Source organism: Canis aureus, chromosome 4, assembly GCF_053574225.1.
Source record: "Canis aureus isolate CA01 chromosome 4, VMU_Caureus_v.1.0, whole genome shotgun sequence".
NCBI classification, from domain to species: domain Eukaryota; kingdom Metazoa; phylum Chordata; class Mammalia; order Carnivora; family Canidae; genus Canis; species Canis aureus.
Window position 1 is genome coordinate 10319036 of NC_135614.1, and position 128927 is coordinate 10447962.

At 47.7% G+C, this 128927-nt stretch overlaps 1 protein-coding gene across 2 annotated transcripts; it reads left to right on the forward strand.

Moving 5' to 3' along the window:
- The first annotated feature begins 13877 nt into the window (after positions 1 to 13877).
- On the forward strand, positions 13878 to 120967 carry PGBD5 (piggyBac transposable element derived 5). Of its 2 annotated transcripts, XM_077894545.1 has the most exons (8): positions 13878 to 14208; positions 84541 to 84968; positions 90214 to 90348; positions 108674 to 108854; positions 111978 to 112175; positions 117483 to 117588; positions 118971 to 119187; positions 119384 to 120967. In XM_077894545.1, the coding sequence occupies exons 1-7, from the start codon at positions 13881 to 13883 to the stop codon at positions 119164 to 119166; spliced, it is 1572 nt and encodes a 523-aa protein (XP_077750671.1). In that variant the 5' UTR covers positions 13878 to 13880; the 3' UTR covers positions 119167 to 119187; positions 119384 to 120967. The 2 variants fall into 2 exon arrangements, with proteins under 2 accessions (XP_077750671.1, XP_077750670.1); XM_077894544.1 differs by having other exon boundaries at positions 118971 to 120967.
- The last annotated feature ends 7960 nt before the right edge of the window (positions 120968 to 128927 follow it).

Here is a 128927-nt window from a genome sequence, read left to right on the forward strand (position 1 = left end):
TTTTTTTTGTTGTTTTTTTTTTTGCTTTTAGTGTTTTTAAATGTGTCTAAATTTTCAAATTTCTGTTTCAGATCCAGTTTTGACTATTGTTATGGGCTCAGCTGAGTGCCCTCCAATTCCTATGTCGAAGTCCTAACACCCAGCACCTCCAAATGTGACTTTATTCAGAGACAGAATTTTTAAACAGGTGATTAAGGGAAAATGAGCTCACTGGGGGTGGGCCCTAATCCAATATGACTGGTGTGCTTGTGAGAAGAGGAGATTAGGACATAGACAATACACACCAAAGGGCAGTCATTTGGAGATACAGTGGAGAAGACAGCTCTCTGCAAGCCAAGGAGAGAGGCCTTTGAAGAATTGAACACCTTGATCCTGGACTTCTGGCCTCCAGAACTTTAAGAGAATAAAATTTATGTTGTCTAAACCACCCAGCTTTTGATATTTTGTTTACACCAGCCCAAGCAGAAAACCTACAATTCAGAAGTTTGAGGAACCTACCCCTGTACTTTATCCTAAAGTTCTGTTTCAGCCTGAGGGACTTGTGTGATGCTATTGTGACAGGGAAGGAAACTCATGGCACTCACCCCACTGGGTCATTGAGACATCCCACAGCTGCTCCCAGGGCTGCCTACATAATTTGCAGGCACAGTGCAAAATGAAGATATAGGGCCTTTTGTTCAAAAGCATGGACAAAGCGTTGTTAAAGGCACTAAAATAAAGAGCTCGTTTCCTCCATGATCTTTCTTTTGCTGTGTCGTGGCTGCTGCTTTCTATTTGCATTTAATGTCATTCTAAGTAAATAAAAATTTAAAAATGTAATTATGAGCATGAATTTTGCCATTTATCTTTGTATGGTGCAATGCCAGTTTTAAATTATTCGCACATGGACTCCACAGCTGGTACGTGCATATGTGCCCTATTCTTATCAGAACAGTGGAAATCCTGCACAGAACCAGCTCAGTTGTCTTTACTTTACCTGGTGATACACCCACGTTCCACCAACCCTTCACCCTCAGCTTACTGACAAGTAAGGAACTTGAAATGACCAGGAGCAATGTGCTTTCTTTCCCTTCCCTTCTAAGTCACCGCTTATAAGGCTTTGCTAACAAAGGGAGGTAACATGAGTGAGAAAGGATATGACAGCATTCTGGGCTGTTCACAAGATGCCACTGCCTTCTGTCTGTGCTCAAAGCAAGCTCTGGTCCGTAGGGAAGGTGTGCTTTTGTTGACTCAGGCATAGATGTCACGTGCTCAGCAGGTTTGCTGAACCCCACGCATGGGGTGTCCACTTGAACTCTGTGCTCACCAGACAGGGTAAGCGGTATAAAAAAATGAGGAGGCCAGGAATGGTGGACACGCATCTTGGGCCATTTCCTCTGCTCATGCACATCCACTGTCCCATCCACTTTACTGGCAAAACACAAATTCACAAAATAAAATTGAAGAAATATCAGATAGTAACGTTAGAGCATTAAATTCATCTTGGGGCCCTTCTAAGGGTGGAGCCTTTGGGGGCAGGGTCTTCCGTGGGTGAGACCTTCTGGGGGAGGGGTCTCCCATCGGTGGGGCTTTTGGGGAGTCTTCTGAGTGCCGGGCCTTCTGGGATGGGGCCCTTCTGGGGGTGGGGTCTTCTGGGACTGGGGTTGGGGGGCCTGGAGGAGAGCAGTTCCTCTGCTGGCCAGGCTGTACTCAACTGCAAAGCTGGCCCTGCCTCTCCCTCCGCTCTTTCCCCAGGGACTTTCAGGCTTTGGAGACTAAAGTTAAAACTAAATATGTCTAATTGGTTTATAGCTGTGGTTGGATAGCATTTTTTCAATATTAATTGACTGGTTTTTCTCAGTATTTGTCGAACCTCTCCCAACTCAAGGCTTTCTCATAAAAAGCAATGCAAGGCTGGCCTTCCAATTGGGTCAAGCTGTTTGGTGATTCTCTGAAAAAACCCACCCTCCCTGCACTGCTCAGGAGAGTACTGCTGCATCTTAGGAAAAATATAAATAACACATCAAATGTATTTATTTATTATATTTATGTGTATACATTGAATTCTATGTTTACATATATACCTATAAAATAAAAATATTATTTGAGATGCTGTTTTGCCCTCTAGTTTGGTAAGATGGAACACGTTTCGTTCAAAATATTTTCCTTAACTCCATAACAATTTAACATCGTTTTAGTTAATCCTCACAACATCTCCACCTTTCAGATGTTAGGATTAAGGTTCAGTGAAATCCAACCACTGTGCCTGAGGTCATACACCCAGTGTGTGGCCGCCTGCCACAGTCTAGCAGCCCAAATTGCCACCACGTGGTTGGGAGGGGGTGAGTGTCTTTGGCCAGGCAGACAAAGCTGAAAGATGAAAAGAAGGAAGTCATGATTAGTCTTTCTTTTTGGCCCAAAAAAGAGGATTTAGAAAGAGTCCTGTTGCCCAAAGGAGGAGGCACCCCCATTGGTCTTGGCTGGGCAGGAATCTAAGAGCAGAAGATATGTTCCATCATCAGGGAGAATTGGCTTCTCCTTCATACAAATGTCATAGGCACCCTCTCACCTGATAAATTTCTGTCCACTAGTCATTCCCCTACTCCTGCCCCATGATTACGCTCTCAGGAAATGGCTGATAAATACATTCAACCTACAGAATCATAGCAAATGAAGTAACATATTGGTCCATCCTAGGAGCTTTTGATTATTATGAAGGGCCAAGTCATCCTAGGGCAAATTCACACATTTCAAGAACCAGTAAAATGACTCCAAGCGTAACATAAGAGCTAGTGATCATTATTGGTCCAGAAATATTTCTGGGAGTCCTTCTTAACATCCCTCCATCATTCCTTCTTATCTCCAAGTGAACGGTACTTTGGTTTTCTGAAAGAAATATGGATGACACAGTAAACTGTCTGTGACCCCTGCAGCTTAATTCATCCCTGAACAACAATTAATACTGATGGTTTGAACGATGGATACTTTCCTGGGTAGGGAAAAGAGCTGAAGCAGAATGTATGAGGCAGCCCTTTCTCCCTGGATATAAATAATTAAAGCGAGTAGCCACCCTTCATGTACAGCCACTGTGCTTTAGGTATTGCCGATTATCCCTAAATGAGAGTGAGATGGGAGGGGAAGCAGATGACAGTCAAAAAACTATGGGCCTTAACTGCCCATTAAGAGTCTACCTGACATTAGACTGAGTTTGAGTCCTGATTCCATCATATACTAGCTGTATGAACTTGGAAAACTGAACTCACCTCTTGAAGCATCAGCTTTGCCACCTTAGAGTGAGAACAGTGAGTAACACTGACCTCACAGGGCTTGTTTTGAGAATTAAATTAGATATTGTCCATTTAGCATAGTTCCTGGCATATAGAAGGCATACATAAAAGTTGATTATAATTTTTATGGACCTCCAACTTTTAGCCTTCTATAAAGAACCAAATGATATCTCTGAAAAATACCAACTACTTAACTTTGTTACGGAAAAGTGGTCTCTATGTTGACCTGATTAGAATAAGGTGGAAAATCCTTCTTGTTTAAACCTTGTTGAAAATTTTCTAAACTCCGTCAACTCTTCTGCTTTGGTAATTAGAACAAATGTTAGAGACTAATGTTTTGATAATTGAGTTGCTTGTCGTAACCAAGGGCATTTCAACATTAATGTTTATAAAAAATTACTGCAAATGAAGATACATGGTGACAGGTTGTGCTAACTTTGATGGAAGCCCTGATAATGAGTGTTTCTTCTTGTGATTCCCTATTTTTTTCTCCTGCAGATTATATTCTATTTAGGTGATGTTGGAGTTGGAGTGCAGATTACATTCTATTTATGTGATGGCTCAGGTATGTTGCGTGGTTTTTTTTGGTGCTTGGCCTTTCACAGACAATCTCGTAAGAACCATCACTGTCACTGTAAGAAAACTAGGGGACAGATGTGGCTTGACACTAAGCCTACAAGATATCAGCTCAACAATCTCCATAAAACTCAATCCTGAAAGTCTAATGGATACTTTCATTTTTGTCAGTGCCATCTACAGGTATATGAATTTAGGAACACTGAGAAGGTCCCTCTTCTAGCAGGGAACATCTCTCTGCATTTCATAGAATACCTCAGTTTCCACCACAGAGCAATCCATTCTTTTGTGTAAAGTCTTAACTGCCCGGGGCTGTTTCTCCTTTATTTTTTTTTTAATTTTTAAAAACATTTTATTTATTTATTCATGAGAGACACAGAGAGAGGCAGAGACACAGGCAGAGGGAGAAGCAGGCTCCATGCAGGGAGCCCGATGCGGGACTCCATCCCAGGTCTCCAGGATCACGCCCTGGGCTGAAGACACTTAACCGCTGAGCCACCCAGGCATCCCTGTTTCTCCTTTAAATGTGAGTAAACTCAGATCCCTTTCTTTTACAGGAGAACAGTGGAGTGGGGGATTGGGCGTGCTTCAAGAGGGAGAATGTCCCCAAGGGGACAGAAAAAGGACACAAATATACAAAATCCTGTTTTCTAAGAACGTAAAAAGCTAATATTTTTTTCTTTGCTCTAAATAGCTCACAATGTTCATGTGTTGAAGGCAATTGATTGAAACCCTGGGAAGAAAAGGTAGGTTGAAGCACTAATCAGAGTTGTTTGTGCTGCTTTGCAGGGATCTGGCTGCACTAAATTATTTCAAGGAAATATTAATTATCTAAGCTACGCAGAATAAGCCATTTATTGACTTCCTTTTCAACGGCCCTTAATCCTTCTCCTGAATTCTTACATGCCTCCTTAGCTGGCACAGAGTACACTCCCATCATTACAATCACTGTCTGCTACTCTCACCTTCATCATAAGCACCTGATAAAACCCTGCCTTGGGAAAACCCAACCCTCTGTCTACTCCATGTCTGCCCCTGGCAGCTGAACATAGTTGGAGAAAAATGCAATCATACCGGCAGGTTTCATATTAAATTCTCAACCACAAATCCAAGTATGTTTCTCTAACTCACTGTGACTCTACTCTCCTCATGAAATATTTTGACTATTTCACATCTTCTTTCCTCAAACTCCTAACCCAGGGATTCTCAACTCTGGCCACACTTTTGAATCACCTGGAAGCCTTTAAAACACAGCAGTGGGGATCCCTGGGTGGCGCAGCGGTTTGGCGCCTGCCTTTGGCCCAGGGCGCGATCCTGGAGACCCGGGATCGAATCCCACGTTGGGCTCCCAGTGCATGAAGCCTGCTTCTCCCTCTGCCTGTGTCTGTCTCTGTCTCTCTCTCTCTCTCTCTCTCTGTGTGACTATCATATATATATATATGTATATATATAAATATATAAAACACAGCAGTGCCCAGGCCCACCTCCAGAGAATCTGATTTAATTGGGTAGAACAGGGCCTGGATATGAGTGTGCTTTTAAAATTCTCCAGGTGATTCTGATGTACAACCATTTTGTTCAGAGTGAGAACTGAACCCTTCCTCAGATACAGCTGATGCCCCTACTGATGACTTCATTGAGAAAAGCAAACTGGAGGGTACCTGGTGGCTCAGTGCTTGTGTGTCTGATTCTTGGTTTCAGCTTAAGTCATGAGCTCAGGGTCAAGGAGTTGAGCGCTGAATCCTGTCAGTCTCTGCACTCAGTGGGGAGTCTGCTTAAGGTTCTCTCTCTCCCTCTCCCCTACCCCCCACACCCGTGCTCTCTCTCCCTTTAGAATAAATATACCTTAAAAAGAAAGAAAATTAAATCAGTAAGGAAAGAAGATCCACGGACTCCCCCTAAATTTATCTGCATGAACCCTTTATTCCAATCCCATCTGAGTGAGGACAAGCCCTTCCATCTGTACACTCGTATCTATTGCCATTCAAGCAACCAAGGACCTTGTTTTAGGAACTGTTTCTTCTCTGTCCAGCATCTCTCTTATACCCTCCCTACTGAATCATCCCACAAGCATTCAAACATCTCCTGATCTTCAGAAATCTCTTCCCAACCTCAAACCCATCTCTGGCACTTCCCTTTTCTCTCCTCCCTTTTGTAGCAAAACTCCTCAAAATTTGTCTTGACTCAATACCCTCATTTCTTCTCCCATTTTCTTTAACTCCAATCATATTTTCATCCCCCTTTTGCCAAACTAAGTGGTTACTTCTCAGCCCTCATTGTACTAGATCTCTCAGCAGCATTCAACACAGTTACTCCCTCCTTGAAATACTTTCTTAGCCTCTAAAACTCATTGTCTCAGGTCTTCAACTTCATTTCCCTTATCTCTAAATATGAATATACTCCAGGATCCATCCTCAGACCTTTTCTCTATACTCAGTCCTTGGTGACTATCCATTTTCTACCATCTATCAGCTGATAACTTCTCCCCTTTACCTCCAGTCCAGACCTGGATCTTGAACTTTCTTCCACTGTCTGCTTTCCACATCCACCTAGATATGTTAAAGTGAACATGTTCAAAACCAAGCTCTTGGGATCCCTGGGTGGCGCAGCGGTTTGGCGCCTGCCTTTGGCCCAGGGTGCGATCCTGGAGACCCCGGATCGAATCCCACGTCAGGCTCCCGGTGCATGGAGCCTGCTTCTCCCTCTGCCTATGTCTCTGCCTCTCTCTCTATATATATATGACTATCATAAATAAATAAAATTAAAAAAAATTTTTTTTAAAAAAAACCAAGCTCTTATTCTTCTCCAACCCTGCTGCTCTTACAGTAGCTCAAAGAGAAAACTATACAGTTATTATTGATTCATCCCTTTCTCTCACTGCCCACATTTAATTCTTTGGTAAATGCTGTGGATTCTACCTTCAAAATATATTCTAAATCTGACCAGTTCTCATCACTTCAGTTATTTCCACTCTGGTCCAAAGCACCATCTTTTATAGCCTGACTTATTGTAACAGTATCCTATCTAGTCTTCTGGATTCCATCTTTGCTCTGTTTTAGTTTACTTTCTACTCAGAGTTAAAGCAATCCATTTAAGACACAAGTCAGATTTTGTTATTTCTCTGCTCTAAGATCTCCAGTGGCTCCCTACTTCACTCAATATAAAATCCAGTCTTACAAAATTTAACACTCAGCTTCCTTCACAATTCATCTACCACTTCACTCAGCTCTCTCTGGCTCAGCTCACTAGCTTCTTTAGTGTTTATAGAAGATAGCTAGTGTGAGCCTCCCATGGGGGTTTTGCACTTGTTTCCTCTTTTTTTTTTTTTTTAAGATTTTATTTATTTATTCATGAGAGAGAGAGAGAGAGAGAGAGAGAGGCAGAGACACAGGCAGAGGGAGAAGCAGGCTCCATGCAGGGAGCCTGACATGGGACTCTATCCCAGGTCTCCAGGATCACACCCTGAGCTGAAGGCAGCACTAAACCTCTGAGCCACCTGGGCTGCCCTTGTTTCCTCTTCTTAAATGAACCTGTCCTGCTCTCTGAATCTACTCAAGGATCTACCAATGTCTTCTTATCAGAATAACTTCCCCTGACCATATATGCAGCCAGCACCAGTACCACCACCAACAAAACCAACATAATTTCTGTCCCTCTACTTTTTACCCCTTATCAACAACTGACATCTTGCATATTTATTTTTTTTGTCTATTTTCTCTCCTCTACTTGAATGCAGATGCTATAAAAACAGTATTTGTGTTTTTTTCCTGATTTATTCTCAGTGCTCAGAAGAGAATTTGACATGTAATAGGTACTCAGTACATATTTGTTGAATGAATGAATGAATTAATCAATCAATGGAAATGTCAGGGTATCTCAAACCTAAGAAAGATTTTCCCCAAGAGTTTTCTATAGCACTACCATATTTCATTCTCTGCATCTCTATATTAACTAGTAGATAAATTCAGCATGTAAAATCATTTTGAGCAAGGTTGGGTCCTTAAGCTTCTATGTCAGATACGATTCCAAATGTCACACTGTGCCATGCACATTTGCCTCCAACCTTCTCCCCCATATGTTGGTCATGATTCAGCAGCTGCGGCTCTCCCCTCCCCCAATCTCAGTTCCAGGAGATTCTCCTTGGCTCTGGCTCCTCTTTGTGGGTAATGAAGGCAATGTGGGGAGAAGCAGCAGCTGCCCTGACTCACCTCTGCTTCTCCATTCATAGTGACCCAGCAACACAGCCTGTGCAGTATGGGGCTGGTCAGGTCAGTCTCTGCCACCTTAGCACTTTTGTTCCCTTGCAGCAACTTGTCCATTTGCAAAATCAAAAACTGTAAAAGTACCAACAGGCGGCAATACACCATATTTTATGGATTCTAAGATGCCCCGCCTCCCATTTTCTTTCACATCTCCAACATCATGAATTGTCTTATAGTTGGTGCTGAGAGGGTGAAAGTCCCTATAAAGTCACCACAGCAGGACACCTGGGTGGCTGCCTTCTGCTCAGGGCATGATTCCAGGATCCGGGATTGAGTCCCACATCGGGCTCCATGCATGGAGCCTGCTGCTCCCTCTGCCTGTGTCTCTGCCTCTCTCTCTGTGTCTGTCATGAATAAATAAATAAATATTTTAAAAAATAAAGTCACCACAGCCTGAGCCTGTACCACCTTGGTTACAATTCCTAGGGCATGCCTGACCATCTATATCCTTTGGCATGCCAGGCCACAGGCCTTTTTAGGACCATTTGAAGAAGGAAAATAAAAAGGTTATTATATGAAAATCTTGGATAATGTAAAAAAATAAATACAAAACCCCACCAGCATCAAACCATGCAGAATGGAGAGGTGGCAACTTGGATGACCTCAGAGTACTTTTATAAGAAACGTGGCATGCAAATTAATCTTGAGAAAGAAGAACAAAGCTGGAGGTATCACTATATCAGATTTCAATATATACTACAGAGCTATAGTTATCAAAACAGTAGGATGTTGGCAGAAAAATAGAGACATAAATCAATGGAAACAGGACATAGAGCCCAGAAATACATCCACAGTCAATTAATGGTCAATATGGTCAATTAATCTTTGACAAAGGAGGCAATAATATGTAATGGGAAAAACGCAGTCTTTTCAAAAACAGTGTTGGGAGAACTGGACAGCTACATGCAAAAGAATGAAACTAGACCACATTCTTTCACCATACACATAAAGAAGTTCAACATTGATTAAAGATCTAAATGTGAGGGGTGCCTGAGTGGCTCAGTGGTTGAGCGTCTGCCTTCGGCTCAGAGCATGATCCCAGGATCCAGGATCAAGTCCCACATTGGGCTCCTTGCAGGGAGCCTGCTTCTCCCTCTGCCTGTGTCTCTGCCTCTCTCTCCGTGTGTCTTTAATGAATAAATAAATAAACTCTTTAAAAAAAAAAAAAAAGATCCAAATGTGAGATCTGAGGGGTGGCAGGCTCAGTCCATACAGCATGCAACTCCTGATCTTGGGTTGTGAGTCCAAGTCCCACATTGGGCAAAGAGCTTACTTAAGAAAATAAATGTGAGACCTGAAACCATAAAACTCCTAAAAGAGAACAAGCAGTAATCTCTTGGAGATTGGCTTTAGCAACATATTTTTGGGTATGTCTGCTCAGTGAAGGACAACAAAAGCAAAATAAACCATTGGGACTACATTAAAATTAAAAACAAACAAACAAACAAAACTTTTGCACAGTAAAGGAAACCAACAACAAAACCAAAAAGGAACCTACAGAATGGGAGAAGATAGTAGTGAATGATAAATCTCATAAAAGATTAATAGTCAAAATATGTAAAGAACACCAAAAAAAAAAAAAAAAAGAAAAGAAATCCTACAAACAATCCAATTGAAAAACTGGGCAGAGGACCTAAATAGACATTTTTCCAAAAAAATACATGCAGATGCCCAACACACACATGAAAAGATGCTCAACATCACTATCATCAGGAAAATAAAATCAGAACCACAATGAGATTTATCATCTTATACCCATCAGAATGGCTAGTATTAAAAAGACAAGAAAGAACAAGTGTTGGCCAGGAGGAAAAGAAAAAGGAACCCTTCTGCACTGTTACTGGGAATGTAAACTGGTGCAACCACTGTGGAAAACAGTATGGAGGTTCCTCAGAAAACTAAACATAGAATTACCATACGCTTCAGTAATTCTACTACTTGGTATTTATTCAAAGGAAATACAAACACTGATTCAAAAAGATATATACACTCCTAGGTTTATTGCAGCATTATTTACAATAGCCAAGATATGGAAGCAATCCAAGTGTCCATTGATGGATGAATGGGTAAAGATATGGTATATGTACGCAATGGAATATGGCCCAGCTATAAAAATGAATGAGATCTTGCTGTTTGTGACAATATGGTAGACCTAAAGGATATTATGCTAAGTGAAATAAGTCAGATAGAGAAAGGCAAATACCATATGATTTCATTTCTATGTGGAATCTAAAAAATGAAACAAATGAACAAACAAACAACAAAAAAACCAGAAACAGACTCTTGAATACAACGAACAAACTTGTGGTCGTTGGAGGGGAAGTGGATGGGAGGATGGGTGAAATAGGTGAAGGGTATTAAGTGGTACAAATTTCCTGTTATAAAATAAAATAATTTCCTGTTCTCATCGGGAGATGGAAAATAAAGCATTGGGAATATAGTCGATACTATTGTATACGTTTGTATGACAAGAGGTGATGATACGCTTAATTGTGGCGAGCACTGAGTAATAGAATTGTCAAATCACTATATTCTACACCTGAAACTAATTTAACATTGAATGTCAGCTATATGTCAATAATAAAAATTTTTTAAGTGTAGCATGACAGAAGTTCTGTGGATTGGAGGAACATATTGTGGGAAAAATCTGGGCATTGAAAACTCTCAGTTAGAAAGTAAATAAGAATAGTGAGATCCTGAATGTGAAGCTCTGGAAAAACATTAACCAGCTATCTTAACTTTTATTTTTATGTATGCACTAAGGCGATACATGATAAAAAAAAAAATCTGTCTAAATACTTATCAAAGAGCTTTTTCAATACATTTAAATTGAAATATTAATGAAAAGAAAACATTGTATCATAGTTTGAAAGGTAGCATTTTTTTTCCTTTCTTCTTAAAACATACCAGTAAATGAGGCCAAGACTCAATGAAATATGGCTTTAGCCCCAATTATGTAAAAGCATGAATCCCTGGCTTATCAAAACCTAAGGAATCTACTGCACAAATGGATTGCTCTTACTACTCTGGAGCCTTTTGTGCAGACTATAAACCAAAAGCTGAATATTAATCGAAAATTATTTAATTACATTACTTATAGTTATGTAAAGTTATATTACTTGGAAGATGTAAAGGACTCAAAGTTAAAAGATCTCAGTATCATACGGCTTCTATAATTATCCTCACAGATAACATTACTTATAAAAGTTAATGATGTAGAATCATGATGGTAGCATCAAGTAGGAGGTTGCCAAGCAGATGGGAATGTTCTTTGGTTTTTGTTTTCCAATTGTTTTCTTCCCTTTCCTTGTTTCCTTCCACAAGGAGAATCAGCCACCTGTCTTTAAAAGTCTGAAATATTTTTACTTTTCTTGGTTGGAAACACTTGCTTAAACAAAGTAACACTTGGTTGCTAAACACTTCATTCTAAACTGACATAGACATCTAATTTTTGTTTGGCAAGTTTTTGGATAACAATTTGATTTCCCAGTCTGTTTCTTTTGTAACCATATAATCCTCTCCCCAATGTTGCGTGCTGTGTGAGCTACAAGCACTTGTGAGCTCATAAACACAAAGGCTCTATGGTTTCTTTGGGATTAGCACCATGCAAATGCAAATTTGGGACAATGGAAGACTGTGTCCATCCTTGTAACTGTTAATTGCTCTATTTTGTGCTTCCTCTGGGTAGCAAAGCAAGCCATTGTTTTTAAAATACACACTCACTTTAGCTGCTTTTTCATTGGCTACCTGGAGAGAGAAGGAATTCTTGCCTATAGATTTCACTGTCTAGATCCCATTCAATTATATTTTTTATAGATCACATTAGCTCTTACAGAAGTGTTACAGAATTCCCAACTGCAGAATTTGAACTTGAGCTTTGGAGTTTTACTTTGCATCTTCAATCTATGCATCATTGACCTTTTGAAGTCTGATTACCTTGTATATAATCTCTTCAAAATCTTTTGCTGGTTAGCACAGTTGATGATATGCTGGAAACCAGCTCATTTCTGTGGCATAATTCTTCCAACGGAGTTGAAATGCTTTGCAAACAATTTCACAATACATCAGCCAATCCATATAGAAAGCAATGTCATGTGAATCCCTTCCTTTTTTATATATTGTCTTTCAGTAGTTATCATGAATTCATGCCCCTACATGGGCTCTGCTTCGGGAGGAGGAAACAGGGGCTTGAGAGGGGAGGGCAAGAGCAGAAGCTGGCCACCTGCTGTTAGAACTGACCTTAGTTGGTGGTCCCAGCATCTTCATCCTTTATGCATGCTCAGAAATAGCAACATGCCTTTTCCTTTTATGTAATCATTATTTAGTTAATACCCAGTAGGATTTGTAAGCCCTTCACATCTCTGTGGATTTATTTTATTTCAGAGTGCAAGTGACTTTATGGCCCAATTACCATCATTATGAATTATTGCACTATTTGTGGGAGGGAGATAGGAGCAAGAGGACCGAACCTATGCATCGCCATCAAGAGAATGAGCGCCACACACTCCTGGCCAAGGAAGACGGGTGGATGATACCTTTCTGTTCTATTGTTTATCCGAGAACTGAAGCCTGGATGATTGTGCTATATTTTAATAGACGAGAGTATCAAACGTATGAGTAAAGATGTTGCAACAGTGGTGGTAGAGTAATGAATATTTGGGATGTAATGAATATTTTGAGTTTGAAAGGTGTCAAACGTCAAAGACGAGGGGAATGACTAAGACCAGATCCTGCCACCCTCAAATTACCGGGGTATTGAAGCAAGACTGAGTTAGCATCTGACCCCAGAAATGGACCGGCGAGGCCGGCTCCTTATTAGAGCAAGATTCCCGGAAGCCAGAGAGCCCTTGTGCTTAGAGAAGCTCGGGGCGCAGCCGGCTGTGGCCCGCCGCCAGGAGCATCCGCCGCAGCAGCGGCCGCCGCGCGCGACCCTCGGGCCCGCCGCCTACCTGGAGTCTCCGCAGCGCCTGGTTCAGAACCACCGGGGCGGACAGCTCCCCGGCGCCAGGCGCCGCCTGCCGGGGGGACGGCGCGCGGGGTTCGCGCTCGGCGAGCCGGCTCGGGCGGCAGGAAGAACTGGCCGGGTCCCCTCCCCCGCCGCCCCCCTCCGGCACCCACGCGGGTCCTCCCTTCCCCCTGCGCGTAGCGGTCCCGGGCACACGTCCCCGCAGGCGAGGGAGCCGCCGGCCGCCCTCCCCCTCCCCCTCCCCCTCCCCGCCGCCGCCGCCGCCGCCGCCGCCGCCGCCGCCGCCGCCCCTCGCCCCGCCCCGCGCCGGCCCCGCCCCCGCCCCCGCCCCCGCCCCGCGCCGGCCCCGCCCCGCCCCGGCTCCCCATTGGCCCGCGGGCCGGAGGTGCGAGGAGGCGGGGCCCGCCTGGCGGCTCGCGCCCGGGAAGGTCGGCCGGGGAGCGCCGGGTGCCGCGGGAGGGCGCGCGGGGACGCGGCGGGCGCCGAGGAGACGCAGCGGCGGCGGCGGCGGCGGCAGCGGCGGCGGCAGCGGCGGCGGCGCCTGGGCCCGGCCGCAGCCCGTGTGCCTCCCGCCCGCGCGCCCCTCGTCCCGCCGCGGCCCGCAGCCTGCGGCGCCCCAGCTCCGAGGGCGCTTCCCCGGGCGCCGGGCCCGAGGCGGCCAAGACGGCGGGCCGGCCGGGCGCGGGGCGGCGGGCGCTGTGCTGCGGGCTGCGCTGGTGGGGGGCGGCGGGCCGCGGCGCGGGCCCGGGGCCCGGCGCGTGCGGCTGGGAGGCGCTGTGGGGGGCGGGCGCGCGGGCGGCGGCCGGGGCGATGGCCGAGGGCGGCGGGGGCGCGCGGAGGAGGGCGCCGGCGCTGCTCGAGGCGGCCCGCGCGCGCTACGAGAGCCTGCACATCTCGGACGACGTGTTCGGCGAGTCGGGCCCGGACAGCGGCGGGAACCCCTTCTACAGCACGTCGGCCGCCTCGCGCTCCTCCTCGGCCGCCTCGTCGGACGACGAACACGAGCGCCCCGGGCCGCCGCCGCCCGCCGCCGCCGCCGCCGCCGCCGCCGCCCCGGAGCCGGAGGAGGACGAGGCTGGCGCGGGCTGGACCGCCGCGCTGCGGGACCGCCCGCCCCCGCGCTTCGAGGACACGGGCGGTGAGGCGCGGCGGGGGCGGGGGCGGGGGCGGGCGGGGGCGGGCGGGGGCGGCCCGGGGACTCCCGACGCCTCCCGACGCCCGGGCGGCTGCTCCGCGGCAGCTGTGCGTGTCGGGGCGCCTCGGGGCCAGCGCGGCGGGGCTGGGGGGCCGGAGTGCAGCTGCCTGCGTAGGGCCCCGAGCTCCCGCGGCGCGCAGGACGCCCCGCCGCCGGCCAGCGCCTGGAGGGGCGCCTCCCCTCACTTGCGGGGAGCGTCCGAGCCCGTCACACCTGTGGGGTCGCGCTTGAGGGCTGCGTTTGAGTTGGGCTTTACTCGTTGGAGGGACTCTGAAGACCTGACGCTGCGTGTGTGTGTGTGCGCGTGTGTGTGGTCATTTTGTACTGACGGCCCCAGAGCAGCCTTACCCAGGTGCCAGGGGCGGGACCGGTGCCAGTTGGAGGGAGGCGCGGTGAGAGCCTCGGGAGAGGCCACCCAGGACGTCCTCACTGGCTTGTGTTTTCTCCAGTTATCCTGAAAAACTTTGTCCCTGCCTTTCAGGATCACTAAGAGCAGAGAAGAGTGAAACGACAAGTTTAGCAGCGTTAAGGTGTACGTATGCTCTTGGGCCAGAACACACCTCCATTTGTGTTCTGCCGACCACCGTCGTCTTGGTCAAGCCCCTGATACCTGGAGGTCGCAGGAGTGCTGGCAGCTGGGGCTGCTTGAGGTCCTCTTTTACTGCCTCCTTTTTCGAGAGTTGGTTTTAAAACATCTCACCCTGCAGAAGCTCTGTGGCCTCTGCCCTCTGGGAGAGGTAGAGACCAACCAGCTGTTCCCACCCGTCCCGGGATGCCTTCGTGCCTTGCTCAGCAGCCTTCTGTGGCAGAGCCTTGTTTCTGCACACCATTTTTGTGTGGAAGGGTGTGCAACCGGTGGTGTTGAGGACCAGGGAGTGGCCAGACCCGGCATGATGCGGCTTTTCTTGGGGCTCTGCCTGAGGATTGTTCAACCAGTCAGGAATACAGTGCATAGGAGGACAGACCCAAGGGACCCCTGGCCAGTGCCTGGGCTTGGATCTGGACATCATTGCTGCAGCCTGCTGCTAGGCTGGTTGGGTTGGCTGGACTCTCAGCAGGGAGTGGTGTGCAAACCTCCAGCAGGCAGGCTGCAGTGTGGACGCACTGAGCTTTGCAGGGTCCCAGTTAACTGTGCAGTGTTTTGGAATGGGTAAATTTAACAAAATGTTCTCGTTTAGGCTTTGGTTAAGAGTTTGGGCGTGTTCAAAGTCATGTCACTCTGCATAATCCTTTGAAACCCCCTACATTTTCCAGAATGTCCTAAGGGCTTGCAGCCCCAGACGCCTGTTTTCCGTTAAATTAGCTCTTTAAGAATTGTATGTACCCAGAGCTCTGGTTTGGCAGACTTGATGCTGTGAGTGCTGTGATCCAGTTTTTTGATCTTGGAACTTGAGACACATGTCCTCTTGTTTCCCTAACATCTCCAGGGGAAAACAGGGGAATTGTGTTAGGTTAGGCCTGGTTATGAAGAAGATCCGTGAGTGTGTGGGTGTGGAAAGGATGAACACACCTAAATAAATTTTAAAGCAATATCATGTTTCTTAGTAACCTATACTATAGAGAAATTCTGCATCAGAGCAATTTAATCTAGCTACTGCAGCACTTAAATGGTCCTGAAGTGCAGGATCATGTGTCATTTAGTATTAGGTTCAAACTCTGCTTCGTTTGGATGTTCACTGAACTCACACCTAGACCTAAGAATCCCAGGCAAGCGTTTTAACCAAAGACATTAGTGGTTATTTGATGGTATTTATACCCAATTTTGTTTTCCGGTTTTGTGTGGAAGCTTGCTTTTAAAATCCAGCCCTAATGAAGAATTTCCTTTCCTCCTTGAAACAGTCTTTCCCTGAGGGAAATTTGGAGTGGTGGTGGTGGAGGGGTGAGGTTGATGGTTTATTAAGCATGAGTTCAGATTGCCTGAAACAATATGATATGATTTATGGGAGCTGAAAATAGGCAATGGGCAGAGAAAACCCTTGTGCCTAGTGGCAGGGGGCGGGGGGGGGGTGCGTGGAGATGGACATGTTTATTAGAGGCTGAGAGCTGCACCCTGGTCGCTCTGAGAGCAAAGAGGTTCAGGCTCTGAGGTTTATCAAAGTATAGAATCTAACCCTACTTTCTTTTTTTTTTTTTTAATTTTTATTTATTTATTTATGATAGTCACAGAGAGAGAGAGAGAGAGAGAGGCAGAGACACAAGCAGGCTCCATGCGCCGGGAGCCCCACATGGGATTCGATCCAGGGTCTCCAGGATCGCGCCCTGGGCCAAAGGCAGGCGCCAAACCGCTGCGCCACCCAGGGATCCCTAACCCTACTTTCAAGGAATGCAGTTTGGGCCTTTCTTCCATCTTTGATCTTGGTTTGTTAACAGATCTCACTGGGCTGGTAGGGTAGGATAGGGAGGCAAGCCAGGAGGGTGGTGTTTTGATCTGTAATCAGCCCTCATAAGAAAATTTGTGGCATAAATGGCTGTTGCTGCTAGAATCAGGTGAGGAAAGCAAAGGGTTTTAGACTTAGGGAACTGGCTTGCTTACCTTCTGCTGTAAAATCGTGTTTATGTATGTAAATAGGGACGTGTGTGAACGTGTATGTGTGCAACTGTGTCTTATATGTAAATACATATTGCTGGTTTGGGCCAGTTAGGGTTTTTTCGGTTTTTGTTTTTAATTAGAAAGAGATTACAACTGCTGTCTGGGAACCCTCTGGTGGCCTAGAGTCCCTGTGCATGAGAGAGGCGTGGGCACTGGGCACCATTGAACTTTGATTCACATTTGCAGTGTACCCAGTAGGGAGACACTTGGTGCCCAGCTGAGGGGAGGAGGGGAAGGGAGGCAGAGGCATTTCTGGGGTTAAAGTGGAGACTCCGCTAGCTGCTCTTCAGAGTGTTCTAGGCTTCCCAGACTCTTCTGTTTTTTTCCACGTATTTAGCTTCTTGGATCAGGTGCTCCAGAAGTGCAGCCAGCAATTATGGGTGGAAAGGTCCCCTCCCTCCTCCCCCCCACCCCCTCCTCCCCAGGTTCTGATTGTGCCTGGAGATACGTATCCCCTTGAGATGATTTAAATACAAAGACCAGGTTTTGGGAGCTGGCTGCAGGCTCTTAACCCCTGTGTGAGTGGAGGGTCAGCCTGGGAGTTGGAAATGCTTACTGGGAGCGCAAGGCCCTGAGAACCCTCTGCAAATCAGACTTGCAGTTATCTCTCTAAAATATCCCCCTCAAGCTGTCAGCCTGGCCTGCCCACTGTGCAAATAACCGACACAGCATGTGAGCTCACTCTTTGGAGACAGCATGAAATTCAGGCCCGGCTGCCTTTTGGGCTTCTGCCCTTTTGGTTTCTTATTCTGAGCAGTCTTGTGATTCCTTCTCTCTGAGGAGGCGAAGGAACAGACAGATTCACAGATGCTCTGGGGCTCCTGTGTGTGCGGCTTTGTGGGTCCTTTGTCGTGGCTGGCTGGGATCTGAGCTGTTTGCTTTTTATATTAGAGGTTGGACTTCATAGGAGCGTTTTTGCCATGTACCATGTCAGCAGCCTTCTGTAATCATTCAGTAGGGAGGTATGACCTTGAGAAGCTGGTGAGGACCACAGGGCTTTGAAAATTAACATTGTTAAATGTTTTATCCTAGGGTTTGTTGTTGGCTTGTTTGGCTTAAAATCTTTTTTTCTAACAAGTAAGAGGAGGAAAATCTCTCTCTTGAACCAGAATTAAACGGAGCCTTTCATAATGGATTTATGAGCTCAGGTACCTGGGCCCCTGTCAGTGGTGTCCAGGAGCAGCTGCTCCCACGTTCAGGTCTGTACCACATTCTGTGGCTCCGGGAGGAACTCTGAGTCTGGGTGAGCTACAAGGTACATCTTATGAGTGCTCCATAATAACCAAACATGTGCCACCACCAGGGAGAATTCAGAGAAGGAGCTGCCTGGAGAGAGGTTCTCTTCGGTAGTGGGGATGACACTGATCATCACCGGCAGTCCCCCTGATGCTTTTTCATCATCACCCTGAACCTTCCCAAGTACTCAGAGAACAAGCATCACCTCTGCTTCACAGAGAAACACAGATGGGGTGTTGTAGGCAGGGTCTGGGGCGATGAGATTACCTGGTGGAATGCTAGCCTTCTAACTAGGTAGACTTGAGCATTCAGGGATGGTTGTAGCTTTTTATTTTTTTCTTTGCAGCTTCTAAAGCCTTGTTCAGTCAGAAGTATTTACTTTCATATTTTTACACAGAATTGCTTTTAACCTTTTTTGGGTGGGGGCGATACGCAGTTCTGTGAGGTTTAATGCCTGTATGGATTTGTGTAACCAATCTCCACAGTCAGATAGGGGACAGAAAATCTGAAATTTATCTATTTAATCCCTGCTATGCCTCAGCCATTGTGATGAGAGTTTAGAGTGTTTCTGCAGGTAGCAGGGCATTGAATACATTGGCAGTCTGGGGGTTTTGTGAAGTCAGGTACTCAGTTTTAAAGTTCAAAACTCACCTTTACTTTTAAGAACTATGATTATATATTTATTAACCATATATGTACATCTTAAGGGAGGGGGAACGATAAAATTTTAAGAAATCCCATTATTTCTCATTACCTTAGATGATCATAGTTAAACATATTGAGTGTATCCTTCATCTATCTTAAGTTACATCTTATTGGGCAATCTGCTTTTTACTTCTAATTAATATATCGTAAATGTTCTCCATTTAAATTTTAGAATGTCAGTTTTAATGAGTCTGTAATATTACACAGTTCCCTCTGGGTGGGCATTGAATTCATTGACCCCTCCCCCTCTTATTTATTATGTGATGATAAATATTCTTGAGGCTTAAGTTTGTGTGCACATCCTTATTAGCACATTCCTTAGCACAAAATGATCAAAACAGAATTGAATTAAGGACATGTAAGGTTTTTGATATCTGGTGAAACAGCCTCCCCGAGATGCACCTACCACACTCCTGCCTGCAGTATACCAGAAAGGCTGTTAGAAGATCTTGTGTAGAGAGGACAGTACACCGGAGCGTGTTCCTGCTGGTAGGGTGCTCTTAGAGAACCATTGCATTGAGTAAGGCTTGTTGAGGTGTAACACACATACAGTGCATGAGTCGTAGTCCACAGCACAGTGTGTGTAACTATAACCTAAGTGAAGTCCAGAATGTTCCCAGCACCCCAGAGATTTCCCTGCTCCTTCCCAGTCAGTAGCCCCCTGCCTCCAGGGGTAATCATTATTCCAGCTTCTATTCTATCACCATCGATTAATTTTGCCTGTTACTTTGGTCTGGTTATTCAGTTCTTATTGTACATTGCAGTCTTTAATTTCACATTGCATGTAGTATTGCATCATATAAATAGTTTGTTTTCTGTTATCCTATTAATGGTTTTTTACATTGTATCCAGTTTGAGGCTTCTGTGGGTATAGCTGCTTCAGACATTCTTGTGTTTCTGATGGACATATAGGTCATTTCCCTTGGGCACATAAACCTTAGGAGTAGGTATGTTGGGTCACAGGTTAGATGCATATCTCAATCTCAGAACTATTGACCTTATGGGCTGGATAATTCTTTGTTGAGAAGGCCTGTCTTGTGCATTGCCAGATGTTTAGCAGCATCCCTGGCCCCTACCCACTGAAGGGCCAGTGGCACCCTTTCCACTAGTTACGACAGCCAAACATTTCTCCAGACATTGTCATATGTCTCCTGGGAAGCAAAATCACCTGTAGTTGAGAATCACTGCTTTATTTTATTTATGTATGTATGTATTTATCTTTTTAATTAATTAAAGATTTTATTTTTTTATTTGAGAGAGCGAGCGAGCACACACAGAGAGGGAGAAGCAGATTCCCTGCTAAGCAGAGAGACCAGCATGGGCTGGAGATCATGACCTGAGCTGAAGGCAGATGCCCAACCAACTGGCTGAGCCACCCAGGCACCCCCATTTGTTTAAAGATTTTATTTATTTGAGAGAGAGTAAAAACATGAGACAGGGAGACAGAGAACATGAGCAGGGGGAGGGGCAGAAGGAGAGAGTCTCTCCACTGAGTGGGGAGCTCAATGCGGGGCTCGATCCCAGGATCCAAGATCGTGACCTGAGCTGAAGGCAAAGGCTTAACTGGCTGAGCCACCCAGCCACCCAGGTGCCTTAAGAACCACTGCTTTTTTTTTTTTTTTTTTAAAGATTTTATTTATTTATTCATGAGAGAGACAGAGAGAAAGGCAGAGACAAGACAGAGGGAGAAGCAGGCTCCATGCAGGGAGCCCAGTGTGGGACTCAATCTGGGACTGCGGGATCATGCCCTGAGCTGAAGACAGATGCTCAACCGCTGAGCCACCCAGGCACCCCAAGAACCACTGCTTTAGTACATCCTGCCAAACAGTTTTCCAGTTTATACACCCACTGGCAACCTACAAGATGTGCCATCTATTAATTCAGCAAGCATTTTGAACCCTACTGGGATAAAATATAAATAAGACATGTCTTGGGATGCCTGGGTGGCTCAGCAGTTGAGTATCTGCCTTTAGCTCAGGGCATGATCCCGGAGTTCTGGGATCAAGTCCCACATTGGGCTTCCTGCATGGAGCTTGCTTCTTCTCTGCCTGTGTCTCTGCCTCTCTCTCTGTGTGTCTCTCATGAATAAATAAATAAAATCTTTTTAAAAAGATGACAAGACATGTCTCCTGGGGTCCAGCAAGAGAGCCAAGGTGAAGAAAAGGAGGAAGAGTTTCTGGTGAACAGTGTCATCAAGGTAAACATGGATTTAGATGGGATTTGGGAGACACACCCCCTAATTCAGTCGGTTTGGGGAAGTGGCACCTCTGATGGAGGCAGCCCCTAAGCTGCATCTTGAAGAACTGATAAAGATTAGTCAGGTGAAGAGGAAGGAAAAGAGCATCTCAAACTCTGGCAATGGCTGGGAGGGGAGAGAAGGTACGCCACTGTGCCCCTGAGCGGCCCCATCTTCTCCTAAACCGAGCATCTTGACCTGGGGCCTTCTCAGTGACTGTCCTGCAGTTTGACATTATGTAGTTGTTACCATATTGCAAGTAACTGTAGCTGGAATCTGAGCTCCCTAGTTCAGAGACCAATCTAAGTGTTACCTACAAGTGCTGGAGGGAGCCCATGGGGTGGGGGCCTGGGCAGGTTTGGTGAGAAGTCCGAACTTAGAGAGGATGGAATCTGTGGACAAGCCCTGTGATCTTCCCCCGCAGGAAGGAAGAGGGAAAGAGACCACTCAAGGTGCTGTGGTAAAGTCTGTACTGGCGGGAGGAAGTGCGGTATTATCTCGGGGTGGGAGGGATGTTCTACTAAGAGACTCCTAGGCTACCTAAAACATCCTGTAATGTGAAGATGCTGTTCTGTCTCGACGGGCACATGGTATGAAGAGCCCCTCTCTCCTTTGTTATTACAGAAGTATGAATCCCTGGCCATATTTAGCTGCATATTTAATAAATCACTGTACTAAAAAGTTTAGAACTACAAATTTTTACACTCTAACTGGGACAGCATCACTCCTTGGCCAGGATATTGGAAACTTCATCTGCTTGGATTTCCAGCTTCCAGTCTTGACACCCCACCCTCTCCCCATTCCTTCTGTGGAAGAAGAGCGCTCTTTTACAAACAAGCTCATCTACTGACTCTTCTGCTTAAACCTTACAGTGGCTTCCAGTTGAAGCTAAAGGAAATCCCAGAATCCTTTGCAAGGCCTCCAACACCCTTAGGTGTTCCATAGCCTTCCTTTCCAGTGTCCCTTTGGTCACCTGTCCTGCCATCGACACAAAATGTACCCATCTCAGAGCCTTCATGCCTGCAGAGCCCATACCTGGAATGTTCTTCATAGTAGCCCTTGCTTGTTAGTTTGGTCTTGGTTCAGATGTCATTGTGTCCAGAATATAAAATCACTGCCTTCCTGCTGTCCCTCTTCGCAGCCTCATGTAAGCTAAAACATTGCCCACGTGTGCTGAGACCTCAGATGTCTTGGTCACATTAGAACATGGTAAGTCCTCAATGTTTGTTGAATAAAGAAATGAACAAAAGAATGAATGGACATAGAACTAGATTGTTTGGAAATCAGCACCAATGAAGAAATGTCTACAAGGAGCTAAGCATTTTCTACATCCCAAGTAGTGGAAGAGAGGTTGGGGCAGCTCTTGAGGGAATGGATTCCTTACTAGGAAGGTTCTGTAGTAGGCCTGGGATGTATTTTACAGGGTTTTATGTCTTGCATAGGAAACTGAATTTGGCTGCTGAGGAACTCATCAACACTTGGGCTTCTGCCGCCTGCCCACTTCCTAAGAGCTAGAAACCCCCATGACAGGAGTCTTAGAAATTTGCAGAGTCTGCAGGGGAGGGGCACCTGCAGGGGGTGGCTCAGTGGCTGAGTGTCTGCCTTTGGCTCAGGTTGTGATCCTGGGGTTCTGGGATCGAGTTCCGCATCGGGCTCCCTGCGGGAACCCTACTTCTCCCTCTGCCTATGTCTCTGCCTCTTTCTCTGTGTCTCTTATGAATAAGTAAATAAAATCTTTAAAAAAAAAAGGAAATTTGCAGGGGAACCAGGTTCTTGTATCCCCTCATCTGTTTAACAAGTGCTTGTTCATCGCGCTCTATGTGCCAGATAGTGTTCTAAGCACTTTTCTTTTCTTTTTTCTTTCTTTTTTTTTTTTGTTTGATTTTATCTATTTGTGAGGGAAAGACCCTGTACCAGCAGGGAGAAGGGCAGGGGGAGAGGGACAAGCTGACTCCTCACTGAGCACGGAGCCTGACTTAGGGCCCTATCCCAGAACCCCGAGATCATGATCTGAGCTGAAATCAGATTCTTAACTGACTGATGAGCCAACCAGATGCCCCTAAGCACTTTGTAATGTATGTGATCCTCAAAACAATCTCGTGAGGCATTATCATCCCTGTTTTTAACATAAGGAAACTGAGTCACAGGTTAAATGACCTAGTTGAACTAGTTCCCTTGATTAAGGGTCAAGGAAGCATCATATTGAGAGCATAAGTGTGGAACACAGTATATGCTGGTCCTATCAATTAATTAATGATAGTCCCTTGCAAGGGGCTCTTGAAGACCAGTGTCATTCTCCAAATCTCTCTCACCTGTTGCCTCTCTTTTCAGGCAGTGGCTGCACCCCAGTTCCCAGCATCCCTTGCAGTGAGACAGACCACTGCCTGGATTCAGGGCAGTGGAAAGTGAGCCAAAGTGTGGACCCCACTCTTAGGCCTGGCCACATGGAAGCTCTTCTGAGCCAGGCGTCAGAGATGTTGGGGGCCAGTAGATGAAAGGACCTTGTATCTAAACCACCCTTTGGAGAAAAGCCACTCACACATCAGTCATATTTGTCATGGACTAATTTATGTCGGCAAGAAATGAACTTCTTTATTGTTTGATTAATCATACATTTCATGAGGGGTTGTTACAACAGCCTGCTTAAGTAGCACAGTCCCTAAAGAAAAGAGGATTGATGGAAAAGCAGGTTCAGATTAGTAGGGCCACATGTCGACTCATTGTGTGAGGATTCACAAGGGGGAAATGATGGAAAACAACCCAGGGAATAAAAATGAATTCTTTGTCTTCTCTCTGGGAGATTCCCACAGTAACTTTGGAAGTAGACAGGTAAGATCCTGCAGGTAAGCAATGTGCATAGGCTGCTCTAGATGGAGTTGTTTAATTGGACATCGATGGTTTGAAGCTGTAGATGTTTTGAAAAGGTAGTAGGTTTATGGCTGGAGAGGACCCGGGGGCAGGAGGCCTGGGCTGTGCCATGTGCTCACCCTGTGATTTTGGGCAAGGGGCTCAGTGGAATCTGCCTTCCCTGCAGGAGCTCCTTCCCAGGGTTGTGAGAATCAGTAAGATGTGTGGGGAAGCACAGAGCTGGTGCGTCCTTGCAGGTAGCTTTATCTTTATTCCTTTAAACTCCTTTTGTCCCATGTGGCCAAAAGGCCCACAATGGATATTGTGCTACTTAGATTTTCAAAACTTTTTAGCAATCAGGAACCTTAGAGAGGAGAAACCAGGCTACATAGAAGAACCAGTGGAAAACAAGCGCTGTCTTTGAAGTTGTTAGTCGTAGGGTCCCTGAGCCCAGACCCTCCCCTCCGCTGGCAGCCCCTCAGTTCCTGAGGTGCCCTGTAAGGCATCACCAGGCACAGTCTGAGAATCTACCTCACACTCTTCTGTCAAGGCCCTCCAGCTGGGTCAGAAGGGGACAGACCCCAGAGCAGGTGACAGGGGCCTCTGAGAAGTGCCCCCATTCTTTCCGAGATGGTGAAGAGACTGGTAGGTTGATGCAATTCTGATGTTTCAAAGCTGCCAAAAAGCACCCATGGCAAAAGCAATTAAAAAGTTATTTTGGATGGAACTGGAGTGGGAGGACACCTGTTTTCTTGTTTAGGAAACTGTTAGAGATCATCAGGGATCGGGATAAAGGATGATATTCTGAGAAGAAAAAATGTAAATAAGTGGAATTGTCTAAGGAGTGTGTTAAGAGTCTTTTTTATAGATGTTCCTCCTGCATTTGGGGAAGGTGGAGAATCCATAACATCTCAAATTTCAGTTTTTCTGAGAATCCACAGCTGAATTTGGCAGGTGGGAGAGGGGGTATACTGCGTAAAGATTCTGAGCTGCTGTGAGTGAGCAGAGCTCCACTCCACAGCTCACGTAGGAAAGTTGATACCTCCCTCCTCATTTGCCTCTAATGAAACTTGCTTTTCTTAGGTCCTAGCATTCGAGGCAAATAAATACGTTCCCTTTGGTTTGCTCTTTGAGTAGTATTTCAGCAGGATTTCCATTATGTTTTCGTTTTCTTCCGCTGGCTGGGAAACTGAACCACAATTTATGGCATCTTAGGGGACGTGCACGCAGAATTCCAGTGGGATCTTGGCACAAAACCTAATTGGGAAATTGGAGACCATCGCAGTGAGAAGCTTCTCCTTAAGATTGAAAGAGGTGGGGGATCCCTGGGTGGCGCAGCGGTTTGGCACCTGCCTTTGGCTCAGGGCGCAATCCTGGAGACCCGGGATCGAATCCCACGTCGGGCTCCCTGGTGCATGGAGCCTGCTTCTCCCTCTGCCTGTGTCTCTGCCTCTCTCTCTCTCTCTGTGACTATCATAAATAAGTAAAAAAATTAAAAAAAAAAGAATCTTTAAAAAAGAAAAAAAGATTGAAAGAGGTGCATGTTATGCAAATATTAGCAAGTGTAAGTTCATAGTATCTGTAAAAAAATTTATAGACTCATTATCTTCAAGAAGGCTGGCAGATAAGTAATAGATCCTGGAAAAGATGCAGGTAAATTCAGGGAGATGGCTGATTACTTCAGGGAAGCTGGAGTGGCTAAAGAGTATGGCCTAAACTTCTGAAGATGGTGTATGAGATACTTCGGTGGGAAGGAATGAAGATCTGCAGCTGTCTGATTCTGCTTCTCGGGAAGGCATGGTGATGTGGTTCCCAGAGCTCTGGAGACAGACACATACCCGGGTGCCCATCTCAGCCCTGTCTCTCAAGCGACACCTCCCAGAGGGCAGCTGCAGGTCCCAGGTGACTTCACACAGGGTCAGACACAGTAGGCACTCAGCAAAGTACCCCTTCCCCCATCTTGGTGAGTTCCTAAGGGCGATAGCAATGCCCTCAACATCCCTACTGCCAAAGGACCAACCAGAGTCATGTGGTCCGTGGGGTATGCCAGCATTCCTTCACCCCCCATCAGCTTACTGGCAGCAAGATTGGAAATGTTTTAAATTGCCCGGGAAATTAAAGCAAATGGCTCCAGAAAGAAGTTTCTGAATGCAGACTTCATGTTTTGAGTACATTTCATTCATTTGGCAGATACTGACAGTACTTCCGACGTGCCAGGTGCTACATTAGAAACTCTGACTTGAGAAGTAACAAGGAAAGGTTCTAGCCCTCAGCCAGCATAGAGCCTAGTGATGAGCGCAGGTGGTCCTCAGATCATCGTGATGCCAAGTAATAGGTGCTATCATAAGAAGGATGTCCTCGGAACTAACAGGGCACCCGAGGTGGGGGGGGGCGGGGAGGGTGCCAGCACCAACACTTTGCTAGAGCCTTGGTAAACATGATGGGTGCAGATGGCTCTAGGGAAAACCAAAGGACTGCTCAAATTCCTGCTCCTTATTAACAGCTCCAAGTGCCCCTGTGAGAGACTGAATCAGAGCTCAGCAAGCCAGGAGTTTGGCTTGACTTGGGGTGGCATCGCTGTGCCCGAGTTTTGACCTGCAGCTCATGCTCTGATTCACATTTTCAGTAAGGACTACGACAAAATAAATTTTAAAAATCTTTAAAAAATGGAGTGCTTGGGTGACTCCGTGCCTTCGGCTTGGGTCGTGATCCCAGAATCCTGGGGTCAAGTCCTGCGTCTGCTTCTCCCTCTGCCTATCTCTGCCTCTCTCTCTCTGTCTCTCATGAATAAATTAAAAAAAAAATCTTAAAAAGGAGTACGATGAATTGTAATGTCTACAACAGAGTATCTTCCCTTGTACTCTGGTACTGGGAAAGTACGTGAAGGCTATGGGGTTGAAAACAAGAGTACCTTTTTTCTCGGTAGTGCTGATTGCATGTAGTGTTTTACAATTAGAGATGTGAATGCATCCAATCTCATTTGCATCTTATTGCATTGATATCCTACATGATTTTCCCTTCTTATCTGTTAAAAATCTCCTCTCCTCACCTCTGCTTCTGGCCCTGTTGGCAACTTGGTGCTCTCATCCGGGAACCCATTTGTACCTACCCATGCACGTGTGGAGGTTTTGTCATTGTTTTATCTGCCTCTTGATCAAGCAGCACTTCTTGTTTAATAATACTTCATGAATAACTTCCTTCTGTTCTTATCTTAATTTTTGTAAGAAATGGCTGCTAAACTTTTATCAAATGCCTTCATTTTTATCAGATGCATTTATTGCTATGGTCTTAGAGTTTTTTAGAGTTAATTTAGGGATGAGGTAAATTTTATTGATTTTTCTGGTCTTGAGCTTCCTTTAATTTCCTGGAATAAATCCAAGTTGGTCTCAGGATGTATCCCTTTGATAGATGGATGACTTCTGTTATTTGCTAACATTAGTTCAGTTTCTGTAACTAATCTGTCATAAGCCAGATTCGTTAATAGTTTCTCCTCTCATCCCTCCCAGGTTTGGGTATTAAAATCATGCTCAGCTTCATAAAGTGAATTGGCTTATTATTTTTTAATTGCATATTGCCATTTAACAGTAGAATGATGGGTTATTCAGCAGCAAAACTGCCTGGTCTTGGTACTTTTTTTTTTTTAATTTTCCACTTCTTGAATCATTTGGATGATTTTGTTTTCTGAGGAAATCATTTCTCCTAGGTTATCAAATTTGTTACCATAAAATGTCTTGCAGTTTAATGATTCTTCTATTTGCTTTTATATTACACATTTGCTTTTATATCTCTGTTCAAATTCCTTATCTGTTTTGCATCTCTCTCTCTCTGTCTCTTCCTCTTTTCCCCCCACTCCCTGAACCCCCCCCCCCCCACTCTCTGTCTTCCCTCTTATCCTTAATAGGGCATTTGAGGTCTTTTATTGTTTTATTAGTCTTTTCAAAGAACCAACTTTGAGTTTATTTGCCCCTCTTATGTTTTTTATTAGTTTAAAATTTTATCTTTATTATGTCTCTCTTTTTTTGATTTATTGAGCTGTCCTTTTCTGATGGGTTTAAATGAATACAGCGTTTCTTTTCTTAAAAACAATGTTTAAAATTGAAAGCGTTTGACACTAAAATCTCCTTAGAGTGTATCCTCCTTTCCATTGCTTTCAGGATTTTCTTTAGTCTTTTTTTTTTTTCTTGATTTTTTCTTTATTGAAGAGTATATTTAATTTCTATGTGGTTACCATTTTTTGTTACCTAATGATTTAATTCAGATTTCACTGGATTGTGATCAAAGAACTGTCCTTTAAATCTTTAATTTGGAAGGCTTGTAAAGGTTTTCTTTGTTGCCATATATGCAGTTAATCTTTATAAATGTGGCATTTTATAGGTGTAAGAAAAAATGTATGTTTTTTTGATGGAAGAAAGGGTGTCTATTTTCTGTGTCTTTTTTTAAGGATTTATTCATTCATTCATTCATTCATTCATTCATTCATGAGAGACACAGAGGGAGAGGCAGAGACATAGGCAGAGGGAGAAGAAGCAGGCTGTCTGCATGGAGCCTGATGCGGGACTCAATCCTAGAACCCCAGGATCATGACCTGAGCCAAAGGCAGAAGCTCAACCACTGAACCACCCAGGCACCTCTGTTTTTTTCTCTCTAGTAGGTACTCCCATTTGAAGAGCTAAAATTTTACCATGTTCTTGCATTTTTAGAGTTGTTAGGTTTCATATTGTTAGGTGTATACATACTTAGACCTTTAATATTGTCTTTCCAAACTGTACCTTTAATCATGTCATCTTAGTACCTATAACCTGATATCCAGCTTATCTGCTATTAATTTTGCCATTCCTGCTTCCTCTTCATGCCTAGTATCTCCACGCCGGGTAAATTTTTTTCAACCCTTTTTTGCCATTTTAAGTATATTTCTTGAACAGCATGAGCATGTATTTTTACCATCACCTGATGGCACTTTTGATTTAGTTGGAGAAGTCAGTCTGTATATGTTTAAAGTAATAAAAAACAGGCATGATTTATTCCTTCCATCTTTATTTTGCTTTTTTCTTTTCCCCATTTTTGATGTATTAATCAAGTTCATGCTTTTTCTACTTGATGAATGCAGAAGTTCTTTTCTTTGCATCTTTGTGATAACAGCTTAATGAAATATAATTCACAGGCTATACCAGTCACTCATTTAATGTGTACAATTTAATGGCCTTAAGTATCATTAACTATACTATTCTAACCCATTAGCACATTTTTGTTATGTCTAAAAGAAACTTAGCCATCACCACCAGCCCTAGGCAACCACTAATCTACTTTCAGTCTCCCTAGATTTATCTATTCTGGAAATTCCATATAAATTAAATTATGCAACATGTGGTCTTTTGTGACTGGCTTCTTTCAATTAGCAGAATGTGTTCAAGGCTCATCTGTGTTGTTGTGTGTATCACAATTCCATTCCTTTTTAAGGCTGAATAATATTCCATTGATTGGATAGATCATGTTTGTTTGTTTTTTTAATTTGTTCATCAGTTGATGAACATTTGGGTTGTTGTCTTTATGCTGTTATGAATAAACTAGTTTTTGTGTGGGCATAGTTTTCATTTTTCTTGGGTATATATGCAGGAGTGATATTGGTGGGTCATATGATAACTATGTGTTGAACATTTTGAGGTATTACCTGTTTCTAATGTGGTTGCACCATTTTTACAAGCCCACCAACAGTGTACAGTGGTTTCAATTTCTCCACATCCCTGCCAACACTTGTTGTTTTAGGGATTTTTGATAGTAGCCATCCACGTGGGTAGGAGATGGTATTTCATTGTGGTTTTGATTTGTATTTCCCTAATGATTAGTGATGTTGAGCATATTTTCATGTGCTTATTGGCTATATATATATATTATATATGCATATATATAATATATATATATTTGCATATTAAGAAATGTGTATTTAGGTCATTTGTCCATTTCTTAATTGGGTTGTCTGTTTGAGTTGTAAGAATTCTTTATACAATCTGGATATGTGTTTCTTATAAGGTATATGATTTGCAAATATTTTTTCCCGTTTAGTGGCTCGTCTTTTGACTTTATTGATAGTGTCCTTGAAAGCACAAAACTTTGACATTTTGATGGAGTTCCATTTATATATGTATATGTATATATATTTTGTTGTTGTTGTTGTTGTTGTTGTTGCTTGTGCTTTGGGGTCATAGCTGAGGAGGCAGTGACAAGTTCAAGACTACTAACATTTACCTCTGTTTTCTTCTAAGAACTTATCATTTTAATCTTATATTTATGTCTTTGATGTATTTTGAATTATTTTTTCTATATGGTGTGAGGTAGGGTTCCAATTTCATTTGTATGTGAATATTGAGTTGTTTCAGCACCACTTGTTGAAAATACTATTCTTTCCCCATGTAATTGTTTGATACCCTTGTTGAATATCAATTAATTATAATTTATTTCTATTTTAATAGTATTTTGTCTCCTTCTCTTTCCCTCTCTCATAATTAAATGCATATTCCTCCACCATCATTTGAAAACAACACACTGTTCTCCCAGCTGTTTTCCCCAGAACAAAATCTTTTGTATCAAGAATCCTTATTTCACTTTTAAAGATTTATTACTGTGCTTTTGTTTTATACACACACAAAGCACCAAATGTAGATTTTTTCCAAATTGCTAAATGTTTGCCTAAGACTGAAGCCAGTTGTAGGGTGAACTTCTAGAATAAAGATACAGCCTGAAGTTTTTGTTCTTTTAAAAAAAGCATTTATTATTAAACATTTTAGGTGTCAGAATTCAAAAGGTTGACAATATATAGTACAGGAATAATTTCTCATACTGCTATAGGCAATATTGTACTTATAGTCACTGTACTGCACATTTATGAAGTGAGAGGTTTACTTTCAGTTGGGGTTATGGAGAAGCAAGGTATTTTTGGCTCTTGTGCCAACGTAGGAACTTATATCAGTGTTGTCTCCACCTTCTTCCTTAATAGTAGCTCTGGAAGGTCAAAACTTCCTCCATCTCTTAGACTTGAGGATTTGACTGGTATGTGAGATGGTGCAATTTTGTTGATGTAATCCCATGTGTATTGCTCACAGATGTTCTCTAAATATTTGCAGGAGTAAACTTCAGATGTTGCCCTCACTTTTTTATTTCTGATATTTCTGACTGCAGTTGCTACTACCTATAGTCACTTGAGGAAAAACTAGGAACGTGGCATTGGAACAATGTGTTTTTCTTTCAAGATAACAAAATCATTTCTTAATATATGTATGTGTCTCAGATTTTGGTATACGAACATGGATTTTGGTGTCTGCCCTGAGGAGGTGATACGTATCGTCTTTGTATCATCATAGGGAACACTTGTACTCTCATGACACATCAGCTTGGTTACCTAGAATTCTCTGGGCCCACCAGAAAGCCAGAAACACTGATGAATTCCTTATTACTCCAGCAGGCTGTCAGCCCTCAAAGGCCTTCTGGATGTGTTTGCACATCCACATGTCTGCTGTACAAGATACAGAAAGAGCATGTTAGTTCTCTTTAGGATTCACAGTGTGGGCGACTCTTGACAATTTTTCATCTGAGGATGGAAAGTGGTAATCTACAGTAATCGTTTCAACATGTATTTTGAGGGTAGCATTAGTTTCCATTGACTTAAAACTTCAAGGAATTGTCTTTCTAAAGGGCATTTTTGTAAGGCCTGTTATATTTTAAAACTTGATTAATGAAAATGAAATTTTTCTGTAATGCTTTCTTCCTAATCTATATATTAGTTTTCAGGACTGGATTGAAAGTGATTTATTGTGGATGGTGTTAGACATGATTGTGGACTTTTTTTCTGTTCCTGAAGTTTAAAGGGGACAGAGTTGACTTTCTGACTTTAGTTTATCATCACTAGATGAAGAATTCCCAAATAGGACTTTTTCTTGAAATACTCCTAGCCTGAATTAATTAAATGACTATAACATTAAATTCCTCAGGGCTGTTTGCTTTAGTATGACTTAGGCTAATACATGATATAATTCTACAAAGATTATAATTACGATGTTATCCAACCTCTGTTACTCTGCCTTGTATCGTTACTTAAATTTTCTGTCAGTTCTAACTTCTGACATTTTAATTATAACATGTCTTGATGTAGTTCTCTTTTTGGACCTCTCTAAGCTTCCTGAATCTGGATGTCTATTTCTTTTCTGAGCTTAGGGAATTGTTTAGCTATTATTTTTTTTCCAAATCAGTTTTCTGCCCCCTTTCCTTTCTCTTTTCCCTTGGGGACCCCTATTATGTGAACATTATTATTCCATGTGATGTTGCCCCATCAGTCTCTCAACCTATCTGCACTTTTTAAGATTATTTTTTATTTTTGCTGCTCTGTGGGTGAGTTCCACCGCCTGTCTTCCAGGTCACTGATCCTTCTTTCTGCTTCATCTAGTCTGCTGTTGAACATTCTTGTGTATTTTTCAGTTGACTTATTGTTTTCGTTAGTTCGTGACTTCTATTTGGTACTTTCTTGTATTTTCTATCTCCTTATTGAAGTTCTCACTGTGTTCATTCTTTTTAAAGTTTTATTTATTTTAGAGAGGGAGAGAGAGAGCAGGGATGTGAACATGGGGAGGGGAAGAAGGAGAGGGAACGGAGCAGACTCCTGCTGAATGTGGAGCCCAACATGGGCTCAATCTCATGACTCCAAGATCATGACCTGAGCTGAAACTAAGAGCTGGATGCTTAACCAACTGAACCGCCTGGGTGCCCCAGTATTATTGCTTTTTGTCTAGACAGTCTTGTGGGACTGCGATTGTAAACCCTGCTAGGCAGTCTGGAGGTTTACCAAGCATGAGCTTCTCCCTGAGGAGTAAGGGGTTTGCACCCCAAAGCAGGCATCCCAGCCCTTGGGACCTGCAAACAGACTCTGGGCAGCAGTTGCAAACATCAGGACTCCGGATGAATGTATCCGCTCCTTCTTGGGAGGTACTGGTGAACTACATAGCAAGGCCTAGGGAGAGTGCAAAGATGGTATCTCCTGGCCTCTGTTCCCTTGGAGCACTTTCATAGCCTCCAGACATGTAGCAGACCTGAAGTTGGCCTCTGAGGTTGAAGCTCTAGGACAAGGAAAAGGCTTTTTTTCACAGGAAATCTGGGGATGTGTTTAAGTCAGCGGTCTCTGCAGTGCCCTGGGGTTGGTGGCCTGCCAAGAACCATCTCTCTGATTGTTTCAGTATGGGAGGGAGTCAGGAATATAAGCCCCTGCCTGCCACTGGAGCCAAGTGATCAAGGAGAGTCCCCTGTTTGGTCTGTGCTCACTCCCTGGCTTTAGTGAAGCAGTTGGACAGTGCAGGGGTAGACATGCCCCCTAGTTTTGGCAGGGCAGTAGGAGATTGCAAGAACTGTGTACACCTCTAGTTTAGTACAGCCACGGGAGATCTCAGGGGCTGAGTGCACCCCCCACTTTGGCAGGGCCGAGGGAGGTGCAGGGACTACACACACCTGCCTAAACTAGCAGCGCTAGCAGGGCAGAAGGAGAGTGTAGGAATGGTGCTCACCAGTGCCTCCTTCCAGGAGAGAGTCCCAATAGGCCCCTGCCCCTCTGGCAGACTGTAAGGTGAGCAAACATCTTTTTCACAGGGTACCTGGGTGGCTCAGTCAGTTGTACATCCACCTTTTGATTTCTGCTTAGGTCATGATCTCAGGGTCATGAGACTGAGCCCTGGGTCAGGCTCCACACTCAGCATGGAGTCTGCTTGTCCCTCTCCCTCTGCTTCTCCCCCACTTGCACATGCTTGCATGTGCTCTCGTGCTCGCTCGCTCTCAAATAATAAATAAAATATTAAAAAAATATATCTTTTGCACAAATAATCTAGGCACTTTTCAAACTGCTGCTTTTGTTCCAGTCCCAAGGTTGAGTGAGTCTGTGCACAAGCTATTCAAGAGTGTAGTCTCTGTCCTCTACAGCGCTTTGGGTCTCCTAGACTTAAGCCCTATTGTTTTTCAAAGCCAGACATTTTGGGGGCTCATCTCTCTGGTACAGGTGCCAAGGGAGAAAGCTCCTTTGTGAGAGGCCTTCTGATTGTGGGTTACTGCACTGGGTTAGGGTTTGGGGCAAAACCATGTCTCTGCCTCTCCTACCCATCTTCCTGTGGAAGAGCTAGTTTTCAGGTCTTTTTTGGAAGGATTTGTTTTATACCTAGCTGTAGATCCAGAGTGTCTGTGGGAGGAGATAAGTTCATGGTTGTCCTCTGAGTCCATCTTGGACTGCCTATCGCTGTCACTTTTTTTTTTAAGATTTTATTTGTTTATTCATGAGAGAGATAGAGACATAAGCAAGGGGGAGAAGCAGGCTCCCCATGGGGAGCCTGGTGCAGGACTTGATCCGGGTCTCCGGGATGATAGACCTGAGCTGAAGGCAGATGCTCAACCACTGAGTCACCCAGGCGCCCCCTGCTTTTTCAGTCTTTATTGCAACATTTTACCCTTACCATAACAATTACACATTTGTATTTTAACTTATAGAATTTCAACATAGAAAGCACATGAGGTTATCTTTTCAGCCTGAGTTATGCCTAGAATACAGAATTGAATGTGCAAATGAATGCTCAGATATTCATAACAAATCTGAATTACAGGTCTTGTGCATCTATCACTTAAGGTAGTAATGCTGCTTAGGCATGGTGGGAACCTACATGATCAGCCATCATTCTGGAGCATCAGAAATGACATTGAGGTTGGCATCAGCCGTTCAGCCTTGGTCATTGGCCATCAGTTTTCTGTCCATGGGGTCTTGGTTTTGGTTTGTATTTTGATAGAGCCTTTTCTTTTTTTTTTTTTTTTAAGTTTGTTTGTTTGTTTGTTTGTTTGATACACAGAGAGAGGGAGAGAGAGGCGGAGACACAGGCAGAGGGAAAAGCAGGCTCCATGCAGGGAGCCTGACACGGGAGTCGATCCCAGGACTCCAGGATCACGCCCTGGGCCAAAGGCAGGCACTAAACTGCTGAGCCACCCAGGGATCCCTGGTAGAGCCTTTTCTTAATTTTCTCTGCTGTGATGTGATGTGCCTAGTAGTAGACACTGTGAATTTTCTTTTTTTCTTGGCAGCAGAATGAGATCTTGCCTGGGGAACCTGGTACCCAGAGCTCTCTCACTATCCAGGGCTGCTCCAACAGTATTGCGGTGTTGTTCTTAGCCTGTTTGTGTGCCTTTCCATCTCGGGTATGAGTTCATTCTTCCTGAAGGGCTGTCTTTCCCCCTGCCCCCTTTTATCCTTAGGTTCAGAAAGGTTACTAGCATTTGCCTCTGTGTGTCTTTTCTTATCACTTCTGTCCAGAGTAGGTGCCCTTTATTGCTCCTTCTTCATCTGGCCCATTTCTCTCAGTCTTAGGATACAGCCTTAAAGTCCCCTATCTTCTCCTTTAAGATTTCCATCTCTTCACACTTGTAATCTTGCTTTGTGCTTTCTTGACTTGATCTTCTGATTCAAAAATCACGCGTGACTACCTCCACCTTCTCTTTATGTGAAGAGGTTATTTGGAAGTCTGTGTTTTTTCTGTTTTTTGTTTGTTTGTTTGTTTGTTTTTGTTTTTTAAGAGGCAGGAAATCTTTTTTTTTTTCCTGTATGTGTTGCAATTGAATCTCTGAGGACTATTATTATTTCTTCAAATTGAAGTTGTCCATAGTACTCTCTTCTTGGATGTGTGTTGTGTTTTCTGAGCCATGCCACGTTCTGCTCTGAGACCCTTGGGAAGGGGCTTATCTTTCTTTGTGGGCCCATGGGGCTGGGGAGTATTTGAGGGTGAGAGAGAGAGCGGCCCTCCCTGTGTCACCAGCTGATAACCAGCAGAACCCTTCTGGTGCTCCTCCCTGCTCATCCTCTGAGGCTCAGGGGGAGGAAATCTTCTCTCAGCTGTTTCTCTACCTCTAGAGCCTGGGAGTCTAGACAGCACACAGGTAAGCACTCACCTACCTGCTGCATCCACAGGTGGCTTCAGGCCTTCTGGTCCTGGGGCTCCAGGGCTGCTCCCTCCAGCTCCAGGCAGAAAAAGCCTGCTGTCCTTCCTGCCTAGAGCCACAGGCTGTGCACCCAGGCACCTGTGGTCCTCAGGGCTGGAGAGGCAGAGTCCAGGCAGGAGTGGACAGAAAGGCAATGCTAGGGTCACCATCTTCTTTCAAAGAGAAATGCGAAAGACTTGATCTCAAGGAAAGGAATAAAGGTTTATTGGGTAGCACATTGCTGAAATTACTTGATTTTGCACTTAAATAAGTATTGTCCCCACTCTACCAGTGAAGGAGCCTGGGAGATTAAGTGATTGCCCCAGGAAGTCATAGTGGTGGAACCAGGAGGTGAACCCGCTGTGCTGTGTTTCTGCTCCCCGTATCCCTTTCTGAGGGGGAGAGGCCAGGAGGCGCCTGGCCTGCAGGAAGTGTTTAAAGTTAGCTCTTGCTGCTTTGTGGCACTCTGCTGTCCTCACAGTTATACATCTGTGGGTGCTATGGGGAAAATGCTAGAGTGAGAGGTTTCTTTCCTGTGGATTTATGTTCAGAGCTTCCATTATTCAAATTTTTTAACCAGGACTTGGTCTGGTAGTTAGTTGCTTGGATGAATACAAGAGGCCATTGAGGGCAGAAGTCACCCTGAAGAACCTTATTCTCAGCAGATGCAAAGACCATGTAAACAGATGCTTGGGGGAGCCCTGGTGGCCCAGTGGTTTAGTGCTACCTTCAGCCCAGGGTGTGATCCTGGAGACCCGGGATCAAGTCCCACATCCGGCTCCCTGCATGGAGCTTGCTTCTCCCTCTTCCTGTGTCTCTCCCTCTCTCTCTCTATCTCTCTCTCTTTCTCTCTGTTTCTCTCATGAATAAATAAATAAAATCTTAAAAAAAAAAGCAGATGCTTGAAGCTGCCATTGGCAGGGGGTTGCATGTATTCTGCTTAGGCCGAATATTACATAATTTGGGCATATTAAAATGTTGCTATTGCTATCACGAAAGGCTTTGGTTTTGGTCTTTTAGGATAGCTTGACCTATTTTCTTCACTTTCTACCTGGAGATTAAAAGACCAGATCCTCAGAGCCAAGAGGAGGTAAGCCTGGTTTTCTGGTGCAGGCTCAGCCAGGTTCTGAGACCTTTGCCCAGCCCGTGTCAGCATCTGCCAAATAGCTTAGCTGGTGCCAGACCTAAGGGCACCTGAACAGTTTCTTATGTAATGTTGGGTTAAGTTTGAAAGTATAAAGAACAATAGACTTTTGAGTCAAAATTCCTGAATCTCCTTTGAATCCAGCCAAATCCTTGAATTCTCCTACTTCCCAGTCTCTACCGATTTCCTTGGCAAAGTAACCTGAGCCTTGGTTTTCTAATCTGTAAAATGAGGGAATAGTAGCTACCTCACTGTATTTTTGGAAGGGATCACACGGTAAAGCATGTGTAATGTCAAGCCCGTAGCATTTCCTACATGAACATTAGTCCCTCTCTTTCACTTCGGTCTGCTGCTTGAACCCTTCTGGGCTTTTCTTGGGGTAAAGGAGAGAGATGCTGGGTCATGTAAACAGTTTGTACGGGGCTTGCTTGGTCGGTGAGCGCCCCAGGCTCACTGCCTTTGAGGTGATGGCTCATGCATATACATGGACATCAGCATCACTTAGGATCTGTTTTTACAGGGTATCCTGGGTAGCTTGGTGGTTTAGTGTCTGCCTTTGGCCCGGGGCGTGGTCCTGGGGTCTGGGGATCGAATCCTGCTTCAGGTTCCTGGCATGGAGCCTGCTTCTCCCTCTGCCTGTGTCTCTGCCTCTCTCTCTCTCTCTATGATGAATAAATAAATAAAATCTTAAAAAAAGATCTGTTTTTACAGACTTACAAATTTTAGAGATTTACTCCACTCTCTTTCTTGTAATCTTTTCAAGAGCATTCCACTTAGAGAAACATGTAAGAGTTATAGTATGAGAAAACAAAAAAACATTTCCGTAGCAAATGAACTCCTGTGCAATCCTATATTGTTATACTGTTGGCCTTTAGTATTTTTACTCATCTATACTGTTTTGCTATAAAAGTTTTACTATAGTTGCCTTCACGATCTTCAAGTTCTACATACTTATAAAGCACTAAAGAATTCTAAATCTTTAGAATGGTTGACTGCTAAACTCCACTAACTAATCATTATTTCTTAGTATAGTGAAAGCCTTTCCTTTCTCATCCTTGTGTGTGCTAGTTCAGTTGTTCTCTTTCTCTCTTCTTTCCCTTTCTGTGGTAAAATGAGATTTTTCTTTACTAAGAACTGGTCTATAGTATAGGAATTTCCTTATGTGCCTTGCTCAGTGTAGGCTATTTTAATGTTACTTGAATAAATGCATTCAATAACTAATTATAAATATTCAGATGAAATCTAATAGAATTATGATTTCCTCAAGTCTATCACCTATGATAGATCATTATCTATAAATGTGTTCATCCTCCCTCGTGAGGTTTTGGTTATGGAATTTGATTAGAAATGTTTGGCATTAATCATTTCTTTTTTCAAGGAAAGACTCGGGAAGTCTGAGAGATCAGAGGTTTTAGCAGGACCCAAAGGCAGATGGCCCTACCTCCATTAGCTCCTGGCAGGGGCTTTAGGGGCTGGGGTCCTGCTGTCTTATGGTGTGAGCTGGTTTGGAAGCCTGTGGGCCACCCACTTCAGCTCTCTCTGCATCATGTTCCTGTCCAGGTCTTGCTGGGGGGCTGGCAGGTGTTCAAGCCGTGCAGCAGGGGTGAAGGGAGCACACCGGACCTGTGGCCCTGCACCAGCCCGCATGCAGTGGGGCCCCGGTGCAGGGGTGAGATGCTGGTGGCTAGCAGCAACAGCTGTGGCTGGAGGCCTAAGGTCTCCAGTTTGGGAGATGCCAGGCAGTGGAGATCCTGGAAGTGTGCAACCTGATTGCTTATTAATGCCAACGTGTTTTCAGTTTCTTTTACCTTCTGGAAATGAGAGGAGAGCAGTGGTTTTTCCTTGTGGATCCAGCTGCCACCTTCCAGAAGGAAGTACCTTGTGCTATCCCCGTGGGCAGCTCCCCAGCCTGACCACAGCGGGGCCCACTGGCTCTGGGTCAGTCCTTCCCGCACTGCAGCTGCGCTCCGCCCTTTGAGCTGGCCGTGTGACAGGGTCTGCTCTCCATGCACTCTTGGAGCACCCTTCAGTGTGCTGTGCTGCTCGCCTTCTCTCTTGCCCCAGTGGCCAGCCTTTGGCCCTGAGGTCCTTGGTGGAACTGTCAGGAGTTCCCTGTAAGAAGAGCCACCTCGGTGTCAACAGCAGCCACTGAGCACTTCTGCATGCTAAGTGCTATCACACGACTTCACACGCCACCACACGCCACCACACACCTTCACACACCACCACATGCCATCACACACCACCACATGCCTTCATACACCATCGCACACCTTCACACACCTTCACATCCCCCACTGGCTATAAGCATCGCTGTTTGTAATAAGCATCATCTGCACCCCACAGTGGGTGAGGGATGGAGCCAAGATGGGCACCCACAACCAAAGGTGTTTACTACCTGGGGTGTCTGTGACCCCGGAAGCTCCTGTGATTCGGGCGGTGTCAGTGTCCTTTCCTCTGACCACACAATCTCCTTAAAAGCACAACCCATTCCCTGACAGTCTGCATAGAGCAACCTCTACTGGTAGATGCCAGGAATCGGGATGGAGGGAGAGCATATTGAAGGGGGCAGTGGTGCTTCCAAGGTAACTGTACACAGTACATATGTTTCTCAGGGTCGTGATAAAATCACCAAGGCTTTAATGGTTGTGTCAGAACCCTGACCCTGGGACCTCATAGCTGGGTGACCTCTCTGAGTCCATTTTCTCATTTATAAAGTGTAGAGATATCAACTTAACTCAGAGGATGGTTAAGAGAATTAATGTGTCTAACATATACAGAGTCCCTTTCCTAGTGCCTGGCACATACGAGGTACTCAGGGCAGGCACTTTCAGTGTTACTGTTCTGTATCCATGCAGTAGACGGTGAACTAATGTGTTCACTGAGCACTTATTCTGTTTAGGAATGGTTCTGGGCCCTTGGAATACATCAGTGAACAAAGCTGGTTATTGTCTTCTGGAGGGAGAAGCAGACAGCAAGCAATAATCAGGACAAACAGATGACATATTAGAGTGGAGGTGTTTCAGAGGAATGGAACAGTAGACAGGACTGGGCCGGGGCTTGGAGAGGATGGAGCAGGGAAGGAGGTTCAGTTATGGAATTAGAAAGGGGCAGACAAGATGGGCCCCACTGAGAAGCTAGGACCTGCGGGAAGGCTTTCAGGACTGGAGGGAGTTGGCCAAGTGGACATCTGGGAAGTGGGCATTCCTCCCGTCCGGCCGGGGGGGGGCAGTGGCCAGCGGGTAAGGCCCAAGGTGGAAGTGTGCCTGAAGGGTTCGTGACAGCAGGAGCAGGTTGCTGAGGAGGAAGTGAGGGAGGGGAAGGAGGAAGAGGTCACCTGGGTAAAGGGTGGAGGTGGATCATAGGGGACCAGCCCATCTTAAGGGCATGGCTTTTCCTTTGAATGAAATGGGAGCCTCTGGAGTGTTTTTAAACAAAGATTAATGTGGCCCAGTGTAACTTTTGAGGAGCTACTCCAAGCATGCGGGGTTGAGACCAGAGTAGAGGAGGGCAAGCATGGGATCTGACCCCTGCCACAGTCTGACAGGAGGTGGTGGAGGAATGGATGCTGTGAGGTGTGCAGCTTCCGGATGTGTGGTGAGACTAGATCCGGAGGGGCACTCGCGTGGATCAGACGATTCGACCTTGGGCACCGCGTGTTGGAGGAATCTCCACTAACCTTGACAGAAGAAATATGCATGATTTTGCTAAAAGTTTGGATTAGGATCAAGTGGAGATGCTGCCAGCAGCATCTTCCTGACACCGTGCAGTCTGGTACCCTCTGCCTCCTGCAGGTGATAGTGGTAGCCCTACTGACAGCGGTGTCTGGGCAGCAGAGTAGAAGGCCGGCTGGGCAGTGCGCAGTATGGCTGAGTTCCTAGGCATCGAAGAGGTGGGTCTAACCGCTTTCATCTCTAAGAGAGTGCTTGTTGGAGTCTCTGGACCAGTGCGAGGGCTCTGGAAGGGGGGGCCAGGGAGAAGGATCAGCTCTGCTGATGGACCTCTCCTGAGAAGGGCTCCCCTGGGCGCCTCCAGGCAAAACCTTCTGCTCATTGAGTAGTTGTCTCCCTGAGGAGACACCAGGTGGGCATCAGCGAGACTGGGAGGAATGTTTTTATGGGATTAGGGTTGCTAGATAGAATATAGGATGCCAATTCAATGTGAATTTGAAATAATAAATACCGTCTTAGTGGGCATATCCATATAAAAGGCTGTTTGTTGTTTATTGGAAATTCACTTTGAGCTAGGCATCCTGTATTTTATTTTGCTTAATCTGGCCACTTTCTCTTGGTGCATTCTTGCTAATTGATGGGCTGCACCTGAGACTGAGTCTGCCACCTTAGTAACCTGTCAGGGTTGCCAGGTAACGAGACTTGACTTTGAAAGCGGCGATTAATCTTGTGGGGAAAAGGTTGTAGTGGGTTCCCTCAGGCTCAGTCTCCATTGTCTGGACTGAGTCAGGGCCTCATCCTGAGCTCAGTCCTGAGCTCTGAGCTCAATCAGAGGACCCTGTGCCTCCCCCCATCCTTCCTTTTCTGTTTTTCCCAAATGAGTTGCCCCAGGGGATGAAAGTGCTGGGTTCTAAGCCCTTTTGGAGGATGTGGCTGGCCTGGAGGGAGGCAGTGCTGAGAACTAGGCTAGGGGTCTTCACCCCCTGCCAACCCTGGACTGGGAGCTGCAGTGGTGGAGTCCGCTGTCAGGAGCACAGTTGCCTTGGGCTGGCTCTGTCCTCTCAGGGCTTATGGTCTGTTCTAGGGAGACCTCTGCTTCCAGTCCTATTCTGAGTAACTCCTCTGCTAGATGTCACCTCCCGTCTCTAGGAGCTGGTTATGTGCCCCTCCCCCCCATTGGTGTGTTAAATTTCTAATTCCCAGCATTTCCAGATGCGACTGTATTTGGAGACATGGTCTTTAAAGAGATGATTCAGTTAAAATGAAGTCGTTGGGGTGGGCCCCAATCCAATACGAAGAGATCAGGATACAGATATTCATCTAAGGAAGACCATGTAAAGACACAGGGAAAAGATAACCAGCTATAGGCCAAGGAGAGGATTCAGGAGAAACTACCCCTGTGCACAGTTTGATTTCCGACTGCTGGCTTCCAGAACAGGGGGACAGACAGTACATTCCTATTTCAGCCCCCCAGTCATTGGTCCTTTGTTATGGCAGCTCCGGCGGACAGTAGACCATTCTACAAGGAAGCGTGTCAGACACAGGAATGACCATGGCAGACAGGCTGGACTCCGGGGGTTGAGGGGAGGCAGCCTCAGCTTTGCTTGCCCTTGGGGACTGTCAGGAGCTTGTGGGATTCCCCAGGACCAGATGCACCATGTCGGATGTGAAGGTGAGCTGTGGGAGGTGAGGGACTTCTATCCAGTGTGCTGGCCTGGCCTGGGAAGATCTTTAGGGCATTGCTGGCTCCTGACCACAGGGACCTGGTGCCAGGCTGGGGACTCTGCCCCCAGAGCCAGCTCTGTGTTTTCATGGCTCACAGCTTTGGAGCTGGATTCTTGCTAGCAGCATCTTCGTTTAAGCTCTACAGAAGGCAAATCACATAAGGAAAATGTCAGCCAGCTCAGAAGCTTTGAGACTATTGATCTCCCTCGAGATCTAACTTCTTTATGTGTTTTAGCTGTAACAGCCCTGCAGAAGAGTGTACGATCTTAAGTCACAGCTCGATGGATTTTTGCATATGTATATGCCCATGTGTTCCTGGAGGAGGTTTTGAAAATAATATTATCCTAGAGCTATTTTTATGGCAGTGACATCTTTGAGTAATTGTAATTCATAAATACATCCCACCCAGTCAAAAACTAGGAATTTGAGGGGTGCCTAGGTGGCTCAGTTGGTTAAGCGTCTGCCTTTGGCTCAGGTCATGATCTCAATAGTCCTGGGATTGAGCCCCAATTGGGCTCCCTGCTCAGCAGGGAGTCTGCTTCTCACTGCCTATGTCTCTGCCTCTCTCTCTGTGTGTGTCTCATGAATAAATAAAAATTTTAAAACAAAACTAGGAATTTGAAGACTTGGATTAATTGGAGGAGGGACAGCAAAACTTGATTTTAAGTTACTGTTTTTGTTATGGTCTAGAACTTTAAATGATAGAATTTCTACTTTTTCCATGTGAGTGGTATTGGGGTGGGGGGTTGCTCAAAGATTCCATAGTTAGGGAAACCATCTCCTGAACTTAAATTGGAGAAGTTAGCTGGTGAGCAAAGCCAAATGGCAGCTCCACTCAACAGATCAGTGCAGCTTGAAGCCCCCTACCCCCACCCCCACCCCCACCCCAGCCTTAACAGGGGCCTGAGCCAGCATAACTGGGTGGTGGGGGGGGTATGTGAGCCTGCAGGCTTGTGTGTGTGTGTGTGTGTGTGTGTGTGTGTATGTGCGCATGCGTGCATGCTCAGGTGGCTGTAGATTCTCTCTTTGGGCTACAGAGAGCTGAGAATTTGGCATAAACCAAAATGGAACCCTGTATCCAAGAGCACTGATGTGTCTGTCTTAAGAGGACACCCCAAACATGACTCCCGACCCCTAGAAATGGTCTGTTGGTACATGAATTTTCAAGACACCCTTCTTCTGATTTACTAATGTTGAAACCTGAGTGATTGTTTTACGTAGTACCTTATAAACAGGCTTGCTACACTAATCTGCTTGATCCTCACAACAGTGCTGTGGGAAGGCTCTTTCTTGGTTTAAAATATGGAGGCTCACATAGGCCACGGGCAAGTCAGGGGCACCCTGGGTTTTGCAGCCCAGGGTCTTATGTGACACCCCTCGTGTGCTGCCCCCTGCCTCCATGGAGCTTCTTGGAGTACTTGTGGAAGGTTACCAACTCAGTGTGAATGAGGAGCGATAGTAGCTCTGTGTACTGCTGTGGGTGTCCCAGGCATGCCTTAGCTATGGAGGCTTACCACCCTCTATTTTTTTAAATGTTTATTTATTTATTTGAGACAGAGTGTTCATGAGCAGGAGGAGGGGCAGAGGGAGAGAGAGTGAGGGAAACAGACTTCCTGCTGAGCCAGGAGCCTGACCACATGGGCCTCGGGCTTGATCTCACAACCCTGAGATCATGACCTGAGCCAAAACCAAGAGTCGGATACTTAACCAGCTGAGCCACCCAGGCTCTGCTCATGACCTCCTATTGTAAAAAACAGTTCTACAAGCCCCAGGCTGGAGACCTTCATAGGAGCAGGAGTTTGGGATGTGGAGAGAAGAGGAGGAGTGAGGAGACCAGAGGAGTTGGGAAGAGGAAGCTTGGGAGGGGTGGGAAGGAGAAGAGCCAGAGCTTTGGGAGCTGAGGGATGGGGGTTGGAGCACCTGCTCTCCTGGCACTCAGAAACTTCACCCCTGAATACAGTGGAAGGATAGGGTCTTTTGAACCCAGGGGAAGTTTTATGGGAAAGTATGTGGGGCTTGGTGAGGTTGGTTGGCAGCGTTCACTAGGCATGCTATCTCAGGTCACAGGTGCGGGATGGGAGGAGTATCTTACCTGTCCTGCTGTGGAAATAGTCCTGACCAAGGGGTTGGTGGTCTCCAGGGAGATAAAGAGACAGTAGCATATTTTGTTGAAAACCTGGATAAAGCATATGGGACTGCTTGTTTTGAGGGGCTGCAGGTAGGGTTTGAATAAGAAAAGCCTGGGGTTATGGGAAGATTTACATTCAGGGTGAGAGACTGAATGAGTAAGAGAGGAAGGAATGGGTGGAAGCCAGGAGTGTGGGGATGGGGCCATGGGCAGACTCTGGGGACTGCAGGTATGGACTCTGCAGCCCGGAGCCTGTGAGGGGACAGAGCAAACCCTTTAAAGCTACCTGGGTTTCTAAGCAGAGTGTGGACTGGATGGGGCCCCAGGGAGATCCCTCCTCTTTGCTGAACTCTGTTCGTAGCCTGTCATGGGTTCCAGGATTGGGTCAGAGCCTCTCAGAGCAGGTGTGGGCCATGCCCTAGGATGGACTGACCTGCCTGGATGGAATGTCACAGAGTGGGTCCATCCTTTCCTCCTGTCCACCCCAGGGCCTCCTGAGTTCTGATGTCCCCTCTCCCAGCACTGGCCTCACATCTATCCCAGAGCACACATACCCCTCCTCCCTTTCCGTCCCCAACCCCTCGCTCATTTCTCAGCACCGAGCACCGCCCTCTTCCTAGGACTAGCGCCTTGCCTCCTCCCTCGGTTTCACCGTCACCTCCCTCTTGGCCACACACCTCCCGCCCCCCCCCCCGCCCCCCAGCCTTCAAACTGAGAGTCCAGCTGCCTGTCATCACCCACCTGCTGCTCAGTGAAGTCTGGTGCGGTGCTCCCCGGGCCTCATGGGGTGAGTGGCAAAACTTTTGGAGGATTTCTGTGGTTGAGATCCCAAGCTGGAATGGGAACATGGTCAGGAGACAGAAGCTGCTGAGGAGCCATTCAGGCCCTGGAGACATAGTTCATGCTGGGAAAAGGAGTCATGTGGACCCAGTGGGAGGGGAGGGCCCTGGGGGCCAGAGAGCAAAGGTGTTGGTGGTAGGGAATCTAGACAAGGCTCTGGTGGACGATGGGTTTCCAAGGAGCTCTGAGAGGATGGATGAGAAGATAAAAGGCTGTGGGGTTGAGTCCTGAGGCGGATGCCCTGGGCACCATGCTGGCAGGTGCTGCCCTCCGGGGCTCCTGGGAGTGAGAGAGAGAATGACAAAGCCCTGGGTGCTTTTTAACTGAACTTTGGATGGGGGGTGGGTGTGGGGGGAGAACTGCCTGGAAGTAAAAGACATTCCAAGCTTTAACTTGAAACAGGCTCAGGTGGTGGCCTGTCATCAAAGCCTTCTGCCTCAAAGCCTAGGCTTTGGCCTTCCCCAGCCACTTGTTTTGTGGGCTAGACCACAGAGTCGTCCCAGCCGGAGACTCTGTGCCAAGCACACATGGGCCCAGGCATCCTGATACCCCAGGGCTTCCTCCTCAGGGCCAACTTGTCCATAATGTGGGGCCCTCCGCACCTCTCATTGCAGCCTCTGTATGGAAGGGGGGCCAGGAGGTCAACTGGAAGTCCAAGACCAGGTCCAACGTGAGTCTTTTCTCGTTTCTGAGTTCTCTCTTCTCTCCATCTTCCTGCAGGCAGCACACACTACAGGTGTAGACTTTCCTCAGTGATGCCTTGAGCCCTTCGATGGAAGGTCCTGGTCGAAATGTAGGTTGCAGTTACCTTCTCTGCTCCAGCTTTCAGGACCCAGGGCCTGTGAAGGGAGGCAGGAGACAGATGCAGAAACAGTGTTTGATGCTGATGCAGATATGGGTCCTCTGTGCCAGAAAGTCATCTGTTGGGTGACCCAGGCTAGAGTGCCACCCTGCCCTCCCCGGGGGGGGATTTGGGCACCACCAGTCAGAGCTATTGCTTGTCTTCCCGGCCTGGAATCAGGTGTCCAGCATTCATTGTGTTGAAGAAGCCCCTTATTTTACAGCTAGGAGGGAGGGAGTAGAGGCCCAGAGAGGTCAGGCTGTAGGTGTAGAGCTCCCCGCAGGGTCTGCGAGTGGGTGTGAGCTGTCCAGAAGGCCCCTCAGGGTAGCTGGAAGGGGGCGCCTGTGTGAGCATGGCTTCCTGTGGGGATTCCCAAGCATGCTGCTGCTGGTCCACCCGCTGGTCCACCTGCTGGTTGAGGGGGATGTTACTCTGGGTCCATAGTTCAGAGTTAAAATAAGGACCCTGGCGTGATGCATAAAGCTAAATGTGTTTTTGGTTGCGGTTCCATTCTTTTTACTTTTTTAATGTTAAAATGGTTAAAATCATGACCGAGGTTTGGTGGGGGAGGGGACTCACAGCCAAACAATCTTTGGAGCCCTTTGTGTTCCCTTCTGTTTTGTAAATCATCACCCATGTGTGAAATTGAGAAGCGCATGAACACGAATGCCTTCAGCAGCCTCCTGCCTCCCACTGATCAGGAAGGGTCCTCTCTTGGCCAGAATCGGGAACATGCTTGCTCACCATCTCCAGGCGGCTTAGTGCCTCCTGGCTTCATTCCACGTGGGAACTTCTCTGAAGCCTCAGGAGGGCCAACTATTTGTCTGAGATCAGCACCTTCGAAGCTCACCAGGGCAGTTTAAAAGAGAAAATTCAAAGGAAGTAAGATATTCATTTGGGTTTTGAGATCTGGGTATGAAGCTTCACAGTCCTGGTAAGCATCAATCCTGCCTTTTCCTGCAAAAAGTTCATTTCATCTCTGCTCTTTCCTAACCACATCATTAAATGAGTGAATGCCCAGCAGGATGCCTGCATCTGGCTCCCTGTGGCCCCCTTCTCTGGGCCAGGCTCAGGCTGCTGCTGGGCCTGGAAGAAAGGCCTGCAGTTAGTGGCTTCGTTTTTATCTAATGGTATAACGGAGATCAGTGCCAGGCATTTGGTGCTGCTTAGTAATTGCAAGGCCCATTTTATTTATTGGCTATTAGAAAGGTGAGGGTGAGGTTTATTTTTCTTGGAAACAGCACACTGTCTTATTTGCACCAAAAGTACCCTAGGAACTGTGTTCTATGGACAACCAGATGCCACTCTTTGTACTCACAGGAGCACACAGTGTGGTCCCAGAAGCTGTTCTAGCACAAGGAGAAAAGCGTGTTGTAACGGTGTTGACCTGGAGAAGAGGCCAACATTTATATAGGGCGTTATACTTTTCGCTGATGCCAGCGTCTTATGTGGGTCGCACCATGGTATATGCCATTTTATAATGCCATTCGAGAAGTCGTCTCTCGGTAAAACCTCTATTATAGCCCTGTGGGAAGGACAGAGCAAACACATTTTTTCCTAGGGGGAAGAAATGAGGGGGCAAAATTGGAAAATTGCTAAATTGGAGTACCATATGCAGTTTCTTCTGAATCTTGCCTAAATGTTTTGATGACTAAATGAGAGAGTGAGTCAGGACCCCGTCTGAGACCCTCACTTTGTGTGGTTGCAAATTAACCCCCATCTGCTGCGTTCCAGATGTTTGCTGTCAGTGACTGACAGGCTGGCAATGGCTCCCCACCCCACCGCCCAACACTCACACACATGGGCAAACTCTGTCCTTGGCGATGCGCCCCAGTGCTTTCCTGGTGGATTTGTAAGCCCAGTCACTCAGACAATCCTGAGACCAATCCCTGCTCTGAGTGAGATACCCAGCCTTAGACTTGGTTCGTTCTCACTCTTGTCAAAGCCCAGCAGCAAAGACAGCCAGGAACACAACTGTTGTCAAATAAATGTGGGTTGATTGAGTTTGTTGCAGTGAGAACGTGCGCCTCACTGGATGGCTTGGTAAGAGGGGATTGGGAGGAGCTCTGTACAGGGATTTGGGCTTCTGCTGGGGTGAGTCTAAGACAGGTTTGAGGAAGACGAGGCCAGTTCTGCATTAAACATCCTGGTCATTTTATGTAGAAGGTGGCAGATTGGGGTGAGCCTGGAGTGGCCACCAGTGGTAGATGCAGCAAGAGATGGTTAGTTACTCTGATAGTTGCAGAGTGCCCTTCTGTCTGGTGTTGTTCCCCACCCCCAATATTACAGGGTGGCTTCATCTGATGATTGTTACATTCTGGGGCATCCTAAGTTCAGGTGGGAATATCCCAGCCTGGCTGTCAGCAATATTAGGGCTCTGCTTGATTTTCTCACCCTCCCACCTCCTCTGGACACCAGTTCCTTTCTTTGTAGCAGGGATGAGGCTGAATCCTTGGGCTGGTTGGAAATCCAGCTCTAGGGCACATCAGGGCCCACTGTACACCTACTGGGTCATCAGCAGCATAGTGAGGTCCCGCAGAGGTTTCTAGGCACATATGAGTTGGAGTAACACCGCTCATCATACATTTGTGTGTTCAGTGAAGGGAATGGATCTGACAAACGACAGCCCTCTTGGGCAACAGGCATGGTCTGTCCTAAATTCCTCTTGTTGTCTCTTCAAGATAATACAGCATACATAAAATAAATGAAGACTGTCTCAGCCATCCCACTGAAAGCTGGTGGTAAGTAAAATTGTATTACACTGTGAGGAAGGTAGGGTTTATGTTGGGAGCCTGGGTCCCATATTGACCTCACCCTGATGAGCTATTCCTTCTCCTTTCTCCCTACGAAAACTTGTCTTGACACTTAAGAAAGATCTAATAAAGTCATTATGCCAGGGCGTTAGTGCTAATGATTAATTTCCGTACCTGAGCGCTCTGGGGTATTTTAACTTTCAGCCAGATACCAGGGGTCTTGACCCAAAGGTGTGAAATTCTAATGATAGAATTTCTATTGGTGAGAAACTTTTCATGGTAAAGAGAAGAGTTGTAAGTGCCAGGTTTGTAGTTTACCCTCTGGGCATTTGGACAAGACTGAACAGACCTTGCTGATGATGGCCAGGTGAAGCTCTGGCTTTCATAATCCAGACCCCCCTGATCTCACGGAGTTGATTCATTCATTTATTGCCTTGAAGGTGATCGGATAACCAGCTATCCAGGTTTGTACGAGACAAAGGAGTTTTGTGGGGTGCTGGACTTGCAGCCCTAAAATCCATTCAGTCGTAGACAGAGTGGGATGGTTGGTCACCAGAGGGTGAGAGATGTGCCTATTTTGAAGACATGTGCAAGGTGTTAATGGCTCTTTAAATGTCATATGTTGGTACTACCTCACTGCAAGGATACTGGCCTTCTGTTTAAAATGTATCTGATTGGAGTATGGTGGGGTCCTATCTCGCCAGTGCTTCTGTGCTATCTCCTTGTCTCTTGGGAGCCTCACAGTGCTTGAGAGCAATGACATGGAGGCAGCGTCTGGGACTAGTGGGCCTTTGAAGAGGTCTGAGCTCTGTGGATATTTGAGAGCTCCACTGCTCAGACCCTTGCAAAGGTGTAGGCACTCAGTCATTAGCTGACTTTTCCTGGCTTTTGCCTCCATTTCCAGCTTCTCAGACAAAACATATTCTGGGGACAGGCACTCTGTCTTCCTGTCTTGTGGACAAGGGGCTTTGTGGGCTGACAGGGTGAGCAGAGATGGGAGTGGAAGCCCAGAGATGAGAGAAGCCAAGATGGAGATGGGCACAGTGGGCTCAGCCTACCTGTGAGGTGATGGAGCTTGGGGAACTGGTGGCATACCTGTCCATTCCAGGCAAAAGTACCTTTGTGTCCAATCAAGCAGTTGTAAAGGTTCCTGACTTAAAAGGAGCCAGTTTGCTTTATGAGCAGGAGATTCCTAATTTCTTTGGGGAATACTTTTTGGAAAGAGGGTTGGAGAAATGGAAATTACCACTAGCTAAGTATTGGATCACATATTTCTACCACTTAGATCCAATTTAAGATTATTACTGAATGTCATGTTAATAAAGACAAGAGGCAGAGTAGTCGAGGGAGGGAAAGTATGTTAATACTTTGGATGTTTTGACTTTGGATAGTGTGGTGAAATGTAGTTTTTTGACTCCGTGGGTGGGAAGTGAGGGAAGGAGAGGAGTTCTGAGGGATGTGTGTTTCAGAGACTTGATCAGGCTTGTACACATTGTGCAGTGAGGTTGTGTGCAGGGTCCTGGAAAGAGGTGGACCCCAGTTCAAATCCTGCCTCTGGCATGCAGATGTGGGGTCCTCAAGCAGAGTATAATCCCTCCTATTAATACTTTCCCTCTGCTGAAGACAAGTGTGCTAGCCACTCTGCCAGGAAATCACCAGATATGCCCTCAATTCAGCTTCACAGATACGGGAAATGGTTCTCTTATGTACATATTACAAATAAAGAAACAGAAACTTAGAGAATAAAAGTGACTCATCCGGCATTTTATAGGTGGTGAGGGCAGAACAAAGTCCATTGGTCATTTATCATTTTTTTGTCTTCAGAATAGAAGTAATTCATGGGGAGAAGAACCCTGAGGTTCCTTCCCCATCTCCCTTCTGTTCTTTCTAGTGCTTGCTTAGTCCTCTGAAAAACTGTTTCTAGGAGGGCAGTTCAAAATGGAGGCATAAGAAGACCCTGAACTCACCTCTTCCCATGAGTACACCAAATCTACAGCTATGTATGGAACATTCCCTCTGAAAAAGACTTGAAAGCTAGCTGAACAGCTCTTCCACAACAGAGGATAAAAGACCACATCAAAATGGCTGGGAGAGGCAAAGACACAGTCTTACCAAAAACCTCATCCCCAGCACAGTGATCCAAAGGTGGGAGGGATCTCACAGACAACAGATCGTTTCCCTGAGGAGTGAGTGAAGGGTTCAAGCCCCACATCAGGCACCCTAACCCTTTTGGCCTGCACTGGAGAGATGAGCCCCCAGAACTCCTGGCTTTGAAAAACAATGGGGCTTACACCCAGGACATCTACAGAGCTGTGTGAAACTCTGCTTTAAAGGGCTCAGGCACAGACCCCTGGGATGCAGTGCAAAAGGAGCCCATTGAAAAGTGCTTAGATCTATGTGGAGGAAATTCATTGACTAATTTTAAAGCATCTGCTAAAGGGGCAGGACTGTGATGTAAGTTCCTCCGGGGATGGGGGTGCTGGTGAGTACTACTTTTACACTCTTCTTCTATCCTGCTTATGCTGCTTGTCCTGGCCCAGGGCTTTCCTATGGCCTCACACTGCTAAACCTGTCAGGCAGGCATGCCCCAGCCCAGTGCTCCCTGCATTCCTGCCAAAGGAGCCACATCCCTGTGTGTATGCAGCCCACACAGGGGACACCCCTTGAACATGTGGCTCATGGGGCTTGTGTTTCTGGGCTCCATAGAATGGAAACAATTGGAGAGGCCATTCTTGACAGGCCATCATCCCCAGAACACTGCATAGACAGCCAGCTGAAACGTACCCTGGTCTTTCTGTGACCACCCTTTTGAACCTGGGAGAGAGAGCTCTTTCTTCTAATATATACAAACAGAGAGTGAAGCAAAATGAGGAAACAGAGGATTATGTTCCAGATGAAAGAACAAGATAAAAACCCTTAATGAAATGGAGATAATTTACTTCCTAGAGAGTTCAAAGTAATGGTTATAACTCATTGATCTTGGGAGAAGAATGGATGAACAAAGAGGAAACATAGAAAGTACCAGACGGACGTCTGGGTGGCTCAGCGGTTGAGTGTGTCTGCCTTTGGCCCAGGGCATGATCCTGAGGTCCCCGGATGGAGTCCCACATCAGGCTTCCTGCATTACAGCCTGCTTCTCCCTCTGCCTGTGTCTCTGCCTCTCTTTCATGAGTAAATAAATAAAATCTTTTTTTTTTTAATAAATAAAATCTTTAAAAAAAAAGTACCAGACAAAAGCCACAGAACTGAAAAAAAAAAAAAATGAACTCAAAATGCACTTGAGAGGTTCAATAGCAGATTAGATGAAGCAGAAGAAAGGATCAGTGACCTGGAAGGCAGGGCAGTGGGACACACCCAAACAGAGCAGCAGAAAGAACAAAAAAAGAATTTTAGAAAGTGAGGAGAGCATAGGAACGATGATCGATCAAGTGGAACAACATTCCATTATAACTCTCCCAGAAGGAGAACAGAGAGAGAAAGGGCAGAAAACTTACTTGAAGAAATAATGGCAAAAACTTCCATAACTTGAGGAAGAAACATTCAGATCTGGGAAGCCCAGAGAATTCCAAGTAAGAGGAACCCAAAGAAGCCTACAGTAAGACACACTATCATTAAATTGTCAAAAAGTTAAAGAGGGAATCTTAAAAGCAGCAAGAACAAAACAACTTATTTCATTCAGGGGATTCTCCTTAGACTATCAGCAGACTTTTTAGAAATTTTGTAGGCCAGGAGGGAATAGCATGATATATTCAAGTTGCTGAAAGCAAAAAAAAAACAACAAAAAAAATCCAACAAAGAATACTCTACCTGGCAAGATTATCATTCAGAACTGAAGAAGAGAGAGAATTTTCTAGACAAACAAAAACTAAAGGAGATTACTACTACTAAACTGGCCTTACAAGAAATGTTAAAACGATTTCTTTAAGCTGAAAAGAAAGGGCACTAATTGGTAACAAGACAACTTATGAAAGTGAATATTTCACTGGTGAAGTTATAGTAAAGGTTATAGACTAATCACTTAAAAAGTTAGCGTGAAGGTGAAAAGACAAAAGTAATAAAAATAACTAACTGCAACAGTTAAAAGACACACAAGGTAAAAAGTAAAATGTGACATTGAAAACATAAAACATGGGAAGGAGAATAAAAATGTAGAATTTTAGGTGAGTTCAAAATTAACTTGTCAATTTGAAATAGATATCTAGGCTGATGCATGTAAGTCTTGTAGTAACCACAGAACAGAAACCTAGATACACAGAAGAGAACCAAATATAAATATAATACTAAAGAAGAGTATCAAACTACAAAGTAAAACAAGAGAAGTAGAAAGAATAACTACAAAACAGGCAGAAAGCAATGAACAAAATGGCATTAAGTACAGTCCTATCAATAATTGCTTTAAATGTAAATGGACTCAGTTCTTCAAACATCATAGAGTGTCTGAATAGATAAAAAACAAAGACCCATCTGTATGCTGCATACAAGAGACCCACTTGAGATGTAAGGATACACAGACAGAAAGTGAAGGTATAGAAAAAGATATTTCATACTACTGGAAACCTATAAAGTAAAGCTAAGTCAGCTGTACTTCTATCAGACAAAACAAACTTTAAAACAAAGATTGTACTATATAAGACAAAGTTGGACAGTTTATGATAAAGGGATTAATCCAGCAAGAAGATATAACCGTTTGTAAATATTTATGTACTGAACATAATGAGCACTTAAATCTATAAAGCAAAGATTAACAGACCTAAAGGGAGAAATCAAGAGCAATACAATAATAGTAGGGGACTTTAATACCCCACTTCTCCACTTATATCAATGGATAGATTGTCCACAGAAAATCGGTAAGGAAACATTGGCATTAAATGACATATTAGACCAAATGGACTTTAATAGATATTTACACAGAAACTTCCTCTCAAAAGCAGGGTAATGTGCATTCTTCTCAAGTGCACAAGAAACATTTTCCAGGACAAATCCTATGTCAGGTCACAAAACAAGTCTCAATAAATTTAAGAAGATTGAAATCATGTCAAGTATCTTTTCAGACCACAGTGGCCTGAATCTGGAACTCAATTACAAACAAACTAGAAAAATCACAAATACGTGGAGATGAAACAACATGTTCCTAAACAGTGAGCCAATGAAGAAATTGAAGGAGAAATTTAAAAAACACCTTGAGAAACATGAAAATAAAAATAAAACATTCTTAAAATCTGTGGGGTACGGCAAAAGCAGTTCTGAGAGGAAAGTTCATGGCAATACAGGCGTACCTCAAGAAATAAGAAAAATGTCAAGCAATCCAGTGTTTTACCTGAAGGAAATAAAAAAAGCATGATAAATAGAAACAAAAGTGATAGAAGACACCCATGAAACTGAGAGCAGTGTTTTTAGAAAGATAAAATTGATAAACCTTTAGTTAGTTTCACTGAGAGAAAAAGAGGGCTCAAATAAATGAAATCAGAAATGAAAGATGGAGAGTTATAGCTGCTACCAGAGAAATACAAAGGATCATAAGAAACTACTATGAGGAATGCCTGGGTGGCTCAGTTGGTTAAGCATCCAACTCTTGATCTCAGTTCATGTGTTGATCTCAGGGATGTGAGTTCAAGCCCCATGTTAAGCTCGATACTCAACGTGGAGCCCACTTAAAAAAAAAAAAAAAAGAACTGTGAATAATTATAGGCCAACAAATTTAGCAGCCTAGGAAAATAAATTGATGTATTCCTAGAAGCAATCTTCAGGACTGAATTATGAAGGAATAGAGAATCTGAACACACCAATTGAATCAAAAACCTCCCAACAAACAGAAGTCCAGGACCAGACAGCTTCACTGTTCAATTCTACCAAACATTCAGAAGTTTAATACCTGTCCTTCTCAAACTTTCCCAAAAAATCAAATAGGGAATGCTTCTAAACTCATTTTACAAGGTCGGCATTACCCTGATACCAAAACCAGATGAGGGGATCCCTGGGTGGCGCAGCGGTTTGGTGCCTGCCTTTGGCCCAGGGCATGATCCTGGAGACCTGGGATCGAATCCCACGTCGGGCTCCCAGTGCATGGAGCCTGCTTCTCCCTCTGCCTGTGTCTCTGCCTCTCTCTCTCTCTCTCTGTGTGTGTGACTATCATAAATAAATAAATAATTAAAAAAAAAAACAAAAACAAAAAAAACAAAACCAGATGAGGACACGACAGCAGCAACAAAAATACAGGCCAGTATCTCTGATGCACATAAATGCAAAAGAAAAATCTTCCCCAAATATTATAAATGAATTTAGCAACAGGATCTTCTTAAAAAGATCCTATGCCATGATCAAAAGGGGTTTATTCTAGGTGTGCAAGGATGGTTCAGTATCTGCACATCCATCAACATGATATTATGCATTAACCAAATGCAGGATAGAAATCAGATGATGATCTCAATAGAATCAGAAAAAGCATTTGACTTGGGGCACCTGGGTATGGCTAAGTCAGTTGAGTCCAACTCCTGATTTTGGCTCAGGGTCATGAGATCAAGCCCTGCATTGGGCTCTGTGCTAAGTGTGGAGTCTGCTTAAGATTTTTTTCCCTCTCCCTCTGGCCCCTACCCATGCTCGCTCTCTCGGGAAAAAGAGAGAGCAAGCAAGCATCTGACAAAGTTCAATATCCATCTATGATAAAAACTGTCTACAAGGCAAGTGTAGAGGGAATATACCTCAACCTAAAACAGCCATATGTGACAAGCCCACAACTAACATTACATTCAGTGGTGAAAAGCTAAAAGCTTTTCCACTAAAGTCAAGAACAAGACAAAGATGCTCACTCTTACCACTTTTATTCAACATAGTATTGGAAGTTTTAGCCACAGTATTTAGGGAAGAAAAGGAATATAAGGCATCCATTTTGGAAAGGAGGAAGTAAAACCGTTGGTATTTGTACACAACATGATTTTATTTTATTTATTTATTTTTTTTTACAACATGATTTTATATAAAGAAAACCTTAAAGACTCCACAATCTGGTAGAACTAATAAATTCAGTGAAGTTGCAGAATACAAAATCAAAAAAGCTTTTGCACTTTTGTACAATAAGAATGAACTATCAGGGAAATTAAGAAAACTATCCCATTTACAGTTGTATCAAAAAGAATAAAATACCTAGGAATAAATTTAATCAGGAAAGACCTATGCACTCCAAACCACTGGAAACTGATGAGAGAAATTAAAGTTACATATACATGGAAGAATACTCCATGCTCATGGCTTGGAGATTCATGTTGTTAAATGTCCATATTAACCCAAAGCAGTCTATACATTTGATGCAGTCCCTATCAAAATTCCAATGGCGTTCTTCACAGAAATAGAACAAACCCAAGATTTGTATGAAACTGCAAAAGATCCTGAATAGTGAAAATGACCATAAAAAACAACAGCAAAGCTGGAGACATCACACACTCTGATTTCAAACTGTAATGCAAAGGTGATAGTAATCAAAAGAGTATCATTTTGACATGAAATCAGATGTATAGATCAGTGGAACAGAAAAAAATCCAAGCATGTATGGGCAATTAATTTACAACAAAGTTGCTGAGAATGTGCACTAGGGAAAGGACAGTCCAGTCCCTTCAATAAATGGTGCTGGGAAGATAGGGCCACAATACTATCCCAAACATAAAAATTAACTACGAATGGATTAAAGACTTGAGTATAATTCTAGAAACCATAAAAATCCTAGAAGAAAACATAGACAGTAAGCTCTTTGATGGTGTTCTTGGCACTATTTTTTAGGATCTGACTCCAGAGGCAATGGCAACAAGCACAAACACTGGCCTGTATCAAACTCTAAAGTGTGTGCACAGCAAAGGGAGTCATCAACAAAACAAAAAGGCAGCTTACTGAACGGGAGGAGATATTTGAAAATTATATATCCAATAAGGGGCTAATATTTAAAATATACAAAGAGCACTTAGAAATCAATAACAAAAACAAATTTGATATAAAAATGGGCAGAGAATCTGAATGGGCACACATAAAAGACCCACAAATGGTCAACAGGCATAAGCCAAGATGTTCAACATCTCTAGTCATCAGGGAAATACCAGTCAAAACCACAGTGAGGTCTCATCTCACAGTTATCAGAATGGGTATTATCAAAAGACCAGAAATAACAAATGTTGGTGAGGATGTGGAGAAAGTGGCACCGTTGTGCACTGTTAGTGGGAAGATAAATTGGTGCTACCAGTGTAGGAAACTGTATGGAGGTTTCACAAAAAACTAAAAATAACCATTACCATATAATCTAGCATTTTCACTTCCAGGTTTTTTTCTGAGGAAAATGAAACCACTAATTTAAGAAGATATATGCACTCCTATGTTCATTGCAGCATTATTTACAATACACAGGACAGGGAAGCAACCTCAGTGTGCATCGATAGATGAATGCATAAGTTGTGGTGTGTATATATGCAATGGAATACCACTCAGCCATAAAGAACAATGGAATCTTGGCATTTGCAACAACATGGATGGACCTTTAAGGTATTCTGAGTGAAATAAGTCAGAAGGACAAATACTATATGATCTCTCTTATATGTGGATTCTAATGAACAAAGTCTGCTTCCTAGATGCAGAGAACTGATTGGTGGTTGCCTGAGGGGAGGAGATATTGGGGAGAGGGTTCGCAAAATGGGAAAAGGAAGTCAAGAAGTTCAAACTTCCAGTCATAAATAAGTCATGGGGATGTAATGTATGTCATGGTGACTATGGCCGATGATACCATATTGCACATTATGTAATGATACGATATATGGTAACAGGGAAGCTAGAGTTTTGCAATGTATACAAATGTGGAATTATTATGTTATACACCTGAAACCAATTTACATGTCAGTTATACCTCAATAATAATTTTTCCAGGACTCTGGTTAAAGGACTATTGTTAAGTACATATGTTTTCAGTCACTGGACTCAATTTGGCTCTTCATAAAGGTGACACTTAAAATTGCTGCGTTTTATTTTGCCCATCAACCTAGCATTGCGAATGAAACGGGCTCTCTCTTTTCTCATGGTCTATTCATGCCCAGCTTTGGGCTTGAAATTTTAGTCTCCCACACATGGGACTTCAGGATTTGGATGCAGATTACCCCATAGCTTACTCTACCCTCCTGCTTGCTGAAATCACAGTGTCTTCTGGCTGTGGGGCCTTGACTTTGAATAGAGAGACAGATGCTTGGTAATTACAAGGTTTCCTTCCTTGTGGGGATTGGCAAGTAATTGCTTTGTTTTTTAAGGGAGAAATTTCAGCAGCATTTTAAAGAGCCAGACCCACAGCTTTTATGTGACAGGAAAAATGAAGTGAACCCTTGAAATACTTCCACCTCTCGTCCTGAGGCCAAGGGGTTTTGGAAAAGGAAGCTTGAGTGAGATTCCATTGAAGTGAATGACAGGATGGGAAAGGTCGGAGTGGCTGTCAGAGCCATGGTGGATGGGTACCATGTGTCACAAGTGTGCTGAGTCAGAGCCAGTTTCTCCCTCTGCCTCTTTAAGGGTGCAAAAGGAAGGCTCTTTTTTTGTGTGTGTGGGAAAGTTAGAAAATACAAATAAGCAAAAGGAAAAATACCCAAATTTCCCCTCACTCTGAGCTCAGCACTGTTTGCATTTTGGTAAACATATTTCTAGATGCTGTGTGTATGTGTGTTTAATTTAAAGATGAGCTTGTACTCTTTTTCATAAGCTGATTTTTTCCCCCATTTAATATCATATGGCAACCAAATGCTCTTCAGTAAATACACAGCTCCATCCTTACTGCTCAAAAGGTGGTCCTTGGACCAGCAGCACCACCTGGGAGCTTATAGGAAATGCAGATTCTCAGGCCCAAGAATCCGTATTTTCCACAAGATCCTAGTGATGTTTATGTTATTTTATAAATGGAATAACTCTGCACACGTAGATTTTATATGAATTTTCACTTTTATAATTAGTAATGTGATGAACATCCTTATACCAAATGTCCTTGTCTCCTTGTCTCATTATCTGGCTGGGATACATTAGTCGAAGAGGACCCCCCTCTTAAGATCTTTGATGAAAGTTGCCAGATTTCCCTCCCATCAGAAGTAAGAATGTTCATTTTCCCGCGCTGATTCAGGCAGTTATCCTTTATAAAAAAAAGTCTTTAATAGTTTGATAGAAATAATTGGTACCTCCTCACCAGTGGTTAATTTGTCTGATGCTTGTGTGGTTGAACATGAATGCATTTACTTATTAACCTTTTGTTTATTTTTTTTAAGATTTTATTTAATTTATTTATTCACAAGAGACACCAAGAGAGGCAGAGACATAGGCAGAAGGAGAAGCAGGATCCATGCAGGGAGCCTGACATGGGACTCGATCCTGGGACTCCAGGATCATGCCCTGGGCCAAAGGCAGGTGCTCAACCACTGAGCCACCCGGGTGTCCCTAGGCTTTTGTTTTGATTTTGTAAGTTGTTTAGATCCTTTGTTTTCCTTGAGGTGGTTTGTCATTTTTCTACTTGATTCGGTAAGAACTCTTGGCATATTTAGATATTATGTCTTTGAAATGTGTTAAAAATATACTTTGCATTTCCAGCATGGTGTTTTGTCCTAGCATTTGATTATGTGGCAAGTGCAGGAAGAGATTTTGGGGAAGGAAGCCTGATATGGGAGAATGCATGCAATATAACTACAGAAGCTTTCCTCTTAAACCGATATGGACATCATGGCTTATGGAAGAAGTGAATTCAGGGTTCTGACTGAACAAACCTAAGCCAGGATGGTCTGTCCCTGCTGCTCTAGGGGCTCAGAGAACCTCACTGACCTTGACAAATTTCAGTTTCTTCTATTTCTTTTTTTTTTTTTTCAGAGATTTTATTTATTTATTCATGAGAGACAGAGACAGAGCCAGAGGGAGAAGCAGGCTTCTCAAGGCAGCCGGATGTGGGACTCGATCTCGGGACTCTGGGACCACGCCCTGAGCCGAAGGCGGATGCTCAGCCACTGAGCCACCCAGGCGCCCTAAGTTTCTTCTATTTCATGAGGCTGGATTTTTTTTTAGGACACAGAGCTGGAGGAACTTTTAATTTTTTAAATAAACCTTTTAGCCTAGCAGACAGGTGGTAGTATATGTCCGTGCCTATAGAGTGCCATTTCTATAAAATTGTAAAATTTCTAAAAGGAGAGTGGGTAGGGACATGAACCAGAAAGGTGCTCTGAAGACATTCATGTTTCTAAGTGACCTTACTTATAACCTCATTTCCAGGATTCATTATTTCTGAGCCAACAATAAATTAGCCTTACTGAAAGTACCTTTCTCTCTTGACCCTGATTGAGGTGCTTTTTAAGGAGCTGGTGTGGTTTAGATTCAGAATTAGAATAAAGGACAAAACAGGCAGAATCCAAGCTGGCCCCAGATGGCCCCTGGGCTTGGGGAGGAAGCCGTAACCTCCCAGAGCCCAGCAGGCTGGCAGTGGGCGTGCAGGGCAGCCAGAAGGCTGTGCCGGCCGGCTCGCTGGGCTCGGCTCGCTGGGGCTCGGCTGGGGCTCGGCTGGGGCTCGCTGGGCCCTTGGGTCAGGTGGCTGACGCGGGGGCTGGTGGGGAGAAAGAGGCTCACCTTTTTGGCAGGAAGGGAGGTCTGCGCCAGGTCTGCCCTCAGCGGTATTTTCCAACTGTGAACAGGCCGTGCTTCCAGCACCTTCCTGAACAACCAGAGTCCTTCTGCACCACAACATATAGGGCTGACTCAGAGCATTTCCTGGTGACATGCTGAGGATGAGGTGGGCAGGGCAGAGGCTGATACTATCCAAGCCATAAGAGCGCTTGGGAATCGGGAGGAAGGAGTGCATTTTGTTTAAAGATGAAGACAATAGGAAAAGTGTTACGCAGAGGGTCCCAGCTGAGCCATTTTTTCCAGATTTTGCAAGCAGTGGAGAAAATGGATGAGGCGGGGCGGGGGGGGGGCGGGGGGAGTTGCAGAAGAGGCCCGAAGAGGTGTTCCAGCCAGAGGAAACAAGGCAGGGGCCTAGGGTTGGAGACCTGGGCCATTCCTCACACTGGGGTTGGAGAGGGTGAAGGTGGAGGAGAGGTGGGGAATGAGATGGTTGAGGTGGGAAGGGGTGGCTGGCGCTCCGTACTGAGGTGCCGGGCTCTGTGGGTTGGCGAGGCCCCAGGTGTAGAGGTGCAGAGGAAGGGCCTGGTCTTGAAGGGTGACTGGATTTTGGACTGGCACAGAAGGGCTCCTGGGCTCCCACAGCCAGTCAGGGTGCTGTTAATATGGAAGTAAGTGGTGGTGAAGGCACCTACCACACTCTGCTCCATCCAGGCCAGCCAGTCAGTGTGCTCATGGAGGTGTGGGCCAGTGAAGGCTGCCAGGGGCCCAGCCTCTGCTTGGAGTTCAGGGTACACAGCACATCCACTGCCAGCTCCCTGGTGTAGAGGTGCAGAGACAAGGTGTGCCCGAGACGTGCCACCCCTCTGCAGTGGCTGCCAGGAAGGTGGCAGTGACCTCCCAGCAGCACCAGGAAAGACACGGGTGGGAGCTGCTCTAGGTTCCAGGCTGGAGCAGCATGTGTGCCTTTCCCCAGGGACACCAGCAGGGAGGCTGGTGGCATCTACTGGCCCTGAGGTATATTATGAGCACTTGTGAGCAGCAGGATTATACTATGGCCGAGTGTCTTCACAGCCTGACGGGAGATGAGTTGAAATGATAGTGTGTGTGACAGCAGTTTATATAAACTGTAAAGCACTGTGCACACTGTGCACACAGAGTATTTTCCTTGTTTCTCCTCTACAAGACCACCACAGGGGCTCTTCTGGTAGGAGACACCTCCCTGCCCCTGAGCTGCCCACCTGCAGCTCTGCAGAGCCACCTGCCTCTATGGGGCCTAGTGCTCTTTCTTACTTTTCTTTCTTCTGTTCCTGGTATGATTCAGCTCTTCGCTCTCGTGGGCCACTTGAGTGCTCTCACCTTTGTTCCACTTAAACTGTCTCTCCTTCCTGACAGCTAAACCCTTTGTACAAACGGAGGCTGTGCCTCTGGGTCTTGGGTACTGGTGTGGATGCTGACCGTCACAGCCTCCCTCCCACCCTGGGTGTGCATTTGCTTACAGAATGGTCTTTGGGAACCCTAAAGCCATACCCACACTGGGCATGGACATTTCCTCTTTCTCCTTTCTGCTGATGTATAAAGTCTTCGGCAACAAGAATAAGAAGGAGGGGTGGTCCAATGTTTATAGCAGCAATGTCCACAATAGCCAAACTGTAGAAGGAGCTTCAGTGTCCAGTGAAAGATGAATGGATAAAGATGATGTATATGTATATATACACAATGGAATATTATTCAGCCATTAGAAATGACAAATACCCACCATTTGCTTCAACGTGGATAGAACTGGAGGGTATTACGCTGAGTGAAGTAAGTCAATTAGAGAAGGATGAACGTTATATGGTCTCCTTCATTTGGGGAATATAAAAAGTAGTGAAAAGGAATAAAGGAGAAAGGAGAGAAAATGAGTGGGAAATATCAGAGAGGGTGACAGAGCATGAGAGACTCCTAACTCTGGGAAATGAACAAGGGGTAATGGAAGGGGAGGTGGGCGGGGGGATGGGGTGACTGGGTGACGGGCACTGAGGGGGCACATGTCGGGATGAGCATTGGGTATTACGCTATATGCTGGCAAATCGAACTCCAATAAAAAATATGCAAAAAACAAAAAAAAAAGGAGGAGTAGGGTGGGGCTGGGTGGAGTTCCCCACCTGGACGGGTGCTGCAGGGTGCAAGCCTGGCCTCGGTGTGCCCTGACCTCAGCTATCCTGAGGGCCCAGCATAGGGAGGTGCAGCCCCTGGCCACTGCCCACGACACTGGTTTGGTCTGAATTAGGAACTTGCAGCAGGAGTCTGAATTAGGAACTCTCGGTATAATTAAGTGAAGGAAAATGGCTTGAAAGTACTGCTCGCTTCCTCCGAATGTGCCCACATGGGGCTTTGTTTACCATGCCTTGATTACAAGGGAGGGCCATTTGGCTTAATTGACTTGGAAGGCATCAAGCACACCCACCTGTCTGGCACTGGGCTCTTGTCTGTGCTGGGACAGAGGCTCCTGGAGAAGCACTGGCTGGGCCCGGAATCTGTGTCCGGTAGCCCGTGCCCCCTGCCCTGCTGGACTGCCCAGCCCTGGTAGCAGATGAACAGGAGATCCGTAATTGCAATTAGGTGTGATAGAAGTAGTAATTAAGAACTGAGGCACGATGGAACTGGACCTTCAGGGTTCAGATCCAGCCGCTTGGACAAGTCTGGAGTTTCTTGTTTCAGTTTCTTGCATCTATAAAATGGGGACAGTAAGTTCTTAAAGGGTAAAAGGAAGACTAAGTGAGCTAATATGTATCAGTGCTTAGCACCAGCTACTATTATGGGATCCCTGGGTGGCGCAGCGGTTTGGCCCCTGCCTTTGGCCCAGGGCGCGATCCTGGAGACCCAGGATCGAATCCCACATCGGGCTCCCGGTGCATGGAGCCTGCTTCTCCCTCTGCCTGTGTCTCTGCCTCTCTCTCTGTGAGACTATCATAAATAAATAAAAATTAAAAAAAAAAAAAAAAGAGATGCTAAGGAACTGCTAGCTTTTTTAAAAAATGGAAGTATCATTGGCATGTACCATTAGTTTCAGGTGTACGAGATACTGATTTGATGTTTGCATATAAGTGTAATGGACATCTGCCATGCATAGTTACAATTTTTTTTTTTTTTTGCCACGAGAACTTTTTTTTTTAATATTTTATTTATTCATGAGAGGGAGAGACACAGGCAGAGGGAGGAAAAGGAGGCTCTATGCAGGGAACCCAGTGTGGGACTGGATCCTGGGAATCCAGGATCAGGCCCTGAGCCAAAGGCAGACGCTCACTGCTGAGCCACCCACGTGTCCCACCATGAGAACTTTTAAGATCTACTTTCTTAGCAGCTTTGCAGCATGTAATACAGTGTTACTAACTATAGTCACCTTGCTGTCCATTGCATCCCCAGGACTTCTTCATTTTGTAACTGGAAGTTTGCACCTTTGATCCCCTCTGTCTGCTCTTTTGATCACAGGGGAGGAGCAGAAGGCAAATGGAGGAGTCACTGCCGTGGGGTCCTGAGGGGCAGTGGGAATACGTGGACGAGGGGAAGCCAGCAGTGCAAGAGCTCGAGGCCTGAAGTGCACAGAGCAGATAGTGTGGAGGGCTCCTGGAATAATAGGGACATAGAGTGAAGGCATCCTTTACACTGTAGGCAGTGTGAGGCCAGAGGCTTTCCAGTAGGGCTGTGGCATGACGAGGGTCATATTGTAACAGACTAATTCTGGCAATAATGAGGGTGGAGGTGGAGAGACTGGTTGATGGCACTCAAGGGGGAGCAGTCCTTCCAGGCAGTATTTCTGGCACCCGGGAGAGTGATTCCACTGATGCCGGCTGGAGGGTGGGCCGGTTGAAAGGAGGGCCCCTGGTGCAGCTGGGATGGGGTGCTGGTCACCTGCAGGGAGAGCAGGAGCAGCAAGGGTTGAGTGTGTCATCCATGGGGTGCTCCCCAGAGGTGGACATCTTGGTGGTCAGCCCAGAAGGGCGGCTGGAGCCAGGGTGAGAGGTTGAGGTCATGGAGCGTGGACTGTGGTTGGCGGTGAGGCAACATGTGGGTCCCTTCAGGTCCTGCTCGTCCTTGGTGACTTTATGCATCAGAAAAAGGACTTCCTGGTGGCTTGGCATTCGGGTCCTTCCCATCTTGTGCGTATGTCACCAAGGAACCTGGACATCAGCTGTTGTGGGTCGATTCTCACCAGTGTCTTTATCCAGAGAGGAGGATAAAATCGGGCCTACTCACAGAGTTAGGGAGAAGGGAAAGGGGATGCGGGTGTGTGAGAGGACCCCTCATTGTCATGGATATGGTGGGCCTTGCCCAGTTCTGGGTCAGGCCAGGATCTGCTGGGCTGCAGGGGAGGCCTTATGCTCAGGGCTATGTGGCAGCTCCCAAGAGAGCTTTTACTGGGGACATTTGTCCCTGCAAGGTTTACATAGAGCAGACAAGGAGCAGGGAGGTGGTTCAAATGGGGTGAAGAGAGAAGCAGCCCCTTCATATGGAACTGTCCACGGTTGAAAGATAACCCAGTTCCACTGACTGCAGGCTGTACTCCTAATACTGTTTCTTCCTGGACTCTCAAGCATGCATGGGGGCATGTGGGTGAGCACGTAGGAACCCCATTTGGCTCCAGGTGGCTGGGAGGTTTGTGAATGCAGAGAGAAAAGGAATGGCAGGAATGACCATGGAAGCTGGGCAGTGAAGGGACACTTTATCTCCTTGGAACTCAGCATCATTGTGACAACAAATTAATGAAAGAACCACCTGGTGACCCATTTATTACAATCCTTGAATAGGAGTGGATGTGATTCCTTAGTGCTGTGTTAGATCCTGTCTCTACAGAAAGGTGGTGGAAGGTGGGAGCAGAGGGAAATGCCATGTCCTAGGTGGTGGTGTTAAATGATAATCAGAAGTGGGAGGTGTGGAGCAGCACCCAGATGGCTCAGTCAGTTAAGCATCCAACTGGTGATTTCGGCTCAGGTCATGATCTCAGGGTTGTGAGGTGGAGCTCTGTCGGTTCTGCACTCAGCATGGAGTCGGCCTGGGATTCCCTCTATCCTTCTTCCTCTCCCCCTCCCCTCCGCGCGCTCTCTCTCTCTCTCTCTCCCCCCCCCCCCAAAAAAAATTGAATATGCATGAATAATATATCTCCCAAATAATTCCGTCACTCTTGATTCCAAAAGTAAAGATGCATTTGGTGTTTATTAATCTGTGATGTGTTCTTTTGCTGAGCAGACTGTGCTCCTTGAACTTGGACTTGGGAAGAGTAGTCCTAGATCTCAAAGGACAGTCTACATTTTTTATTAGTCTCTGTAAATGTAGCTTCCCTCCTCCTCAGAATCAAGAGTCAGAATCAAGCCAGAGGTGTATCTTGATGTAGCCTCACTGGTCTTTAGAAAAAGGCTGCAAGTCTAATCACCATGTTTGCTTTGGGAGGCACACGGTGAGCCTGGGCGTTTGGCAGCCCTGTGAATAATGGTAACAGGTGCTGTTCCAAGTTTGGTGTGTACCTGCGCTCTGCTTTCATGCAGCATTTCATTTCATCCTCAGGATTGCTCTTTGAGGCAGGTACTGTCATCATCTCCTCTTTACAGATTACAGATGGGGCAACTAATGTTTGGGGTTGTGAACCTTGTCCCAGGCACCAGTGGGATGGGTCAGATCTGCCGGCCGGCTGCCCTGGTACTCCCCGCTCCCTGTGCAGAGCATTCTCAGAGACTTTGCCTCAGCTCAGCTGAGTGCACGGCGGGGCTCTGGGGTCAAGTGATCCGTTCCCAGGTAGACACTGGCATCATTGTCCTCACAGCTGGGCTTCTTACTGCATGCCTGGTGCCATTGGCATCAGCATGTCTTTGGAATGCCATTTTTTCTTTGTGCCTATTGCAGTCTCTGCTCTCTGATTCTGCATCGGGATCAAATCTGAGTCATCTGTGGGACTTCTGTCCCTCTTTACCTTTGGAGATAAAGCACCATTCCCACCACTACCTCAGGGGATTTGCTGCAAGGGGATCAAAACCCATCCCTCATACCTGTGCATTGAGGGTTTCGACCACTGCAGGCTGAGTGCACTCGGAGTCAAGAAGGAGTTTTCCCTTTCACATCAAGGGTGGGCAGCTCTTTGCCTCACTTAGAATTCCAGGAATGAGGCTTCCTTCCGCTAAGGGGCCTTCTCCTTCCTACCTGCTGGTCATTGTAGCTGCTATTCTTGAGCACTTCGTGGGCGCCAGGCATGGTGCTACCAAGAACTGTACAGATACCATCACAGACCTCCTCTGACTACCCTGTGAGTGGGAGAGCTTAGCCCATAAGAATATGGCAGCAGCAGCAGCAATGAATTTAGGGCTGGTTTCTTTTCTTTTCTTTTCTTTTCTTTCCTTTTCTTTTTTTTTTTAACATTTTATTTATCCATTCATGAGAGAGGCAGGGACATAGGCAGAGGGAGAAGCAGGCTTCCCACGGGGAGCCTGATGCAGTACTCCATCCCAGGACTCCAGGATCACGACCTGAGCCAAAGGCAGACACTCAACCTATGAGCCACCCAGGTGCTGCTAGGGCTGGTTTCTTTACTGGGGACAATTGTGTGTTTTAAAGAGCTGGAAAGAGCCTTAGACAGTCTTAGTCCAGCTCCTTTATTCAGCCCACAAGGGAAAAAGTCATTTGGCCAGTGTCAGGCTGCTCATCTGTGGTGAAGCCAAGCTGGGGCCTCTCTGTCTGTCTGCTGCTGGACCCTCTGCTCTGCCCCACAGGTGTCTACGCACACCTCGGGCACACACATGGGCAGCGTGTAGTGACCATGGTATCAGGCCCCACCCAGCCCTGCAGGATGTGTTCATTGTGACTCTCGGGGTTAGCATGTGAAGTCTGAGTCATGGTAATGTGAACAGAGTAAATGAGGACCATGCCAGTCCCTGGGGCATGTTCATAGAGCGCAGGGGCCATGGGATAAGAAACCAAGGGCAGAGCCTCTGTTGGCCCACTTGTCGATGGGGCTGCTGGTTTGGATGATCCCTCTGTTTTCTGTAGTCATTCTGGACCTTTCTAGAAGAACTCCAGAGAGTGGATCGAGTAGGTCAGGCAAGCAGAGTCCAGGAGGATAGGACTCCTCAGAGACACTTTAAAGGGACAAGCTCCGGGTTGGGTAGGAGGCAGGGAGTGCCTCCTGAACCATTGGAATTTAATAAAATGACATAAAACTGCTCCTCTCTGAAATACTCCTCTGGAACTGTGGCTGCATAGGAAGGAAGGAATGTGTGCATCTCAAGTTGGACTGCTCCTGGCGCTCTTCACACTCTCTGTTGACTCCATGTCAAACCAGGAGGCTGTGCATAACAACAAAATAATAAAAGCAGCAGCAACAGGCATATCCCGTCATTCCTGAGTGCATCTGGGTATGTCCCAGCTCACTGAACCCTCCCAACCACTGTCCCAGGCAGGTAGCCTGAGGCTCAAGATCACAGAGCGCACAAGCAGCACATTCACACCCAGACTCTTGGTGCTGGAATCTGCACTCTTAACCACCAGTTGTCATGGTAGGATGGCAGGATTTAAACCAACAAAAATATAATGTGAAAGTGTCCATAGCAGCTCCCAACACAGGTACATGTTTGGGGCGGGAAGAGAGCGTCTCCTTCTTGCTATCTGACCATGTCCTCCTGGATATTTTTCTATCACTGAGGTTCTTCCCTTTATTGAGAGCGAGAGGGAGAACTGAGATGAGCTTGTGTGTTTGAAAACTCCGAGTCTGGCCTGGCCATCTATTTATCTTGCATGTAAGGGATTAGGAAGATGGGAGCTTTCTTCCTCGATACATCTCGAGCATCCAGTGAGGAAATTTCAGGTGCCACCTGCTCTGTGCGTTTAGGGCCAACTCACAGTTGGAACAAAGTATAGGAGGAGCTTCCCTGCCTCTATGGCTTTTAGCTGCCCCCTCCCCGCCTCTGCTGGCTCATTAGTACCCACACCCCTCCAGGCAAGGTCCCTGCTTGCATTTTTCCAATAGCTGCTAACAGCTGCTTTTCCTTCCCTGAGTCTTGACAAACAATACCTCTGGTCACAGAGTGGAATATTTATAACCAGTGGAAAGCACAAACAAGTATTTGACTGCCATATTAACATTTTTGGGATTCTTTTATTTTTTTCAGCCTCATAAAAAATTCATCTCGAGGTCTATACTGTTATCAGACTGCATAAGTTTGGGGTATTTTTGTGCATCTGCACTTATACCTTTTTAGAAATTTAAGTAGGGGGAGGAGGAAATCCCAAAGAAGAAAAAGGGTCTGGAGGCCTTTGGAATTGCCTGGAGAGATTGCACTGCAGGCCCCTCACCACTGCGAGTAGGGCAGGGGACACTCCTGGCGCGCTGCTGGGGTTGTAGGCTCTGGAACAGTCCTGGGCCTGGAGGTCCCTCCTGCTTCTCATGGGCTCTTGTGGCCTCCTGTGTAAGAAATGGAGAGTGATGCTTGAGGCAGCGAGGCCACAGCACACCAGGATATCACTGCTAGGAAGGGATCTGGAAATCTCCTAATCCCTCTCAAGTGAAACTGCCCTTGACTTTTAAAGGAGGTTAGAAAGACATCAGGACCTCAAGTACCCCCTTCTTTACAATTTTATCCTCTGTTCTTTATCTACTTGTAGAGACTGTACATTCAATTATATCATTTGTTTCCAGAAATCATATTCAGAGAAGCATAAAGAAAACAGTGGAAATCACTTTATAACCTTACCACTCCAAGATGATCATGTGACCCCCCTTGACTTAAACCTTTTAGTCATTCAGAGTTTACAGGCACACTTTTTAAAGTTTGGACCATTTGTACTGCTTTCTCATCTTTTTAAGGATGGTCTCATGAGTTTTCTTAAGCCCTTAAATGTTCCTCAAGAACATTCCTTTTTAATGTATGGAGAATTGCATGTCATGAATGTTCCCTATTTGGGGACGTTTAGTTTATCTGGACTGTTTTCCTTTACAAGACACATGTGCATCTCTGAATGTTTCCTTAGAATAACGTCAAAGCTTGTGAATGCTTTGTAAAGGCATGTTTCTCCTTAGAAATTTTATGCCTTTGGGGCACTTGGGTGGCTCAGTTGGTCAGTTAAGTAGCCAACTCTTGATTTCAGCTTAGGTCATGATCTCAGGGTCCTAAGATCGAGCCCTGTGTCAGGCTCCTTGCTCAGTGGGGAGTCTGCAGATTCCCTCTCCCTCTCCTCCCATCCCTGCGTGTGTGCACACACATGTGCACGCTCTCTGTCTCTCAAATAAATAAAAGAAATTTTGTGCCATTTTATACTTGCATAAACGGTATGTTTCTGTGAGTTCTAAAAGATACCAGGGGCCAGTCTCCTAAGTATGCTCAGATGTTTAGGGGAGAATGTCATCTTGTTTTGCCCTTCCCTACTGAATGTGGCAGATACATGGCCCCTTGCACCCTGGTCCCCTTCACCTACATTAGGCACTGCTCATCAGTCACAGCACCACCCTTCCCCTGGCCACAGGCTTCACAGTCCTCCTTAACCTGTATACAGGCAGCTACTGACCATTCACATTGACACCAGAGCCATAACGTGTTTGCCATCTCTGAATCAGAGATTGACACCTATTCTGAAGAGGTGCAGAGTCCTCAGTTTTATTCATTCCTGGAGAGGTGAATGTGGGGGAAATGGGGGTGGGGGGAACATCATAGGTGATATTTCCACAGGCATCTGAGTGAGGCCAAAACCTACCAGTCTTTGCCCTGATCACTGTCATCCTGTAGTTACTCTGTTCTCTACCACTGGAGTGATTTAGGAAATTAAAGCCTTTGATACTCCTTGCAGCCTTTATTAAAATGAAAACTCCCTTGGGAAGGGTCATATCTGAAGGCACTACCCGCTGGTACTTCAATTCTCAGTCAAGATCCTAGCAGGCCTGCAGAGCTTGGGTAATTGGGGGCAGTTGGGGATGTACCCTGGAGAAAGCCTGGGCCAGCAGAAGGTGGCCCAAGGACCAAAGCCACCTGCTCCTGGGCTCTGAAACCTCCTTACCCGCTCCTCAGTTGGCATCTTGTTTGGCCACAGTGAGACTCTCTGGAAGGGACCCACACATCACGTGTGCCGATTGGCTTCCATCCAGCAAATGTGGTCTGGTGTTAGGACAAGAGTGGGTGGGATAGTAACTCCCATCTCTACCACCGCTTAGCTAACAGTGCTTTGCAGAGAACATCCCTCTCGAAGAAAGACGTGAAATAATTAAGGTTCCTGTGGAAGCGTGCCAGCCTTTGCACATCTACCCTCATTTGAAGGGTTTCAGTTGAGAGGTGCAATCTGTGTTCTTAGCGTTTCCATGGGTTACTGTCTGGGAGCGACCTCTTTATCTAATATGAGAACATTTGTGGGCTGGTGGTGGGGAAGGGGTTTACGGCATTTGCTTGATAGGGTATAGTGTTCTGTCTTCTTACAGCTTCCACTTTTGATTAGTCAGTCTAGTTTTTTTGTCTTTATGCATGAAGGTTAGGAATGGTGATGTATGTGCTTTGCAATTGACCTTTCTAGCATGGGGTCACCCTGCCTGGGAAGGGAATCTAGAAAAACCCAAGAGCTACAAAACTGCTGTCCAAACATGGTCACTGCAATCTAATGTGGATAATTTGTCAGAAGGTGGGTGCTGAGCTGCCAAGGACCCTGCTTTTTCTATCATAAACCCCATCAGTTTGTTCTTCCTGGGACTTTTGACCTTGGAAATGCCTGTGCTTCCCGGGCAGTTCTCCCCACTTGTTGGCAGTTGGCCTGTGCCTTGGCTGGCTAGGGTTGACTCCCAGTGGGAAGCAGTTACCTCTTCTCCCTCCCCATTCTCCATGCTTGGGCAGCTGGCGCATAGCTGTGATTGGCACTTGGGGAGCTGCATTGGGCAGTGTGTTTCCATCATAAGGCAGCCACATGGCGGGGAGGAAGCAGCTTGGGTACATACCAAGCTCTGACCTTGAACAGGTGGTCCAAGCTCTTTGCCTCTGTTTTTACATCTGCAAAACTTCCCTTAGAAATGTGGTATCAATGTCCAGAAATCCCTGGTGGTGTTATAGGTACATCATCACCTCTGAATTAAGGCTAGTGTCTCCTTCCCACACTAGACACCTCAAACTTAGGGACCTCATGGAATGAAAGAATGAACTGCAGAGGCTTCCTTCCTGAGGGAATAATCTGGCTTTTGTCCAACTTAAACAAATCTGTTGTGCATAGAACAACACACTCTAGGTTTCCGCTCTTAAGCTCATTGATGCAGTGGCATTGGGGTAGGTGGCAGTCACCTCTGTGTCTTCCTAAAAGAGCAGGTGTTTTTTAAACTTGCCTGAGTTATTTAGAATTCAAGTCCCAGCCAGTTCTTCCCCTGGCCGGAAGCTGGTCCCCAGGATTGATTGAGGAAGAGCCCAACTGTCCCAAATGAAAGCTGCCCTCTTGCCTAGAGCTAGGTCTCCTCCAAGGGTATTTTTCGCCTCTTGATGCTTGCATTTTTGTAAGAACCTCATCCCGAGGCTGTATACTTTGAAGTTTAGGAAAAATAACATTGCCACAAGGTAGGGCAATTAGAATGGCTTTCGTATTAGCAGGTATCAGGCACAGTTTAGAGGATGCACAGGTGAGCCTCAAAGTGTGAGCTACTGGAGACTACTGGAGGTCTCGCTGATCTCAGCTGCACTGTGACTCTGGACAGTGTCTGTGAGTGTCTGGTCCCCTCCAGACCAGAAGGGAAAAGAAAGTCCCTGTGACAGCAGCAAATGTGGTTCAGTTGGCCTCATTTATGGAGCACCTCTTCTGGAATATAAGTAAAACAAGCTCCTGCATCTGTGGGGCTTGCATTCCAGCTAATATATGGGGTCAGATCACAGATGGGCAATGTAGGGGGAGGCTCTTTCACTTCCTCTGCCTCATTTCTGTAAAGGCCTCCACTGCTGTTAGCCATGTGTGTTAGGTGTGTCTTTGGGGGCATTAGAACTGGGAATGCCCGGGAAGATGTGCCACAGTTGGTGGTCAAGGGCGTGGACTCAGGCTGGCCATCGGACATGGATTCTGGTTATGCCCCTTGCTAGTTGTGTGACCTTAGGCAAGTCCCTTAACCTGTCTGTGACTCATTGGATAGGTGGGGCATTAATGATGGCACAGATCTCCCAGAGCTGTCATCTAGGAGTAAGTGAATCATTTATAAAGCAGAACACGCATAAAATCTAAGTGATGTATATGTGTATGCTAGATAAAATAAACATTCTTCATACATACTGACAAATAAATCCCTACCTCAGCAATACTTGGAGCTGGACTCTGGATGTGTGGAAAGGCTCTAGGAGCCTGGATGCCACAATTCCCCCACTCGGTCACCATAGCCTTGTTTCCTCCTGGGAAAGCAAGACCGTGGTGCCACTTGTCCTGGGGCTGCAGGTTGACTGACTGGTGAGACAGGGTCAGCCTCCAGTGCTCCTTGCACGGGCTTGACTCCGTGAATGCAGACCCTCTCTTGTGCTAACTGGCTAGCTCTGTCCTCAGCCTTTGCCCAGGCATCAGCCCTACCTTCATTTTAGGATGAGGATGCCAAGGCCTGGGCTGCATCAGCTCCCTTACCCTGGGGCAGTCATTATGGGGATGTGCTCCTTTCTTACTGTCACCCTGGAATCTGCCCATCCCACCTCCCTTTTGTCCTCCTCCTCCCATTTCGCATTCCGGCTCCCAGGGTTTGGGTGGATGTGCAAGGAATTAGAAGGATACAATTAGTGGGCGGCGTAAAGCCCCTCCAGCTTGCCTTCGTTCTTAGAGCAACTATGCCAAGCTGGGGCCTAGTACCATCTGTCCCTGCACAGGGTGCTGTGGGTGGCCCAGGGTAGTAGAAGGGTAGATGGGAACTCCCCTAGAAGCCACGCCTTTGCACTCCCTCCTCCCTCCTGACCCCTACAATCTTGCCTGATGATGAAGAGAGAGATCTTGCCTCCCTGATGAACAGAGAGAAGGAACACAGTGCCGGGTCCACAGACCTGGGCTGGGCTGTGAAAGGCAGCAGTGGGCTGCACCAGTGATGCCAAGCCAGGAGGGGAGATGCCACAACCTGTGTCCTAATAGGTTTGTATGGGGAGGGAATCTGGTATCATTCCCTGCCCCTCCGTGCATAGACCCTGCAGAACCAGCTGACTACATTGGGAGGGGAGGCCAGGGGCCAGCAGAGGAAGAGCTGTCCCTACTTGCACCTGCCTGAAGGCCCAATTCCATGCAGTCATCTTTGATCTCCTATGCATCATTCACCTAACCACCTACCAAGGAGCTGCTTCTCTGGCCCCAGAGCAGAAGTCCGGACCCACCTTCCAATGACACTGACCAGGTTTAGGTGGCGTCGTGACCTGTACTTTTTCTTTTGGGTTGGAGAGGGCCAGGCCTCACAGAGCCTCCTGGCTTCTCCACAGACCCTGTCATTGTCTCTGGCCTGAGGCCCAGGCATTGCAGAGGTCGTCATGGGCCTGGGCCAGTTGCCTTATGTTTGTTTGCTTCCTTTGGGCTCCCGGTATTTTTTCAGTGCTAAGACTGGATTATAAAAATGACACATTTTGTATGCCCAGCTCTGTCTGTGCAACTCTGTAACTCTCTGTTTAATCTCATTTGTAGGTAAGCACAGATGCCTAAATCCAGGGTCTCAAGGGATGTGATGTGTGGGCTCATAGGTCCTGCCCACACCCCTACCCCCTTCAGGCACATGCACGTATGCACATGATGTGGTCCTGGCTATGCCTCACGCTGCCTGGAGGGGTCCGCAGACTCAGACTTGGCACAGGCATCATGAATCTGACCCTGTGTCTTCTCTTCTCTCCCTCATCATTTTTCCCATGAGCCCCTCAGTGCTCTCAACCTTTGTGAGCTGCGGGGTGCTGCTGGTGACCCTGAAATCCAAAGAACTTTTGAATACATTTCCCTTTTTGCACATTCAGTGACCTGTTAAGTACCTCAGTGGGCCACACACTGCTCTAGGCAGTGAAGATACAGCAGGGAACCCAACAGACAAGAGTCTGTGTCTGGGTGGACCTCTTGTCAACCCCTTCTAGTAACCTCTCCCTAGGAATTTATCCTGAGTGATAAAATCCCTCCTGACTTCCTCCAAAATTCTCCAGGATTTCCAGTTTACACTCCTGCAGCCAGGCCCACCGGTGGTGTGTGCTCTGCTGGGCCCCAATGGTCCCCATCCCCACTCGTTTTCAGGGGGGGCTGTAGTGCCTCAACTCGCAGGTCTTTCTAAGAATTTATTTCAGGCAAGAAAACAATTCTCAAGTCTGTATGTTTTTAAATAGTCAGTTTTCAGCTTTTGTCTTCCCTCCCCAAGCCTCTTTCCACCTTCCAATGCTTCTGCTCTGCCTCACCTCGCAGCTGTTTTGATGGTCAGAACTTCATCACACACTTGGAAAATCGGAAGCAACCACAAAGGTAGAAGGACTCAGCCATCTGGGGAGTCTTTATTCCCGTGTGCGTGGGATGTACACGGCTGGGGAGAGAGGATGTGAGCTCCTTCATTTCTCAGCTAGTGTGACCTGGAGCTGGTTCTTCATGAGCCTGTGCTTCCACAGCTGCAAAGTGGGCATCCTGGCACCTCTTTGGTTGGCTGCTGTGAGAATTAAATATGGTCAGATACTTGCTCATTGTAGTGCTTGGTGCAAAGACCCTCCAACAGGCACACACACCAGAATTTTTTGTTCTGACAGGTGTATACTTGGAGTACACCTCAAAAAGCCTGGGGTAACTGCCCATCCTTCTCATGTTCATCCTCCCTGAGGGCCTGGGAAATGGTCCCTTTCTCTGTTGCATGTCTTGGAGGAAGGACTAGGGAGGTTCTGGGGAGCATGTCCCAGGCCACAGGAAACAGGCCAGGGCTGGCAGCAAGCTGGGGTGGGACTCAGTCAGTGGGTTCAACAAAGGCCCAATCCACAGGAGGAGGTAGGTCTGGGGAAGGAGCCTGAGGAAGAAAGAGCACAGCACCCTAGATAGAAATAGGACATGAACCTAGTTTGGTTAAGGATGAAGAACTCCAGTGGGTGTGCTTGGTGCAGCAAGAAGGGAGCAAGGAAAAGCTGTGAAGTCATGGAGAAAATGAGCAAATTGTCTGTGTGGCCCATCCCCACCGGTCACTGTGCACGAAGTAGGGCCTTTGAGAGTGGACGGGCCCCAAACGGTGGCCCAGCAGCCCCCTAGCACCACGTCCCTTCCCCAGCATCTTCCCAAGAGGGAAACACGCTCCCGCTGCCCTTTCTGTATCCTAGGAGAGGCTTTAAAAATATAGCCTCCTGTGAAAAATAGACACAGTGTCTACATGAAATATAAACTGTGGTTGCTAAGGCTGCTGTTCTGTAATAGCCATCTGGTAAGTCAGCTCTGGGAAGTGGGGCAGAAGCCTGGGCTACGGGATCAGCGGATGCTGTTGGGCCTGTGATTAGATCTCATTATTGGACACCCACCTGGCAGCAGGCGCTATGTGAGGCACCTCCCACTTCATCTGCACCCCAACTGTGAACTTCAGGGTATTATGAGCTTCACTTTACAGCATGGAGACTGGGATGTAATGAGTACTCGAGCCTGGATGTGTGTGTTTCTCCAGAATTCATGTGCTCAGACCTAATCCCAAAGGTGAAGGTATTAGGAGGTGGGCCTTGGGAGGTGCTTAGATCATGAGGGTAGGGGGTCTCATGATAGGATTAGTGTCTTAGAAAAGAGACCCCTGAGATCTCCCTGGACCCTCCTCTGTGTGGAAACTCAGTGAGAAGACAGCCCTTCGTGAACCAGGGCGTGGTCTTAACCAGACACCAAGTCTATCAACACCCTGATCTTGGACTTCACCTCCAGAACCGTGGGTAATACATTTCTGCTGTTTAAGCTACTCAGCCTGTGCTGTTCCACATGCACTAAGATTAAGAGATGAAACAATTTGCCCCAGGTCACTGCCCTCTTGAGTCAAGGAGCTGGAGCCCAGTCCTGTCCTTGACTGCTGGACAGCAGTGATTTCAAAATTGTGATAGAAGACTTTCATATAATTCTCTACATTCCTCAGGATACTTACACCATTGTCTTTACTGTTTCATTAGTCTTCGAAGGGAGATGAGGCAGGTTGCCAATGAAAAACTGAAACCCAGAGAAACTGCAGTTTTGCAGAGGTTTAGTTAGACAGTGAATGAACCAGGAACAGACCAGCTCCTGCCCCCTCCCCACCCCAGCTGCAGGTAACTCTGCCTCTCATCCTTAACAGACACCTCTCTTTGCTGTGTTCTAGCTCAGCTCTAAGGAAAAGTGAAATCTGTGGTTTTAGAGAGGAAGTGTCCTAGTGGATAAGCCTGGTCCAAGGCATAGGGGATGAGAAAGGGCACAGCAGATAAGTGAAGTTCTGTGCACAGGGAATGAGTGAGGTCCAGGGCACAGGGGATGAGTGAGGTCCTGGGCACAGGAGTGGATGAGGTCATGGGGCTGAGCCTGGACCAGCTGTTCTCACGGGCCTCATGGACTGAAGAAGGCCAGAGCATACTTAGCCATGGGAGGACTCACAGAGTCATGAATAGCCATGGAATAGCCCTGTCACCTGGCCTTTAGGCTTCTTTTTTGTTGTTGTTTTTAAGATTTTTTTTTTTTTAATTCATGAGAGAGAGAGAGGCAGAGACACAGGCAGAGGGAGAAGCAGGCTCCATGCAGGGAGCCCGATGTGGGACTAATCTAGGTTCCCAGGATCAGGCCCTGGCTGAAGGCAGCGCTAAACCTCTGAACCACCCGGGCTGCCCGGCCTTTAGGCTTCTATCACTAAGGGAGACAGAGTCACAATGAAGATGTGTATCTGCCAGTGTTTATTCATTCCTTTGACATCTGAGCTCGTGCTCTGTAGCCACGTCTATGCTAGGCACTCTGTTTATAACCCTTCCTGTGTTGTCACCTTGCTGCTTACATAGAAACCAGATGTGGTGGGAGGGGTAAAAGTTCCTTGTTCTGTGTGTACAAGCACATGTGACCTGATCTCTGTTTGCTAACAAAGTCCTGGCCTGGACAAAGCACAGGACCTGGAATGTAGAGTCCCACTGCTCCACATAGAGAGGACGCTGGAGCGTCCTCAGGCCCAGGCGTGTGGCAGTGAGAGCTGACCCCTTCTGTTTCAGCAGCTCCCTGTTGGCTCATTGCACATGGGGGTGGTCAGGGTCACCTCTGCCCACCAGAGCACCCCATCCCCCCAACTGCAGGTGGCAGGTACTTGAGTTGGCTGTCGTCACACGTGAACAAAATTGTATGTTTCATGTAAGTTAGACTATTTCTTATATGTATATAGGTGCCTTGTGTGGTGAATGTTCTTGAAGGTGAGCTGTCTTGAGAAGTTTTTACATGTCAGGCTTAGGTGCATGCCGCCCCTTCTCTGTAAAGCAGCTCTTTGTCACGTGACCCTTGGTCGAGGTTGTAGATTTAATGCCTGCATTAGTCAACAAATTAGCCCTCTTCTGGAAGAACCACATATCACTGTGCTGGGGCCCATGTTCCCCCTGAACAGCATCAACTCAGGGGTCAGATTCCAGAATCATTTCTTTGTATCACCAGTTCGTTTGCCAACCACTATGCCCTGTTAGTTTGAGGAAGACCACACACGGGCATGCTCAGAGGGTACTCTTCTGCGTTGCTGCTGATAGGGAGGCCCTGCAACCAGGAAAATAACTGGTGCTGTACTTGGGGTTTTCTGGCCAAGCTTCTACATGTTTTCTAAGGGCTCTGGAGGAATGGTTAGGAGCTTCATGTGTCCTCCATGGGAAGGCACCATTTAGAGGGCTGATATTAATCTGAACCTGCATTGGTAGGTTGGTATGCATTGCGGGTCAGGCCAAAAGAGGAGGGGTTGCTGGACGCTGCTCACAGCTGCCCAGTGAGACAGGTGTGGGCAACCCCATCGGCTACACAGAGGTGGAGGGCCCAAGCCCCAGGGGAGTCAGGAGCATGGCCAGGATGCAAGCCCGAGGCTCCCGCCCCTGGCTGCGAATCGGATTTGTTACCAGTCCTTTAGCTGGGGGCTACAAGGTTGAAGAAGGAAAGAAGAAGCCTGTGACTTCTGGAGTGGCTGTGTGGTTGGATTCTGCAGCCGGGACCGGGGAGGGCACCACAGCTCGTCAGACGGACCACTCGTCCTGCACATCAGCCATGGGGTGGGGGTGGGAGGGGAGGAAGGAAATGGAGAGAAATGAGGATTCGTTTAGTGGAAGATAAAGCCCAGCTGCTGCCAGCACCGGGGACACAATGGCTTGACTCTATTCTACTTACCCTTTTACAGAATGCAACGTCTCTCTCTCTCTCTCTTTTTTTTTTTTTATGTCTTAACTGGAGGAATATTTTTGTGATAATGCAGGATGTTCTTTTATGTTTTTATATCTGCTTGATTTTGCCTGGAGATTATTATTTCATTATTTTAAACCCTTAATTCAGAATGTTAAGTGATCCTTATCTGTGTCACAAAACTGCAGACAGTTGGATGCCTGGATGGCTCAGCAGTTGAGCGTCTGCCTTTGGCTCAGAGCGTGATCCCAGAGTTCCGGGATCGAGTCCCACATCGGGCTCCCTGCATGGAGCCTGCTTCTCCCTCTGCCTATGTCTCTGCCTGTGTGTGTGTGTCTCATGAATAAATAAATAAAATCTTTTAAAAAATTGTAGATAATTGATGCCCCCGAATGTCACTTTATGCAAAACGCCAGTCTCCTCTCAAAACGAATGCTTTTGTCTGTAGAGGGTTGGACTTTAGGAAGCCATACTTATCTTCCAGAGAGTGTGAAGGTGGGGATCAGGGCCACAGGCTGTAGTTGTGAAGTGGGCACAGGGAAGGCAGGGTTGCTCCTGAAGGGAGGGTTGCTCCTGAAGGACGCTCCCTCACACCTAGTGGGACTCATGCTGGACTAGCCAGGACAGGCCGTGCATGGTCTGTGTGAAGGTCCTGTGGCTTGTGCTCACTTGATAGGTAAGGAAACCAAGGTGCAGAGAGGTGGTGTGGCCTGCCCAGGGTCACATAACCAGCAACCACAGACAGGGAAGGATGGCCAGAAAGAGATCTGAAGTGGTTTCCACCAGTTCAGGGAAGGAGGAAATTAGATAAAAACAAGACCCAGAGCCAGCCCAACTGAGCTGGGGACCTGTAAGTCACTGTGATGCTCCCCCCCCACGTTCTGCCCACCGATCCAGTGTTCCAAATTCCCAGGTGGTCTTCCTCCCCAGGACTTACCATGTTGGCCCTTCTTGGCTTCCTGGACCTCACTTGTGTCCTTAGGGAGGTGTGGGCAGAGGTATGCAAGCCCCTGCTCTACCTGCCCAGGCACCCTGCCCAGCTAGCCGGGGGAGACCCACTGAACTGTACTGTACTCTCAGCCTTACCCACCCTGGCCCTATAACCTGCTTCTTCCACACAGATGTTTCCAGCTGTCTTTTTTACTAGGCGTTAACATGGGCTGCTGTCCCAGACACCAGCTCCTTCCCATGGATCTCAGCAAAGATGTCCTTCCTTCTGAATGGGCCGTGGCATCTGCCCTACCCATTCATCCACTCTCCATGCACCTTGTCAGCAAGTGTGTCTGACATAGCGTGAGCTGGGAGCAGCATGACAGCCTTTACCTTGGCCATTGCACTTCAATTAGGTCACAGGATGAGACAGTAGACCAAAACAAGTATGTAAGCCCCTAATAAAACACCTCTGTGATAAATGCAAAGATGGAAGCCTACTTGAGAGGGAGATTGACAGGACCAGCAGTGGTGTCCGCCTGTGGTTGGGTGGGCTTTATCACTTGATGAAGCTGGAGCCCCAGGACAGCTTGCATCCTACAGATGGATCTGCATGGATGCAGGCCCCGGGATGGAAGGAGCTTGAGGCCTGGGCCTGACCCCAGGTTTGTCTGCACACCTGATTGCCTTTCCTTGGGGAATAGCCTGGGATGGGAGTAGGTAGGTCCAGGGCATGCAGACCCTTTATAAAGAATGTGCATTTGCTTTAAGTGCAGTGGGAAGTCACAGGAGTGTTTTAATTAAGCAGGGGAGTCTTGTGATCTGGTTTATATTCTTTAAAAAAAATTTTCTCGTTGCTATGAATCATTTGGGGGAGGCCGTTTTTGTCTTCTAGGCCAGAGGTGGTGGCCGCCTGGGCCAGAGCGCTACAGTGGGTGGCTGATGACGCACTCTAGAGGTGGAGTGGCAGGACGTGCTGATGGGCCGGATGTGGGGGTGCAGGGAGGAGAGGAATCCACAGCAGTTCAGGCTTCTGGCTGATGGGGAGGAGCAAAAAGGGAGAGGACAGTGAGGGATCTGGAGTTTCAGTCTTGGACACATGTGGTTTAAGATACCAGCCTCGTTCATGTCCTGGTACAGATGGAGATGATAAATGGATGAGGCCACCCGTTAGTGGAGGCCCTGGCCCCGGGCTTCGGGTCACCTGCAGTACCCGGCTCACCTGTAGTCTGTTCCCCCTGCCCAGCACACTTACAGGGAAGTGGACCGCAGTGCGGTGTGCAGAAGTGAGGGAGCCAGGACAGGAAGCAGCCATGGCCACCCCTCAGTTAGGTCCCTGCTGGGGCTCACTGGCTTCAGGAACAGTCCAGGCCCTGTGCCTGCCAGCGCCTGCAGCCAGTCTTCTCTCTTGTACAGTCTGCTAAACGCAGGGCATTTACTCTGGTCACTAGGCCTTTTTTCTGGTCACTGGGCCTTTGTGGGAGATGTTCTCACTGCCTGCGATGTTCTGTAACCTCCCTGCCCTCCCTCGACGGGGGCTGCTGACTTCACAGCCTCCTGCCTCTAAAGACATCTCCTGTGGCTCTCCAGCGAGCCTCCCAGACCATACCTCCCCAGGATCTGGACTCAGGGTTCCTCTTGTAGGCACCGCCCTTACCACCCCCTCCCCAAGCCTGACCTCAGTGGGTCACTGACTGCCGCCTATTCCTGTCACTACCCGAGAACTGGGGAGAGAATATCAGGTCTTACTCCATTCTTTTCCCAGGATCAGTATGACACTCAGGCGATCACTGGATAAGTGGTTCTGCCAACTGCCCCTGTGTTACGGTCTAAACAAGACAACTGCTTTTGTAATCACTCCTGAAAAGAGTGGGTCAGTTCCTAGCTTGGGGTGGTGGGGGGGGATTCTCTGGGGGATCTATTACTGAACCATTCTTTTTTTTTTTTAAAGATATATTTGTTTTTTAGAGAGACCAGAGGTGAGGAGGGGCAGAAGGAGAGAGAATCTCAAGCAGACTCCCCACTGAGCAGAGAGCCAGAGGCAGGGCTTGTTCCCACCAGCCTGAGATCATGAACTGAGCTGAAACCAAGAGTCAGACTCAAGCAACTGAGCACCCAGGCGCCCCATTGTTAATTGGTCTTTTTGTTCATGCTACCCAGGGTCTGTGGGTCTGCTGTAGTATCCTGGGACAGAGGGAGCAGGTGATCCCCTGTAGGCTCAGGGAACGAGGTGGGTGATGGTGACGGGGCCTTGAAGGCCGACACGGTGTGTAGGGAAGGGAGCGAGGAGGGAGACGATTATATGAGTTTATGACTTGGCAGTGCACCTCCGCGGGCAGAGCCCTGTACCCCAAGCCCAAATACCAAGGGCATACCTGCTTTTCCTCCTCCAGGTCCTCCCTGCCACCTTGCCCCCATCCCAACTCCCAGTCCCATGCTGCCTTTGCATTTCTTGCGATGCAGGTTCCCCCTTTCCCTTCAGAGTTCCTTCCAGCTGTTCATTATAACCCTATATCACCCACTGTGATAGGTGTGTGTGTGGCAGAGGAGGAGGGAGCTGATGGGTTTGAAGACAATGCACCTGGCTAAGTTGTGTGTACACTGCCCAGAAAAGCCACATCTCTGCTTGTCCACTTGTGAGAGCAGCAGGGATGCTGCTAAATTGTTACAGCAGGCAGTAGGTGTTCTTGGACTGGCTCTGGGCCAGGTGGGGTGAAGATCACCCTTCTGTATTAGGCGCTTAGAAGTGAGTGATCTGGGGCTGTGTCCCTATATTTCTGAGCTTCTAGTTCCCCACCTGCAGGAGGGGATGATGCCACGAGGATCTTCTGAGGTCACATGGGGTAATGTCTGGAAAAACTCCTGTAAATGAATCAAATGTAGAAGAGTCTTATCTTGGCTGGGGGTGCTGTCCACCCCCAGGGCCGTGTTATTAAATGGTCATATAACAAAGTTGGTGATGCAGACTGAATCTTCTGCGTGCCAAGCTCTCCCTCCCCTCCTCTCCTGCCTCCTTCCCAGTGGCCAGCCTGTGCCAACACTTCTCAACTAGGAAGAGTCACGACAGCTGAGAGGGGCTGTGGAGGACACTTAGAAATCCAAACTAAACAGATAACAGGGAGCCAGATACTTTCCAGTTTCTTCATGAAGCAGCTGGCCAGGGCAGAGTTTGCTGTACAAATTCATTTTGAAATAGCCTGGGAGGCAAAATTACTTTAAAGATAACTTCTGGAAGAGAAAATTTCATTCTGCTTACTCAGCATGATGTAGCAATTAAAATGCTGGTTTTCCTCCTCTTTGAGAGCTACCCCTGAATAATTTATGGCTTCACCCACTGGAGGCTCTAAGTCTTTGCTAAAATGAAATGATTTCCACTAAGAGTGGGTGTGGGGCTTCAGGCTGTTGTCGCTACCCCGGGGCCCCTCTGTCTCCTGGCCTCAGGGTCTCAGGGCCAGGGTTGCCACCTCCAGGAACAGTTAGGCGCCAGTGGCAGCAGCACCACCTGGTGCCCTTCCAAAAAATGGTTGGTGACAGGGAGTATGGTGGCAACTTGGCTCTCTGGGCCGCAGTTTTTTTTCTGTAAAAAGAGGGTAGTTAGAGCATTCTAAAGCTCTTAGGCCAAGTCAGGGGATTTCTGTTGATGATATCTCAGTTTCCACAACAGCCTTGCAAAGCAGCTCTTCCATTTTCCACGTGAAACAGATGAAGATATTTATCTAAGACTGCAGTTAGCTAGAAGTAAATTTCGGCTCCCAAATCTATCCAGTCTAAAACCTGCGCTGTCTTGTCCTTGACTTATTTTGCCATGAAAAACTTGTTTTTCAGAGACTGCTTAAATTAGTGGTAGAGAAAGGTTGGGGGTGTTTAAAATTCTGAACATGCACAGCTTTCCCTAGAAATTGCAAAGCTTTTGCAAGATACCCTGAAGGGGTATCTGGCTGGCTCAGTTGGTGGAGTGTGTGACTCTGGGTCTCGGGTCATAAGTTCGAGCCCCAAATTGGGCGTAGAGATTACATAAAAAAATTAAAAAAACAAAAAACAAAAACTTGTCTTCTACAAATCTCTACATGCTGTTAGCCTGGCTTAAGTCACTATATGGAATTTTTTTTTTTAACATTTTATTTATAAGAGACACAGAGAGGCAGAGACACAGGCAAAGGGAGAAGCAGGTTCCCTGTGAGGAGGGAACAGGAGCCTGATGTGGGACTCAATTCCAGGACCCCGGATCATGCCCTGAGCTGAAGTAGATGCTCAACCACTGAGCCACTCAGGCGCCCCTTAAGAGTCGTATCTCTTAAGAGTGTGTGTGTGTGTGTGTGTGTGTGTGTGTTTCAAAAGGCTGTCCCTGCATTAGTCAAAAATTGTGAGGTTTTCATTTCCCTGGTGAAATTATCTGAACGAGCCCCTTCAGATTTATTCACCAATAAATGTCAAGTGGCCACGTGGAGAGTTCCAGGACAGAAAGACTGCGGTCTCGCCGGGGTGGGCATTTTCAGGCTCCGAGGGGTGAAAGCATTCTTACTTAGAGAACTCACCTTCCCTTCCAAGAAAGAGGAGGCGCAAAAGTGGTGCCCGTGCAGGTGGGCTGGGAATGCAGGGTGCAGGTGCAGGGAGGGCCCTGGGACCCCAGCTCACGGGGGATGGGGGTGCGCAGCCGGGACCGACCACAGAGGGGGAGGGTGCCAGGGAAGGTGCACCCCACGGGGCCCAGGCACCCATCTGGCTGCGTGTGGTGCTCACGGCCACGAACACCCCCCCCAACCTCTGTTGCAGGTCCAACCCGAAAGATGCCCCCCGGCGCCAGTGCCATGGACTTCTTCCAGCTTTTTGTCCCGGACAACGTGCTCAAGAACATGGTGGTGCAGACAAACATGTATGCCAAGAAGTTCCAGGAGCGCTTCGGCAGCGACGGCGCGTGGGCCGAGGTGACGCTGACGGAGATGAAGGCGTTCCTGGGCTACATGATCTCCACCAGCATCTCCCACTGCGAGTCCGTCCTCAGCATTTGGAGCGGCGGCTTCTATAGCAACAGGAGCCTCGCCCTGGTCATGAGCCAGGCCCGCTTCGAGAAGATCCTCAAGTACTTCCACGTGGTGGCCTTCCGCTCCAGCCAGACCACGCACGGCCTCTACAAGGTCCAGCCCTTCCTCGACTCCCTGCAGAACGGCTTCGACTCTGCCTTCAGGCCTTCCCAAACCCAGGTGAGGCCCGTGGGCGGGGCCTCCCTCCCTGGTGGCAGCCTCTCAGCCCGCCTTCGCCCCAGGGCACCCCTTCTTCTCCTGTACTCCCTCCCACCCCCCCAGCTCCAGACCACAGAGAAGTCAGAGCCAGGTTTAGCTCAGACACTCCGTTCCCCTCCTCCTTGCCCGACTCCTCCCTCCTCTTGATGGTGCTGTCTTTCCAAACTATGTTTTCCAGGCTAATGTAAATTTTCTTCTACTAAGAACCTCTAATATTAACTTGCTGTGTTCTTCCCTGCTGGTGGAAAGGGCCGAAGCCTTGTAGGTGGCAGAGGGGAGGAGGCCAAAATCTACACCAGGATCACTCAGGTGCTGGGGTCCACCTGGCACATGTGACACAGGCAGGGCCTTTGGACCAGGGTCTGATAGAGCCCTACACCTAGCTCTTCAGCCCCCTGACAAACCTTCCCAACGTCCCTAACTGGTTCTGGAAGGCTCCGTTTACTCTCAGCTCCTGAGCCTTCTGGTGTTGACATGTGGCCAGTACCCTTGGCTGTGGTGAGATGTGACTTTCAGAGTCGTCCTCAAAGCTACTCCACTGGTCTAGCAAACTGAGGAGGTGGCTTATTTCTGGGATGCCTCTACACAAAACTTTCGAAAGTTTTTGGCCCACATGAGCCCAATTCCATTTGACCCATTTGATGTGGAAACACAAATTGACATCATTTTTATTTGTGTGTTTAAAGAGCCACCAGTCCACCTGCTCTTCCTTGTGCTTTTCCCTTAAGGGCCTTCTTCAGGGCAGCCCTGGTGGCTCAGCGGTTTGGCACTGCCTTCAGCCCAGGATGTGATCCTGGAGACCTGGGATCGAGTCACACATCGGGTTCCCTGCATGGAGTCTATTTCTCCCTCTGCCTGTGTCTCTGCCTCTCTCTCTGTGTCTCTCATGAATAAATAAATAAAATCTTTTTTTTTAAAAAGGGCCTTCTTCATAAATCTCAGATTCTTTCTAATGTTTTCCCTTTCCCTGACTCTCTATCTTGCCTCTTTCCCTGCACAGCTGAAAATCACCGGATTTTTGTGGGGGAAGATATCTCCCTATTTCAGGTCTGTGGGAGCCTTAAAACAATCTCTGGAAACGTTCCCCCTGCTGTTCTGTGAATATTCTGGGCTCATTATGATTTCCAGGTGTTTGTGATGCTCTTTCTGACTCCCAGAGCATTTCCCTCTTCTCTCTGCCTTAACAGATTTACCCGGTCTCTGGGGCCCAATGCAGGGCCAGTATTTCCGTGCTGGTCTGTGCTTTCCCGAATGTCCCCACTATTTACAGGGCAGCTGAGTATCATTCTTTCTTGTCCCCAGTCTCTTACCTTCGAGACAGGAGGTAGGATCTTTTGGGCCCTGCTTTAAACAGGATCAGGGCTGAGCATATTATTTTTTGTTTCACTGAATATTTGCTTGGTTGAAAATGAACCAAACCAGAGCCATGCTGGCTGGATGCAAGGGGAAAAGGATATTCTGACCATGGTCGGGACCAGCCGTTTGAGCAGCTACTGGAAGAGGCTGCAGGCTCGCTCTGGGTATCTCTCAAGAATCAAACAGCCAGCTGCTTGGATGATTGATACTTAACAGCATAAAGATAAGGCTTCTGATGATCCTTCTAGCCCCTAGACTAGGCCAGCCTTGTCCAGGGTTATACTCCTGTTTGTGGTGTTATGTGAGTTGGCCTTGTGCCATCAGGGCCCCAGCAGGAAATTCTAAAGCTTTCCTGGTATTCCAGCTTTTCTCTTCTGTGAAAAGTCCCTGTTTGGGCTCTGGAACATTCATTTGGGTAGAAGGGGATCAAGTAGTGGGTTTGTTTGGGAGTTGCCATCTGCCACCCCAAAGCCTCAGGACTCCTGTGAAGGGTCTTCACTCTGCCTGCTGAGGACAGTTGGCACAGTTCTCCATCAGATGTGTGGGTGGATCTGCTCCAGGCTCCCCAGCATCACTCTGTATCCCACTCCCTCACACACACACCACCCTCAAAACACACGGCACACTTGCCTCGCAAACCACACACACCCTCTGCCCTGCAGTTTCTGGAGCCTTTCTGTACCAGCAAATGTGACCCTCTGGGATGAGTTTAGAACTTTCACACAGCCTTCAGAAGCCGGATGGTTCTCAGGGTCTAACAGTAACCCACGCAGCCATGTGTCATGTGTGCCCACACTCGTGTTTATACACAAATGCAAAACGAGGAGATGTTGCATTTCCTCAAAACTGGGAACCAATTAATTAGAAGAGTATTTTCAGACAGGGATTATACAAGTAAATAAATGGACGCTTTGTCTTTCCTCTACCATAACCACTGCCATGCCCCAAAATGAGCTTGTCCTGCAGGAAAGACTCAGGAAATAGAGTTGGGTAAGGTTGCTGCTGGCCAGCCAGCATCCTGGAGAAGGAAATGCTTTTCTGGCATGCATAGCTTTCATGCAGAGTTTTGCTTTGGTGAGGCGTATGACGAAATGTAAATGCACACAGACTAGAGGTACATTGGCTTTCTGGAGATGAGGGAGCGAGGGCAGTTTTATGTACTGTGGCTTCACAGGGGCCCGAGTAGGACATGCTTCTTTTCTTTTTTTAAAGATTTATTTATTTATTTATGATAGACATAGAGAGAGGGGCAGAGACAGGAGGAGGGAGAAGCAGGCTCCATGCCGGGAGCCTGATGTGGGACTCGATCCCAGGACTCCAGGATCGCGCCTTGGGCCAAAGGCAGGCGCTAAACGGCTGAGCCACCCAGGGATCCCCAGGACATGCTTCTTGAGCAGGGGGAGCAGAGCAGGAACAGGCAGGCAGCCAGAGGGCTTCTTTCTATCATCTTCCCCTCAACACCCCCTCCATGTCCCCACAGTGTGTGGGACTTACCCATTTGACTACAGTGGTTCCCAATGGGGCTTTGAATGTTTTAGGAATCCACGGAGTCGGGCAGCCCCCGTGGCTTAGCGGTTTAGCGCCACCTTCAGCTCAGGGCCTGATCCTGGAGACCTGGGATCGAGTCCCATGTCGGGCTCCCTGCATGAAGCCTGCTTTGCCCTCTGTCTGTGCCTCTCATGAATAAATAAATTTAAAAAATTAAAAAAAAAAAAAAAAAAGGAATCCACAGAGTCAGCTAGGCATGAGGGCCGGGGAAGGCACAGTGGCTAGGCAGCTTCTCCAGCCCTCCCCTTCACGAGCATCAGACGGGGGAGGCAGGTTTAAGGTCCACATGCTTGGGAACCCTGGGTGGCTCAGCGGTTTAGTGCCTGCCTTCCACCTGGGGCCTGATCCTGGAGGCCCAGAATCGAGTCCCATGTCGGGCTCCCTGCAAGGAGCCTGCTTCTCCCTCTGCCTGTGTCTCTGCCTCTCTCGCTCTCTCTGTGTCTCCCATGAATAAGTAAATAAAATCTTTAAAAAAAAAAAAAAAAAAGGTCCCCATGCTTCCACCAGCAGAGCAGTCTGGGGACCAGGCTGAACATTACAAGGTTGCTGCTATTTCATTTTTATTTTTTTATTTTTTTGCTGCTGCTGTTTTAATGGAATTCAGGGTAGCATTAATGGAAGGGTGGGAGGATACTGTCTAAATCACAGCTGGTAAGTACCGTCGTTGAATCTGCCCTTGTCAGACAGTGTTCTGACATCACATGGGAGCTTGTTGGATATGCAGAAGCTCGGGCCCTGCCCCAAACCTACTAGAGCAGAATTTACCTTTTAGTGAGATCTTGGCTGACTGGTTGGTTTGTTAGAGTTCCAAAAGCACTGGTGGAGAGCAGGGGTTGGCACACTCTTTCTGTCAGTGGCCAGCTGGTCAGTGGTAGGCTTCATAGGCCATAGGGTCTCTGTTGCATCTTGTACAATGTGCTCTTGTAGCCCAGGAGCAGCCATTGAGAATACGTGAGTGAACCTGGCAGGTCCCAGTAAAACTTTATGTACAACAGGTGGTGAGCCAGACTCTACCACAGTTTGCTGGTCCCCCATCTAGGGCATTGGGTATGGTTCTTGGAATCCTGTCATTTCCCTCATTCTTCATTTCAATGAAATTCAGACACACATGCCAATTTGTAATTAAGCTTGAGAAAGATTTGGGGGGAGAGGTGTAGCAGATTCCTAAATTTACCCAAAAGTCTCCCCAGAAAAGCTTTAGCTTGAAGAAACAAAATTTGACCACCACCCCCACTCCATTTTTTTATGCCAATTCTTTTTACTTTATAGTCTTGTCATTGAAAACCTCTTATAACCATGTGATAAAGAAATTGAAATAGGTGAAATACGTTTACAGTTTGTCTTGGGAATCCGTGTCTGGAAGGACACAATGTGGAAGAAAGCAGAGGCTGGGTTATGGGGCACGGCCACAAGGCACCGGGTTCATTTCAGGGGTGGATTTTAAGGAGAGATCGTTCAGCCCTGGGGGACAAAGGTTGAGGACCAGTGTGAGAGCAGTCTTGAATACCTAAAGAAATAGTATGTGTTTTTCTTTTTTTCTCACAGGGACAGACATTAGATCAATAGGCTCAGATTAAATGTGAGGGAAAGAACTTTTTAGCAGTTGGAGCTGTCCATCAGAAAGGTCTTTTCTGGGGCACCCGCATGGCTCAGTAGTTGAGCATCTGCCTTCGGCTCAGATCATGATCCTGGGGTCTTGGGATCAAGTCCCACATTGGCTCCCCACAGGGAGCCTGCTTCTCCCTCTGCCTATGTCTCTTCCTCTCTATCTGTGTCTCTCATGAATAAATAAATAAAATCTTAAAAAAAAAGAAAAAGAAAGGTCTTTTCTGAAAACAAGTGGGCATGTCCTACTAGAAGTCAGGACTCCTGGAGATCCCTCTACCAAGTGAGAGTTTGCTCTGGGGACCTTGAGCCACTAATAATAATAATTATTATACATGTAATGAGATAACTATAAATATATTTAAAATATATAAGTATCTACATTAAATATGTATTTTATAAATGAGTAAAATAAAAATAAAATTACCTTTTAATTTTCTATTTACTGAATACCTGCTATATGTCAGGGCCCAGGCTAAGTGCCTTGCATACGGTTTCTTAATTCATTCTCCCCAAAACACTGGTATAGATATTACCCTTTATAGATGAAGAGACTCAGGATCAGAGAGGTAAGGTAACTTAGGTCACACAGCTGCTCAAAGGCAGAGACTCCATTGGAGCAGAGATCTGATGACATCCATCCCCCCAAACTCACGCTACCTTCCATGAGCATCTCTGCTTTTTCCATTCCTGGCAGGTGCTACACGAACCCCTGATTGACGAGGACCCTGTGTTCATTGCCACGTGCACGGAGCGGGAACTCCGAAAGAGGAAAAAACGGAAATTCAGCCTGTGGGTCAGGCAGTGTTCTTCCACTGGCTTCATTATCCAGGTGAGCCCCGGATGGGCCCAGGGAGGCCAAGGGAGGACAGTCCAAGGGACTCGGCTCGTTTGGTAACTGATGAGCTGGCTCACTCACCCTTTCCCTGAGCCTTCCCCAGAAGCTGCAGCAGGTGCAGGCCTGAGCTGCTCCCTCCTCATGAGGACACTGGGGCAGCTGGCCAGCCCTTCCTGTCCTGTCCAGCCCTTCTGGTTCAGTAACAACAGTAGACACCGATCAAGGCCCCGACCATGTTGGCCGAGGCTTTACCAAAAGAGTGGGTCCGAGAGGCAACTACCATGTCTCTTGAGGACATGCTGTGTGGTGGTCCCAAAAGGTCCCTCCCACCCCGACCTTCCAGGTCTCTGTCCCACCATAGTGTAGCGAGGAAGCCTTCTTCCTAGGCTGCCAACAGCCAGCTGGTTAAGTTAGCCTTCGTCAGGAGTCCAGCCCTCTGAGCCAGCTGGGCACCTGCTCACTGGCCCTGCTTTGCTCCAAGAGACACAGATGAGTATTTCAGAAGTGGCCACGCTCCACTGCAGGGAAAGTGTCAGTTCAGCTGCCAGGATCAGCGGGGGTGCAGAGTGCACAAAAGGAGAAGGTGGGGGCTGGCAAACAATGTGGCACTTATGTGACAGCTCCGGGCCCCAGGCTGGTTTGTCCTGCTTTCCTCGCCGGACACCTTCTCCTGACTGTCAGGCCTGCCAGCCCTGCGGTCACAGCCGACCCTGCCTCACTGCCCTGGCCTGGCTGCTGCCTCAGATCTGAGGCACAGGGGGTTTGCACTCCCTTCTCTCTGAGCCAGAGAAGAAGTTGTGAGAAGATTTGGTTGTGCACCTCCTTGCCACAGTCAAGGAAGTGCATGTGCTCCAGGCAAACATGTCTGCTAAGAAGGACCATCCCATTCTCTCCCTGCAGGCCTGTAGGACCTTCAGCTTGGGCTGGGGCCAGGAGCTCCAGCTGGACCCCAGACCTGAGTCAGCTTGAGCACAGGCTTCAGGCAGTTGCCACAGCAGACCTTTCCCAGAGCAGGATTGACCCAGGATCAATCCTGGGTCCTGAGGCCTGGGCCCCTCTGTCCCTTCACAGCCTCCACTGTCCTTTGCAGTGACACTCACTGGAGACAGCAGGGTGAGGTTCACTTTATATGAGCCTTCCTAAGGAACATTCAGTCCTCCTTTGAATAAGTACTTTCCTAGTACCTGTTCACTGCAGCATTGTGCCAGGCACTGGAAGGCAGAAACACAGTCCTGCCTTCTCAGACATCTGCCCATGTGGCTTGTGAACAGATGTTCACACGTGGGTTCTGTGTGTGTCTATACCACTTCCTTTTCACTGGAAGCACTGAGTAGCTAGAAACCATGCCCATTACCTGGCAAGGCCACAGATCTCTCCTTGGGTACAAGTTCTTCCCAACTTTGTAAAATCTGTAAAATCCCCATCTATTTTGAAACTTCCTATTGTTTGTTTGTCTAAGATTTTATTTATTTATTCATGAGAGAAACAGAGAGGCAGGGACATAGAGGGAGAAGCAGGCTCCTCACAGGGAGCCCGATGTGGGCCTTGATCTGAGGACCATAGGATCACGCCCTGAGCCAAAGGCAGATGCTCAACCACTGAGCTACCCAGGTGTCCCAGTTTTCCTTTTGTTTCTAAAACTCTGTGATTCCAGGAGGCTTTCCTGCAGCACGAGGGTCTGTATTTAGAAACCAAACTGGAGGGATCCCTGGGTGGTGCAGCGGTTTAGCACCTGCCTTTGGCCCAGGGCACGATCCTGGAGACCCGGGATCGAATCCTACATCGGGCTCCCGGTGCATGGAGCCTGCTTCTCCCTCTGCCTATGTCTCTGCGCCTCTCTCTCTCTCTCTCTCTCTGTGTGTGTGTGTGACTATCATAAATAAATAAAATAAAATAAAATAAATAAATAAATAAATAAATAAATAAATAAATAAATAAATTAGAAACCAAACTGGAGCTGGCCCGATCCAATCCAAAGTGGTTGGTCATTCCGTGGCCTGGGCAACAGCAGTGGTTACCCTTCAGCCACAGGCTCCCCCATGACAGTGTGGAGCAAGAACTTTCTCGGCTGCCCCAGTTTATCTCCTTTGTTCCTTGGTCAAGAGGAAGGGGCCTGTGGCAGGCAGCCAGGCAGGGAAGGTCACCACAGGACCTTTGTGCCTTCTTTGCAGACATTGTGTGGGGTTGTATGCCCAAGAACATGGTCTTCGTTTTAGCTTGTCAGATATATTCTTCTCCAAAGTGACTTTTCAGGAGAGAAGCCCGACTGCTGAGCCTCCAGAAGACTGTGGCCAGCCTCTGGCATGAAAGGCCCTTGGCCATTCTGGTTCTTTCTCTCTGGAGCAGTCTGCCCAGCCATCCGTTTCCAAGGTCAGCTGCATGTTTTGCTGCAGCCAGTGGGGGATGCAAGCTGATGTGATACATACATCAGAGGGGACATGTGCGTGATTCTGCTTTGGTTCATCTGCTCTGCCCATGAGAGAGTGTCCAGGCCAGATCCCCGAGGTCTGAAAACCCGTGAGCTGTGGAACTTTTCCTCATGCCACTAAGCTTCCATGGCAGTTCATTACATGTTGACCTAGACAACCCTGGGCCTACCAGCTTGGGCCTGCAGAGCTGTCCAGACTGCTCTATTCTAGTCACTTAGGCACAGACTGAGCCGATGTCTTGAAGGAACAGTGGATTTATAGGTGGGTTTCTAGAAGAAACTGCAGTCTTGCTTCGGCTTTGCCATTTCATTCTGCCAAGACTCAGCATTTGTTGGCTGGGCTGCACGCTTCTGAAGCATGGTCAGGCTGAGGATTAGCTCCACTGGAAACATTGTAGTTAAAGGCATAAGTGAGGGGAAAAACTGATCACTGTGGTGAGTGATTTCCCTGCTGGTGCCAGGAAAGGTTAGTGGGAGAGAATCAGGAGCTCAGTGCAGCCAGCCCATCCTGTCTGGGCCTTAAATGGGGTGAGTTTCTCTCCACAGGACATCTAGGTGAGGAGGGGGAGCCGACGGCTAGACAGAAATAATAATATAGGGGCACCCAGATGGCACAGCCGGTTGACTCTTGGTTTTGGCTGAGGTTGTGATCTCAAGGTTGTGGGTTGGAGACCCACGTCAGGGTCCATGCTCACAGCAGACCCCCTACCCCTCCCACTTGTGGTGCACTCACTTTCTCTCTCTCTCAAATAAATAAAATCTTTAAAATAATAAATAATAATAATAATGGTGGTTGTTTAGAAGAACTCTGGTATTTTTCGTTATTTTCTCAGGAAAGGACTGTAGGGAGGGATGTGATAGGAGGGAGGTAGAAGGAGAGATTAAATTGACTCATTCTGGAAGTTCAAGGGTTAATATCACTCGTTTCTGGGTTTCTGGGCATGCAGGAGGTAGGGGTGAAAGCTTCCAGAAGAAAGCAGCTGTGGGAGCTGCTGAGAGCCAGTGGACCCTCCTGTCAGTGTCATCCCGTGCTGTGAAGTGTCTCTGCCTTGTCTGTCCTCAGAGCTCTCTTGAGAACCTTGCTGTGGCAAGCTCTTACAGAGGCTTGCCTCAGAACACTGGCCCTGGGCTCCCACTTGGCATCTGTGGATGTCCTGCATGTCCGCTTACCTTAAACATCCGTCCAAAATGTCTGTCTTGGTGTTGTGCTACGCACCAAACGGTTGACCGTAACTCCACAAGTGGAGATGCCGGCCTGCAGCGCTCGGGCCTGCAGGACAATCCGATGGGCCCGTTCACGTGGCTCTGTGATGCCAGCTGTAGGCCCCAGGCCCTTTGTCTTTGCAGTCTGGTCAACTGTAATAAGAGGAAGGTGGGTAATGGAATAAGGAGCGTATCTTTTTTTATTGTGGCAAAATATGCATAGCTTGTAAAATTTACCGTTTGAGCCATTTTTCAATGTTCAGTGGCATGAAGTTTGTGCACAGTGTTGTGCAGCCAATACCACTGTCCATTTCTAGAATTTTTTCACTGTGTCATGCATCTGGGAGCATATGTCTTAGCTGGGGGATAATACACTATCACGTAGAAATAGTGACTTCCCCATGAGCAAAGGCACTTTGCACACACACTGCGGATACTGCTGGAGCTTGGAGGTGAGATCCCTGGCACCTTGGTTTGGTTGAGCTTTGGCACTGTCTCCAAGGTTGTCATGCTTTCCTTGGTCAGGCTTTTTTGTTTTGGGTTTTCTTTTCTTTTAGATTGATTTATTTATTTTAGAGAGTGTGCAAGCAAGCACAGGTAAAGGGAGAGGGAGAGAGAAACTTCAGCAGACTCCTTGCCAAGTTAGAAGCCCGGGGTGAGGCTTGATCTCAAGACTCTGAGATCATGACCTGAACTGAAACCAAGAGCCAGTGCTCAACCAACTGCACCACCCAGGTGCCACTCCCTCCACCCCCCGCCCCCATCACTGTCAGGTTTACCCCAGTCTCCAGCCATGGGCCTTTGGAATCCCAGTTACAGACAGTTGAGTGACCAGGATGTTGGTGTGCTTCGCAGTCCTCAGTCCCATGGCCATCTGTTCGTACTCCATGCAGGGACAGCAGTGTCAGTCACTTGTGTTGTCCTTGGGGCACTCTGTCATCAGGCAGCTCTGCAGAATGTGAGGTGCCAGAGAGTGCCTCCTCCACTTGACTCCCTTCCTGACTTGGCCTTTCTGGTTTCACCCCTCCGACATCAGCAAGGCTCCGAGATAGCGATAATTAATTTTGTTTATTGGTTTGGCTGGACCACAGGACCCAGATATTTGGTCAAATGCAATTCTTTTTTTTTTTTTTTTAAGATTTATTTATTTATTCATGATAGAGAGAGAGGCAGAGAGGCAGAGACACAGGCAGAGGGAGGAGCAGGCTCCATGCCAGGAGCCTGACGTGGGTCTCGATCCCGGGACTCCAGGATTGCTCCCTGGGCCAAAGGCAGGCGCTAAACCACTGAGCCACCCAGGGATCCCGATCAAATGCAATTCTTGATGTTTCTATGAAGGTGTTTTTTGGGGGGGATGAGATTAACAAACCCGTAGACTTTGAGTAAAGCAGGTGAGGGATGGGCCTCATCTAATCAGTTGAAGACCTTAATAGGAAAAAAACTGATGAACCTGGAAGAAGACAGAAATCTGTCAGAAAAATGCCTTTGGATTTGACCTGTAACTCTTTCCTGGGCCTCTAACCCACCAGCCTGTCCTGTTAGACTTACTGAGCCTCCATAATCATGTGAGCCAATTTCTTAAAATAAATGTCTATCCTTCCAGATAGAAGTGATTGTGTGTGTGTGTGTGTGTGTGTGTGTACACACACCTCCTGTTGGTTCTATGCAGAGGTTTTCCTGCACTCCACCTGGCTTAGAGGTAAATGTTCTTGTAGGAGAGACAGATATATTAAAAACCATTCATAAATACAGTATGACAGGTGCAGCATTAGAAATGCATGTACAGTGTTATGAGGCCACAGGAGGGCACCTGGGGCTAAGAAAGGCTCCCCAAGACGTGCCGAATAGGGCATGTGGTGCACCCCTGCAGAAAGCGTCTGTGGCAGCAGGCACTGAAACGGGAGCTAGCATCTCCCTCCCCACTCTCCTGGGCGCACCCACTGAGCCTGGTATAATCCTTTAAGCAGTACACAAGGGAAAAACCAAAGCTCCCAGAGAGTAAGTCATTTATCCAAGACTCATGGCTGAGAGGCCGTGGAGCAGAAGCAGTGGCCAAAGGGCTGGCAGGCTCCTTGTCCTGTGGTCTGTGTGTAGCCTGCGTCCCGCTCCCTGGGGCCCTCTCAGGAAGGGAGGAAGAAATAACCACGCAGCTCGGGGTGTTCTCTCTGACTTGGACATGTACGTGGAAAGTATTTCTGTGACTCACCTTTCAAATGTCCATTTAAGAAGAATCGGGGATCGTGGCATATTTATATCTGCAGTAGAAAATCCTCAAGGCTAATGGAGGCCTATTTATCCCTCCGTGCCCACACCCTGCCATGGACTCCCAGCAGTCTCCCAACAGTCTCATGGAAGATCTTGAGGCTTTGGACTTTTTGACCCCAGGCTCTCATAGCGGTGGAATAAGCAGGCAGGGAGTCATATTAAGTGAGGCTCTGAAAATTCTGAGATGTAGTCACTTCTTGGGTTCTAAATGCTCTGTACCCTGTGAGACCACAGCTCATGCCTTCTTTTGGTAGAACCACTGCCGTTTGTAGATTAGAGGCTTATGGTGTGCTCAAGAGCATATACTGTGTCCTGTGTCCCAGGTCTGCCAAGAACTGTCTCCAGCCCCAACATACTCTCTAGCTCATGCCATTTGCAGAGGGCCTCTGAGAAAGGGGGCCAGCCAAGGGGACCGGATCCACCTCTGCCTTTTGTGGTCTCCCTTGTCAGCTGGAGAAGACTGAAAGGAGAGATTTATACTGAAGATGTGACTTCCACTTTCTGGGGAAAGTCCTGTTGTTGACAGGTTGGGATTCCTTAGTCTGAGACATTAACTTTGCTCATTTTGGAAGCCTTGTGATATTTCTGTGGGGTCAGAGAGAGACTGTCTCTATAGAGACTTACTGTTCTGCCTCTACTATGTCAGAAAGATTGAGAATCTTTGAGAAAAATGGCCAGCAGTTCAGTTGATGTTATATTGACCCATGGTGACCATAGAGCCCTGAGATTCTTTGGGGGGTGGAGGGAGGGTCTGCTAATTAAAAAAAATATATCCTAACCTAGTCAAGGAGCAGATCTCTCCTATTTGAATGTGTTGAACTAGGCCACCTGCCTCTATAGTGTGAGACCTGCGGTTCCCAGCGAGGAGTGTTGGCAGGCGGGAGAGCCCCAAGGAGGGCTTGGTTTCCTGCTCAGTGAACTGACCTTCACTTGGAGGTGGTTGGGCTTCGGGAACCAGAATTCAGGATGGAAACTCCCCAGCCAAAAGGACCCCCGGCTCCCACCCCCTGCACATCGCTCAGTGTGTCCAGGCAGAGCCCAGGTGTGCATCTGTGAGGGGTTCTGTAAATGGGGTCCCTGCACCCCATGTTTTTGGGGGAGGACCTGATCTAAAAGCACCTCACTTCCTTTCAGCCTGACCTGTGGATTCACGACAGCTTTGTCTGGGGTTCAGAACAGGGAGATTGGCATCGGTGGAGAGCCTGCTATGTGCCAGGCTCCATGCTTGGGCATTTCCCATGCGTTACTCGTTTTCTCCTCACTGCAGTGTTAGGATGGAGGCAATGCTCCTGCCCTTTCCACTGCGAGGACCTGAGGCACAGAGAGGGGAGCCGCCTGGCCAGAGTGCCAGCCGTAAAGTGACATGACAGAGCTGGGATGAAATGCAGCCTTTCTCACCCTACAGCCCACCCTCCTAACCACCGGGCTGTGTGAGCAAATTTTCCTCACTGTAGACAAACCACGTATCCATTTCTTACCCATCATGGTTGGTGTTTGATTGATGTTTTAGCACCAGTTGTCACAGTCTCCCTTATCTGAGACCTACTTTTTATGTTGGAAAGAACTTGAGGAATTGGCACTGGTGTTTGTCCTTATTTGATTTTTAATCTTTTTTAAATTCTAAGTGAATGAAATCTTTTGCTCCTGACCTAGAACTAACTGGATTAGCTTGAAATGTGAGGATCAGAGTGGGATTAATTAACTAGAGTGGATTTTGCTTATGGAGTCAAAACCTGGGCAGGACGGGGGGCCTTCGTCCATCTGTTTAATTGTACATGGTGGGGACGCAGGCATCCATCCTGGTATGTTGGATGTGGTTATGTCACAGGATAGAGTTGGCTGGGGTACAAGACATCTGTCACATCATCTCTGAGTGTCTTGGAACAAGTAGCTGAGAACTAATTCTGTCCACAGTCTGTAGAGTGGAAGTGTCCAGCCCTCCTTACCACGGAGGGATTCAGAGGGGACAGTAAAGTATTAAGTGAGTCAGGCACCAACTGGACCAGATGGAACCCTGGCCTTCTCCCCAGGGAACTAAGAATCTACAACGGCTGTGATGCGAGTGGATGCCAAGAGCCCGCAGAATGCTGCCACCCATCCCGCTGCCGCGCCTCACCAAGATCGGAACTTTGGAATGAAAAAAAACAAGGTTCTTGCCAGGGTCAGTCCTGCTGAAGGTTTAGCTAGAGATGAGAAGAGCCATGGCACATGAGCCTGCCCTGGCCATGGGCAAGGTAAGAGGCAACGTGAGAGAAGATTGGTGGCAGGAGTCGGCATGGCGATGAGATGGTGGTTTGCAGACTTTGCTGGAAAATAATTGGGTTCATAAGCCAAGGATGGCATAAAGCAGTGGTGTCCAGAACTTTCCATTACCACTAGCCCATGTGACTGCTAAGTGTTGAAATATAACTGGTATGACTGACGATTTGAATTTTTCATTTTACTTAATTTTGATTAAATTAAAACAGCCACATGTGTGTCTAGAGGCTACAGCCTAGACATAGAGCTTTGCTATTAAAAGAAAATCACCTTTACATGCACAGGTGTCACAGACAATGGCCTTGTGAGGTACATAGAGTATAATGATCCTTGCAAATGAGGAAACCACAGCCCAGAGCAATTAAGTAACTTGCCCCAAATCTCACTGGCTAGTGAACAGCAGAGCCCACGCGCACCAAGCCCAGCACAATGTGATGCCTTCACCATCTCCTTGTGGCATACTCCGTTCCTCTTGTGGCAGGTGAACGTTGCTTACACATTACAGCTCTCACAAGTGGCCGCCCCTGAGACGCCCTAGCAGACAGCCTCCCACATCACCATGGGCTCACCTGCCTAATTTCAGGGAGCTCAGATCCTGCACTCCCGCATTGCTTTCCCACTGCGAGGATGCCACCGTCCACTTGCTTCCTGCACTGTCCACCTGCTTCGAGTTGAGGATCACAGGTCCTGATGATGAGTGACTTCCCCGTCCCCAGAGGTGCCCTGCTCAGACGGGCACAACAGAAACAGGGAAATTAAAAAAAAGAGAAAAAAAGAAACAGGGAAATTCTCTGTTCCATTCTGCTCTGAAAGAGAAGTAGGTCCAGTGGTCTAGACCTGCATCTCTGAACCTGATTTTCCTCGAGACAGGAAGAGTGCCAAAACCCTAGTGACAGCTTGAGACAGCTTTGTCGGTGCATTTTTTTTTTTTTAAGATTTTATTTATTTGTTCATGAGAGACACACAGAGAGAGAGGCAGAGACACAGGCAGACAGAGAAGCAGGCTCCATGCAGGGAGCCTGACGTGGGAGTTGATCCCGGGACTCCAGGATCATGCCCTGGGCCAAAGGCAGTCGCTAAACTGCTGAGCCACCCAGGGATCCCCTGTCGGTGCATTTAAAGAGTTCTTCATCTGGCCGTTACTGCAGCTGTCACCAATGTTCTTTCCAGAAGGTGGGTGGGGCGGGGCAGGTGAGCTAGGTCCCACCTCTCCAGGTCTTGGGAGCATTGCAGAAATGGGCTTTAATAGTCGTGTGTTGCCTAGGTCCCCCCAAGGATTACTATTATAATCTGTATTTCCTAAGATACGTTCTGTTGTCATGTCAGTATAAAATATGCAACATGGGGCACCTGGGGGGCTCAGTGGTTGAGGGTCTGCCATTGGCTCAGGTCATGATTCCAGAGTCCTGGGATCAAGTCCCATATCGGGCTCCCCGCAGGGAGCCTGCTTCTCCCTCTCTGCTTGTGTCTCTGCCTCTCTCTGTGTCTCTCATGAATAAATAAATAAGAAATCTTTAAGCAAAAAATATGCAACATTAATTGTAATGTTCTGGGGCAAAGTGTAATGCTGTATATTAATTTTCCTTCCTATTCTTCCAAATCTACATATTTAAAAGTTAATAAATCATAGGAGCAAGAAAAACTTTTTTTAAGGAAAAGTGTAAAGCTTGGCAATGAAAAGATACATTTTTCTGCCCTACAGACACTTGTCAGACAAGCTTGTGGCTCAGATAGTAAAGTTTTCTGCAGCAAATTCCATATTCCCCAGGGGTGGATGATGCCCTGTGGGACTGTTTTAGTGCAAGGATGCTCTCTCTAGATATGTGTAAGGTGAGACAGGACTTTTTGGAAGGCACACCAGCCAGCAATTACACATCTAAGGGAAGGGTGTTTCCTTCAGCACTGTCTTCCTGAGGCTCTTACAGAGCACTCGGCACAGAGTGTGAGCGGCACAGAGTGTGAGCGTGTGTGTGAATGTCCAGCAATGCTGCCTTTCTCGGATTACTGATCCCTAGGGCAGGCTTTCAAAATTCGTTTGTGTGTCTGCTGTAGTTATAGCAATGGTGGAGTTGGGATAAGATTCTATTGGAGGCTATGATTTTTTCATAGATTTATAGATTTATTCATTTAGCTAAGGGGTACAAATTGACATCTTTGACCAGCTGAACTAATTCAGTCAAAGCCAACCCAGACCAGTGGGATATTAGACCAAGGCGACCATCAGCACCTGTCAGGCTGAGCCCTCCTTGGCCAGGTTCTGACTGCCCGGCTAACAGTTCCTCCTAAATTGTGCCCCTTGTTGTGGACTTTTTTTTTTTTTTTTTTTGATGTTGTGGACTCTTGAAGTAATTTTTTATGTTACTTATTTAAATGTAGATCCTATTTTATATTCACTTTAAAAATAAACTCACACCAGAGGGGAGGGGGCTGGGGGGATAGGAGAAATAGGTGAGGGGGATTAAAAGATACAAACCTGAGACGCCTGGGTGGCTCAGTGGTTGAGCATCTGCCTTCAGCGCAGGGCATGATCCCGGGGTCCTGGAATCGAGTCCCACATCGGGCTCCCTGCAGGGAGCCTGCTTCTCCCTCTGCCTGTGTCTCTCTTCCTCTCTCTCTCTGTCTCTCATGAATAAATAAAATCTTTTTAAAAATAAAAAATAAAGGGTATAAACTTCCAGTTATAAAATAAATCATGGGGATGAAAAAAGTACAGCATAGGGAATATAGTTAGAAATATTACAATAACTTTTTGTGGTGACAGATGGTGACTACACCATCTTGTTGGGATGATTATTACACCTGAAACTAATATATTATATATAGTATGTTACATATAATATTATAGTAGTATTATATGTTAGTTGTACTTTAAATATCTTAAGAAATTGCATATAGCAAAAGAGTAAAATAAACTCATTATTTTATAGCAACAAGTGCCCCAAATTTGGACCGCCCTTGGACTTTGATGACTGTCACTTGTGGCCTCGGTCTTCCTCCAGATTTCCTAATAAGAATGTGAAGACCTTTGATTCCATACCTCTCCCCCACTCCTGTGCTGGAATGACCCAAGTGCCTTCTCCTTGGGAGGAGACTGGACAAAATGTGGGGAAACGCCAGTGCCCAGACAGGCCCATGTGCACACACAGACTCAGCAACTCCAGGGTGGCTCCGTAAGGACTGCATGTCACTGGCTTGGAGGGAACCATATATCCCCCAGGAGAGTGAGAGGCTGGCCCCTCCTGAGAGTGATCATCCTCTGCACACGTGTTCCCAACACAGCATCTCTTAACAGCCACTTACATAGATCGGGGTTGTCTTGGGAAAGAAATACTGCAAGTTCCAAATGTACCTGTGCTGGAGTACTCCTGATAAGGAAGTTCATTTGTAATTACGTTTAGTCATTTTGTGATGAAATTGTATTATGTTTAGCATCTGAAAGCAAACATTTCAAAACATCTGTAATTCCAATGTAGAGAGATAGCTACTTGAGGAATAGAGTCAACATATCTATCTATATAAACACACACACACACACACACACACACACCATTTTATAATCCAGTTATTTTGGGATCCCTGGATGGCTCAGCGGTTTAGTGCCTGCCTTCGGCCTAGGGTATGATCCTGGAGTCCCGGGATTGAGTCCCACATTGGGCTCTGCATGCATTAGCATGGATGGAGCCTGCTTCTCCCTCTGCCTGTATACCTGTCTCTCATAAATAAATAAAATCTTTAAAAAATATGTATATATATATATATAATCCAGTTATTGCACTTAGGATATTGTGAACCTTTTACTATATTCTTAAATAATTTTTCTAGATCATGATCTTTTAAAAAATTGCACTACTTAAAAGTAGGTAGGTATGATGGAATTTTAATCAGCCTCCTTTTCATGTGAGGTAATTAGGTTGCTGCTATATATATATATATATATATTTTTTTTTTTTTTTAAGATTTATTTGAAAGAGAGTGAGAGAACACAGGGAGGGGCAGAGAGAGGAGAAAAGCAGAGTCTGCCAAGTGCGGACCCTGATACGGGGTTGTCTCATGACCCTGAGATCATGACCTGAGCCAAAATCAAAAGTCGGACGCCTAACCAGCTGAGCCACCCAGGAGCCCCAGGTGGTTGTTAATTTTTTTGCCATTATAAAAGAACTTCTGAGATACATGGTTATATAAATATGAGGTCTTAAGTGCATTTCTGATTGTTCCCTTAGGTTTAATCCCTAAAAGTGGAATTCATCAGTGCAATAGCATACACGTGTTTAAGATTTCCATCATGCTACAGAATTGCCCTATAGAAAGCACCGTACCAGGGCAGCCCCTGTGGCACAGCAGTTTAGCGCCACCTGCAGCCCAGGGTGTGATCCTGGAGACCCAGGATCGAGTCCCACATCAGGCTTTTTGCATGGAACCTGCTTCTCCCTCTGCCTGTGTCTCTGTCTCTCTCTCTGTCTCTCTCATGAATAAATAAATAAAATATTAAACAAAAAAAAAAGGACCATACCAGCTTACTACTTTCACCAATATGGGAGGTTGGGGTGGAGGGAAGATGGTGTTGCTGTTGGTCCACACACATTGTACATTGAAAACAGTCTGTTTTCCGAGTAACAAGCTGACATCATCACCAGCACTCCACCTATCAGCTATGGTGTTAGAATTCTTCAGATCCATAGAAATGCTGTTGTTGAAGCGATATGCAGGCAGTAGGCACGGCTCTAGGACGCTCACAAGGTTCCTGCCCCTGGTATGCACACACCTTCTCCCACTTACTCACTCAAACACGAATCCAGGCATTGCCGCAAAGGAATTTTGATTTCGTGGGTAAAATTATGGTCCTAAATCCATTGATCTTAGAAAGGAAATTTTCCTGGGTGGGTCTGACATAATTAGGCGAGCCTTTAAAAGGAACAGGCCCTTCATGGCAAAGAGACTATAGAAGGGAGGGATTCAACCTGAGGGAGGGTTTCCACTTCAGACTTTGGAGGTGGAGGGGCCATACTATAAGGGACGCAGGTGGCCTCTTGGAGCTGAGGACAGTCCCTGCCCAGTCCTGCAGCCAGAAGGGAACAACTTGAATGAGCCCGAAAGGATCCCGAGCGCCAGCTGACACATGGCCTGCCGACACTTTGCAGCCTTGGGAAACTCACCCATGCCGTTTCTGCACTTCCAGCCACAGTACTGGAAGCCAATAAATGGGTCTTGTTTAACCCACTAAGCTCGTGGTGACTGACATGCAGCAAAAACAGATCTGAGTTTGATTTAAGATTTTATTTATTCATGAGAGACACAGATAGAGGCAGAGATATAGGCAGAGGGTAACCTGATGCAGTACTCGATCCTGGGACCCTGGGATCACTACCTGAGCCAAAAGCAGACACTCAACCACTGAGCCACCTAGGTACCCCACATCTAGGGTTTTTTCAGCCAGATTGTGTGACTTTCTGGATCATTTACACATTTTACTCTTTACCTCTCTCTTCACATTCTCTTCCTACCTCCCTGACCCTTCCTTTCCATATTTCCCTGGGAGTTCCTTGTCTGGCCACGCTCCAGATGCTGGTGACCCCCAGGAATCCATCTCAGCCACTCTGGGGATTGCACTGCACCTGTGTACAGTTGACTGTTACCCAGGTGTCCTCATCCCTGACCTCTGCCGACATAGGTCTTCCTCTGTGGCTTCTGCTTGCATGTCTCTCAGGCACCCTAGACTCAGCCTGGCCCCAGCTGGATTTGTGTCTTCTCCACACCACCCCCTCCCAGTACCACCTCCTCACTGCCTTTTCTTGTCCCTCTTTCCAAATTAGAACCCGTTTCTTGCCTTACTGCCTGAATCTGACCTCTCCCTTAAAAGTAGGAACAGTGTTGAAAACCAACTTCACTTTCAGGGAAATTGTGAAAACGATTTTGTTTCCTTTAAATCAGAAGAGAAGAAAACCAAACACTTTTCAAGTTGAAGAAAGTGCTTTAATATATCATGTTAATGTATTTGTCTTTATGACAGTGCAGTTGGTAGAATGCAATTTAAGAGGGGTCCACAGAAGCAGACGACCCATGAGAGTCCCACATAGCCCTGACCCCACCTAGTTTCTAGGGATGTGGACATTTGTACTGATGGTGGCATGCGTCACCTTACCTGCGGCCCTGAAAGTGGGGTAGGTGCTTTTTGAGGTGATCTCAATGGATGGAGCTTTGGTTCCTGGGAAGGGTTGCAAATCGCTGGTGATTGGGAGCTGCTGTGTTGGCCATGTCTGCCCTGGCAGGGGTCGTCTGAGCTGGGAAGTTCTCTCTTGCCTTCAGCTACTTGCCTCTGTGCTTCGGTACTTGTCTCACAATGAATAGAAGTGGCCAGTTCCTCCAGCAGGTGTGAGGGATTCTCTGTCCCCCGGCCAGGCACTCTAGTTCCATTCTGAGTGTCACCCCAGGGGGACTGTGACAGGTCCATGCAGCCCCTGCGTGCCACCCCATGGCCCACCCCACCGATGTGCGCACTTCCAGAGAGCAAAGGGAGAGCACGTTGGTCAGAGCAACTGAATCTAGTCTGGGAATCAAAGAGATGACATTTTGAAGGTGCGTCATGCTTTGAAGCCTGTTAGCCAGGAACCCAGGCAATCCACCTTCCAGAGGGCTAACTTTAGTGCTGAAAATGCATAGATGAGTCTTTGGCTCACGCAGTGCTCCAGCCAGGAAGCCACTCTGGCAAGAACCTGTTAGAAACATGTGATCCTCTCTAGGCTATTATAAGATCCAGGAGAGAGTCAGTGTTTTCTGAACCCTTTGCTGTCAGAACTGCAGCAGGGCAGTGTTGTTCTGACATAGGATCAGACCTGCTCACGCCAGTCTCATCCCATCACGAATAGAGGGCTGCACGCTGGGGATCCCTGGGTGGCTCAGCAGTTTAGCACCTGCCTTTGGCCCGGGGAGTGATCCTGGAGTCCCAGGATTGAGTCCCACATTGGGCTCCCTGCGTGGAGCCTGCTTCTCCCTCTGCCTGTGTCTCTGCCTGTCTGTCTGTCTGTCTCTCTCACTCTGTCTCTGTCTCTGATGAATAAATAAATAAATCTTTAAAAAAAAAAAAAAGAGGGCTGCACGCTTTTCAGGAGAGGGCCTTGCCTACTGTGCAGCTTTGTTGGGGCATCTGAGGTTGGCGTGTGTGCAGCTCTGTTCTCTCTGATGCCAACATGTTTCCCCTGCATCTGAAGCTCAGACCCAGCTAAACACTAAAGTGCGTTGAGGAACTCTCAGAATCCTAGCATTGACAGGGACTTTGGTGGCTGTTGAGCCCTCATTAGCTGTGCAGACCTTCAACCTGGCCTTGCATCTCTCTGAGCCACCCATTCAGTTGTGGGTAGTGCTGAGGGCTAGTGGGGGTTCTGATGCTTGAACGCAGTGTTTCTAGCCATTTGTATGTAGTCACTATGCTTCTGCCTTAGGAAGATCTTAATGATCATTTTACAAGACACCTCTCTTGCCAAAAGAAGAGGTTCTTGGACTCCTTCCATGCTCCTTCCCCAGGCTTAGTGCCACTCCCTCTGTTAGGGGCCAAATTGTGCCCCTTAAATTCTTGTGTTTTAGTCTTAACCTCCAGTACTACAGGATAGGGCCTTTAAAGAGATAATTAAGGTTAAAAAGATGTCATTGGGGTCAGCCCTAATCTAACATGACTGGTGTCCTTCCAAGAAGAGGAGATTAGGACACAGACACACACACAGGGACAGCCATCTATAGGTCAAGGAGAGAGGCCTCAGGGGAAACCAGCCCTGGCAGCATCTTGATCTCAGACTTCCAGCCTCCAGAACTGGGAGCAAGTACCTTTCTGTTTGTGATGGCCACCCAGCAGACTGCTCCACCAACCCAGCACACCTCTCCTTGTGCCTTGTAAAGAGTAGCATCCAGAAGAACTGATCATGGTTTGGCCAAAGAAGCATAACATGGTCACCACTCAGATTATTATTATTTTTTAAAGGTTTCATTTATTTATTTATTTGACAGAGAGAGAGAGAACAAGCACATAGAGGGAGAAACCGGGTTCCTACCAAGCAGGGAGCCCGATGTGTGGCTCGATCCCAGGACCCCAGGATCAAGATCTGAGCCAGAGGCAGACGCCCAACCAACTGAGCCACCCAGGTGTCCTACCACCCATATTATTAACAAGCCAGGATCCTATTAACTTGGCTGGTCGTGGCATCCAGTGACCATCTCCAAAGGCTTTCATGTTTGTTTTCTAGAACTATTCTTGCTCAATCCCATTTCTTGCATCTTATACCAGACGCAGTTACTTTTTGAACTTGGTTGTGGGATTTTACATGTGGTCCTGTTAAATTTTGCCTGCTTTGGGCTGAGTGTGCCAGTGACTGCCCCCATACCTCAGGGAAGACTTTGGAAACCACCTGGGGTGTCATCAAGGTTTGGGGCCTGAGGGGTTCCCACAACACACACCCCATTCCCCGGTGAGAACCCGGGGTTTGGATGGAGGATTTCCTTTTGAATGACACATGGGACAAAACTAACTGTCTCTAAGGTGGATATCAGGCTGCACAGTGCCCAGCATGGGTACGATGGGGTTTCAGGTAGGTATGAATCTCAGCCTTAGGTGCGAAACCCATGGTAGTGGCCACAAGAATTGGGCTTTGCTGAAGGAGAGAAGACAGGTTCTGAGAAATGTCCTGGCTCAGCCAAAATCACGTGTGATGTGTGACACAGGCAAAGCTTGGCTTCTCTATCCCTGTCAAAGAGATTTCTTCTGAGAATTGAGGTGAGAAAGGTACAGAGATCCCAAAATGAAATGGAGTCCTGCCACGTTATGTAAAAGATGTTCTATATCATTAAGCCATTGCCTGCCAGGCTGCAAGAAAGTAGGGTCCTCCCTGAGGACATCTCAGGTGAGTGTTTGGGACAGGATTAGCCCTCAGAAGATGAGCTGCTTTTGGAATTAGACCCATTCACCGATTCTTCATCTGCCTCAGGAACATCAGACACGGTATTTAGCATGTGATTGAAGTAATCTGACCAAGGACGGATATTGTGGACAGGCCTGGGTCCTCTCCGGGGCCATGTTGGTTTTTCACAGCAGAGCATCATTGGCTGTCTGCATGGACAGGCCTGCAGTTCTGTGTCTCAGAGGACAGTCAGGGGTAGCCTCATGGCCGACCCAGTGTCTGTTGTCCCTGGGGCATCTGACAGGCACAGGCGAGCACTATTAGCTTGCGACATGCTGCCGTAAAGGCACCTAAAACATTCCACAAGAAGAACTCCAATCCCTTAAGGAGAACAGTAGTTAGTACCCATATGACAAATTCTTCACGACTTGGTCAGTCATTGGGTGGACCGGACTCTTCTCAAATCCATTCCCATTTCCGGTGATTTCCCTTTTGGTGATGTTCCTGGAAGGTGTTCCTGGGACAAAGAGTGTAAAACTTGCTTGCTAATCCCAGTACAACCTCTTTGCTGGTCCTAGCAACTCAGGGGAGTTTTGAATCCCTGCTCCTGACTTCTCTTCTGCCTGTATGGTGGCTACTCTGAATAATAAAGGGCAACAGTAAATACAGATGCACTTTGTGTGTTAGAAAGCTGTGTTCAGGGGTGTCTGGGTGGCTCAGTCGGTTAAATGCCCAACTCTTGGTTTCAGTTCAGGTCATGATCTCGGAGTCATGGGATCGAGCCCCATGTCAGGCTCTGTGCTGAGCTTATAGCCTGGTTAAGATTCTCTCCCTCTGCTCCTCCCACTCCCATCCCCCCAAAAACCAACAACTGTATTCAAATGGAAAGGACATGGACAAGCTTACAGGTGAGGTGGCCTTAAACTTTTATTTAATGTAAATTAAAGCTCCAGACTGGGGGATGTGTTTGCGTTGACCTTAGCTGCCAGATTCGCTACTTGTAATAGTTTGACCCTTTTCTTCTCTACCTTGACGTTTCTAAACCGAAAAGTTCTGCCAAGCCACCAGCTGCCTGGGCTCCATGGTGGCCTTGGGAGTTCCCCATGGCCTCTACAGGCTGAGGAGGCAATGGGGTGGGAGGGCTGCAGAACCAGCAGCTCATGGGAGAGGTGGCTTTTGCACCCAGTATTGGCCCAGCGAGGGCAGCCTGTGCTTTCTGAAACCTCGGGCCCCAGCCTGACATTCCATGAGCTCATGTGATTCCTTTGTATTTCTGTTCAAGATTTATGTCCACCTGAAGGAAGGCGGGGGTCCTGATGGGCTAGATGCACTGAAGAATAAGCCTCAGCTCCACAGCATGGTGGCCCGAAGCCTGTGCCGGAACGCAGCTGGCAAGAACTACATCATCTTCACGGGGCCCAGCATTACCAGCCTGACCTTGTTTGAGGAGCTGGAAAAGCAAGGTTTGTTGTGTGGTGAGCCGGTCCTGAGTGTGGCCCCTGCCCCCTGGAGAAGTTGATGGCAGGGGAGCCTGGGGGGTGCAGGTGCGTCGCAACCAGCACACACTATAGGCTGCTTGGCCAGGGGGGAACATGATGGTTTCACCCTGCCACATGCCTGGACCCTGCTGGGCACTGGAGATCAGAAGGGACACCTGCCACCGGCTTGAGCTCTGGGGGGCATGCGTGGCATGTTGGCGCAAAGCTCTACCCAGGGCACGGTTGAGAGACCATGGCCATTGAAGGGGCCTTCTAGTGGCTAAGTCCATTCGGGCTGTTCTAACAAAATACCATAGCCTGGGCAGCTTATAATCAGCAGCAGACATTTATTCCTCAGAGCTCTGGAGGCTGGGAGTCAAGATCAGGGCGCCAGGTAGGTCAGGTGAGGGCCTCTTCCAGGTTGCAGACCTGAAATGCCAGAAGCTACAGGGAGCTCTCTGGGGTCCCTGTCCATAAGGGCTCTGCTCCCATTCATGAGGGCTCCACCCTTATGACCCAGGCCCCTCCCAGAGGCCCCACCTCCTCATCCCATGGTCTTGGGCATTAGGCTTTCAGCAGAGGAATTTGAGGGGAACACAGACATTTGCTCTGTAGCACCTAGACACTCCTCCTGCTAAGGCTCTGAAGTCTTCAGACCTATAATGTGACCTCTCCAGTTGACATGGATGTCACGGAGAATTACGTAGATGAATACAGGCTGCAGTGCAGCGGGCCTCAGAAAATTCTTAGTATCCCTTGGTGCTGAGGTGCTTTGTTCATCAGTTGAAAGATTGGGAAGCCTGGCTAAGACAGAAATGGGGGCTCTAGAAGATGTGGACTGAGTCAGGGAGCCCGAGAGCAAGCTGCATATCCTTTGCTTTGTCCTACATTTTGGGGATTTATATCTTGTCCACTCGGGAGAAACATAAAAAGCTTCTGGTCTGCTATGTCAGCCACTGGAATTGCAGACCTATTGCTTAGCAACGGATCAGACATCTGGCCTTAAAACAGAATCCTCTCAAGTAATGGGGAGCCAAGGGCTTCTGACCTTGACCTCAGCCACAGTGATGAGGAAGCAGCCCCTGGACTCTGTGCTCTGCTGGCTCTGCTGTGTCTTACTCATCTGCAAGGTCCAGTGCCCCATTGGGCTTGGTGTTTAATTGTGGGGAGAACTCAGGGTGGAGAGAGAACACTATATGAAGAGGGGCTGTAGAAGTCAAGTTGGAAAAAAATTGGCGCTAATGTGTGTTAACCAGCCACTTTGGGAGAATGATGGGTTCCCATGTTAGGGGGTGTGGTGAGAGCCAGGGCTCCCTTCCCCACTCGCCTGCTCATTCAAGTCCCGGTGTGGGTGCAGAGCCATGGTTCTCAATTGTCCCTACGCTGTTTGCACCAGCCCCTAGGGACTCTGGCTGCGCTGGTGTGGGCTGATGCCCCCCAGGGGATTCCCATGGGCAGCCAGGATTGAGGAAGGGCATCGTAGCGGAGAGTCTGGCTCTCCCTCCGTGGGTGTACAGAGACTACTTTGTAAGACATCCAGAAAAGACATTTATATAAGAAGTGCTGTTTTCATGAAGGGGCAGATTCATGAAGTTTGGATGCTATTTGAATTTTCTTTTTCCCCCTTATAAAAATGTACCTGCTGAGGTACATTGATGGCTGAGCCCTGGGTGGATGACTTAAAACATACTTTACCTTGTTCGCCTAATCCTCTCCACTGTTTTAAAAATAGTTTCTTTTTTTTTTTTAAGATTTATTTATTTATTTATTTATGATAGACATAGAGAGAAAGAGAGGCAGAGATATAGGAGGAGGGAGAAGCAGGCTCCATGCCGGGAGCCCGACGCGGGACTCGATCCCGGGACTCCAGGATCACGCCCCGGGCCAAAGGCAGGCGCCAAACCGCTGAGCCACCCAGGGATCCCCTAAAAATAGTTTCTTATTTTTAAATAACAAGACTGGAGTGGCTGGAGGAGTTCCTGCAGAGGTGTGAGTGGCCAAGAGTGCTCTTATTTTGAGCAGCAAGACTGGACCGTGCCACCCAGGGGGTCCTGCTCTGCACCATTTGAGCAGCAAGGGGAACCTCCTGAGGGAGGCAGCTCCTCAGGGTGTCTAGGGGGGGTGGAGATGCAGGGATGAGGGAAGCATGTGCACAGGTTACATGATGAATCAGTGTCAGTCTCCAGTGAGCTTTAGTCTTTGACCCAAGACCCTGGGGATGAGACCGTCCCCAGCCACTTCAGGCAGAAGTGCCGCTCCGCGTCTCCTCCAGGCATCCAGACCAGACCTGGCTACAGGGAGGAACAGACTCCCCGTGGCCCACTCAGTGGGGCAGGCCCATGCTGGGGAGGACCAGGAAAGGCCTTGAGCCCAGGGTGGAATTTGCTGAGCCCTCCTTGTCCACACTGTGCTCACCATCCCTCCTGCTCCGCCTCGGAACCTTCCTGTGCATCAAAGGCCACACTGTTGCTCCTCCCTCGGGAGGCTTTATGTTCAAAGGCAGGACACTGGCTGGATGCATATTGCTTAATGATTATTGCCTCTGCATTTAACTTACCTCCAAGGGGACAGGGGCTCCGTCTTGCACACTGCCTCTGGGTGCTCCTGGGTGCAAGCAGAGGGCTGGACCCGTGGCTGGTTGAATCTTGGCAAGAGTGTTAAGGGGTCATGGTGTGGTCAGACTTGGATAACAGACAGACCTGTGCTTAATCCCTGCCTTTGCCCTTCCAGCCGTGAGCTTGGGGGCCTATTGGAGCTGCACTTCCTCTCCTATAATGTGGGTAGGATGACCTGAATGCAGAAGTATCTAGAAGCAGATAGAAGGATGGGTACCCATGCTGAGCACTGTGCCTGGCACATAGTGGGTGCTCTAAGGACGAGACCCCTGTTGGTACTGCTGATGGCTCACGTGATGGTCTCACGTGTAATTGTAAAGATACATATGGAAGTACTGGGAGGGAGAGACGGCACGTCTGGGATCCAGGTCCCCAAACTGCCACAGTCTCTTCTACAGGGACTTCAGAGGACCCATCCCCCAAGCATCAGCACCCTTTCAGCACGGGGCCTCCCCGCCGGTGTGGCCGCAGCTTTGTGTCCCTCTCCCCGCAGAGATTTACTGCTGCGGCCTGCTCAGCTCCAGGAAGAGTGACTGCACCGGCCTGCCCCCGTCCATGCTGAGCAACCCGGCCACCGCCCCGGCGCGGGGCCAGCACCGCATCAAGATGAAGGGGAACATGTCTCTGATCTGCTGGTACAACAAAGGGCACTTCCGCTTCCTGACCAATGCCTACTCGCCCGTGCAGCAAGGTGGGGCCCCGCGGGGTGTCGGTGGGGCCGTGGGGTTTGTGCGGCTCTCCTCTCGGGTAGCCCCCAATCCTCAGCCGAGGCCGCGACCACGGGATTGGCAGGTGCCCCGGCTTGTGCGTGGCCGCCGAGAGTGGCGTGTACTCGATCACTTGATCACCCAGGATTCCCTGAAGAATCTGTTCTGACAAGACAGGAAAATATCACCTGTTTTATCAGTTCAGTGTCTTCCTCAGAGGTTAACCATTGGTTTTTTTTTTTTGGATGTTCAGGTGATTCTGTCTTTAATTTTCCTTGGGGTTTAAAACCCACTCCTAAGAAAGGGATTTACTTAGCCAGCAGTCTATAGTTAAAGCAACTACAGCTGAAACATTTTTAAACTGCTGAAAAGGGAGCTGGAAATGACCATGGGGCACTTTACAAAAATATTTACGGTTACATAGTGTATTTGAAAATCCCTGCTATTCCTTTATATTAGGACATCCTTCCTCTTTACTTCTGAAGGAACATTGCAAGGGGCTCAGTTGTGTGGGAGTGGTGTGGGGGGCATGTATGTGGGGCATGGGCTGTGTGTGTGTGGTGTGTACATGCATAATGTGTGTGCATATACGTGTGTGTGTGTGGTGTCTGTGGTGCATGTGGTATGTGATGTATATATATGTGGTGTGTGTGTGTGTCTGGGGTGTGTGGTGTGTATCTGTGAGGTGTATGTATGGGGGGGAATGTGTGCTTAATTAATGTCTGCCATTCATTTATTCCCATCCCTGACCCCCTGCACACACACTGAAGTTATGTTACATGTCAGTAGAGATGACAATCCAGGGATGCAAGCCTATGGGACCTAGGTTTACAGAGTTACAGAAAGCTGCCAGTTTCTCAAGGAAGGGCTGTGTGAAGGGCACTTAGAGGAAATGTTTGGAATTGACCTTGCAAGCTGAAGGCAAGAGTTTGAAATGAACTTCTAGACTCTTGTGACTGGGCAAGTATTCACAGGAGAATGTTCGGGAAGAGCTGTTCGGGTAGGAGCTGCCTCCCACTAAATTGTGCATGACAAATTGTAAATTATGCAATACAGTTTAAGATGGCAAAACCTTAAAACCCCAATCTCTAGGGTTGGGAGCCTTAAATCCATCACCAAGGGAACCAGCAAGGAGGCTATTGATGAGAAAGAAGAGAAAATGGGTAGGGTTGATTTTTTAAATAGGCCAAAATTTGGTACTTGTGTTTCCTTCGGTTATAGTTTCCATTTCTAAAGTACTCTATTATAAACCACAAAGTCCTGGGGCGCCTGGGTGGCTCAGTCTGTTAGCATCTGCCTTCGGCTCAGGTCACTATTTCAGGGTCCTGGAATCGAGCCCCATATTGGGTTCCCTGCTTAGCAGTCAGTCTACTTCTACCTCTGCCCCCCTACACCCCTGCTCATGCTCATTCTCTCCCTGTCTCTCAAATAAATAAAATATTTTTTTAAAAATCACAAAGTCTCAAATCTTAGACTCCCTTAAAAACCCCAGGGAGTATGCCCTGGCCCCTCTGGCAGCACCTCTGGAAAGTACCCCCAGGGTGGATGGTATGGGCACCCATGAGCCAGACCTGCTCTGGAGCAGGAGCACCTGGAGGCAGGGAGGCAGTGTGGAGAGCCCAGGCTGGGTGGTCCACCTCTCATCCCTATGGGAAATCCTTTTACTAGTCCACATCTCAGAGTATTTTTTTTTTTTAATGAAGGGGAAGATATTTGCTTTTCAATGTATTTCAAAACCATGATTTTTAAAAACCCCTTATTAGTATTTCATTTTTCTTTAAATGTCATAATTTTTCTGCCTCCACCCCCCATTAATGATCCATTTTTTCATAATATGAATAATGATGTAGTGAATATTTCCATACTTTTGGGTACATCTTTGATCACTTCCTGAAAATAAATCTGAGAGTGGAACGGCTGGCCCGGAGGGTCTGAACACTTTGAAGGCTTTCAGTGACATGTTGCCAAAAGACCGTCCTTACCACTATGACAGGCTAGGAGGGGACTGTTACTCCTCCTGTGTTTATCAACACAGATGTTGTTGTTGTTGTTGTTTTTTTTTTTTCTAAATTTGTCAATCTGGTGGGTGAAAATGCTACAAAATTTTAAATCTGAATTGCATGACTATTGATGAGGTTGAGTGTCTCCTTGTGTATCTGTTGGCCAACTTTCCGTGATTTCTTCTTATTCACTTTGTCCTTTGAGGCACTTGTCTTATTGAAAGCAAATTTTATGCCTATAGCAAGTATTTTTCTGTATTTGTTTTTCTTTTGTGCTTTTATTTATTTAACAAGTTGGTTTTCATTCTGCATGGGAAGATCTGCCGATCATATTCTTTGTTCTTACAAGAGCTTTGAAAGTGCCTGCTCTGTCCAAGGGGCTGGATGAGTGTTAGATCACCTGGTTGGTTGTCTTACAGTGTGATTTTTGTGCTCTTTACAGTACCCCCCAGCCATCAGTTGGATTTTTACTTTTTTTTAAGTGGCAAGAGTTGCTTGACCAAGCAGCCCTGTCTCTGTGCCTGAACCCTTTATAGAAAAATTCTTTCTTTTTCTTGTATTTTAAATATCACCCAGAGGATGAAGTCTCAAATACTATAAAGAATGCCTTTGAGCTTGATACTCTCTCCTGCTGTGAATACACACACACACACACACACACACTTCTAAAAGATGAACAGAATTTCCAATTTTAGAAAATATATAACTGGTGAGGAACATTTTAGGAATGGGCTTATTATTTCTTCTGGATTCTAAGGAAAGATGCCCCTTCTTTCAGAGAGTGTGAGCATGTGCACAGTCTTCTGAAAAGTTACCTGCTATCACACAGCCAGGGACATCTGTGTGCAGAACCAAACCCTGCTGCTTTTCTTCAGAAATCCATCTTGGATCTGTCATCTCCCTACCAGAGTCTTTGCCCAATTGGGGTGCATACTCCCTGAGACTGATGGGCGTCAGAATGTGTGTGTAGGACTGGGTCAGGTCTTGGCTCATTCATTCAGACTCACAGGATGGCAGAAAGAATGTCAGCCGTGCCGCACGTAGCCTGGGGAGGCGGTCGGCGGAACTGCCACTGCTGCGTGAGTGCATGTGTTTCTCCTACCAGGTCAGATAGTTTTCATGGCGCCACAGAGGTATGTACATAGAGTACATCTATGCACGGAGATTTGCATGGCTGTAAATGTGCAGGGTCCTTCCAGGGCGCCTGTGGGCCATGTCCTGGTGAAGTCAGCAAAGCCAGTAAAGCTCAGACAACCTCTTGTCAACACGTCCAGTGCCCGAGCTTTTTGGTCCTCAGAAAAGGATATTCTAGGGCAGCAACCTTACTCTTTCTAGCTGGAATAGTATCTCAAAATCCAAAATATCACCAGGGAGGAGGGTGATCTGGTTTATAAAATCGGGGTAATGCTCAAGCAGGTGAGTGCACACCCAGGTTTGGAAGCCACTCTGCTGAGATGTCCAGCAGAAAGCCTCATTGTAAGTTAAAGACTATAAGAATGGTGGGAAGGAAATGAAGGGCTAGGGTAGGACCCCCACAGTTGGGGAGACGGGACACAGCAGTTGAGGAACTGTGGCCTTGCAGTGCTGGGGCCAGGAGGCCAGAGCTGCAGGCTATGGGAGCACCAGGGACATGGTTGACTCTGAGGTCCTTGACACGTGAGCCTGACTCACTGGAGACTGGGTGACTCAGAGCGAGTCACCCTCTGCATCTGGGAACTCTATTTCTGTATAGGGATGATCTGATGTGCCCATATCCACCATGGCTTCCATGGAGCCCTAATAGGGCCTGAGCCTCTTTAGACTCTGAGAAAGCTGTAATTTTGGATAAATTTAAGCAGAGCCAAGAAACCTGCCCAGGCCTGGGCTCATTTGAGACTAGGATGTTTCCCTGATTGGTCTTAGACTGGGGTAGGGGTGGCTGAGATAAGGGACTGGAAACATGCATGCTCAGGGGTTCTGTTGAAGAGGAACAGCCCTCCTTGGAGACTGTAGGATGGGCCCACCCTGCCTGTATGGCTGGATCCCCAGACAGTAGAGCATCTTTCATGGAGAGGGGATTCGCAAACAAGCAGAGTCCCAGAACCCTCTGGACAGGAGGAAGCCCCCAGCCTGGGCATCAAGGTCCTCTGACTCTCAAAGAGCTTTAGGAAATGCATCACCTGGGGCCCTGCCAATCTCAAGTTCTCTGGGTATTTCTTTGTGTGAAAACCCAATATCTGGGGGGATGACTGGGGACAGGGACCAAAAGAAAGAGAAAGATCCCAGTTCAGGGCTCAGTCTGTGCAGATGGATCCCTGCACTCCTGTCTCTTGCAGGTCCCTTGGTGAAAGGGTGGGAGACACTGTAGGTGAGCCCCTTGTGCTTGCAGGGGACATGCCACAGCGCTTCAGCTGTATCCATTCAAGTAGTGCCAACTTCACAATTCTTTAGATTGATGCTTCTAAAACAAAACAAAACAAATCAAAAAATGGTGGTGCTCTCGTAATCACATCATGCTGCAGGGGGAGGCTGGTGAGAGATGGTAGTAAATCCCAACTACACCTGAGCACACAAGGCTTCTTGGAAGAACACATTCTTCCAAGTCTTCTGTGTCGTCTCTGGAAGGCAGCTCTTGGTCTCTGAGGCAGGTCTTGGAAAACAGGTTGTCCCGCAGTGGTTTGGGCAGCAGGGTGAGGAGGGCTGGTTCATCACTTTCTGTTCCTCACACCCGGCAGTAGGCAGTGCCCTGGACGCATTCCCGTTTGCGTTTAGTAGAGGAAAAGCATGGGGTGGCAGGGGGCAGAGCTTCAGGGGTGGCCCAGTGCAAAAGGCTCCTTCCATCCCTTGGTCCTCAGAGCCCCCCAGAAGTCCTGGGAAGCATGAAAGTGGCTCCTCGCTCTTCTGCATCTGTAACTCCACCCTTGGGCTGTGATGGAGGCAGGCAAAGGAGGCCGAAAGGACTCCCTGCACTCCCTGAGCGGCAGCCTTCCTGTGGGGAGGGAGGAGAAGGGGAGAATGAGTCCCATGTCTCCCCTTTGCTCTCCGAAGGCCTGACCAGTCCAACACTCTCCCCAGTGCCACTTAAAGCCACCTTTGGGCCTGTCGTCGCCCCGCGTGCCCGCAGTGCCCCTGCGCCCTGGGCACTCATCTATATGTTCTCCTCAAGTCCTCTGAAGCTTTTAGGGACCGGTGTCTACCTTCTGCGTCCCCACTCCCCACCCCCAGCTCCCCGTTTTATGGCAGGACGGCCAAGCAGGGTGGAGATAGGCACCTTCGTTCAGAACAGGGTGTGATCTTCTGTCTTCTCCGCAGGAGTGATCATCAAGAGGAAGAGTGGGGAGATCCCCTGCCCCTTGGCCGTGGAGGCGTTCGCTGCTCACCTCAGCTACATCTGCAAATACGATGACAAGTACAGCAAGTAAGTGCACAGGCAGTTCGCAGCCACAGGAGGGCGCCTGCGGTCTCACCAGTGCGGACTACAGGCTGCTACAGGCTGCTGGGTGGGGTGGTCGCGTCCCCCAGTCACAGAAGGGACAGAGCAAGCCCCTGGGAGACAAAATCTGGGCGCTCGCCCATGCAGCCCCCTCCCCGCTGGGCGCCCTGCCTCCTTCCCTGCCAGCCTTGCCCTGAGGTGCCCTTCCTTCCACTCACTGGGCTCTGAGCCTGCACCCTCTGTCTCCCGGCCAGACCAGCCTCCCCTTTGTCCCCCCACTGTGGCAGAGCATGCAGCGTCGTCCCAGGCGGCGTCACACGGAGCCCAGTTTTCCAGCACAGGTTACATAATCCTTTGCACTGTGGATGCCTGCAGCGGCTGTGGCCTCCGCAGTGTGCACGCGTCCATGTGCACCCGAACTCACCGTGGCAGGAACTCAAGAAGCGACTGCTAGTAACATTGAGTGTGACCAATAACAGCTAGGGTTGAGCCTTAGGACCTAGAACAAGGTTGGAGTAACCCCAAAGACAGGTGGGCATTTATTCAGCCCACCTGGAGGGGAATTTGCTGGGCTTCTTCATGGCAGAGAGAAAACCAAGGACCCGGTTCTTCCTGGAGTGCTCAGCCTGGGTCTGCAGGGGAGCCCCATGCCACAGGGAGTCCTTGAGCAAATGTTCATTGCCTGCCAGCTGTGTGCTCAGCACCTGCGGCTCTATGCGGTTGCTATAAAGAAATCTGCATTTATTTAGTAGACACATTAGAGTCCACCCTGTGCAGGTGGCAGTGAGGATACTGATCCTCAAACAGTCCTCAGTGGGTGCAGAGACGAAGATGCAGGTGGAGGACACAATGCAGGGGTTGGCCCTAGAGGGGTACCATCCTCAGTCTCAGGACAGAGGCCTCCCTGAGGTGACATCTGTCCCGGATCTAAAGGGAAGGAGGGGTGGCGAGGAGGCGGACGCATTGCAGAGGCCTGCAGCTGCAGGTGCGCTTGCCCTTGGGAAGTGGAAGCAGTTCAGTGTGCGGGACGCAGCATCTGAGGAGGGCCCTTGCTGAGGAGGGTGGGCGGCCCTTCAGGCCCTATACCCTGGAGCTTCTGAACCTCGCCATGGCGGGCCCGGCCCCTGGTTCCAGCAGTGACCCACCTCCCACCTGATCCTCTGATAGGAATCGTTTTCGTCATCTTAGTCTTAAGTAAAGTTCACCGTGAGAGGGCCTCAGCGGGAGCCGGCCCGCAGCCCAATTCCTACCCCCCAGGGCTCCTCTGCAGCAGCACCGACCATGAGGTGGCCTTGGGGACCGTCTCCCCTGACCCGGGCTCCCATGAACCACCTGCATCAGCCTTTCTTATTCCTCTGCCCTCCTAGGTATTTCATTTCTCACAAACCAAACAAGACCTGGCAGCAGGTGTTCTGGTTCGCCATCAGCATCGCAATCAACAACGCGTACATCCTGTACAAAATGTCAGATGCCTACCACGTGAAGAGGTACAGCCGGGCGCAGTTTGGCGAGAGACTGGTGAGGGAGCTGCTGGGTCTGGAGGAAGCCTCCCCAGCCCACTGACGCCGAGGCGGCCAGGCTTAGGTGAGGCCCGGGTCCGGGAGGCCGGAGGAGGGAGAGAGCCTGCCGTTCGGACCTGCCCAGCCAGAGCCCTGGGGCGCCCCGGGGGTGGGCCCAGCCCGAGGGGTGCCCAAGGCCTCCACAGGGACCAGGGTGGGCCTGGTCAGAGGATGGCTGCTGTCCCGGTTCCCCTTCAAAGAAGAGCACGTCCTCTGTCCAGAAGCAGCCACCCACCCAGTGCCAGGACGGGTGCTGCACCCAGACTCCACATGCAGGCCAGAGTGCTGCATCCTCATGACACCCATGGAGCTCACCTCGGCGCAGGGGACCTGGGAAGGCCGTCGCCGCCAGAGGCGCCGGGGAGAGGATGAGCCAGGCCATGTTCTGCTAGGAATGTCTGCTCTGTAAAGACACAAAGACATTTGTAACCTGGTTCGATCTCGTACCATGTCTAGAGGTGACCAGAAGCAAGCAGGTAGCGCTACGGTGGTCCAGGTGTGCACAGGAGACCAGAGCGCGCTCCGGCACTTGCCTCTCGTGAGCAGCTTAGAACGGGTCTCCTGGGAACAAGAGACACAAACTGGGTGCCAGTAGAATGCAGGGATGAAACGGGAGAGCGGTTGCCATCCTGCTTAGTAACCGAGGCGTCCTACTCGTTTCATCTCTCTGGCTGGTGGCCGGGGTGGGGGCAAGGGAAGATGCCAACAGAACCGCAGTGATGTGTGATGCTATTTTTTATTTTTAAATATATCTTCAGGTTATTTTCTTACTGTTGCTTAAGATCTTCTGTAAAAGGAAAATGTGCCCCTTCTCTTCCATCCCCCCCCAATCCCCTCCACCCCCATCCGTGACTTTTTGCATGAGCACCGTTCGGTGTGCCTGTGACTGTGCCAGGACCCGAGAGGGCAGCTCGCTTCCAGGACAAACGCGGTTCCACCCCATCAAGGATCGAGGGGGGGCCTGTGGGCCTTTGGCTTCATCACAGGCATCACCATTGGCAGAATTACGGTTTTGAAAAACCTGTAGCGTGGCTGGAGCAGACCGCGAAAGGTCTGGGGCCGGCACTTGCTGAGTCTCTCCTGCCCGTGTGTGGTGGCCCGGCAGTGTCTGTCCGAGCGCCCCCAGACCCTGGGAGCCCTGCGAGGGGCCGGTGGCGGGGATCTGCCATGGGGCTGGGGGCTCGCTCCCCCGGGGACTGAGGACCGCACGCCACGTGCTCACTTCCCACAACATCGGGGGCCCCTTGTGAACGCCCGTCCGCCTGTGTCCATGGGAGGCCTCGGCCCGGGTGGCCCACTGCTCTGACCATCCCCCACTGACGCGAAACCGTGATTTCCGGAGTTACACCATCCCCCCACACACACCCCAATTTATGTAGCCCCCTCATATTTTTTTTTTTCCACAAAGGCAAAATCTATTCTACTCAGGCTTTGGGACTTTCTTCCTTGTTCCTACTCAGTGAATTCCAAGTGTTGCTGGCCGCATGCTCCGAACTCCATGTCATCTCTGTATCCTAGGTTCATGATGATCCCACCTCGCCCTGTGGTTTGAATTCGATGCCACGGATTGTAGGCCACATTTTCAATTGTGTTTCAGAACACCTTTGCCTGTCCTTTAATTGGATTGAAAGCACTTTTACCACATGGAGAAATATATTTTTAATTTGTGATGCTTTTCTACAAGGTCCACTCTTTCTGAGTCTAATGTGTTTCCAACACTTAGGGAGACTCTGATGAAAGCTGATGAATTTTCTTTTCTGTCTAAATAAGTAAAAAAAATAAATAAAAGTCTATTTAGATGCTGATTCTTTGTTAGTATGTGAGTTTCTTTACAATGACAGGGACAACAGTACGGGCCACTCTTTTAAGACTCAACTTCTTGTTAGATCATTTGGTGTGTATGATCTTAAACTGTCCTTAGCATCCTGTGCTTCTGAGCAGTTTATTTTTTTTTTTTTTTCTGAGCAGTTTAAAAAAGAAATTCAGTCAAGTCTCCCTTTTTTTAAAGATTTTATTTATTTATTTATTTATTTGACAGAGAGAGAGAAAGCACACCAACGGGGGCAGAGGCAGAGGGAAAAAGCAGACTCCCTGCTCAGCAAGAAGCCAGACCTGGGGCTCAATCCCAGGACCTTGGGATCATGACCTGAACCAAAGGCCGATGCTTAACTGACTTGAGCCACCCAGGCGCCCTGAAATTCAGTTAAGTCCCAACTACTAGAAATAGATACTGATCCCCTGGCCCTGTAAAGCACAGTCATTCTAGGTGGCTCTGCCCCGGAACACAGTCCAGCCTGCCTTCCAAATGGGATTCCTTCCCATTTCTCCCAGTTGGCCTTATCATCCACATTCACACACACAGCCACTGTGGGATGGTGGGTGGGTGACTTCGCGTGACCAAGTAATTAGAGGGACTTAGCCCATTTCAACGCTCTGGGTTTTAAGTAGTAACCAACTGTTTTCAGATAAATGCTCAACAGATAGGACTTTCTAGGGAAGCCCCTGCAAAGGTTGGGAAGAGTTTCTGTCCTTCCAGAAGGAGGACAAAGTGACCCGGAGTACTGAATAGGAAAACCTGCAACTGGTGAGACCTTGTTGCACACATGTGAGGCCAAGGGCCTTGTGGAGTGCTCCAGTTAAAATCCACCTGGCTCCAGTAGCCCTGTGGGCTTGAAGGCCCTCAGGTTGGCCCTAGATTGGCTCCTGTAGTATCTGGCTGCTGGTGGTGCCTGGCGGGGGGGGGAGGGGCAAGAAGTGGCTCTCAGCAGAGGCTGGGAGGCAGGTGGGCAACTCTGCATGGCATGGCCAGTGAGACCTTTCCACCGGGGCCTGTTGCCATGGTGCACCACTGCCCTGTGGGATGGTTCTGCCGCAGGGTCTAAATGGCAAAAACAGAACAAGGAGTTTCCCGACCCTTGTGAAAAATAAAACACCAACAAAAATCTAGAAGTTTTTCCAAAGAAAGCTCTATTTGACCAAATGTACTGAGCTTCATGTGGTTTAGGTCACCAGAGACTGGTGATATTCAGAATTAAGGTCAGGTTAAGCCTTCAGAGGAGGGAACTTGGGTGAGTTTTTGTTTGTATAGGCTGCTGCCTTCTTATGAGTTTCTTTCTTTCTTTCTTTTTTAAGATTTTATTTATTCATGATAGAAGTAGAGAGAGAGAGGCAGAGACACAGGCAGAGGGAGAAGCAGGCTCCATGCAGGGAGCCCGAGCGGGACTCGATCCCGGGACTCCAGGATCACGCCCTGGACCAAAGGCAGGCGCTAAACCACTGAGCCACCCAGGGATCCCCTTACCAGTTTCTTTATGTCAGTCACGTTGTCTCCTCACACCACACAGCCTCAATTTTTAACAAGGTCTAACTATACTCAATGGAACATTATAATACTAAGGTCATATAACGCAGATGAGTTACGTTGGAAAACTTTGGCATTTGGATCATTCTGGTTAAAGACATCCTGTTTATTGGTTCCATTAGACAAGGCCTGGCCTCCGGAATCGAATGAACTCTACGGTTGTTGCAGAGATGATGGCAGATGCCAGGACAGGGACTGGAAGGCCTGGCTCATTGTGCATGGCTGTGCAGTGGTCCTCAGGAAGCAGGCCTCCGCATCGAGCCATGAAGGAGGAAGGACCCACCCGTGAGATGGAGGTGGCAGTTGGCATGGGAGGGCGCTTACCTGGCAGGCAGGCACCAGACATGCCTGGCTTAGCATACTCCAGAAAAGACAGAATCAGCCTCCTCAGAAGGCCGGAACCAGCCTGTATCTGACCAAAATTGCCAATTTGCCATACAACCGACTTCATATGTCTGGAAGACACTTTCCTGGGAACCAGTTCTCCATTAGTATTTCTGGAAAGCGTGGCACTACATGTGAGCAACAAGTCAAAAAGTGATTCTAGCTCTTGAAGAAGTCATAACCAAGCAGAAAGAAAGTTTCTTACCTCATAAATACCCATATGCAGTTAAAATTTCTGTTCCTTCCATTCTGTCTCTGGCTTACACTTGGTTCTGTTTTCTTTTCTTTCTTTCTTCTTTCTTTCTTTCTTTCTTTCTTTCTTTCTTTCTTTCTTTCTTTCTTTCTTCTTTCTTTCTCTCTCTTTCTTTCTTTCTTTCTTTCTTTCTTTCTTTCTTTCTTTCTTTCTTTCTTTTTTTTTTTCTTGGTTCTGTTTTCTCCAAGGAAATAGGGTACTGGCCCCTTTCTCCAGCCTGACAACTAGTGTGAGGGTTTGCTTGTCCCCAGTTAACTTCTAATGTCCCACATCATTCAAGAAGGTCACAACTTCAGCAAAAGTAGTGATAGGAAAAAATCATTTACTGGGAAGAGATTTTTAGCTATTGAAGAGATTTTTAGCTATTTTAACTAGCTCTTTCCCTAGCCTTGGTGTCTTTAAAATGCATCTGTTCCTCAAAATATTAAAAATAGTACTACCAGGGGTGCAAGGAGTAAAGCATGCTACTCTTGGTCTCAGGGCCATGAGTTCAAGCCCTGTGTTGGGCATAGAGATTACTTTTAAGACGTGATACTCCCATATGATCCAGCAATTCTGCTTCCGGGTATTTATCTGAAGAGAATGAAAACACTAGTTTGAGAAGGTATGTGCAGCCCTGTGATCACTGCAACATTATTTACAATAGCCAAGATATAGAAGCCACCTATGTGTCCATCAATGAATGAATGGGTAATAAAAGATATGGAGATATACACACACACACACACACGTATACATATATATACATAATATATATATGTATATCTCCATGCAGTAGAATATTTTTTAGCCTTCAAGAAGAATGAAATCTTTCTGTTTGTGGCAACATGGATCGACTTTGAGGGAATTATGCTAAATGAAATAAGACAAAAATAAATATTATCTCTCTTATATGTGGAATCCAGAAAATATAAATATATATTTATATGTATATAAAATTAAGCTCATAAATCTAGAGAACCGGATTGGTAGTTGCCAGAGGTAGGGGACAGGGAGTGAGAGAAATGAGTGACTGCTTTTTTTTTTTAAGTTAGATTTATGCCAAAAAAATTAAAATGCATCTAGTTTCATAATTGGAGCTTCCTCAGTGAATAGGATGTAGAAAGAAGAACAAAAGAAGGAAGAAGGGGATGTGTGATGTGTATTACTTCAGTAGATCAAAAAGAATGGGATGGTTACATATATTTTTTAGGTGTAGATTTAAGGTCTGGAGTTGTGAGATTGTGGGGTTTTTCTACTGAGGCATTTTGGAGTCACTTTTATCTGTGTCAACACAATGCCGTACGTAGCTGATTGTGGCTTTTTAAAGTGTGTGCCTCATCAGTATCTACCAGTATTTAATCAATGGAAGGACGATATCCAAAGTGGGACCAGCACTCTACCAGATGCTGTACAGTTAAGGCATGAGTCCCATCCTGGCCACCATCCTACAAGAAGAGACGACGATGACCAGTTAGGAGGTCCTGGCAGCCAGGACAGTGGGTCCACATAGAAACAAAATGATAGGGGCAGTTGGGAAAACGGAGTGATTAGCCTGGTTGGTGAGGCGCAGACTCCAGAGGGAAGGTGACGTTGTCTCCGACTTCCCAGTCTCCTAGGCACCTCGTGGTGCCTATCAGTAGGAATCGGACGTCAGCTCACTGGGGGGAGTAGGTTCCAGTGTCTAGAGATGCTGGGCCCTGGGACAGGACACGTCAGAAAGCAGGGAACACTCTGCCCATGACTGAAGGTCTTCCACCAGAGGCAGCTCCCGACATGGGAAGGTCCCAGAGGGCCTTGTGTGGGCAGGAGGTGGCCTTGAGCCCGGGCTGTGGGCTTGAGCAGGACGCACCTGCTGGCAGCCCTGGTCTTAACTGAGGAGAAGCAGAAGACAGATGAGGCAAAGGCCTGGCTCCTGGGCTCCTGGGCTCCTGGGCTCCTGGGCAGAGGCTGCTGGGGATGGAGAAGGAACCAGCGTACGAAGACGAAGACAATTGCCTCTCCAGAGGATGCCCCGGCCCCAGCTGCTCACCTTCCTCTGCCCCAGCTGGAGGTTCCCACTTCTCTGAGTTCAGGGGTAGCCGCCACCAGCAACAGGAAAAAACGTGTCAAGGAATCTAGAAAGACTGCTGCTTTATTTGAAACCCTCTTTGCACCCTTACATTATCTGGCTTTTCCTTACGGTTTCCAGTTAAGATTCATTAGGAGGAAGATTTTAATCTTATCATAAACTGCACTTCTGTAGCCGCCCTCAGGGGATATCACACAACTACATCCCCATCCCTTTTGTGAAGATAAAGTGAACCCTTCTGTCAGGATTTTAATTTCACACCAACCCTTGCAGTAAATTTTTACACATTTTGTGTATCATGTGCTACATTTTGAATTCTAAAATGTGAGGTATTTCATATACAGACGTACATACACAAATGTATGTGATTTAACCCTGGTATCGCGTGTGGTTTTTATCTCTTCAGCAAAGTCTGTCTACAGTCAGCAACTTTGAAATACAATCAGATATATTGCGTTTGCTTCTCTCTGGGGAGGGAGGAGATGATGAAGGAAATTCATGAAAAGCATCACAGGATCTGTTGCCAGATTACATAATAGCAGAGGTTGGGGAAAGCCTGGCGAACCCACCCTACGGATTCTCCCAAAGTAAAGCGGGATGGATGGCAGGTAAGGGAGCCCCAGGGGCCGCAGGCATGTCAGGACACCTGAGCCTTCCCAATTCTGCTGCTAATGCTGGGGGAGGTCGGGGTGGGGGGTTCCCATGGGTGCCCTCCTCTATCTCGCCCTCCCATCCTGTTCATGTCGAGGAGGGGGCAGGTGGGAACGAACGGGGGACGGGGTAACTGGGTGACCGGTCTTCACCCTCGGAGGCCAGATTGTGCTGCCTGCTGCTCCCTCAGCTGCTGCCATCACCACTGCCGGTCATCCTCCCCCTTTTCAGAAGCTTCTGGAATTGGAAGCATGGAACTGGGGTGAGCATCTGCTTGTCAGAAGGTAGTTCCTTGTGAGCAAAGTGAGAGGTGCAAGGAAAAGCGGTTACGTGTGAGAGCTGGGACGTGCGGGGGCATCAGCAAAGCACAGGGGCCGACCGTGACTTCGCCGTCGGTGGTTGTCGCCTAAGAGGCCAAAAGGCGGGGGCACTGTGGTCATTAACATAGAACATCTTTGCGTATAGCGAAATGTCAGATCCCACTTTCCAGGGTTCTTTTCACACTTCATTACAGGAGAATAAAAAGATTTGGAGGAGCGTGTGCTTTTCAACTTAAAATCCAAATTAAAACATCCTCACAGCACATACTGGCAATGTTTTAAGTTCTCCTGTGAGCCAAAAATAATTTTCTTCTATTATTAGTTTCAGAGGTAAAATTCAGTGATTCATCGGTTGCCTGTAACATCCGGGGCTTGTGACATCACGTGCCGCCTCAGTGCCGGTCACCCAGTTACCCTGTCCCCCCACTGCCCCCCCCCAGCGACCCTCAGTTTGTCCCCAGAGTTGAGCGTCTCTTATGGTTTGTCTCCCTCTCTGATTTGGTCCAAAAATAATTTTCAAACACTCTTTTAAAGTTTTAAAGACTTCAGATCTTTGCTTGCCCAACTTTCCAGCAAGCGACGCGTTGGTCTTTCCTTCATTATGTGCTGACCCCGACGTGGTCCGTTTCTGTAGCTGACTCCCCTCCACCGCGGTCCATCTGTCTCTCCATCTCTCCATCTCTCCATCTCTCCATCTCTCTCCCTCCGACTCCTCTCTCTGCAAATGTCTCCCCTTCTCCGCTTTTCCCCCCCTCCCTTCCCCCCCCCTTCCTCTGCCCCCCCCTACCTCTGCCGTCCCTCCCCTCCTCCCTGGGCCCCACAGGACCCTGGTGAGCCAGGACTCATGCCCGACTCTCCTCTCTGGATGGGGACGGGAGTCGGATGTGCCTCCTGTTACCTGGGCTCTTCCGCCCTGTTCTCTGGCATCCTGGTTCCCAGGGCTCACTGCCCCGCACGGACTCCCCTCAAGTAGGGGTGGGGGACGTGATGTAGCACGTATCAGAGATATCACAAGAGGGGCACCTGGGTGGCTCAGTGGCGCTCGCCTGCCTTTGGCTCAGGGTGTGATCCCAGGGTCCCAGGATCGAGTCCCACGTCAGGTCCCCCACAAGGAGCCTGCTTCTCCCTCTGCCTGTGTCTCTGCCTCTCTCTGTGTCCCTCTTGAAGAAATAAATAAAATCTTCAAAAAAAAAATGATATCCCAAGAACAGAGATGCCCCCAGAAAGAGGTGAGACTTCAACAGGGAGACGGAATGAATGACGAGATTACTGATCCTGGGGGCCCAGCCTTCTAGACCAGCTCTCGGGGCCCAGGGGAATACTCAGAAAATCGAACAGCTGCTTTCTGGTTTCAGAGAGAGGACGGCAGAGGGAAAGTAGACCAAAGATCATTTATTAAAGAAACTCTCGGGGCAGCCCGGGTGGCTCAGTGGTTTAGCGCCTGCCTTCAGCCCAGGGTGGGATCCCAGAGTCCTGGGATTGAGTCCCATGTCGGGCTCCCTGCTTGGAGCCTGCTTCTCCCTCTGCCTGTGTCTCTGCCTCTCTCTGTCTCTCATGAATAAATAAATAAAATCTTTTTTTTTTTTTTAAGAAACTTTTGTTGAACTCTTCTAAACCACTAGATACTGGGGAGGGACAAGAACAGTCTTTTCCATCAAGGACTGTCAAGTAGTGGGAGGCACGCACACGAATACCTCACGTAACTAGAGTAATAACACTATGTGGAAAACTAACCAAGGAACGGTGACCATACTTTCCCACCCACAAGGGGGGTGCGCTGGCTGGCCCGTGTTCTGTCACTGGGGCAGAACATTATTAAAGGCACTGTTTGGGGAGATCTGTATGGGCCAGGGAGAGGTCAAGTGTGAATGTTATGTCACAAAATGAATGTGCTCGTTTCATGGAGCAAACCTGTGTGCCCCTGCTTCATCTTGGGCCAAAGGCTCTGGGATCTGCTGCGGGCAGCGTCTTGGGCCATCAGGCACGAGCCCCACAACTGTGCCCCAGTCTAATCCCCCCGATGCCACAGGGCAAGGGAATGTGGGGTCCATCCATGTTAAAATGTGTGCTTTAAAGGCGAACCGATCCATCTGGAGGAAGGACCTGCTCCTGAAGAAGTCAGAGACAGCCGAACACCAGGGTCCCTGCACCAGGCACCCCTGATGAGGAGACAGTGGCTGACTGTCCCCTCTCCTCCCTGTCCCCAGTCCCAGGAACTAGAAAAAGATGGAGTAAGACGCGTTCTCCGGGTCCGCCCCACCCGCGGCCCCAGCCCTTGGCACCAGTGTGACCTTGGGCAGCCTGGGTTAAGTCTTGTGGTGGCCGCCACCTCTTGGTCACATTGATCATCCAGCATAGCCACCAGGAGTAACCAAACCCCCAAAAGAGACCCAGGACCTGCAACCTAGGCGTATTCTTGGAGGTGACAGGATGGCGTCCAGAGGGCTGTTGCCCTGCTGGGGACGGTAGAAGAGCTGGGAGGGTGGCCTGGGGTCGGCCTGGTCTGAGTTCAACACCGTCACAGCGAAGAAAGAGAAGCGCTTGGCCCCTGGCCTGACTCGGCCCAACGTCTCCAAACCAGAATCCCGGGCCGCCCGGTGCCTTCCGGAGGGCGCCGCCGTCCCCCCCGCGCCCGGCAGAGGGCAGCAGAGCACCGGTCCCGGGCCCGCGGGCCGATCGGGTGGCGCCGTGAGCAGGTGACCCGGGGCCCCGGGACCTCCGGGTCGCGCGGCCGAGCCCCTCCTCC

Bases quoted from the DNA above. Each gene is read 5' to 3' on its own strand.
- PGBD5 (XM_077894544.1), top strand. From the start codon at position 13,881: ATGGCCGAGGGCGGCGGGGGCGCGCGGAGGAGGGCGCCGGCGCTGCTC. The intron at 90,349-108,673 runs GTGAGCCCCGGA...TTTCTGTTCAAG, and splicing joins CCACTGGCTTCATTATCCAG to ATTTATGTCCACCTGAAGGA. The intron at 112,176-117,482 runs GTGGGGCCCCGC...TCTTCTCCGCAG, and splicing joins CTACTCGCCCGTGCAGCAAG to GAGTGATCATCAAGAGGAAG.